Genomic DNA, 144,179 nt, shown 5'->3' on the forward strand with positions numbered 1-144,179 from the left:
AACTGTAAAAATGCAGAACTATATTCACCCCTAGGCTATCAGCTACTGTGCACTACCAACACAGAAGTGCTAAACTACAATGCTGTGCATTGTGGGACCCTCTGTGGATAACTACTGTCCCACATGATTTGTATATAAACACATATACAACACTGCACAATAACATTCACACCATCATGCAAAAAAAAAAAATTGTATTATGCCTGTTGACCACATTATCTGTTGGTCATCTATTACATAGTCTACATTCGTTTTCTAATTAAACAGAATACTGATAATATGAAGTGCATATAAAAGTACTCAATGTGCAACATTACTGCTTTATAGGCATATACATTCACTATTTACAATTAAAGTATACAAGAAAAGCAAACCATCCTGTGGATCCATGTCCTGAAACCTGTTTTCCTCTCACTGTATGGGACACCCAAGAATAAATATCAGCCACACAAACATTTCACAAAACAGGAATTGGATGCGCTACTTGGCTGAAAGTACACAATTTAAATAAAGCATGAGTGAGGATTAAGATAATCATCAGTAGAATGTACCTCACTATAACTTTATCAAATCATTCAACATCATCTGATTGATATAAGCAATAAACTAGTAAGTATCCTTTGCATACATTAACAGAGCCAATTTATTTACTGAAATAATTAATAACAACAATGATGCAAATTATCAACAAAATACATATCAATAATAGTTGTGACTGTCACAATCACAGTAACTTACAACATATGATGTTTGGTTACAGTATACAATTCTTGTTAAAAGAGAAAAAAAGGGCCAAAAGTTTCTTATCACTTCACCCTATGACTGATGAATACTTTCATAATTCAAAATACTATAAGGTATGCTTGTATGAATTTGAACTAAAACACAAGAGTTTTAAACTATTGTATTTACTTCCTAGCCTCTTTCTTCTTATGAACAAACATGACAGATAATATAGAGTTTGTAAAAATTCTCTCAAACCTAAACTGCAGCAACATCAGGGTCTACAAGAATAAGATATCGGTATTTTATAAAAAAAAATCCACTCACAGTATTAAAAGACAAAATCATAATGAAAATAAATAGCATGATAATGCTGATACAGCAGAGAGTAACAACATGAATGACTGTCAACACTTTAACCAGTCTATTTAAGGTGACAATATTTTCCTGACAACACTGGGATTTCTTATTCTTTTTTCTTTTTTGTTAACTCACCTGCTAACTATACCAAAATCATGCTATATTAAGACAGATGAAAATCATCAGCTTCCTCCTTTAGCACTTGGTTCAGTCTTGGGAAGAACATCAGGAAAAGCTATACAACTTACCAATGAATGAGTTGTTAAAAACAATCCATAGTACAGTCCTACGAACTAATCAAAAACATTTTCTTTTTATAATCATTATTATTATTTTGCTTTGTCGCTGTCTCCCGCTTAAGCGAGGTAGCGCAAGGAAACAGACGAAAGAATAGCCAAACCCACCCACATACACATGTATATACATACACGTCCACACACGCAAATATACATACCTATACATCTCAACATATACATGTTTACACACACACACAGACATATACATATATACACATGTACATAATTCATACTGTCTGCCTTTATTCATTCCCATCGCCACCTCGCCACACATGTAATAACAACCTCCTCCCCCCTCATGTGTGCGAGGTAGTGCTAGGAAAAGACAACAAAGGCCCCATTCGTTCACACTCAGTCTCTAACTGTCATGTAATAATGCATCAAAACCACAGCTCCCTTTCCACATCAAGGCCCCACACAACTTTCCATGGTTTACCCTAGACGCTTCACATGCCCTAGTTCAATCCATTGACAGCACGTCGGCCCCGGTATACCACATCGTTCCAATTCACTCTATTCCTTGCACGCCTTTCACCCTCCTGCATGTTCAGGCCCCGATCACTCAAAATCTTTTTCACTCCATCTTTCCACCTCCAATTTGGTCTCCCACTTCTCCTCGTTCCCTCCACCTCTGACACATATATCCTCTTTGTCAATCTTTCCTCACTCATTCTCTCCATGTGACCAAACCATTTCAAAACACCCTCTTCTGCTCTCTCAACCATACTCGTTTTATTACCACACATCTCTCTTACTCTATTATTACTTACTCGATCAAACCACCTCACACCACATATTGTCCTCAAACATCTTATTTCCAGCACATCCACCCTCCTCCACACAACTCTATCCATAGCCCATGCCTCGCAACCATATAACATTGTTGGAACCACTATTCCTTCAAACATACCCATTTTTGCTTTCCGAGATAATGTTCTCGACTTTCACAAACACTTCAACGCTCCCAGAACTTTCGCCCCCTCCCCCACCCTATGATTCACTTCCGCTTCTATGGTTCCATCCGCTGCCAAATCCACTCCCAGATATCTAAAACACTTCACTTCCTCCAGTTTTTCTCCATTCAAACTTACCTCCCAATTGACTTGACCCTCAACCCTACTGTACCTAATAACCTTGCTCTTATTCACATTTACTCTCAACTTTCTTCTCTCACACACTTTACCAAACTCAGTCACCAGCATCTGCAGTTTCTCACATGAATCAGCCACCAGCAATGTATCATCAGCGAACAACAACTGACTCACTTCCCACGCTCTCTCATCCACAACAGACTGCATACTTGCCTCTCTTTCCAAAACTCTTGCATTCACCTCCCTAACAACCCCATCCATAAACAAATTAAACAACCATGGAGACATCACACACCCCTGCCGCAAACCTACATTCACTGAGAACCAATCACTTTCCTCTCTTCCTACACGTACACATGGCTTACATCCTCGATAAAAACTTTTCAAAGCTTCTAACAACTTGCCTCCCACACCATATATTCTTAATACCTTCCACAGAGCATCTCTATCAACTCTATCATATGCCTTCTCCAGATCCATAAATGCTACATACAAATCCATTTGCTTTTCTAAGTATTTCTCACATACATTCTTCAAAGCAAACACCTGATCCACACATCCTCTACCACTTCTGAAACCACACTGCTCTTCCCCAATCTGATGCTCTGTACATCCCTTCACCCTCTCAATCAATACCCTCCCATATAATTTACCAGGAATACTCAACAAACTTATACTTCTGTAATTTGAGCACTCACCTTTGTCCCCTTTGCATTTGTACAATGGCACTATGCAGGCATTCTGCCAATCCTCAGGCACCTCACCATGAGTCAAACATACATTGAATAACCTTACCAACCAGTCAACAATACAGTCACCCCCTTCTTTAACATATTCCACTGCAATAGCATCCAACCCCGCTGCCTTGCCGGCTTTCACCTTCCGCAAAGCTTTTACTACCTCTTCTCTGTTTACCAAATCATTTTCCCTAACCCTCTCACTTTGCACACCACCTCAACCAAAACACCCTATATCTGCCACTCTATCATCAAACACATTCAACAAACCTTCAAAATACTCACTCCATCTCCTTCTCACATCACCACTACTTGTTATCACCTCCCCATTAGCCCCCTTCACTGAGGTTCCCATTTGTTCCCTTGTCTTACGCACTTTATTTACCTCCTTCCAAAACATCTTTTTATTCTCCCTAAAAATTTAATGATTCTCACCCCAACTCTCATTTGCCCTCCTTTTCACCTCTTGCACCTTTCTCTTGACCTCCTGCCTCTTTCTTTTATACATATCCCACTCATTTGCATTATTTCCCTGCAAAAATCGTCCAAATGCCTCTCTCTTCTCTTTCACCAATAATCCTACTTCTTCATCCCACCACTCACTACCCTTTCTAATCTGCCCACCTCCCATGCTTCTCATGCCACAAGTATCTTTTGCGCAAGCCATCACTGCTTCCCTAAATACATCCCATTCCTCCCCAGCTCCCCTTACCTCCTTTGTTCTCACCTTTTTCCATTCTGTACTCAGTCTCTCCTGGTACTTCCTCACACGTCTCCTTCCCAAGCTCACTTACTCTATTCACTCTCTTCACCCCAACATTCTCCCTTCTTTTCTGAAAACCTCTACAAATCTTCACCTTTGCCTCCATAAGATAATGATCAGACATCCCTCCAGTTGCACCTCTCAGCACATTAACATACAAAAGTCTCTCTTTCGTGAGCCTATCAATTAACACGTAAACCAATAACGCTCTCTGGCCATCTCTCCTACCTACATACGTATATTTATGTATATCTCTCTTTTTAAACCAGGTATTCCCAATCATCAGTCCTTTTTCAGCACATAAATCTACAAGCTCTTCACCATTTCCATTTACAACACTGAACTCCCCATGTATACCAATTATTCCCTCAACTGCCACATTACTCAACTTTGCATTCAAATCACCCATCACTATAACCCAGTCTCATGCATCAAAACTACTAACACACTCATTCAGTCGCTCCCAAAACACTTGCCTCTCATGATCTTTCTTCTCATGCCCAGGTGCATATGCACCAATAATCACCCATCTCTCTCCATCAACTTTCAGTTTTGCCCATATCAATCTAGAGTTTACTTTCTTACACTCTATCACATACTCCCACCACTCCTGTTTCAGGAGCAGTGCTACTCCTTCCCTTGCTCTTGTCCTCTCACTAAACCCTGACTTTACTCCAAGACATTTCCAAACCACTCTTCCCCTTTACCCTTGAGCTTCGTTTCACTCAGAGCCAAAACATCCAGGTTCCTTTTCTCAAACATACTACCTATCTCTCCTTTTTTCTCATCTTGGTTACATCCACACACATTTAGACATCCCAAGCTGAGCCTTCGAGGAGGATGAGCACTCCCCGCGTGACTCCTTCTTCTGTTTCCCCTTTTAGAAAGTTAAAATACAAGGAGGGGAGGGTTTCTAGCCCCCCACTCCCGTTCCCTTTAGTCGCCTTCTACGACACATGAGGAATGCATGGGAAGTATTCTTTCTCCCCTATAATCATGCCATGGGAATTACCTAGAAAGTCATCATCAATAGATATTCTCAAACAAGTTTTGATAAGCCTTTCAATATAACAGATTTACATTACAAATTGAGGTTCGTTATTTGGTAATCCATAAATGCATTAAGCTAAGAACTGAATTCTTGGGCTGGTAATGTATATATATGGTTTCTCATGAGAATTCCAACATTAAAAGTTTTGACAAAAAATTACCCATAATACTTTAAATGAACAACATCTTTTAGGCAATGAATGATTCACAACAGTAATCTGCTTCAAACAAACTGATTGCACTCTGACAAAAAGTGCAAATTATGATTTTTGTGAAAAACTACCTCATAAAAACTTGAGTATCAGAGGTCTGTTAATATCTGAAAAGCATAAACATGAGATTTTCCTGTATCAAATGAGCCAGGATTTCATCTAAGTTGACAAAAGCAACTTCCCAGTTGTTTCTGTTTTGCACATTCCAGGGGGAAAAAATCATTTACTCAACAATTTATGAAAAAAAAATTGTGTGTGTGTACATAATTACTAATCATTGTCAGAAAAGAAGGGAAGTCTAAACTCATAGGGCCCCATCACTTAGACTCTCTACACCATACAACTTTTTAGACTTCAGTACACTGTCAACACTGGTGATTTCATCACCTACATTATCCTATTTGTCCACTACTCTGCCACTTTCAAAGTATTTCTTTTCATTGCTTTAAACAAAGTTCTTGCTTAGTTTCATGTAGTGATCTTTGCTCTGTTCATTCATTGCTGAACTGTCCACCATTAATGTTGTCAAACTGATTCAAAAGCACAAAGGTTGTGATCAAGTGTCCCTTTACTCTTCTCTCTTCCACAGTGGGCAAATTCACAGCATCTAACCTCTCGCACATTTTTTACTTAGCTCTCTTATTTCAATTACCATCTTTGTTGCTTTCCTCTGGACCTTTTCCTTTTTTATTCTTGTAATTCCTTAGGTGCAGTAACAAAGCTTGAAAAGTATATTCCAATTTCGGTCTAACAGAAACTACAAATAGCTTCATGAACCTTCATTTTCTATCCATGTACAAAAATCCTATTTCAGGATCCACAATTCACCTGCAGTGGCATTCTAGTGACAGGTTAGCTACATTGTTGATCCCAAATCTCTCTCAAACACACTCCTGGAGCATATGCTTTTGTTAAACTATGTTCCTATCAAGGCCATTTTTCAACAGCCTGTAACTGCCTATTTGTACTATATCAATAGAGTTCCACACTCATGGGGCCCCATCTCCAGAACTTACTCTATCATCACACAACTTTTTAAATTCATGTATGCTGTCTAAATTCATGTATTCATCATTTAGTCTATTCCATTCATCCACTACTCTTACACTATGAGCATATAGTCAACATTAAACATTGCTGACATTGTCCATCCCTCATATATTTTCAAAGGTGATACATGGCTAAGGTTATTGTGTGTACAAGCATATGATACTCTCAGGTTGAAATCATCATACATCTGGTTGCTGGAACTACAGTTTCCAACATTGTGAGCACCAGCAACCTGCCTCAGTGTGCCTTAAGCCATCTTTAGGACAGATGTTCTTTCTTTACTCTTCCTGGTTGCCACTTCATTTTCTGAATTTCACTTCTGGGCTTTGCCTTTCTTCCACTTTTGCTTCAAAATGGTTGGCTCTTACCTTTCAGAGGAGGACAAAGCCCTAATTCTCACCTGAGTGCTAGTGAGATTTCAAGGTACACTGGGCACTCAGAAAGCACTATCAGGCAGCTGCTTCCTGCAAAACCTCATCAGTACCTTACCTCACTCAGATCAGGACTCCATGGACCTTGCCATTTCCATGCCCAGACATCTGCAGATGGTAATCAAGGCCAAAGGAGAAAAGGTAAAGTACTAAAATGTAGGTGTGACATTGCCTTTGAAAATGTAAGGGGAGGCAAACAGGGTTTTTTGTGGACACTATTTCTCAACATCTTTACTGATTAGTGTCTTGCCGAATTTATGTTATGGTATTCAGTTCTTTTAGCTCTGCACCTCAAGAAATGTTTGTTGTTAACATAACTGAATTGGTTTAGAAAGGTAAAGTTTGTATTAAAGTTACCATTTTCTCTTCCATGGAGGACAAACTTATGACTTGTAACATTTCACTATACCTCATTTCTCTTAATTCTGATACAGTCCTTGTACTCCTCCTCATAACCCTTTCTATTATTTCTTCATACTTGCTTTTGTTTAGTATCCAAACTTAAGAGGCACAATCTTGTTTTGGCCTTGTGATTAGTTTACTGAGTATCCCTTATCCACATAACTTTGAGTCTTGTACAGTATTTGCCAACTGACAGCTTGTCTCCTTTACAATTCTTCTACAATGGGGCTCTGGCAACATGTTAAACATAATGTCAACTCTAAAGTCCCTCTTACACAGGGTTTCCTGCAGCTTATTTTTTTCTAGATGATATTTGAGTCAAGGCTTTCTTACACTATCTTTCATCAACATTACTTTGCTTTTCATCAAGCTGAACTTCATCAACCATCAGACTAACTTAAGAGTTTGTCTAGGTTCCCCTGTAAGATGGTGCAATCGTCTTCACTTTTTAATCCACTCTCAACCATGGCATCAATTGCAAACACATTCAAATATGAATACAAACCTTCAAGCCAGTTATTTACATGGATTCGGAATATCACTAGTCCCAAAAGAGAGTCCAGTGGCATATCAACAGTGACCTGTAGCCTTTTAAACTTTTCCAAACTACTAATATTTAAAATATTGATTAGGTAATTTCAACCATCCAACACCCTTAAAAATACTCCAAACTTCATCTCTATTCATTCTTACCAGCTTTCTGTCCAGTTTCTGGTTACTCTGGTACTGCATCTCTTGAAGAACTAATTGTGCTCAACACCAGTCAGATGATTGGGTAACTTGAATGCTGTCATCAGGTTTACCTTCTCCTCCTCTCCTCCATGGTGGAAAGCTCTGTAGCCCTCAGCCTCTTATCATAGCTCAGTCCAATAAATTCAAGCACAATCTTCCCAGCTCTTCTCTGGATCCTCACAGATCTTTGTACTTCTTAAGGTGCAGTGGCCAGGCTTGCACGACATAATCCAGTTTTAGTCCTAATGTTGTCATGAATAGCTTATCAAATATTTCATCATCCACATGCAGTACTTGAATGAATTCTATTACTTGCTAACAGACAGTTTGCCTCTCAAACTTCTCCAGAGGTGCAGCTCTCACAACAGATTAGGTACAATGTCGATCCTTAGTCCTCTTTCACTAACAGATACCTGTTTTATATTTCCTGCTTCTTTAACTTTTTCCGATCCTCATTTCCTTGGATACAGTTGGATGGAATTTCATCATCCATGTATTTGAACAACACTGGAATTTGTCCATGCTCCTCTGCAAAAAGATACAACTGTCATGAAGTCATTTATATACACCAAGAATTATAGTAGGACCAAGATTGAACCCTGTGGCATGCCACATGTGACAATTGTCCAGTTTGACGATGAACCTGTTACGTGCATCCTCATTCCCTTCCACAAGGATAATATAATCTATTCAGTGTAGTAGTTTGCCCTAATTCCTGCCTGTAGCTCCAACTTCTTTATCTCCCTTCAGAACTGTATAGTGTTGGCAGTCTAGGAACACTTGGTTTACTCATTCATCTCTTTGATCTCAGATGTCTAAAAAAAATTGTAATAATGACCTTCACTTCCTGAAACTGTGTTGCCTCTCAGTTAGGTAGTTTTCCTCTGCTGGAAGTCATCCACTTGCTTTCTGATCATTATTTCAAGCATTTCACAATCCATGCTGGTTAGTAACACTGGCCTGTTATTTGGCACAAATGCTTGATAACTTTCTCCAAGTTGTGATCAGGTCACAACCTGTACATATGAGCGACAACCTATTTGTACTATACAGGAAGGGAGTTTTACACCCATGAGTTCTCATCTCTTGAACCATCTCTACCATCATACAACCTTACAAACCTATGTATAATGTCTGCAGCTGCTATATTCTCTCTCACTTACCTCCATTCATCCACTATTCATACTATAAAAGTACTTATTTATATCCTTTCTAACAAGCCTCTTTAATTCAATGTCATAGCCTCTGTCTGTTCTACCCCTATATCTTTCATCAATCTGGTTCAAAACTTAAAGGTTGTGATCAAGTCACCCCTCTCTCTTCTCTCTACCATGATGGCAAAATTTAAGGCCTATTGCCTTTATCTAGCATAGCTCTCCTAATTGTAGTACTAGGTCCTTGTGCTTCTTTAGGTAAGGTGACCATACTTGAGAGGCCTATTCCAATAAGTAAATAGCTCACTTAGTATTTCTTTATCCACACAACTGAATGCTCTTCTAATATTTGCCATCAGACAGCCTGTCTTTTTTAATATTCTCTAATATGAGGCTCTGGTAAAAAGGTCAGGGATAATGTCAACTCTCAAGTCCTTCACACCTATAGATTCCTAGAACTTATTTCCTTCTGGAAAATATTTACATTTAGGGCTTCTTTCACTTTTCCATCCTCATAATTATACATTTACTCATGTCAACTCTCAGCAACCATGTAGCAGACCAGTTCTAAAGTCTGCCTATGGCTCCATTGTAAGCTGATGCAATCCTCCTCACTTTTTATTCCCCCCATGAACTTGTGTCATCTGCAAAAAATATCAAGGTAGAAAGGCAAGGCATTTACAATAATCAAAAGGAGTTAGACCCAGAACAGAACCCTGAGGCACTCCATTGATGACCGCAATCCATTTCAATAAGGCTCCTCTGACATAAATCCTTTGTTCCCTTCCACTAAAGTAATCTTCCATCTTTTGACAAAGCCACCTCCTTATTCCTGTCAGCTGATCCAGTTTCCCAGCCTTCCATGCAGCACAGTATCAAATTCTTTCTGGGAGTCCATATACAAACAATTCACGCAGCCTTCTTTCTTGTCTTGACAATGCTTACCTTCTCATACAAATCCATGAGGTTTGTCACACATAACCTCCTTTCCCTGAAACCATGTTTCTCACTTTGAGAATTTTTCCTATGCAGCAAATCATCTATTTGCTTTCAGATTATCTTCCCCAGTAACTTAAAGATAAGACTCACTTTGGAGTCTGGTCCATAGTTCAATGTTTCTTCTCAGTCCCCTATCTTATAGACATATATGACAATTACCCTTTTCCACTCCCTTGGCACTTTGCCTTAGACAACATCTTGAACTGTATTTCATGTGGTTTATCAAGTGTATCAGCAAACATCTTCAGTACATATGGTGAAATTTCTTCAAAACTATCAGCATTTTATGGATCAAGACCAATGAGCATTTTGTTAATTTCCTTTCTTGATATCTCAATGGTCTCAAATGCCTGCTCCTCATTCCATCTCAATGATGGTGGGGTTATGGTGTTTTCCAATGTTAAAACACTTTTTAGCATGTCATTCACCTCCTAAAATCATCCTCTATAACTCTTTCCTCTAAATCCCTTAGCCTAATTACCTGCTCTTAACAATTTATTCATGATGAATTTATGGAAGTTTTGGATTTTCTCTTGCCTTGTCCACAAGTTTCCTGTTCCTCTTTCCTTATACTGCTATAAACACTCCTTGCTCATTCTTACATATAGTGGCTGGCTTATGTTTTGTCTGTATCTTCGTCACAGCACATTTTGAAGCTCCTTTGCTTTTTCATGTGTGCAATTAGCTTTTATTCTTATTGGGGAGGTTATATTGCATTTGTGGTTCCCCCCACCTCTTGAAATTTTCTATGCTGTCAAAATCAACATTGTATTAATTCATTTTATTCCATTCACCCTTCAAGCTTATATACTATAAAAGTACTTAACATCTTTCTTAACAAGTTACTTGCTTAATTTCATGTCACAGCCTCTGACGGATCTACTCCTACATATCTCAAAAAACTGGTCACAGTCTACGTCATCAATCTCTTTTAAGACCTTAAAGGTAACACTAAGGTCACCCCTCACTCTTTTCTCTTACAACGTGGGCATATTTAAGGCCTCTACATAGCCTTTCTCAGTGACACACCTCTTTAATTTCAGTACCATCTTTATTGCTCTCCTCTTAATTTTTCCATTACAACTTTATATTTCTCCAAGTGAGGCAACCAAACCTGAAAAGTATACTTAAGTTTTCACCTTCTGTAGGATGTGAACAGCACGTTGAACATTTCTTTATCCATAACATTGAATGCCATTCTGATATTTGTTAGCAGACAGTTGGTGCCTTAGTTATTCTCCTAAGGTAGGATGTTGATGACAAGTTAGGAATAATGGTGACTCCTAGGTCTTTCTCACAAAGAGATTCCTGCACTTTATTTCCTGCTAGATGATACTCACATCAGTACCTCCTTCTGCTGTACCCAATCCTCATTAATTTGCATTTACTTGGGTTCAACTTCATCATCCATATATGCTGTAAACATATTCAGATAGGAGTCCATACCTTCTGGCCAATCATATGCATACATCAGGAAGAGTAATGGTCCAAGAATATAAATCTAAAGCACTTCCCTGATCTTACTTGCATCCATTCTTCTCTGTCACAAAGACAATCTCTCCATTTAAGGAGAGCGTCTCCCCGTTAATCCCGCCAGATGATCCAGCTTCACAATCAGCCTCACATGCAGTAAAGCATTTAATGTTTTCTGGCAATCCAGATACAAACAAACCACCCATCCTTCTTCTCTTTTGTCCAATACTGAGCTCACTTTCGCACAGAAATCCAAGAAATCCATGTTCTCTCACTAAGTTGTTTCTCCTCTGCAAGAACTCATCCGTTTGCTGTCTGATTATCTTTTCCAAAACCTTACGGAGAATGCTTGTCAGTGAGACTGGTCTGTAGTTTAGCACCTCCTCCTAGTCTCCTTTTTTATTGACAAATACAATGTTTGCTATCTTCCCATTCCCTTGAAAATTATCCTTTCTCCATCAAAATCTTGAAACAACACTTCAAGTGGTATGACAAGTGTATCAACAAATTGTCAAGAAAAATTTTATCAAGGCCATTAATCAATATGTCGAGAATCTTTAACTTTCTGTTTATGTCTTTTCTAATATTTCTATCCTGTTCATGGCTTCTTCCCCATTCCATCTCACTGGTGCTGAAACTATAGTGTCTTCCACTGTGAAAAAACTTTTGAATTTGTCATGTAGTCCCTCAGAAATGCTTTCATCATCTATTACATCTCTTCCTTTCAAATCCCTTTGTCTGATTACCAGCTCAGTAACTGACAGTTTACTACCACTGAATTTATGAGTGTTATAAAGTTTCTCTAACCTTGTCCATAATATATTTTTCAAATCTCTTTATTCCTGTTTTTAAACTTGATTGCCATATCCAGTGTTGGTGAAGTAGTACCAGGACAACAAAGAAAGGACATATCCGTTCACATCCATTCCTTATCTGTCATGTGAAATCCATCGAAATCATAGCTCCCTATCCACAACCAGGCCCCACAGACCTTTCCACAGTTTACCCCAGACACTTCACATGCTCTGCTTCAATCCACTGACAAGTTGACCCCAGTGTACCACATTGTTCCAATTCACTCTCATCCTGTGCACACCTTCCACACACCTGCATATTCAGGCCCTAATTGCTCAATTTATTCCATCCTTCCATCTCCTATTTGGTTTCCCTGTTCCCTCCATTTCTGACACATATATCCTCTTTGTCAACCTTTCCTCACTCATTCTCTCCATAAGTCCAACCCATTTCAGCACACCCTCTTCTGCTCTCCTAACCACACTCTTTATATGACCATACATCCTGGGAGCCTTGAAGAATGTGTGGAAGTCGAGAACATTATCTCGGAAAGCAAAAATGGGTATGTTTGAAGGAATAGTGGTTCCAACAATGTTGTATGGTTGTGAGGCGTGGGCTATGGATAGAGTTGTGCGCAGGAGGGTGGATGTGCTGGAAATGAGATGTTTGAGGACAATGTGTGGTGTGAGGTGGTTTGATCGAGTAAGTAACGCAAAGGTAAGAGAGATGTGTGGAAATAAAAAGAGCGTGGATGAGAGAGCAGAAGAGGGTGTTTTGAAATGGTTTGGGCACATGGAGAGAATGAGTGAGGAAAGATTGACCAAGAGGATATATGTGTCGAAGGTGGAGGGAACGAGGAGAAGTGGGAGACCAAATTGGAGGTGGAAAGATGGAGTGAAAAAGATTTTGTGTGATCCGGGCCTGAACATGCAGGAGGGTGAAAGGAGGGCAAGGAATAGAGCGAATTGGATCAATGTGGTATACTGGGGTTGACGTGCTGTCAGTGGATTGAATTAGGGCATGTGAAGCGTCTGGGGTAAACCATGGAAAGCTGTGTAGGTATGTATATTTGCGTGTGTGGACGTGTATGTATATACATGTGTATGGGGGTGGGTTGGGCCATTTCTTTCGTCTGTTTCCTTGCGCTACCTCGCAAACGCGGGAGACAGCGACAAAGAAAAAAAAAAAAATCTCTCTTACCCATTCATTACCTACTCAATCAAACCACCTCGCACCATATATTGTCCTAAAACATTTAATTTCTAACACATCCAGCCTTCTCCATACAGCCTATCTATAGGCCATGCCTCGCATCCATATAATATTGTTGGGACTACTGTTCCTTCAAACATACCTATTCTTGACCTCAGAGATAACATTCTTTCCACACATTCTTATCCATCCATATCAATTTCTTGCTCCCTTATACCTCTCATATGCTGGCTGGCTGGGGTTCCTCCTATATCTTTGTCACAGCAAATCACAAAGCTCCTTCACTTTGACATATCAAACCGCCCCTTCCTCTTTCTTAGCTTTCCCTTCAAATATGAGTCTGAAGGTCCTAATGTTCCTTCTCCTCCCCTGTACATATCACAGGCCTTCCACCACAATGCCCTGTCCGAGTTAGTGGGCCCCATTTCTCAATTATGTTACCACACAAATAGCCGAGTTCTGTATAATTTCCTCTTTAGCTTAAGAATTACAATTTTCATTAGGTCTATCATATTTGAAAATATCAATATTCATGCTACTATGCATCAAGTAAGATCTAGAAATTATGTTGTATCAGTCCTTCTGATCCTAGGATGCTCAGTGACATGCTAGTATAGGAACTTTACCAAAATATACTGTAAGAACTTGTCTCTCTTTCGGAATCCAAATTTTGTGTCACTTTATATTTGAAATCACCCATTATTAGTTTTTTACTATCTTTGAGAAGTGTATATTCTCCTGCTTCATGTACCATCTTGACTGTTCCTTCATTGTTCTAACTGATTATTCAGTCAGGTTTATCAAAATTCTTTGGAGGTTTATATATCATCATCACTATCCACTTCTTTCTCACAGGTTTTCTTCCCATCATGTATTATCTAAATGTGCCACCTACCAGTGCTTCAACTTAAATTTTTTTTTGTATCAGCAGGGATAATCCCCCTCCTCCATAGTCTTCTCTTTACCTCTTTGCTTTCATATATTCCTCTGGATGAAACACATGAGTTTTCATCTTTGTAAGTTTTGTCTCCCCAACTCCAACAACATCAAGTGCATTTCCCCTAATTTGATCTTTGAATTCCAGCTCTTTACCATTTTCTGCCAGTCCATCTTCTTTCATATACACTACCTTCAGTCTGTCATTTCCATCTTTAAAAAATCTTTCTGACATCTCTGCAGTATCAGAAAGGCTGTTTCATCTGCCTGCCTCACGACTTCTCCCATTTTTGTCTGTATTCGTTGCTTTTCTTCCTCTCTTCCCTTGGTCTATCACCTTTGATGAATACCTAACTGAATTCAATTTCATTTCAAGTTTTCTAGCATGCCTAAGGACCTCCTGGTACAATGGCACCAAATTGATCATTACCATAACTGGCTGTCCCCTTGTGTTCTCACTATATCCACTGACTTTCCTCCTTTCATCACTGAGACAGTGTTCAGCATTTTGTAGCCTCTCGTAGTCTTTTCACCCACTTGCTGAGGACAAGTTAAATATGATATTTCACGTCTTTTTCTGTTTGCTTAGAGCATGTCGTATGTGGTTTCTTGGATATGAACTAAGGGAATATTTACATGAGAAATTTAAGCAAAAATCCTTCATATGGCAATACTAATTTTCTGCCATATACTAGTCACATTATCAGTAACCATCAAAATACCATGAAAGGTAGTACATCAATCTGGTACCATCCAGGCAGCAAAGAAAATCTATTTAGATTTGTATAAATGATATATATAGATGTTTATAAATAATAACACATATCATTGGGAATTACAACATGATTGCATAGTTATTATTTTTTTATTATACTTTGTCGCTGTCTCCCGCGTTTGCGAGGTAGCGCAAGGAAACAGACGAAAGAAATGGCCCAACCCCCCCCCATACACATGTATATACATACGTCCACACACGCAAATATACATACCTACACAGCTTTCCATGGTTTACCCCAGACGCTTCACATGCCTTGATTCAATCCACTGACAGCACGTCAACCCCGGTATACCACATCGCTCCAATTCACTCTATTCCTTGCCCTCCTTTCACCCTCCTGCATGTTCAGGCCCCGATCACACAAAATCTTTTTCACTCCATCTTTCCACCTCCAATTTGGTCTCCCTCTTCTCCTCGTTCCCTCCACCTCCGACACATATATCCTCTTGGTCAATCTTTCCTCACTCATTCTCTCCATGTGCCCAAACCACTTCAAAACACCCTCTTCTGCTCTCTCAACCACGCTCTTTTTATTTCCACACATCTCTCTTACCCTTACGTTACTCACTCGATCAAACCACCTCACACCACACATTGTCCTCAAACATCTCATTTCCAGCACATCCATCCTCCTGCGCACAACTCTATCCATAGCCCACGCCTCGCAACCATACAACATTGTTGGAACCACTATTCCTTCAAACATACCCATTTTTGCTTTCCGAGATAATGTTCTTGACTTCCACACATTCTTCAAGGCCCCCAGAATTTTCGCCCCCTCCCCCACCCTATGATCCACTTCCGCTTCCATGGTTCCATCCGCTGCCAGATCCACTCCCAGATATCTAAAACACTTCACTTCCTCCAGTTTTTCTCCATTCAAACTCACCTCCCAATTGACTTGACCCTCAGCCCTACTGTACCTAATAACCTTGCTCTTATTCACATTTACTCTTAACTTTCTTTTTCCACACACTTTACCAAACTCAGTCACCAGCTTCTGCAGTTTCTCACATGAATCAGCCACCAGCGCTGTATCATCAGCGAACAACAACTGACTCACTTCCCAAGCTCTCTCATCCCCAACAGACTTCATACTTGCCCCTCTTTCCAAAACTCTTGCATTTACCTCCTTAACAACCCCATCCATAAACAAATTAAACAACCATGGAGACATCACACACCCCTGCCGCAAACCTACATTCACTGAGAACCAATCACTTTCCTCTCTTCCTACACGTACACATGCCTTACATCCTCGATAAAAACTTTTCACTGCTTCTAACAACTTTCCTCCCACACCATATATTCTTAATACCTTCCACAGAGCATCTCTATCAACTCTATCATATGCCTTCTCCAGATCCATAAATGCTACATACAAATCCATTTGCTTTTCTAAGTATTTCTCACATACATTCTTCAAAGCAAACACCTGATCCACACATCCTCTACCACTTCTGAAACCACACTGCTCTTCCCCAATCTGATTGCATGATTGCATAGTAAGATGCATATATGTTATGCTGTTAGGGGAATACATTGTATGCTTGATAGTGTTGCGAACTGATCTTTTTCTTCATTTCATAATTTCACCATGCATGTAAGTAACATATTACTTAATTTATATATAAAAGGATAACCCACTGAACACTCAAGATGCATTCCTGGAGAAAGAGCTTTTAACAAAGCTTTCAGCTGGGTTACTAAAACATATTTGCTATGGAGATATATCACTGGCAAATTCATAAATGCTCTTCAAAATGATGAATGAAGCAAATGAGAGATCGAGCATTCATGAACTAGTTTCAAGTGAGGATGCCAAAGAGGCTATGTACTGACTGGCCCAGAACACTCTACATATGCCCCTCATCAGTACTGAACAAATATAAATAAAAACGGTGGATGCAAATGTGAATAAGGAATTTTTCATTACATTATAAAATTATATACAAAGCTATCAGCTCTTTAGCAAATCAGTCAAAAAAAAGTCAAGAGCTCTACAACAAATCAAACTTTCAAAAGGGTATCCCTGTACATCGCTTACAACATAAAAAGTTCATTCTTGTGGTAAAAGAAAAGCACTTGAATTTGTTTATAAATTAATTAAAACTTGCAACACTAAATATCTAGAGCAGTTACAGTTGAATGTATAATCAGCATTCCTTCTTTCTCCAGCCTTTCCTCTTTGTCTGAATTTAATCTCATACAAAATCATCAGTGATTTACATTCATCAACTTTCTTCTTTGGTAGTCTTCCTAGTTTTGGTGCCACCCTCCTTTCTGCCAAATCCTTCAGTGGTGATATGTCAAATTTGATGTCTTTCTCTTTCTCTAAGATCTTCTTGTTATCTCTGATAGTGCATATCATTCTTCTATAGCTTCACTTAAATACCTGAGTACCTCTGTTTCAGTCTCACTTGATCTCTGTTCACCTGCATCAGTCTTCAAGCTCTGTGTCCAGTGAACTGCCTTAGAAATTGCTCCTGATACCCATCCCTACCCAGTGTTATCAATAATTTCAGTATTCTGCATAAATGGCATTCCTTCTGCTGAGAAGTCTCCATGACATCCAAAACAGACCCCTCTAATCATTCTTGCTTTTTATTCCTCTTGCCCTCTTACGTCTGACTTCATACATTCTAAACCTTTATTCACCATATTTCTTAATTCCCTGACTTCCTCTCCCATCTGATGATACTTCATATTCATTTCCTATATTTCTGAATTTCTTTTGTTTTCTCCTCCAACTGTGATAGCCTCTGATTCTGTTTTTCAATAATCTGAAAATTTCCCCTAGCTTGTGGTCTCAGATGATGCATCCCTCATCTCACCATTTATTTTCCCTTCAATCTTTGTAAGGCCCACATGTCCTTATCCTCTAGCTTTCCTTAACCCCTTAAAACCCCAATAAGGTTACTTTTGTAAACCTGTGAATCTCATGTTTTGCAAGTTGTATAAAAAAAAATCCATATCAAAAATATTCATATAGCAATGAAAAACTCTTCAAAAGTATCTTTTATCCACTATCATCTTTCTAAAGCTATGCAAAACTTTTGTAATTATTCAGCACTACACACTAAAGGGGCAAAAGTAAGGCCTGAGCATCAAGTGAGTTACCACAATACATGTTTTATGATTCATTTTCCTTACACCAAAAATATGACCACTGATTATCACTGTTTTATTTCAAATAAATCATTTTGGTTATAATAAATGTGATTCACTATTAGCTTTTTCATAGCAGCAAAATTATTAAAGCCTTGTAAAATCACCAGTTGCACCAGCCAGATGAAGTGTAGTTAAGCTCGTGCAAGAAACACTTTCAATGCTGGAAAAGTTAGTGCCTATAGAATCACTGTCCAAGGTATATCATTACTAGGGATTCTATTTTTTCCACGAAACCTGGGTCTTTTAATTACAGAAACATCTTTTTTGCCCTCCTGCGAACTTCATTAATTCTTGTTCTTTAAGCACAGTGACCAAACTTAAAAAGTATTTATTAGTTTTTGCCTAACATTATTAGCCTGAAGAATATATCCTTATCCATACATTTTAATTTTTTTTTTTTTTTTTTGCTTTGTCGCTGTCTCCCGCGTTTGCGAGGTAGCGCAAGGAAACAGACAAAAGAAATGGCCCAACCCACCCCCATACACATGTATATACATACGTCCACACACACAAATATACATACCTACACAGCTTTCCATGGTTTACCCCAGACGCTTCACATGCCCCGATTCAATCCACTGACAGCACGTCAACCCCGGTATACCACATCGCTCCAATTCACTCTATTCCTTGCCCTCCTTTCACCCTCCTGCATGTTCAGGCCCCGATCACACAAAATCTTTTTCACTCCATCTTTCCACCTCCAATTTGGTCTCCCTCTTCTCCTCGTTCCCTCCACCTCCAACACATATATCCTCTTGGTCAATCTTTCCTCACTCATTCTCTCCATGTGTCCAAACCATTTCAAAACACCCTCTTCTGCTCTCTCAACCACGCTCTTTTTATTTCCACACATCTCTCTTACCCTTACGTTACTTACTCGATCAAACCATACATTTTAATACAATTCTAATATTTTCCAGTGGACAAATTGTCTTCTTTACAATTCTCCTAAAGTATGTTTTTGGTGATAGGTTACTGGCTATGTCAACTCCCAAATCTCTCTCACACACAGATTCCTGCAGCTCATTTCCTGCTTGATAATATTTGTATTGAGTCCTTCTTTCACTGTGACCCATCCTCATTATTTGAACTTCACTGATGTTGAATTTCATGAATCATGTATCAAATCAACTTTGGAGTCTGTCCAAGTTCCTTCGTAAGGTGATACAATCCTCCTTACTTTTCATTCCCCTTATGACCTTTACATCTTCTCCAAACAAATTCTGGCGGGATTCCATTTGTTCTGGCAAGTATTTCAAGTAAATCAAGAAGTGTATGGCACCAGAACAGAACACTGCAGCACTCCACTGGTAACCTTGCCTATTTTGAGAAGGCTTCTGACATATCCTTTGTTCTCTAACAATAAGACAATCTGTTCATGACCTCTTTCTTAACCTTCCCTTTAGATTTGATGCTAGAGGCACTCACGTCCTTACTCCACTGAAAATAATTACAGAACTTTTCACCACAATGGCTAGTTTCCATGTTTCCACAATCATATCTCTTTAATCATTATCCCATATATGCTCTTTTAAATTCTTTACTTACCATATAGTCAAATCAAACATTACATGCTCACTTTTTCAACTTGCTACATCATACACGATATTCTCATTATCATGCCTACTATTTGTGACAATAAGATCTAGTAATGACAGTACATCAGTCCCTCTCATCCTAGTATAGTCACTGGGCATGCTGGTATTTTTCCTGTTCAAACACTTAAGAACTTCTCTCCATAATTCCCTGTTAACATAAGAATCAAAATTCCCCAATATATCTCTTTACAATGAGCAATTATCTAGTTGTACTGTATGAGGAAGGAATCTTACACTCAAGAACATTCTCTATCATACAACCTTTTAAACTTCTGTATGATATTTACGTTATCATATTCTCATTCAGTGAGCGTGTACTTGTACTTACCTATTTGCACTGTACGGGGAAGAAGGTTTACATTCATGGGGTCCCCATCTTATAAAAGACTCTTTCCTATCATACAACTTTTACATTTTCACATTTTGCCTGCAATTATCATGTCTTCATTCACCACTTTCACTAAAACAGTACTTCTTCATGTCTTTCTTAACAAGTTTCTTGTTTAATTTCATGCTTGTACCATCCCTACATCTTTCAAAGAAATGTTCACCATTTACACCAATCTGTTTTAAAGACATAGGCTGTGATCAGGTCACTACTCACTTTTCTCTCTTCCAGTGTGCAAATCTATGGCCTTTGACCTTTCCCAATAACTCCATTACCATCTTTGTTGCTCTTCCCTGGACCTCCTCTATTAGCTCTTTATATTCATTTAGGGGCAATGACTAAAGTTGAGAATCATTCTATCTCTGGTCTTACTGTAATTATCTATTTGTACTGTACAAGGAAGGAGCGTTACACTATCATACAACTTCTAAAATTCTGCATGATGTCTGTGTTAACCTTATCTTCAGTCATAACATTCCATTCAATCACCAGTTCTATCCTATAAAAGCACTTCCTCACATCTTTTTCAAGGTTTTGGCTTAACTTCATGTTATGTCCACTGATTGCCCCATCCCTACATCTTTCAAAGAATTGTTCACTGTCTACATCATGTCTGGTTAAAAATCTCAGAGGTCATGATCCAGTCACCCTTCACTCTTATCTCCTCCATGGTGGGCAAATATAAGGATTAGCCTTTCCTTATAAGTCAAGTCTCTTAATTCTAGAGCTGACTTTGGTGCCCTTCTCTGAACCTTCTGTATTTGTTCTTTGTGCTTCTTTAGGTGTTGTGACCAAACCTGAGAAAATTTTTCAGTTTTGGCCTTACGCACGACATGAACATTGTTAATATTTCTTTATCCATATACTTGAAAGCTCTTCTAATATTTGCCATCAGATAGTTTGTCTCCACTATTCTCCAAACATGGCACTCTGGTGGTAGGTTTGGGATGGTGTTAATTCCCAAGTCCTTCCACAGAATTCTGAAGCTTATTCCTGGATAGATAATAATCACAATGATGCCTTCATTCAATCTGTCCCATCATCAACACTTTACATCAGCTCAGGTTGAATTTTATCAACCATGTATGAGACTAACTTTGGAGTCTGTCCAAGTCCTCTTAAAAGTTTATGCAATCTGTTCACTTTTAACTTCCATGACCTTTGCATCATCTGCAAATATATTCAGGTAAGAATTCATACCTTTTGGCAAGTAATTCCCATAGATCAAGAGTAATAGTCTGAGAACAGAACCATGGGGCACCCCAATGATGACCTCCACTCATATGAAAAAGGCTTCTCTGACATTTGTCCTCTGTTCCTTCCATCAAGATAGTCCTCTATCCATTGGAGGAGTCTCCCCTTATTCTAACCTGGTGATCCAGCTTCTTAATCAGTCTCCTTTGCTATAAACTGCAAAATGCTTTCCAGCAGTCAAATTACGAACAATCCAGACATCCTTCCCTTCTTCTAAACAAAGCTTACTTTCTAATAGAAATCAAAGTGGTTCATTACACGTTACCCCTTTCTCCTCAGTAAAAAGTCTCCATTTAGTTATTTTTTATCTTTTCCAATACCTTACAGACCACACTCACCAGGGAGAATGGTCTGTAGTTTAGTGCCTCTTTCATGTCTCCTTTCTTCTCTAACTGCATGATTTTTGGCCTTTTCCACTCCCTTGGCACACTGCCTTTCTCCCATGACATCTTGAACTGTATATCAAAAGGTCTGTCTAGTGTATCTACACATATACTCAGCACATGTGAAATTTCATCTGGACCAGGAGCCTTGAATGGGCTAAAACACTATAGTATTGTGCTCATGTCTTTTTTAGATGCATCAATATTTTATAAAGCCTCTTCCCATCCTGTCTCACTAGAAGAGGACTATTTCATCTTCCACTTTGAGAACATTTTTGAATTTGTTATCAAGTTCCTCATATCCTTACAAATTCCTTTACAATTCTTCCCTCGGAATCCCTTGACCTGATTACCTGCTCTTCACAAATTATGAATAGTTTTGAATTTTCACTTGCCTTGTCCACAAAACTCTTCTCAAAGTTTCTTTGTTCCAACTTTCTTATTGTGCCATACTTATTCACTGCTCTCTTACACTTTGCATATGCTGACTGGCTGCAATGCTGCCTATATCTTTGCCATTGCACAACCTGAAGCTCCCTTATAAATTTTAACATCTTTTATTCTTCCCTCTTTCTTAACATTTCCTTTGTGTATGGGGCTATTAGTACATGTCTGTACTCTTTCATTGTAAATTTCACAACCTTCCATGACAATTTCCTGGTTCCTATCTTCTGAACCCAATTTCCTAATCAATTTTACCATAAAAATTGTTAGTTGTTTGAGATTAAACCTCCCTTCAACTCAGGAGGTGTGGGCCCTATGCTCTAGGGCAGCCCGCCCGTGGTGAGGGACTTAAGCACTGGGCCTATGGGGTTGGGCATGTTATCCCACCCTTCACTCTTGAGAGCCAGGCTCCCTCTGCCATAAAATTTGTCAACTGATGAGTAGCATCTGCAATTATCCCACCCTTCACTCTTGAGAGCCAGGCTCCCTCTGCCATAAAATTTGTCAACTGATGAGTAGCATCTGCAATTATATCTCCTTTTCAAGTCCTGTCTCATCTCTGCTCTTTTAACCTCATTGTTTACCTAAGAAATTAACTTAAGCATTACATAACTTTTTCCAACTGGAGTATCATATACGTATATATCTTCAATATCCATGTTAGTATACATGATAAGATTTAGTAACGGTGGTGTATCAGCCCCTCACATGCTGGTATAAGAAATTTTCCAGTACCCACTCCAAAAACTGTATCCATGACTCCCTGTTACCATGGGGACCAAAATCACAAGTCTATCTCTTTATACCTGAAATCACCAATCATACAATTTTAAGTGAAATCATCCACCTTTACTTCTCTCAAAAGTTCATGTTTTACTGTCTTGCATATTTGTTCTGGGTCCTTAATATTCCTTGGAGGATTATACAATATCAAAACCACCATGCATATCTTTTCTCCATGTACCCTCCTAAATACATATAATCTGAATGAGGCATCCACTACTACTTCTTAAAGCTTAAGGTTAGGAGAGCCAATCCCCCTCCTCCTCCCTGTATTCTCTTTCCGTCCTTCATATCATATATCCCTCTGGACAGAAAAGCATAGATCTTATCTCTTTTTTAACCTTTGTTTTGACAACTCCAGCAATAGTAGGTATATTTTTCTTAAATGATCCTTAAAATTCCAGGTCTTTACCATTCACAACTAATCCATCACCATTTGTATACAATATTTTCGGTCTAACATTACCATTGCCTGACATTTCTGATCTCTGCAGTGCTGGCAAGGGTAGTCTGTTCTCTTCCCTCATTTCGTATATTCCATTTTCTGCCATATGACAATTAAATTTTTTCCCCTCTTCCCTTGGCCTATCAAGCTTGATGAATACTTCACTGAATTCCCCCTTGTTTCTAAGTTTCTTAGCCTACCTAAGTACCTCCTGGCTGAATGACTCGACATTAAATGTAACCATAACTGGTTGTCTCTTTATGTCTTGTAATTTCCTTTTTGTAATGTATGGGGAAGGAAGTTTTACACTTGTGAGTACCCGTCTCCTCTATATTTTCTACTACCATACAACATCTTAAACTCAAGCATGCTTTCTGCATGAACCATGTCTTCAGTTGCTGTATTCCATTCAGTTACCACTCTTATACTATGAGTACTCTTTCATATCTTCTAACAAAAATACTTCTCAATTTCATTCTATGTACTCTGGTTTTTCTTTCCACTGAAGGACTATTCACTGCCTACATCATCAATCTGTTATAGAAACTTACTTAATATTATGATTAAGTCACCCCTTATTCTTCTTTTCATAAGTGTTTGCAGTTTTCTGTATGTTAGGTAATTCCAAGAACTGAAAACAAAAGTCCTCATTCACTCATTATTTTTTCTACGGTGACAAAATTTAAAGCCTCTGACCTCTCCCCATAAATCGACTCTCTTAGTCCCAGTGCCTTCTTTGTTGCCCTCCTCTGGAACTTCTCTTTTAGCCCTTTGTGCTTTAAAGTGCAGTGACCATACATAAGAAGCATATTCAGTTTTGACCTTATGTAGGAAATAAACATCTTCCTGAATATTTCCTTGCCCATCCTCGCTATTTCAGTATTTTTCAATAAACAGCTTGCCTCCTTTATCAATAAACTAATGTGGGACTTTGGTGGCATGTTAGGGACGATGACAAGTCTCAAGTCCCTCTCACAAACAAATTCCTGAAAAGGTATTTCTGCTAAAAAATATTTACACTGAGACCTGCTTTCACTGTGTCCCATCCTCATTACTTTATATACACTGAGACTGAATTCAAGTAAACATATATTAGACCAACTTTACAGTTTGTCTAGGTCCCCTTGTCAGTTGCAGCAATCCTTGTTTCCTACCTCTCTCATGACTTGGGTATTAACCACAAACACATCCAAATAGAAGTCTAACCCTTCTAGTAAGTCATTCAACCAAGAAGAGCAATGGTTCTAGAACAGACCTCAGCAGCATGTCACTGGTAACCTCAACCCATCCTTTGTTTCCTTCCACTAAGTATGTAATCAACTAATCATAATCAACTATCATACTATACAGAAAGGGAGTTTATCCTTATGGGGCCCTATCTCTTGCATTTTCTTTGTGATACAACTTTTCAAATATCTGTATGACCTCCACATTTACAATAGCATCATTTCCACCAACATAAGAGTAGCAGAAATCTATGTCTCCTAAGGGCTAGGACTACAGGAAAAAAAATGCACCTAATTCCTTTAAGATTAAATTGCACTTTTCTTCATCTAACACATGTATAATTCAGGCCTTGAAAACGACAAGGGGTAGCGACTAGTGCTACCTAAATAAGGTCAAACAATAGTAGCAAACACATTTTTTGCATAATACCCAAAATAACATGAAAGTAAACTTTTTTGTTTTTAGATAAACTCAGATTCTCAAAAGCTTCAGATTTTACAGCAGCAACTTCAAGCAACTCTGATGTTGTGTTACATCTGTGCAATAATAACAAAAGTACTTTGGAAAACAATTAAAATTAAAAAATATCTTCTCTTTGAATCCAATCCTGTGAGCATTTTAAAAAGCATGCATATATGGAATCATATGGTGCTCTTTTCACACCAAAGCAAACACTACAATCTGCAACTCCATGTTGATGATGTTTTACTGAATAATGTGATATCTCCAAAACCTGGAGAAAATGGTGTGCAAGGGTGGTAGTTTAGGAAGTACCATATTCTGGCACTTGGGAGGAAAACAAGCATAAAATTTTGCTTGTGCTTTTTGTGAATTTCATGGCTGTCTTAAGAACATATTTCCAATCAAAAGTCATCTAAATCTAATAATACTTTATCTAATTCTCTCCCACACATCATCTCACCCACCTTCAGCACCTCAATAAAATACATGGCAGACAGAATCACCTCCATACATCTGACAGGCATCCCATTAGTTCTTTGTGGGACATATCAGTTATATTTTGCCTTATCAGTGGCTTTAAACTTGGTCTATTTGAAGGTTATGTTCTTTAGAATGTTATCCTTCACCTTAGCTATGCTAGACTCAATGGTAAAGTTGATGTTAAAGGCCCTAAAGCATATTTGGTGGCCTGAATGTCATGCCAATTTTTACTGGCTGATGATACCTTTCACCACTACTTTCTTATCTAGTTTGTCTAAAATTTCTAACTTTTCTTTTATGGCAATGTGCACATTTTTCCCAGGAGCCTTCCATGCTATGTGATTAGGCAGAGTTGTGATACATGACATCTTATGACAAGGAAAGGCTAAGTTGACACTCACAAAAAAATGAAAAAATATTACAATGCAGTGATAAAAACCACAATGAAGAACATCTATATCAATACACTGCACTCTTACTTTATCCTTATGTAATGCAATGCATAAAATGTTCACTAAATTTCAAATGATTTCATGGAGAAGTTTCAAGAAATATCCTATCTATCTACATCTCTGACATCCATTTCCTTTGGGAATTCCCTCAAGTAGGTAGCCACAGCAAAATAGTTTCCATACCTAGTGAACTCCATTGCCACTTCTTAGCCTTTAGTGGCTCACCCTATACAGGCCACTAGCAGTGGGCAACTCTGACACCATAGTGTTTTCAAAGGTTCCCTCCAACTGTTCCTATCATTGACTTCTACCTAATGTGTCTACCTCATATTCCTGCCTGATGTTACAACCAAATACTTCTATCTAATGCTCCTACCCACTTCTAATACCTAATGTTTCTACCAAAAGCTCCTGTCTAACTTTCCAACCTACTGCTACTACCATTTTGCCATAAGGCAAGGCTAGCGCAAAGCGCTCACTGCAGGAAAATCTAAAGTTGCGAAGAATGAGTAGTGTGAGTAAAGTGTTGTCAATGTTATTTGTGACAGGGAGAGATTGTGTGTTTGTGGACAGAATACCAGCAGTTCACATATGGGTGAGGTAGAAAGAAAAGACAGCTACATGGGTCAAAAGAGTGCAACTAGACACCCATTGAAATGCTGGCTCATTATGCAGCCATCGCTAACACTCCCAATACCCAAGCGGGTAGTACAAGCAATATACTTCCCTGGTCAGTAGCTGCCTACTAGTTACTATCTATTAACACAATGAACACCTGGTGGGACTAGGATAAAACATTGGAAGGGATAAGGGGGAAAACTAATAGTCAGTCAGATAAGCATTAACCAATCAGAGTACCATTTTATGAAACAGAAGTTGCATAGCTGCAAAATATCTTTAAACTAAATTGGTAATTCTTTTCTTGTTAGCAAAAGACTGGCAGTAATTCAATGTTATCCAAGTTTTGGAGAGTTCATCATTAAGAATGTCCTGGGTGGGAGGTATACAGGGAAGTCATATAATTGTATCAATAAAATCGTAATACAAATAATCCATACAAGTCAAAGGAGTGATTCACTTGGGCCAAAAATATCATCTCATAAATGAAATATGTAATATAAAAATAAAGCTTGCTAACATAATTTGTTGATAAAAAAAATAATTTAGGATAACTTTACAGAAACAATAACTGAAGAGACTACTATATACTGTCTCTAATTATAATTCTTTCTTCTTTATGAATTTTCTACATATGGATCCTGGTTGTTACACTACCAGGTGTATGAAATCAGTCTTTATGAATCAATCAAACTACAATTTTAGTAAAAAATAAGTACATCAACTTATGCAATTATGCCAGTGTAATCACTTAATACGGCTACAAAATTAGAACAATGATTCGAGAAAAATATTTGTTTTTAAAGATATAAAATTCATTTCTATATCTGAACATAATACACTTAAAAAAGGTCCGGTGACACCAAATGCAAGTAATGCTCAAAAAGAAAAATATTGTTAAATATGGTACGAACAAAAGAAAAGAATGTAACTCCTATAACACAAGATATTCTTATGGCATGGAATTTTTCCACATTAATCTACATTCATTATGTCATCCACTATGATGCAGAGCAGCTCCAGAATCTTTGGATTCACTTGATTTGATTTTCTCTACATATCAACAGTAAAACTGCACATCATGAATGATGGAGTTTACCAACATGAGATTTAGAAAAAGACATGACTAATGTCTTTAATGACCAATAGCTACAAAAAGATCTCACAGTAATCTTAGATATTTGTGTATCATACTCTAAAAGACAAGCAACTTGTTCACTCCATTCATTGCAATAATCATTCATTCAAGATCTGGTAAAAGACATGATTCATGTCTTGACTGATCAACAGCAACTAAAGATCTTAAAGTAATCTTTCATACACCTTGGTGCAAAAGAGTCTACCAGACAGGTATTTTTCTACTGCACTTATTGCAATAACCTACTCTCATTGGTTGACCATCCACTGTCATAGCTAGCAAATACAATAAAGGAAGACTAGATGATATCAATTCAGAATTTTTCCTCTAACAAATTGTCAATAAAGCACTTCATTTTCATTTCATGTCTTTAAGTTTGACAATTTTCCTACCATACATGCCTTGACCAATATCTACATACAGAAAATGCTTGCAGACTCTACTATCCCAAACACTTAAACTACAGACCATATCAGTAACAAGTCATAGGCCTTCTTTTTTTATACCTATATGCTTCTCCTGCTTACTATGGTACCATCAGAAACAAACAAACAATGGCCTCATCTGCACACATCCACTCTCTAAGTGTCAGGTACACCAATTAGCAATGCTTAAAAAAAAAAAAAAGGCATTCTTTTAAACAGATGCAGGTCTATTGGTTCTAATTCATACTTACCTCCTCTAATGTCCTTTAGCTATTTGTTAGAGATTACCAACTAGGTAACTGCTTTGAATTCACTGACAAATCAAAGAAATACAATCATAAAATCCCTTCCCTATATATATTACGTGCTAAATATTGTATCCACTGGCTATTACTATGAAGATAACTTTAGAATCAAGTGTTAGAGCCAATGCTGTTCTATGGAAAGTTGTCGAATACAATGCCTAAAAAATTTATCCCCATTCTTAAAATCCAAAACTGCGTTTGCAGTGAATCAGCTGTAACTGGCAACTTGGATATAAGAATATGAGAACGAATAAAGTTGACCACAGTATGTATATAAGTACATAAAAAAGAAAGCATCAAATGGGAAACATAAAAATACAGGAATGGTAGAAGTAAAAGAAAATCAAGACAAAGAAATGAGAAATAATCTTGGTGGGATGAAATACACTTTGGAAGAGCATGGCAAACCACAGCCATGCTGGAGTACGAAGTTTGCAAACAAAAAGAACCACCTCAAGGAAAATGGGCGATATTTCACATGGTAACAGTTCCATGGACAACAAAGGCCAATGGGATTATCATAATTCTGTTTTATATCTTTAAAAAGGGTTAATTAACACATTTAAGTTGTTTCTCATCAAAAGCACCTTAAACAATCCATTCACACTAAACAAATATGAGACAAACATGGCATACTTAAGAGCCAATGTATTTACCATTCCAAGCGCCAATCTCTTTTCTAAACATTCACCGTTTCAGGGTATGAGAGTTACGTTCTATAACACAGGTGTCCAACATGCAGCCCGCCTGACTCCATAGTGCGGCCAGCCTGAGATTTTACCTAATTAAATAGAACACATGAATTAGTAAGCCAGTCGGGCCTAACTACCTGCCTGCCACTAACATTGTGCAACAGACTGCCCCTAAGTGTCATACTACCAGGGTTGGATCGATCAGTAATCATAAATGAAGCTGAATGTAGTTAACTGAATAATTTTACGCTGTTCACATCTAATTTCACTGCTTTTGTAATACCGCTAAAAAACTGGTTAAACATCATTGTTATCAACAAAACATTCATGAAGCCTGTGCATATACAAACCTCTGATCATGTGGCCCACAATTGAAAAAATCTATAAAAACCACTCTAATAGGCATTCAATATCTATGAAAGTTTTTATAAAAGAATCTAAAAAAATTTCTATACTAAATTCAGAAGCAGGAATAGATTTCTCTCAAACCCCTTTACCCAAAACCGTAGTAATAGTTTGCATAAGACATACTCCCCTCCAACACTGGAAAGTGTGACAAGGTTCAGAATCTACAAACACAGTCAAAGCAAACATTCCAAGATAACAAGAACAGTATTATTGCCAGACAAAACTGGGCTTAGAGACCAGTGGATACAAAAACAGGCCATAATATCAGTAAAACAGCTTTTATAATATATAAAGTAGTATATGTTCTTTTCTCAACTTATCAATGAAAGATACAATTCAAAATGTATATAAATTCAACATTAAGTATAGATAATAATCTATGGTATACTTCCTTAGCATCACATTCTTTTGATTGTACATGAAACCACAGTGACTGGTATAACCTGGTATCATGACTTCCTTATCACAAATACTGAAAAGCATCCACCTACAATTACTTTAACATCTATGATGACAATAATTATTTGGCATTCATATTTCCTTGCTATTTCTAAGGCAGTGTCTTCTTATGATTTGAATAACTTTTCATATTTAGTACAAGGCTCCTTTAAAGATATTCACTACGTGAGTAATATGATTTTCTTTGTTCCACAAACATAAAAAGAAATAAAAACAGTTGGTGTAAAGCTCAATAAATAAGGTATCTGTTGTTCCCGAATACTTCTTTAATGTATTCAAGTAATTTTAGAATGAGAGCTACATGAATATTAGCTCCATATGTTAACCTTATGGTAGGTTATAACATTCTTTTGCACTGCAAAGTCCTGCACAACATCCAACAAAACAGAACCTTTTCTTTCTTTTATTGACTACATCAGGTTTCAACATGCTGTTCGTGGTCACTGACTAGCAAAATGTGGCAAGAGTAGTTCAGTCAGCTCATGAAATGTCACTGACCATAACATGACAGGCCTGATTCATACAAGAGCATACAATATGCATCACTCATTTTGTCAGAAGCTATAAAGCTATCAAAGTAACCTGTGGTGTTGTTCTTGGCAATTTACAATAATCTTATAAATAATTTTTTTGAGGTGACTCCAAAATTACCAAAACCAGTGAAACAGATTCAATTCTCTGTGCCTTCTTACCAAAATAACAAGACACAATTTCAGATATCTACCCCAAGAACCATTTCAATGTATGTTTTGTCCTCAAATCTTAATCTCAACTATTATTTGCTATAGTAACAGCAAAGCTAAAGTCCAAAGAGCAAGAAAAGCATTCATAAAAAATACGGGGGTCAATAACTTCCCCAGCTTCTGGTTCCTGAGTTGAGCTGTCGACACTAAGAAGACAGAACAGAAAGAGAGAAGAATGGTATGGTATGTTTAATCTAAATATTCTTAGTCCCTGTGCATCCTCTATGTTGATCTCTTATTAATGCCACCACCCTTTATTACACCAACATTTGTCCAATCACTCACTGATAAGAAATATCTATCTTTACATTTACCAAATAACTTTATGATGAATGCTCCAAATATCAAATTCAATATTCAGCACATCTATGTCAAATTTGAGCAAATTTGGACTCTGCTCCTTTAGTCCCATTCTTGCATCAATTCTATTACTCTTTTTCTTTATCTTACATTTTACTTTAAGAGAATAAAGAATGTGGAAAAGATGAAAAGGAACCAAACAGGACCATACCCTTTCTCATATCCTTCTTCAACATTTCATAAGTCTCCTATTAACATATCCTACATATAAATCATTCCTGTATAGCATCTATAAAGAATATGTGACACACTTAAACTGCACTCCACTTCTGCTTACTTGTTGCTCCAGCTTTATTTAATTCTGCCTGACCCCTTGACTGCTTTAACTGTATACGGTGCTCAGGTTGACTAATTAAATTTGCATCTACCTGGGTGGACGGTCTTCCTTGTGTATGAAGGCTGAGTTTCCCAACTTTGCCTGGAGTTATCTGACTTGGTGGTTTTACTTTTGTTAAATGTTCTGGATTAGCAACTTTTCTGGAGTGTAATGGACCCAATGCTTTTGTTGCTGCTGGCTGGTCTAGCTTACGTCAGGATGAGAGAGATTGTTGGTGGACTTTTGCAGAGAGAAAGGTATGGAGGATGAAGACAAAAGGTTTTGGGTTGGTTTTCAAATCCAATTCCTGAAAGAGAGAAATATTAAATAGTCTAAACTTAAAGTGATTCAAACACAACTACCAGTCCCTGAAAAGTACCTATTGGAAAAAATCAAAGTTTTCAGGCACCCATACAAATGGAGATCAATCTCCAGCTCTAAACTTCAGGATAAGAGACATTTTAGTACCATCAGATCAACAATTATCACACTACTTCTTAAAGAGGCTTAGAGTCTTCCCTTACCAAGAGATGATCTCAAGGTTTAACTCAACTTATCCTAGCTGAATAACAGAAGCACATCTTGGCTTCCAAAATTAATGGACCCATTTTTCATCTCAACAAGCCTTGTTATGAATTTGCATTACTAGATACTGTTAATTCATACAACACATACACTAATCCATCGAGATCAAACTTAGAATCCTGCACCCAAAGTTTTACATATACTTACTATGTCAAGGCTTCTTCATAATATTTATTCTGAAATGCCTTTCGTTATCATCAGGGTGATGAGATGTGACTATGAAATTATCTGCACATGAAAAGACCATCATGATGTGGTTCGCTAAAGGTAGTGGGAGGTCATGTAGGAAGACATGAAGAGCACTGGAGAAAGAACTGCACCATGGGGAACTTCACTTGTAGAGTTTAAACATTTTTGAAGTGAAGCCATTGTGAGTGAATGTTATGGTAGCCTACTATGAAACTGGCCAATCCCTTTTTCTCATTGTTGTGTAGGGAAGTGTCAAGTATCTTTTGGCTGAGGATGTGTCAAGGGACAGTGACACTACTACTGTGGGGGGTTGGTGGTTGATTGAAACAATCTAGGATGGGTGAATGTGTCAGACATGAAATGTCTCAAGAAGATGTGTTATGTAAGGAGGGTTGATCGAGTTAGAAATGATAGGGTAAGAAAGAATTGAGATAATAAAAAGAGTATGGCTGCAAAAGATGAAGGTGTGCAGAAATGGTTAAAACATATGGAGAGAATGAGTGAGAAAAAGTTAACACAGAAGGTATATGTGTCAGAAGTGGAGGGGACAAGAAGGGCACTTGCAAGAATCTACCACCACAAGATTTAACCAGAATGGTGGGGTAAGTGCAAAGCACTCATCGTATGTCTTGCTTGATGTATAAGACTAATCTTCTCAGCTGACATCTGTATTACCTAATTATCAATTCTTTGTTCATCTGGGAATGATTTTGGCCATAAATAAAGTTTTCTTTTAAATGTTTCTGTAGTAGTTCCATGCATGTTTCTCATCTCATCTGGTAGTACACAAAATAATCGTTGTAGCTTTCTGGTTGGACTGTCACACATTTTTGTCTGATTTACTTTTAGTATGTACCATGGTATTCTTGAAGACTCAACAACTCTGTATCTTCCCTGCTGAGAGGCTTTCAGGTTTAGCACATTTTCTTCAAAACCTTCAATTTGTTGTCTGCACAGGTCATCAAATTTTTTTCTCTTCTTTCAAGGCTGTGTAGCGGCAGTTCTCTCTGCCTTTCATGGTAGTCCATATATTTCATCCTCTTGCTTTTGCTTGTGAAGTGCTTTTAAATTCTCTCTTAATATATATTTCTAACTGTTTCACTGGTGACCATATAACATGACAGCATTCAATTCTGCTTCTCATATATACATTAAACATTTTCATCAACAGATTTTTATCATTTATTGAGAAAGTTCTCAACATCATACCACTTATCACATGACTTGATAATGCTATCTTCTCCATATGCTCTATGGTATCTATTTCCTCATTAATGATATCATCCAAATCTCTAACATTTGGCCCACTTTCTATCAATTTCTGTGCCAGGCCTTTATATGGCACAACTAATGAATTCTTCTTTGACTAATAATGTGTTTGCTTAAATTCATTTATTTATATCTTTTATCATACTTAGTCGCTGTCTCCCACGTTAGCGAGGTAGCACAAGGAAACAGACAAAAGAATGGCCCAACCCATCCACATACACATGTATATACATAAATGCCCACACATGCACAGATACATACCTATACATTTCAACGTACACATACATAAACAAACACAGACATACACATATATACATCTGTACATATCCATACTTGCTGCCTTCATCCATTCCCATCACCACCCCGCCACACATGAAATGGCACAAACCATTTTAATACACCCTCTTCTGCTCTCTCAACCACACTCTTTTTATTACCACACATCTCACTTACTTAATCAAATCACCTCACACCACATATTGCCCTCAAACATTAAATTTCTAACACATCCACCCTCCATACAACCCTATCTATAGCCCATGCCTCGCAAACATATAACATTGCTGGAACCAATATTCTTCAAACATACCCATTTTTGCTCTCTGAGATAACGTCCTCTCCTTCCACACATTCTTCATCGCTCCTAGAACCTCTGCCCCCTCACCCACCCTGTGACTCACTTCCATTTCTATGTTTCCATCCGCTGCTAAATCCACTCCCAGATATCTAAAACACTTCACTTCCCCAGTTTTTCTCCATTCAAACTTACATCCTAATTAACTTGTCCCTCAACCCTACTGAATATAACCTTGCTTTCATTCACATTCACTCCCAAGTTTCTTTTTTCACACACTTTTCTAAACTCAGTCACCGACCTCTGCAGTATCTCACCTGACTCAGCCACCAGAGCTGTATCATCTGCAAACAAAAACTGACTCACTTCCCAGGCCCTCTCATCCCCAACAGACTGCATACTCACCCCTCTCTTCAAAACTCTGCATTTACCTCGCTAACCACACCATCCATAAATAAATTAAACAACCATGGAGACATCACACATCCCTGCTGCAGACTGACATTCACTGGGAACCTCTCTTCCTACTCGTACACATGCCTTACATCCTTGGTAAAAACTTTTCACTGCTTCTAGCAACTTACCTCCCACACCATATACTCTTAAGACCTTCCAAAAAGAATCTCTATCAACCTAATCTTATGCCTTCTCCATAAATGCTACATACAAATACATTTGTTTTTCTAAGTATTTCTCAGATAAATTCTTCAAAGCAAACAACTGATCCACACATCCTGTACCACTTTGGAAACCACACTGACCTTCCCCAATCTGATGCTCTGTACATGCCTTCACCCTCTCAATCAATACCCTCCCATATACAAAGGCAAAGGGGATAAGAGTGAGTGCTCAAATTACAGAGGTATAAGTTTGTTGAGTATTCCTGGTAAATTATATGGGAGGGTATTGATTGAGAGGGTGAAGGCATGTACAGAGCATCAGATTGGGGAAGAGCAGTGTGGTTTCAGAAGTGGTAGAGGATGTGTGGATCAGGTGTTTGCTTTGAAGAATGTATGTGAGAAATACTTAGAAAAGCAAATGGATTTGTATGTAGCATTTATGGATCTGGAGAAGGCATATGATAGAGTTGATAGAGATGCTCTGTGGAAGGTATTAAGAATATATGGTGTGGGTGGCAAGTTGTTAGAAGCAGTGAAAAGTTTTTATCGAGGATGTAAGGCATGTGTACGTGTAGGAAGAGAGGAAAGTGATTGGTTCTCAGTGAATGTAGGTTTGTGGCAGGGGTGTGTGATGTCTCCATGGTTGTTTAATTTGTTTATGGATGGGGTTGTTAGGGAGGTAAATGCAAGAGTCTTGGAAAGAGGGGCAAGTATGAAGTCTGTTGGGGATGAGAGAGCTTGGGAAGTGAGTCAGTTGTTGTTCGCTGATGATACAGCGCTGGTGGCTGATTCATGTGAGAAACAGCAGAAGCTGGTGCTGAGTTTGGTAAAGTGTGTGGAAGAAGAAAGTTAAGAGTAAATGTGAATAAGAGCAAGGTTATTAGGTACAGTAGGGTTGAGGGTCAAGTCAATTGGGACGTGAGTTTGAATGGAGAAAAACTGGAGGAAGTGAAGTGTTTTAGATATCTGGGAGTGGATCTGTCAGCGGATGGAACCATGGAAGCGGAAGTGGATCATAGGGTGGGGGAGGGGGCGAAAATTTTGGGAGCCTTGAAAAATGTGTGGAAGTCGAGAACATTATCTCGGAAAGCAAAAATGGGTATGTTTGAAGGAATAGTGGTTCCAACAATGTTGTATGGTTGCGAGGCGTGGGCTATGGATAGAGTTGTGCGCAGGAGGATGGATGTGCTGGAAATGAGATGTTTGAGGACAATGTGTGGTGTGAGGTGGTTTGATCGAGTAAGTAACGTAAGGGTAAGAGAGATGTGTGGAAATAAAAAGAGCGTGGTTGAGAGAGAAGAAGAGGGTGTTTTGAAATGGTTTGGGCACATGGAGAGAATGAGTGAGGAAAGATTGACCAAGAGGATATATGTGTCGGAGGTGGAGGGAACGAGGAGAAGAGGGAGACCAAATTGGAGGTGGAAAGATGGAGTGAAAAAGATTTTGTGTGATCGGGGCCTGAACATGCAGGAGGGTGAAAGGAGGGCAAGGAATAGAGTGTATTGGAGCGATGTGGTATACAGGGGTTGACGTGCTGTCAGTGGATTGAATCAAGGCATGTGAAGCGTCCGGGGTAAACCATGGAAAGCTGTGTAGGTATGTATATTTGCGTGTGTGGACGTGTGTATGTACATGTGTATGGGGGGGGGTTGGGCCATTTCTTTCGTCTGTTTCCTTGCGCTACCTCGCAAACGCGGGAGACAGCGACGAGGTATAAAAAAAAAAAAAAAAAAAAAAAAAAAAAAAATAATTTCCCAGGAATACTCAACAAACTTATACCTCTGTAATTTGAACACTTACCTTATCCCCTTTGCCTTTGTACAGTGGCACTGTGCGTACATTCCACCAATCCTCAGGCACTTCAACATGGTTCATATATACAATGAATATCCTTACCAACCAATTAACAACACAGTCACCCCCTTTTCTAATATATTCCACTGCAATACCATCCAAACCCGCCACCTTGCTGGATTTCATCTTCCGCAAAGCTTTCACTACCTCTTCTCTCTTCATTAAATCATTCTCTCTGACCCCTCTCACTTTGCACACCATCCTGACCAAAACACCCTATATCTGCCACTCTATCATCAACCACATTCTACAAACCTTCAAAATACTCACTCCATCTCCTTCTTACTGCATCACTATCTGCTTTCACTTCTTCACTTGCTCCCTTCACTGATGTTCCTATTTGTTCTTTCGTCTTACGCACGCTTTTTACCTCCTTCCAAAACATCTTTTTATTCTCTCTAAAATTCAATGATGATCTCTAACCCCAACTCTCCTTTGCCCTCTTTTTCAACTCTTGTACCTTTCTCTTGACCTCTTGCCACTATCTTCTATACATCTCCAGTCTTTTACACTAATTCCCTGCAAATATCATCCAAACGCCTCTTTTCTCTTTCGCTAACAATCTTATTTCTTCATCCCACCACTCACCACCCTTTCTGATCTACCCACCTCCCACCTTTCTCATACAAAATGCATCTCTTGCACAAACCATCACTGCTTCCCTATATACATCCCATTCCTCACCCAGTCCCCTCACGTCATTTGCTCTAACCTTTTGCCATTATACATTCAATCTCTCCTAATACTTCCTCACACAAGTCTCCTTTCCATGCTCACTTACTCTTACCACTCTCTTCTCCCCAACATTCACTTTTCTTTTATGAAACTCTCTACAAATCTTCATCTTAGCCTCCACAAGATAGTGGTCAGACATCCCTCCAGCTGCCCCTCTCAGCACATTAACATTGAAAAGTCTCTCTTTTACACACCTATCAATTAACACGTAGTCCAATAATGCCCTGTGACCATCTCTCCTACTCACATATGTATACTTATGTACCTTTCTCTTTTTAAACCAGGTATTCCCAATCACCAGTCTTTTTTCAGCACATAAGTCCACAACCTCCTCAAAATTTCTACTCAGAACACTGAACACCCCATGTATACCAATTATACCTTCAACTGCCACACTACTCACTTTCGCATTTAATTAACCCATCACTATAACTCGGTCTCATGCATCAAAGCTCACTCAACTAATCCCAAACACTTGCCTCTCATGATCTTTCTTCTCGTAACCAGGTGCATAGGCATTAATAATCACCCATCTCTCTCGATCCACTTTCAGTTTTACCTGCATCAATCTCAAATTTACCTTCTTACAATCTATCACACACTCCCACAACTCTTGCTTCAGGAGTATTGCTACTCCTTCCTCAGCTCTTGTCCTTTCACCAACCCCTGACTGTACTCCTTAGACTTTCCCAAACCACTCTTATTTTACAAGAGGTCATAGTGATGCACGTGATCTAGTATATGCAAGTAATCTACAAGAAAATAAAGCACTACAATTTCCTAAGTGCATTTTCATGTAATGATCACATCATCAGCAGAGATACAAGAAAGAGATATGGAACAGTCAGTTAATATACAAGGAAGAGACATAGCTAAGATGCCATTGGTAAATGAGCATTACCAGATGGTTGTGTTCATTGTTCTGTCTGTTTACATAATGAGTGATGAGCAAGGGTCTGAGAGCAAAAAGCAGGTCTACAGCCTGTTGGGAGTTGGGATGCATGGGAGATGAATCAATTGCTGTTTGCAGAATGCATGGCACTGATGGCACTCTCAAAACAGAACCTCAAAAAGCTTTGACAAAGTTTAAGAGAGTGCATGTAAGGGAAAGTCGAGAAGAAATGTTAACATAATTAAGGTAAGGTGTTGTACGTAGATGAGACAGAATGGTTTAAATGGGGAGTGCTTTTGATACCTCACAGTGAGCATGAAAGAAGATGGAACTTGGAAGGGTTGATGTGAGTTACACTGTGGATGAGGAAGGTAAGGTCCTGGGTACATTATGAGCCTGTACCAGGAAAGGTTTGTGTTTGTTTGGGCAAAGATAGATACGTCTGAAGATATAATAGTAATAATGCTGCTTGGATGTATCTCAGGCCTTGGAGACAAAAGAAAGGATAAGGGTGAATGTGCAAGGAATGCTATGCAGTGTTAGGCAGGATGAATTTATACAAACAACACTAAAAGAGAAAGGCATGGCAGTAAACACAGTTTGACTGAGAAGACTGACCAAGATATGCCGAATTGGTAAGGACATATAGAGAGGATGAAAAAAAGAAAAAATGACTAGATTGATCTATGTGTCAAAGCAGGGGAAACAGAAGGGAATTAGACAACAAAAATGAGATGGAAGAATTAAGAGGGCTTTGGGGTACTGCAGCCTGAACATTCAGAAGGGCAAGAGCTATGCATGGATAGATTGAACTGAATCGATGTGGTAAATGAGGGCCAACGTGATGTCACTGGATTGAACCAAGTATTCAAAGTGCCTAAGGTGAACCTGGCATAGTGTGCATGGGGCTTGGCTGTGGATGGTAGGCTCTAGTCCAGTACATTATCCATGACGGATAGAGTGGATGTACAAGGCCACTCTTCATTTGTTCCTGACTCTGCCTCACTGGGGTAGGACAGACAATTAAGTACAAAAATATACCTTACCTTACCTTACCTTACCTTCCTTCGTTCCTTCCTTAGCATCTCCTTCTGTGTAAAGGCACACCTCTTGTACATTTTGCATACTCAATGACTACAAGTAAACAGTTTCTTTAGTGACTGCTGAACAAATAATCCAGCAAACCCTCCTTGGTGGACTGTATTCACTGGTTATAGGATGCCAACTTACCACTTCCATATCTCCATCAAAACGGAGCCATATAAGTCTTGCCCCATCATCAGAACTCATAACCAATTTGTGGAATGGCTGAGTCCAAAGGACACGACCTCTACTGCCTGCAGCATCATGTGTTGACAGTAACGTAAATCCATCCTCATGGTGTAGAACTAACTTTGCCTCAACTCCTCGCCATTCACAATCTACAATGACATATCAATATTCATATATCCTTATATGGAAATCCTCGTATTTTCATACCTTAATTGTATCACAAAAAATTATAGGAGCATAAAACAATGATATTACAGTATCTAGTGCAATATGAATTATGAAATTCTAGGAACTGTGATTTAGGATTGGCTCTGTAAAACTATCTAAATTCATTAATGAAGAAAAAGGACATATCTATACGAAACTAAAAATATAGAACACTAACTTCCTAGAAAATGCTATGTTAATCCATCATACCATGCAGTAATATTATTTTTCATTTTCAAATTTGCCCTGGGATGTTTCTTTATCATAATTCCCTAATTCAAAATGCATATGTCTGTTGAAGCTGTGATCCTTGGAAAGTCTCTAGAAAAATATATATAATATCATTCTTCATTATTATACTTCATCACCATCAATTGGGAGGTAAGTTTGAATGGAGAAAAACTGGAGGAAGTGAACTGTTTTAGATATCTGGGAGTGGATCTGGCAGCAGATGGAACCATAGAAGCAGAAGAGAGTCACAGGGTGGGGGAGGGGGCGAAGTTTCTGGAAGCGTTGAAGAATGTGTGGAAGGCGAGAACATTATCTCGGAAAGCAAAAATGGGTATGTTTGAAGGAACAGTGGTTTCAACAATGTTATATGGTTACAAGGTGTGGCCTATAGATAGGGTTGTTTGGAGGAGGGTGGATGTATTGGAAATGAGATGTTTAAGGACAGTATGTGGTGTGAGGTGGTTTGATCGAGTAAGTAATGAAAGGGTAGGAGAGATGTGTGGCAGTTTCTCACATGAATCAGCCACCAGTGCTGTATCATCAGCGAACAACAACTGACTCACTTCCCAACCCCTCTCATCCACAACAGACTGCATACTTGCCCCTCTTTCCAAAACTCTTGCATTCACCTCCCTAACAACCCCATCCATAAACAAATTAAACAACCATGGAGACATCACACACCCCTGCCGCAAAACTACATTCACTGAGAACCAATCACTTTCCTCTCTTCCTACTCGTACACATGCCTTACATCCTCGATAAAAACTTTTCACTGCTTCTAACAACTTGCCTCCCACACCATATATTCTTAATACCTTCCATAGAGCATCTCTATCAACTCTATCGTATGCCTTCTCCAGATCCATAAATGCTACATACAAATCCATTTGCTTTTCTGAGTATGTCTCACATACATTCTTCATAGCAAACACCTGATCCACACATCCTCTACCACTTCTGAAACCACACTGCTCTTCCCCAATCTGATGCTCTGTATGTGCCTTCACCCTCTCAATCAATACCCTCCCATATAACTTCCTAGGAATACTCAACAAACTTATACCTCTGTAATTTGAGCACTCACTCTTATCCCCTTTGCCTTTGTACAATGGCACTATGCATGCATTCTGCCAATTCTCAGGCACCTCACCATGAGTCATACATACATTAAATATCCTTACCAACCAGTCAACAACACAGTCACCCCCTTTTTTAAAAAATTCCACTGCAATACCATCCAAACCAGCTGCCTTGCCGGCTTTCATCTTCCGCAAAGCTTTTACTACCTCTTCTCTATTTACCAAATCATTCTCCCTAACCCTCTCACTTCGCACACCACCTTGACCAAAACACCCTATATCTACCACCGTATCAACAAACATATTCAACAAACCTTCAAAATACTCACTCCATCTCCCTCTCAATTCACCACTACTTGTTATTACCTCTCCATTTGCCCCCTACACAGATGTTCCCATTTGTTTTCTTGTCTTACACACTATATTTACCTCCTTCCAAAACATTTTTTTTTTTTTTTTTTATAATACTTTGTCGCTGTCTCCCGCGTTTGCGAGGTAGCGCAAGGAAACAGACGAAAGAAATGGCCCAACCCCCCCATACACATGTATATACATACGTCCACACACGCAAATATACATACCTACACAGCTTTCCATGGTTTACCCCAGACGCTTCACATGCCTTGATTCAATCCACTGACAGCACGTCAACCCCGGTATACCACATCGCTCCAATTCACTTCTCACATCTATTTATTCTCCCTAAAATCTAATGATTCTCTCTCACCCCAACTCTCATTTGCCCTCTTTTTCACCCTCTTGGGAGGGTATTGATTGAGGAGGTGAAGGCATGTACAGAGCATCAGACTGGGGAAGAGGTGGTAGAGGATGTGTGGATCAGGTGTTTGCTTTGAAGAATGTATGTGAGAAATACTTCTCATTACCTCTACCTTTGACACATATATCCTCTTTGTCAATCTTTCCTCACTCATTCTCACCATGAGACCAAACCATTTCAATACACCCTCTTCTGCTCTCTCAACCACACTCTTTTAACACCACACATCTCTCTTACTCTTTCATTACTTACTCGATCAAATCACCTCACACCACATATTGTCCTAAAACATTTCATTTCCAAAACATCCACCCTCCTACACACAACCCTATCTACAGCCCATGCCTTGCAACCATATAACATGGTTGGAACCACTATTCCTTCAAACATACCCATTTTTACTCTAAGAGATAACATTTTCACCTTCCACACATTCTTCAATGCTCCTAGAACCTTTGAAACCCTCCCCAACCCTGTGATTCACTTCCGCTTCAATGGTTCCATCTGCTGCTAAATCCACTCCCAGATAGCTAAAACACTTCACTTACTCCAGTTTTTCTCCATTCAAACTTACCTCTCAATTAACTTGTCCCTCAACCCTACTTAACCTAATAACCTTGCTCTTATTCATTCACTCTCAGCTTTCTTCTTTCACACACTTTACCAAACTCAGTCACCAACTTCTGCAGTTTCTCACCAAAATCAGCCACTAGCGCTCTATCATGAGAGAACAACGACTGACTCACTTCCCAACCCCTCTCATCCAAAACAGACTGCATACTTGCCCCTCTCTCCAAAACTCTTGCATTCACCTCCCTAACCATCCAAAGACAAATTAAACAACCATGGAGACATCGGGCACCCCTGCCACAAACCAACGTTCACTGGCAACCAATCACTTTCTTCTCTTCCTACACTTATACATGCCTTACATCCTTGGTAAAAAACTTTTCACTGCTTCTAGCAACTTACCTCCCACACCATATACTCTTAGTACCTTCCATAAAGCATCTTTATCAACTTTATCATATGCCTTCTCCAGACCCATAATTGCTACACACAAGTCCATCTGTTTTTCTAAGTATTTCTCACATATATTCTTCAAAGCAAACACCTGATACACACATCCTATACTACTTCTGAAACCACACTGCTCTTCCCCAATCTGATGCTCTGTACATGCCTTCACCCTCTCAATCAATACCCTCCCATATAACTTCCTAGGAATACTCAACAAACATATACCTCTGTAATTTGAACACTCACCTTTATCCCCTTTGCCTTTGTACAATGACACTATGCATGCATTCCGCCAATCTTCAGGCACTTCACCATGAACCATACATACAGTGAATATCCTTAACAACCAGTCAACAACACAGTCACCCCCTTTTTTAATAAATTCCACTGCAATACCATCGAAACCCGCAGCCTTGCCAGCTTTCATCTTCCACAAGCTTTCACTACCTCTTCTCTGTTTACCAAACCATTCTTCCTGACCTCTTTCTAAAACATCTTTCTTTTTTTTTCATACTATTCGCCATTTCCCGCATTAGCAAGGTAGCGTTAAGAACAGAGGACTGGGCCTTTGAGGGAATATCCTCACATGACCCCCTACTCTGTTCCTTCTTTTGGAAAATTTGAAAAAAAAAAAAAAAAATGAGAGGGGAGGATTTCCAGCCCCCTGCTACCTTCCCTTTTAGTCGCCTTCTACGAAACACAGGGAATACGTGGGAAGTATTCTTTCTCCCCTATCCCCAGGGATAAAAAATCTTTTTATTCTCCCTAAAATCTAATGAAACTCCCTCAACCCAACTTTTAATTACCTTCTTTTTCACTTCTTGCACATTTCTCTTGACCTCCTGCCTCCTTTTCTATACATCTCCCAGTCATTTGCACTACTTCCCTGCAAAAATCATCCAAACGCCTCCCTCTTCTGTTTCAATAACAATCTTACTTCTTCATCCCACCACTTGTTACCCTTTCTAATATGCCCTCCTCCCACATTTCTCATGCCACAAGCATCTTTTGCGCAAGCCATCACTGCTTCCCTACATACATCCTATTCCTCCCCCAATCCCCTTACATCATTTGCTCTCACCTTTTGCCACTCTGCCCTCAATCTCTCCTGGTACTTCCTTACACAAGTCTCCTTTCCAAGCTCACTTACTCTCACCACTCTCTTCACCCCGAACATTCTCTCTTCTTTTCTGAAAACCTCTACAAATCTTCACCTTTGCCTCCACAAGATAATGATTAGACATCCCTCCAGTTGCCCCTCTCAGCACATTAACATCCAAAATTCTCTCTTTCACGTGCCTATTAATCACCACATAATCCAATAATGCTCTATGGCCATCTCTCCTACTTACATACATATACTTATGTATATCTCTCTTTTTAAACCAGGTATTCCCAATCACCAGTCCTTTTTCAGCACTCAAATCTATCAATATTATTATCTATGGTATCATTATTATTCATTATACTTAACTGCTGTTTCCTGCATCAGCTAGGTAGTGCAATGAAAGACAAAGAAATGACCCAACAACCCATGTACACCTATATATACATAAATGCCCATATGCACACATATACATACATATACAAACACAGACATATACATATGTACACATGTACACATTCATGCCAATGGATTGAACCAGGGTATGTGAAGCATCTGGGGTAAACCATGGAAAGTTTTGTGGGGCCTGGATGTGAAAAGGGAGCTGTGGTGTCAGTGCATTATACATGACAGCTAGAGATTGAGTGTGAACAAATGTGACCCTTGTTGTCTTTTCCTAGCACTGCCTTGTGCACATGTAGGAGGAGGGGGTTGTCATTTCATGTGTGGTGGAGTGGCAACAGGAATGAATAAAGACAGCAAGTATGAATTATGTACGTGTATATATGTATATGTCTGTGTATGTATATATATGTATGCGTTGAAATGCATAGGTATGTATATATGCATGTGGGGACATGTATGTATATACATGTGCATGTGGGTGGGTTGTGCCATTCTTTCGTCTGTTTCCTTGCGCTACCTCGCTAACGCAGGAGACAGCGACAAAGTATGATACAAAAATAAAAAGAAAATATTCGTATTTGATGCCTTCACCCATTCCTGTCGCCACCTTGCCACACATAAAATAGCATCTCCTCCAGCGAGGTAGTGCCAGAAAAAGACAAAAAAGGCCACATTCACTCACACTCAGTCTCTAGGTGTCGTGTAATGCACCGAAACCACAGCTCTCTTTCCAAATCCAGACACCACACACCTTTCCATGGTTTACCCCAGATGCTTTATATGCCCTGGTTCAATCCAATGACAGCACATCGACCCCAGTATACCACATTGTTCCAATTCACTCTATTCCTTGCATGCCTTTCACCCTCGTGTGAGTTCAGGCCCTGATCGTTCAAAATCTTTTTCACTCCATCCTTCCACCTCCAAATTGCTCTCCCGCTTCTCCTTCCCACCACCTTTGACACATATATCCTCTTTGGCAAACTTTCCTCACGCATTCTCTCCGTATGTCCAAACCATTTCAACACACCCTCTTCTGCTCTCTTAACCACACTCTTTATTACTACACATCTCTTTTATCCTTTCATTACTTACTCGATCATACCACCTCACACCACATATTGTCCTCAAACATTTCATTTCCGACACATCCACCCTCCTCTGCACAACCCTATCTATAGCCCATGCCTCGCAACCATATAACATTGTTGGAACCACTATTCCTTCAAACATACCTATTTTTGCTCTCCAAGATAACGTTCTCGCCTTCCACACATTCTTCAACATTCCCAGAACCTTTGCCCCCATGCCTCTTAACCATATAACATTGATGGGACCACTATTCCTTCAAACATACCTATTTTTGCTCTCCAAGATAACGTTCTCGCCTTCCACACATTCTTCAACGTTCCCAGAACCTTTGCCCACCTCCCCCACCCTGTGACTCACTTCTGCTTCCATCTATTATACTTGATCACCATTTCTCTCATCAGCGAGGTAGTGCCAGGAAACAGAGAGGGCCTGAGAAGCGAGTCAATTGTTGTATGTGATGATATAGCATTTGAGGCAGATTCAAGAGAGAAACTGTATGAATTGGTAGAAAAGTTTGTGAATGGAGGAAGTAGGGAGTAAATGTGAATATAAGTAGGGTTGTGAGGTTTAGTGGGATTCAGGTACAGGTTACTTGGGGTGTGAACTTGAGAGCAGAAAACTTAGAGGAAGTGAATTGTTTCAGATACATGGGAGTGGACATAGCAACAAATGAAACTATGGAAGCAGAAGTGAGTCATGGGGTGGGGAAGGTGGAAAAAGGTCCTGGGAGCACTGAAGAAAGTGTGGAAAGAGAAAACATTATTTGAAGCAGCAAAATGGACATGTTTGAAGGCATAGTAGTCTCAACAATATCATATGGATATGGTGCATGGGCTATAGATAAGGCTGTGCTGAGGAGGGTGGATGTGTTGGAAATGAAATGTTTGATGACACTATGTGGTGTAAAGTGGTTTGATTAAGTAATAAAGGGGTTAGAGACATGTGGTAATAAAAGGTGTGGTTGAGAGCTGAAGAGGGTGTGCTGAAATGGTGTGGACATTTGGATGGCATAAGTGAGGAAAGGTTGACAAAAAGAATATAAGAGTCAGAGGTGAAGGGAACAATAAGAGAGGGACTAAATTGGAGATGGAAGGATGGAGTGAAAAAGATTTTGAATGATCAGGGCCTAAACATGCGTGAAAGTGAAAGGCATACAAGGGATAGAGTAAATTGGAATGATTTGGCTTGTCGGAGCAATGTCTTGTCAGTGGACTGAACCAGGGAATGTAGAGCATCCACAGTACACCATGGAAAGGTCTGTAGGGCCTAGATGTGGATAGGGAGCTGTGGTTTTGGTACATTAAGCATAACAGCTAGAGAATGAATGTAAGCAGACGCAGCCTATCTTCATATGTTCCTGGCACTACCTTGCTAACACAGGAAATGGCAATCAAGGATGAAAAAGAATCTTTCATACTTGTTCACCGTTTCCCTCATTAACAAAGTAGCACCAGGAATCATTCAACTTACATCCAGTCTTTGCTATCAAGTACAATGCACCAAAACCACTACCTTAACCCTTTGCCAGGCAAACTTTTGTGTGTTGGGATTGTTCTAATACAATCTGCAACATATAAAAGATTTTTTCTAAGATATATTTGTTCTTATATTTGTTCTTATATATTTTGAAGGTCTGTTGAATGTGTTTGATGATAGAGTGGCAGATATAGGGTGTTTTGGTCGAGGTGGTGTGCAAAGTGAGAGGGTTAGGGAAAATGTTTTGGTAAACAGAGAAGAGGTAGTAAAAGCTTTGCGGAAGATGAAAGCCGGCAAGGCAGCAGGTTTGGATGGTATTGCAGTGGAATCTATTAAAAAAGGGGTTGACTGTATTGTTGACTGGTTGGTAAGGTTATTTAATGTATGTATGATTCATGGTGAGGTGCCTGATGATTGGCAGAAAGCGTGCATAGTGCCATTATACAAAGGCAAAGGGGATAAGAGTGAGTGCTCGAATTACAGAGGTATAAGTTTGTTGAGTATTCCTAGGAAGTTATATGGGAGGGTAATGATTGAGAGGGTGAAGGCATGTACAGAGCATCAGATTGGGGAAGAGCAGTGTGGTTTCGGAAGTGGTAGAGGATGTGTGGATCAGGTGTTTGCTTTGAAGAATGTATGTGAGAAATACTTAGAAAAGCAAATGGATTTGTATGTAGCATTTATGGATCTGGAGAAGGCATATGATAGAGATGATAGAGATGCTCTGTGGAAGGTACTAAGAATATATGGTGTGGGAGGCAAGTTGTTAGAAGCAGTGAAAAGTTTTTATCGAGGATGTAAGGCATGTGTGCGTGTAGGAAGAGAGGAAAGTGATTGGTTCTCAGTGAATGTAGGTTTACAGCAGGGGTGTGTGATGTCTCCATGGTTGTTTAATTTGTTTATGGATGGGGTTGTTAGGGAGGTGAATGCAAGAGTTTTGGAAAGAGGGGCAAGTATGAAGTCTGTTGTGAATGAGAGAGCTTGGGAAGTGAGTCAGTTGTTGTTCGCTGATGATACAGCGCTGGTGGCTGATTCATGTGAGAAACTGCAGAAGCTGGTGACTGACTTTGGTAAAGTGTGTGAAAGAAGAGAGTTGAGAGTAAATGTGAATAAGAGCAAGGTTATTAGGTACAGTAGGGTTGAGGGTCAAGTCAATTGGGAGGTAAGTTTGAATGGAGAAAAACTGGAGGAAGTAAAGTGTTTTACATATCTGGGAGTGGATCTGGCAGCCGATGGAACCATGGAAGCGGAAGTGAATCATAGGGTGGGGGAGGGGATGAAAATCCTAGGAGCCTTGAAAAATGTGTGGAAGTCGAGAACATTATCTCGGAAAGCAAAAATGGCTATGTTTGAAGGAATAGTGGTTCCAACAGTGTTGTATGGTTGCGAGGTGTGGGCTATGGATAGAGTTGTGCGCAGGAGGGTGGATGTGCTGGAAATGAGATGTTTGAGGACAATATGTGGTGTGAGATGGTTTGATCAAGTAAGTAATGTAAGGGTAAGAGAGATGTGTGGAAATAAAAAGAGCACGGTTGAGAGAGCAGAAGAGGGTGTTTTGAAATGGTTTGGGCACATGGAGAGAATGAGTGAGGAAAGATTGACGAAGAGGATATATGTGTCAGAGGTGGAGGGAACGAGGAGAAGTGGGAGACCAAATTGGAGGTGGAAAGATGGAGTGAAAAAGATTTTGAGTGATCAGGGCCTGAACATGCAGGAGGGTGAAAGGCGGGCAAGGAATAGAGTGAATTGGATCGATGTGGTATACCGGGGTCGACGTGCTGTCAATGGATTGAACCAAGGCATGTGAAGCGTCTGGGGTAAACCATGGAAAGTTCTGTGGGGCCTGGATGTGGAAAGGGAGCTGTGGTTTCGGGCATTATTGCATGACAGCTAGAGACTGAGTGTGAACAAATGGGGCCTTTGTTGTCTTTTCCTAGCGCTACCTCGCACACATGAGGGGGGAGGGGGATGTTATTCTATGTGTGGCGAGGTGGCGATAGGAATGAATAAAGGCAGACAGTGTGAATTGTGTGCATGTGTATATATGTATGTGTCTGTGTGTGTGTATATATATGTGCACATTGAGATGTATGAGTATGTATATTTGCGTGTGTGGACGTGTATGTATATACATGTGTATTGGGGTGGGTTGGGCCATTTCTTTTGTCTGTTTCCTTGCGCTACCTCGCAAACATGGGAGAGAGCAACAAAGCAAAAAAAAAAAAAAAAATTGTTCTTGTTTTTGAGCATTTTTTCAAAAGAATTTTATCACTAGTCCCACAGGGGGGGTTTAAAGTATGGTCATATTTGTCATCTTGCCAGATTTACTGGAAACTGAGTATGGTCCTTTTTGGCTGCTGGTCCATTTACTCGCCTATGGTCATTTACCACCAACTGGCCCAACCGTGGTCCCTCTAATACTATCAGATTTGTACACAACGGCTACTTAAGGAAGAACATTTATCACTATGTGACCTGGAATTCCCGTGAAGCCATTAATAAAATACTTACAAGGGTCTTAAGAAGTGTTCTAACAATCACATTTAACCAGTTTGCTCAAGCACCGAGAAAGGCAACCCAAGGATACAAGGAAACTAATATACCAAAAATGAAAATCTATTAGAATTCAAACATGTATTTCAATGCTCACATTCTTGTCAAAATAGAATTTCACTTGTCAAAGTACAAACATAAGAATTACAAGGTAATTCTAATTGATATGTACCCAATATAAACAGATATGCATTAATACAACTGGTTCAGAGAATATAAAAAACATGACAACTATGATGGCATACTTCAAAACAGAACACAAAGCAACTTTACAGATGATACAGAAGATACTGCTTTGATGTTTGCTGCCCTCTGCACTACAGTAATTGCATGTATGGAACTTTCCTCTTTTATTTATTCATTTATTTTGCTTTGTCGCTGTCTCCCGCATTAGTGAGGTAGCGCAAGGAAACAGACGAAATATTGGCCCAGCCCACCCACATACACATGTATATACATACACGTCCACACACGCAAATATACATACCTATACATCTCAATGTACATATATATATACACACACAGACATATACATATATACACATGTACATAATTCATACTGTCTGCCTTTATCTATTCCCATCGCCACCCCACCACACATGGAATAACAACCCCCTCCCCCCTCATGTGTGCGAGGTAGCGCTAGGAAAAGACAACAAAGGCTCCATTCGTTCACACTCAGTCTCTAGCTGTCATGTAATAATGCCCAAAACCACAGCTCCCTTTCCACATCCAGGCCCCACAGAACTTTCCATGGTTTACACCAAACACTTCACATGCCCTGGTTCAATCCATTGACAGCACGTCGACCCCTGTATACCACATCGTTCCAATTCACTCTATTCCTTGCACGCCTTTCACCCTCCTGCATGTTCAGGCCCCGATCACTCAAAATCTTTTTCACTCCATCTTTCCACCTCCAATTTGGTCTCCCACTTCTCCTCGTTCCCTCCACCTCTGACACATATATCCTCTTGGTCAATCTTTCCTCACTCATTCTCTCCATGTGACCAAACCATTTCAAAACACCCTCTTCTGCTCTCTCAACCACACTCTTTTTATTTCCACATATCTCTCTTACCCTTACATTACTTACTCGATCAAACCACCTCACACCACATATTGTCTCACACATCTCATTTCCAGCACATCCACCCTCCTGCGCTCAACTCTATCCATAGCCCATGCCTCGCAACCATACAACACTGTTGGAACCACTATTCCTTCAAACTTACCCATTTCCTCTTATTTTGAGAAAATGAAAGTGGTTTCTAACATTAAATCTTACACTATCCTCAGGCCTTTGTGCTGGGAGTTCCTAGTTCTACATCTAAGCGCTGTCACCCTGTACACAAGTCCCTTGAAGATACTGAAGGTGGCCTGGAGGACACCCATGGGCACAGTCTGTTGGTTCTTTCAGCAACACCCTTGAAGCTTCTTGCATAAGAAGATTCTTCTTGGCAGGAAAACTTCAGAGGCATAGGCTCCATATTCAAAGAAACACAGTCCCTCTTTTGCATGAGCCACAAGTTTACCACAGAATGATCAAGCAAATAGCCAAAAAGGTGGAGGTACCAATGCCTGGCTTTTGTTGGTGTCCTGCATAAGTGAACTAAGATATAACTTTTATCTATGTTTCCTGTTTTCTTGTAATAGACCTTGACAACAGCTGGACAAGAGTTTCCTTTTTTTCTTTTTCCTTCAACAGCTTTGTCATACATAAGAACCAGAGTCATGGGATCAATTCCCATGTAGTTGAATATCATAGCTACAACTTTAGTGTCCTTCCACCAGAGAACATTTCCTTCTGATGAGTAGAAATCCAATGTTCCTCAAAGTGACTTGTCAAGATCTTTGGCTGACTTCAGAGACTGGTAACCAATACAATTCTCTCCAGCAGTACCACTGCAGCAACACCCATATTTCTCCTTGAGGTGCTCCATCAAGATCAGGCTGGAGAACCAGTTATCGGCATAGAGTGCTAACTCACCTGGTTGATGCATTGACTTAGTGAGCTACAAAACATACTAGCAGCTTACTGATGGAAGCTCTGTCATCTGCAGGTAATTTCATCCAGTGATGTTCAAGTGTGTTACAGCCGAAGTACATCAAGATGTCATGGATAACTCCACCAGAACTTGACCTGCATATGACTTAAATTGCCAGCTTATGTCCCCTTGTACCCAACTACTATTTCCTTGATGGCTTGCTTTGGAGTATAAGGGAGGGTTGCAAAGACTTTGCAAACCATGGAACCTGACAGAGGTCTTGTGCGTACTGTCATCAAAATGGATGCATCACTGCACCTGCCTAAATGTCTTGGAAGACATCACACTTGCCACCTGAAGTACTCCTTGTGTGCTTAGCCCAATAATTTTCTATGGATGGACACAGAACAATGCACTGATAGAGGAATATGTAAATAAAGTTCATAATGTCACTCCTGTTAATAGTGAAAGATGCTGTAATACCCCTATGTTTCACATACAAATTTGTTTGATGAACAATATGGTCCAACAACTCTGTGTTCAAGATATCTATCAAGTACTCATAAGACTCTCATACATGTGTTGGCTTAGGATGCTGATACTCAGGAAGAGGCTGAAACTCAATGTGCTTCTTTTTCCACTGTCTCTCTTTAGGTTCTGGCTTTGTATAGGCTTTGTGTTCAAGGCTGATGTCTTTCTGCATTTCGCACTTGATATGTAAGACTCATCCACATAGGTATCTGAGTACTGCTCATGTGACTCTATATGTAAACCACCTCTCTTTAATTTCTTCTAAGTTCGACAATGGAATATCATTGTCCAACTCCTAAAAATCATCAAAGACCACAGGTACAGATGAGATGTAACCTAGGTCAAGGTCACTGTCAGGGTCAATGTCAGAGTATTCTTTGACATCAGCCTCACTATCCAATGTATGCTCAGGCATGATGACATTTACAGTTCTCTTTCCTGGACTATACAAAAAGTATTAAGAAGGACCAAATTAAATAACCGAAGTTCCCAAAAGGGCCAATCTGACACACTTGACCATGGAAGTTCCCTTGAAGTAACAAGTCTGACATATTTGGCTGTGGACGAGTTCCTGTGAAGTAGGCAACTCTGACATATTTGAATGTGGATGAGTTCCCATGATGCAAGCAAGTCTGACACATTTGGCTGTAGTCAACTTCTGACTGGGGTCAAGCAGTGATATATAGCAGCAACATATTTTCCACATTTTAGAAAGTTAAAAAAGTACAAGGAGGGGAGGATTTCTGGCCCCCCGCTCCCGTCCCCTCTAGTCGCCTTCTACGACACGCGAGGAATGCGTGGGAAGTATTCTTTCACCCCTATCCCCAGGGATAATATATATATATATATATATAGAGTAAATGTGAATAAGAGCAAGGTTATTAGGTACAGTAGGGGTGAGGGTCAAGTCAATTGGGAGGTGAGTTTGAATGGAGAAAAACTGGAGGAAGTGAAGTGTTTTAGATATCTGGGAGTGGATCTGTCAGCGGATGGAACCATGGAAGCGGAAGTGGATCATAGGGTGGGGGAGGGGGCGAAAATTTTGGGAGCCTTGAAAAATGTGTGGAAGTCGAGAACAGTATCTCGGAAAGCAAAAATGGGTATGTTTGAGGGAATAGTGGTTCCAACAATGCTGTATGGTTGCGAGGCGTGGGCTATGGATAGAGATGTGCGCAGGAGGATGGATGTGCTGGAAATGAGATGTTTGAGGACAATGTGTGGTGTGAGGTGGTTTGATCGAGTAAGTAACGTAAGGGTAAGAGAGATGTGTGGAAATAAAAAGAGCGTGGTTGAGAGAGCAGAAGAGGGTGTTTTGAAATGGTTTGGGCACATGGAGAGAATGAGTGAGGAGAGATTGACCAAGAGGATATATGTGTCGGAGGTGGAGGGAACGAGGAGAAGAGGGAGACCAAATTGGAGGTGGAAAGATGGAGTGAAAAAGATTTTGTGTGATCGGGGCCTGAACATGCAGGAGGGTGAAAGGAGGGCAAGAAATAGAGTGAATTGGAGTCATGTGGTATACAGGGGTTGACGTGCTGTCAGTGGATTGAAGCAAGGCATGTGAAGCGTCTGGGGTAAACCATGGAAAGCTGTGTAGGTATGTATATTTGCGTGTGTGGACGTGTGTATGTACATGTGTATGGGGGGGGGCCATTTCTTTCGTCTGTTTCCTTGCGCTACCTCGCAAAGCGGGAGACAGCGACAAAGTAAAAAAAAAAAAAAAAAAAAAAAAAAAAAATATATATATATATATATATATATATATATATATATACACATACACACACATACACACATACGCACATATACACACACACACACATACATATATATACATAATACATATGAAAAATGTAAGAAACAATTTAGAAAACTGAAACTTCTAGCTTGAAATGAAATGAAAAATGAATGTCACATACTGGTTCAACCTCTGGCTATGTAAAAAGGAAATGTATAATTTATTTACACAAACTTTCACACACTTTACCAAACTCAGTCACCAGCTTCTGCAGTTTCTCACATGAATCAGCCACCAGCGCTGTATCATCAGCGAACAACAACTGACTCACTTCCCATGAGAGAGCTTGGGAAGTGAGTCAGTTGTTGTTCGCTGATGATACAGCGCTGGTGGCTGATTCATGTGAGAAACTGCAGAAGCTGGTGACTGAGTTTGGTAAAGTGTGTGAAAGAAGAAAGTTAAGAGTAAATGTGAATAAGAGCAAGGTTATTAGGTACAGTAGGGTTGAGGGTCAAGTCAATTGGGAGGTGAGTTTGAATGGAGAAAAACTGGAGGAAGTGAAGTGTTTTAGATATCTGGGAGTGGATCTGGCAGTGGATGGAACCATGGAAGCGGAAGTGGATCATAGGGTGGGGGAGGGGGCGAAAATTCTGGGAGCCTTGAAGAATGTGTGGAAGTCGAGAACATTATCTCGGAAAGCAAAAATGGGTATGTTTGAAGGAATAGTGGTTCCAACAATGTTGTATGGTTGCAAGGCGTGGACTATGGATAGAGTTGTGCGCAGGAGGATGGATGTGCGGGAAATGAGATGTTTGAGGACAATGTGTGGTGTGAGGTGGTTTGATCGAGTAAGTAACGTAAGGGTAAGAGAGATGTGTGGAAATAAAAAGAGCGTGGTTGAGAGAGCAGAAGAGGGTGTTTTGAAATGGTTTGGGCACATGGAGAGAATGAGTGAGGAAAGATTGACCAAGAGGATATATGTGTCGGAGGTGGAGGGAACGAGGAGAAGAGGGAGACCAAATTGGAGGTGGAAAGATGGAGTGAAGAAGATTTTGTGTGATCGGGGCCTGAACATGCAGGAGGGTGAAAGGAGGGCAAGGAATAGAGTGAATTGGAGCGATGTGGTATACCGGGGTTGACGTGCTGTCAGTGGATTGAATCAGGGCATGTGAAGCGTCTGGGGTAAACCATGGAAAGCTGTGTAGGTATGTATATTTGCGTGTGTGGACGTATGTATATACATGTGTATGGGGGTGGGTTGGGCCATTTCTTTCATCTGTTTCCTTGCGCTACCTCGCAAACGCGGGAGACAGCGGCAAAAAAAAAAAAAAAAAAAAAAAATATTTTCCACAAGTGTAAAAAATATATTGAACAACTGCTTCATGCAATCAAACTAAATCAACATCTTCCTTGTCCTATTGACTACATATATACCAACTTTCATGCATTTTTTTTTTTTTTTTTTTTTTTGCCGGTCTCCCGCGTTTGCGAGGTAGCGCAAGGAAACAGACGAAAGAAATGGCCCAACCCACCCCCATACACATGTATATACATACGTCCACACACGCAAATATACATACCTACACAGATTTCCATGGTTTACCCCAGACGCTTCACATACCTTGATTCAATCCACTGACAGCACGTCAACCCCTGTATACCACATCGCTCCAATTCACTCTATTCCTTGCCCTCCTTTCACCCTCCTGCATGTTCAGGCCCCGATCACACAAAATCTTTTTCACTCCATCTTTCCACCTCCAATTTGGTCTCCCTCTTCTCCTCGTTCCCTCCACCTCCGACACATATATCCTCTTGGTCAATCTTTCCTCACTCATTCTCTCCATGTGACCAAACCATTTCAAAACACCCTCTTCTGCTCTCTCAACCACGCTCTTTTTATTTCCACACATCTCTCTTACCCTTACGTTACTTACTCGATCATACCACCTCACACCACACATTGTCCTCAAACATCTCATTTCCAGCACATCCATCCTCCTGCGCACAACTCTATCCATAGTCCACGCCTCGCAACCATACAACATTGTTGGAACCACTATTCCTTCAAACATACCCATTTTTGCTTTCCGAGATAATGTTCTCGACTTCCACACATTCTTCAAGGCTCCCAGAATTTTCGCCCCCTCCCCCACCCTATGATCCACTTCCGCTTCCATGTTTCCATCCGCTGCCAGATCCACTCCCAGATATCTAAATCACTTCACTTCCTCCAGTTTTTCTCCATTCAAACTCACGTCCCAATTGACTTGACCCTCAACCCTACTGTACCTAATAACCTTGCTCTTATTCACATTTACTCTTAACTTTCTTCTTTCACACACTTTACCAAACTCAGTCACCAGCTTCTGCAGTTTCTCACATGAATCAGCCACCAGCGCTGTATCATCAGCGAACAACAACTGACTCACTTCCCAAGCTCTCTCATCCCCAACAGACTTCATCCTTGCCCCTCTTTCCAAAACTCTTGCATTCACCTCCCTAACAACCCCATCCATAAACAAATTAAACAACCATGGAGACATCACACACCCCTGCTGCAAACCTACATTCACTGAGAACCAATCACTTTCCTCTCTTCCTACACATACACATGCCTTACATCCTCGATAAAAACTTTTCACTGCTTCTAACAATTTGCCTCCCACAGCATATATTCTTAATACCTTCCACAGAGCATCTCTATCAACTCTATCATATGCCTTCTCCAGATCCATAAATGCTACATACAAATCCATTTGCTTTTCTAAGTATTTCTCACATACATTCTTCAAAGCAAACACCTGATCCACACATCCTCTACCACTTCTGAAACCACACTGCTCTTCCCCAATCTGATGCTCTGTACATGCCTTCACCCTCTCAATCAATACCCTCCCATACAATTTGCCAGGAATACTCAACAAACTTATACCTCTGTAATTTGAGCACTCACTCTTATCCCCTTTGCCTTTGTACAATGGCACTATGCACGCATTCCGCCAATCCTCAGGCACCTCACCATGAGTCATACATACATTAAATAACCTTACCAACCAGTCAACAATACAGTCACCCCCTTTTTTAATAAATTCCACTGCAATACCATCCAAACCTGCTGCCTTGCCGGCTTTCATCTTCCGCAAAGCTTTTACTACCTCTTCTCTGTTTACCAAATCATTTTCCCTAACCCTCTCACTTTGCACACCACCTCGACCAAAACACCCTATATCTGCCACTCTATCATCAAACACATTCAACAAACCTTCAAAATACTCACTCCATCTCCTTCTCACATCACCACTACTTGTTATCACCTCCCCATTTGCGCCCTTCACTGAAGTTCCCATTTGCTCCCTTGTCTTACGCACTTTATTTACCTCCTTCCAGAACATCTTTTTATTCTCCCTAAAATTTAATGATACTCTCTCACTCCAACTCTCATTTGCCCTTTTTTTCACCTCTTGCACCTTTCTCTTGACCTCCTGTCTCTTTCTTTTATACGTCTCCCACTCAATTTCATTTTTTCCCTGCAAAAATCGTCCAAATGCCTCTCTCTTCTCTTTCACTAATACTCTTACTTCTTCATCCCACCACTCACTACCCTTTCTAATCAACCCACCTCCCACTCTTCTCATGCCACAAGCATCTTTTGCGCAATCCATCACTGATTCCCTAAATACATCCCATTCCTCCCCCACTCCCCTTACTTCCATTGTTCTCACCTTTTTCCAGTCTGCACTCAGTCTCTCCTGGTACTTCCTCACACAAGTCTCCTTCCCAAGCTCACTTACTCTCACCACCCTCTTCACCCCAACATTCACTCTTCTTTTCTGGAAACCCATACAAATCTTCACCTTAGCCTCCACAAGATAATGATCAGACCACCCTCCAGTTGCACCTCTCAGCACATTAACATCCAAAAGTCTCTCTTTCGCACGCCTGTCAATTAACACTTACCTCCATTATTAGGGTTGCTAGCATAAATAACTAAAGAATTATCACTACCATCTGGCAGCCACATCACAATTGCCTCCCTTCACAGTTCAAATCCTGCTCTACTGAAAAATCTGGAAATTCATACTTGTATGCCATTGGCTGGAGTCCACTACCCAGCCAAGTAGCTTTGAACATGCAGTAGCTTATCTTTGAAATAACTGAACTGGCATCTAAGCTGTTAAATATCATTGATTGCCCAATAGAGGACTGGGGATCACAGGATGATCAAACCCTGGAGAGAAAAATAACTGTGACCACTTACCTTGATTTTTTTTTTTTTTTTTTTATATACTTTGTCGCTGTCTCCCACGTTTGCGAGGTAGCGCAAGGAAACAGACGAAAGAAATGGCCCAACCCCCCCCATACACATGTATATACATACATCCACACACGCAAATATACATACCTACACAGCTTTCCATGGTTTACCCCAGACGCTTCACATGCCTTGATTCAATCCACTGACAGCACGTCAACCCCGGTATACCACATCGCTCCAATTCACTCTATTCCTTGCCCTCCTTTCACCCTCCTGCATGTTCAGGCCCCGATCACACAAAATCTTTTTCACTCCATCTTTCCACCTCCAATTTGGTCTCCCTCTTCTCCTTGCTCCCTCCACCTCCGACACATATATCCTCTTGGTCAATCTTTCCTCACTCATCCTCTCCATGTGCCCAAACCACTTCAAAACACCCTCTTCTGCTCTCTCAACCACGCTCTTTTTATTTCCACACATCTCTCTTACCCTTACGTTACTCACTCGATCAAACCACCTCACACCACACATTGTCCTCAAACATCTCATTTCCAGCACATCCATCCTCCTGCGCACAACTCTATCCATAGCCCACGCCTCGCAACCATACAACATTGTTGGAACCACTATTCCTTCAAACATACCCATTTTTGCTTTCCGAGATAATGTTCTCGACTTCCACACATTCTTCAAGGCCCCCAGAATTTTCGCCCCCTCCCCCACCCTATGATCCACTTCCGCTTCCATGGTTCCATCCGCTGCCAGATCCACTCCCAGATATCTAAAACACTTCACTTCCTCCAGTTTTTCTCCATTCAAACTCACCTCCCAATTGACTTGACCCTCAACCCTACTGTACCTAATAACCTTGCTCTTATTCACATTTACTCTTAACTTTCTTCTTCCACACACTTTACCAAACTCAGTCACCAGCTTCTGCAGTTTCTCACATGAATCAGCCACCAGCGCTGTATCATCAGCGAACAACAACTGACTCACTTCGCAAGCTCTCTCATCCCCAACAGACTTCATACTTGCCCCTCTTTCCAAAACTCTTGCATTTACCTCCCTAACAACCCCATCCATAAACAAATTAAACAACCATGGAGACATCACACACCCCTGCCGCAAACCTACATTCACTGAGAACCAATCACTTTCCTCTCTTCCTACACGTACACATGCCTTACATCCTCGATAAAAACTTTTCACTGCTTCTAACAACTTTCCTCCCACACCATATATTCTTAATACCTTCCACAGAGCATCTCTATCAACTCTATCATATGCCTTCTCCAGATCCATAAATGCTACATACAAATCCATTTGCTTTTCTAAGTATTTCTCACATACATTCTTCAAAGCAAACACCTGATCCACACATCCTCTACCACTTCTGAAACCACACTGCTCTTCCCCAATCTGATGCTCTGTACATGCCTTCACCCTCTCAATCAATACCCTCCCATATAATTTACCAGGAATACTCAACAAACTTATACCTCTGTAATTTGAGCACTCACTCTTATCCCCTTTGCCTTTGTACAATGGCACTATGCACGCATTCCGCCAATCCTCAGGCACCTCACCATGAGTCATACATACATTAAATAACCTTACCAACCAGTCAACAATACAGTCACCCCCTTTTTTAATAAATTCCACTGCAATACCATCCAAACCTGCTGCCTTGCCGGCTTTCATCTTCCGCAAAGCTTTCACTACCTCTTCTCTGTTTACCAAATCATTTTCCCTAACCCTCTCACTTTGCACACCACCTCGACCAAAACACCCTATATCTGCCACTCTATCATCAAACACATTCAACAAACCTTCAAAATACTCACTCCATCTCCTTCTCACATCACCACTACTTGTTATCACCTCCCCATTTGCGCCCTTCACTGAAGTTCCCATTTGCTCCCTTGTCTTACGCACTTTATTTACCTCCTTCCAGAACATCTTTTTATTCTCCCTAAAATTTAATGATACTCTCTCACCCCAACTCTCATTTGCCCTTTTTTTCACCTCTTGCACCTTTCTCTTGACCTCCTGTCTCTTTCTTTTATACATCTCCCACTCAATTGCATTTTTTCCCTGCAAAAATCATCCAAATGCCTCTTTCTTCTCTTTCACTAATACTCTTACTTCTTCATCCCACCACTCACTACCCTTTCTAATCAACCCACCTCCCACTCTTCTCATGCCACAAGCATCTTTTGCGCAATCCATCACTGATTCCCTAAATACATCCCATTCCTCCCCCACTCCCCTTGCTTCCATTGTTCTCACCTTTTTCCATTCTGTACTCAGTCTCTCCTGGTACTTCCTCACACAGGTCTCCTTCTCAAGCTCACTTACTCTCACCACCCTCTTCACCCCAACATTCACTCTTCTTTTCTGAAAACCCATACAAATCTTCACCTTAGCCTCCACAAGATAATGATCAGACATCCCTCCAGTTGCACCTCTCAGCACATTAACATCCAAAAGTCTCTCTTTCGCACGCCTGTCAATTAACACGTAATCCAATAACGCTCTCTGGCCATCTCTCCTACTTACATACGTATACTTATGTATATCTCGGTTTTTAAACCAGGTATTCCCAATCATCAGTCCTTTTTCAGCACATAAATCTACAAGCTCTTCACCATTTCCATTTACAACACTAAACACCCCATGTATACCAATTATTCCCTCAACTGCCACATTACTCACCTTTGCATTCAAATCACCCATCACTATAACCCGGTCTCGTGCATCAAAACCACTAACACACTCATTCAGCTGCTCCCAAAACACTTGCCTCTCTTGATCTTTCTTCTCATGCCCAGGTGCATATGCACCAATAATCACCCACCTCTCTCCATCAACTTTCAGTTTTACCCATATTAATCGAGAATTTACTTTCTTACACTCTATCACATACTCCCACAACTCCTGTTTCAGGAGTATTGCTACTCCTTCCCTTGCTCTTGTCCTCTCACTAACCCCTGACTTTACTCCCCAGACATTCCCAGACCACTCTTCCCCTTTACCCTTGAGCTTCGTTTCACTCAGAGCCAAAACATCCAGGTTCCTTTCCTCAAACATACCACCTATCTCTCCTTTTTTCACCTTGATAAGACTACATTATTTCAAAGTAATCAAGATGGAATACTGAAAGATTAAATGTCTGTGAATAATCTTACTAACTACTATTTTGGACTTAACTTACAGCAAGCAACTTCTTTCTGTCTCTGAACAGCACTGTGTGCACCCTGCACCAAGACCCTCACCCACATGGCCAAATCACGATGGGTGTCATGTTGGAAGACACTCATGGATACACCTTCTTGGGTCCCACAGCGCATTGTCATTGTTATTGGTTCACTGCCACCCAAGGATCCTTTATGTGTTGAGTTTACAATTCTGGAACAGGTTCAAATTAAATCTTACTTCAAGAAATATCTTTAAAACCTGATGGAAACAATGTGTGTCATATCAGGATTTAAGACTGCCAGTCATGTTACATCCCATGTAAGACATTTATGTTTCAAGAAGAGAAGAAAAAATATCATTTTAAAGTGGGGTCTAAAAAAAATCCCTAAAAATAGTCTAACCTAGTGGCTAAAAGAGGATAGAAGACAAGTGGATTGGCCCAAGCCTCTTTGGTCCATGGGACCTCCTGGAAGAGGATCATATCATGATCTGTTACTGCACAAAACTGAGGCTCCCATTCATCTTTACCCTGAAAATAAAAGAACAATTAATTTACTAAGTTTTCCATTACAGATGTTCCCTTACTTCTATAGTTACTCTGTGTGTTTATCCTTAGCTATGACTATGGGAAGGGTCCTTGGACAGCTAGCACATCAAAACTGAATCTAGTATATGAGAACAAGGTGAGATAAATATGAATTCTCTAAAACCAATCAATGACAGATTACAAATTACTGACCTATAAAATGCAAGTAGCTGTAGAAAAAAAAATAATCCTTTAATAAAAACAAAAACCAGTTATATGGACAAAAATAGCATTTGTCTGCTTTAAGTGAATAGAAGCTCTAGAAATACATATCAATAAGGGTAGTGTTTACAATTATGCAGCAGCACATAATATATGAATAAAGGTTTAGTATCCCTTATCCGAAATGCCTGAGACCAGAAGTGTTTCGGATTTTGAATTTTTTTCAGATTTTGGAATAATTGCATATACATAATGAGATATTTGGAAAACTGGATGGTATGGAAATAAACGGGTTAGAGCTGAGACATACCTCAACACTTCAACGATTCAGTGGTCTTCCTCATTTGGTCGGATGCCTTGGTGTGTTGTTCTCTAATTGGATTGCTTGTCCTGCTGCCTCCACCCGTTCACAATAATTTCTACTGCCTGACATGACCAGCAGATAAACCCAGACCTTGTGTTAATGTTGTTCTTAATCCCTTCCTCTAGGTAAGCTCTCACACTGTCAATAAACAGTTTGTCACCTTCCTGTAGTTCCCTAAGCCTTGACAATTCATTGATAGTGTGAGAGGTTACCTAGAGAGAGGGATTAAGAACAACGTCAACACAAAGTCTGGGTTCATCTACTGTTCAAGTCAGGTAGTGGAGATCACTGTGAATGGGTGGAGGTTGCAGGAAAAGCAATCCGATCAGAGAGCAACACACCAAGGCGTCCGACCGGGTTACCATTGCTTGCTGGGAACACAGTCCTGCCAAATGCTAAAATCAGTATCTCCTGAGGAAGACCACTGAACAGTCGAAATGTTGAGGTATGTCTCAGCTCTAACCCATTTGTTTCCATACCATCCTGTTATCCACATTTGTCACGACGGATAATAGATAATTAGATATCATGGGGATGGGAACCAAGTCTAAACACAAAATCCATTTATGTTTCGTATACAATTTATGCACATAGCCAGAAGGTAATGTATATAATATATCTTAATAATTTTGTGCATGAAACAGTGTGTGTGTAACACTGAACCATCAGAAAGCTAAGGTGTCACAATGTCAGCTGCCCATATGGACAGTCTGTGGATGTTTGGCATCATCTTCCTTCCTCACTCTGAATTTATATGCTCTGATAAGCAGTCATTTTCTTACACTTATTCACACAGAGCAGAGAATAAGCAAAAAACACACTGAGTAATGCATGTAGGTCTGACAGTGATAATCGTTTGTAACAAACTGGTGCCAACACAGCATCAGCACCCAGCCTTGGCAAGTGAGGTCAGGTGTGGAATTTTCCACTTGCAAGGTCATGTTGTCACTCAATAAGTTTTGGAATTTGGAGCAATTCACATTTCATATTTTCAGATTAGAGATGCTCAATCTGTACTCGGTTTAAAGTTTTGCTGGTTTAGAAAATTCTGCAAAAAATCTAAAACCAGAAGTCCTATCCAATGAATGTAAATGCCCCTGACTTACAGCTGTCAAAATTACTATAATGTTCTTAAAGCATCTGGCCAGTGAGAAGCAATCTCAGCAAGAATGATCAATATCTAATGATATAAAGCCAATGATTAGAAACAACAATTCATAATATACATCTACAAACAAAGTCATAGGGTACTGAGGTTCCAGCTTCAGAGCTGAGTAGTCTGGTAATCTAACCCACTATGTTAGTAAGTACATATGGAGGAGGAAGGAGACTGGTCCTCTTAACAGAGTATGCCAAATATCAAGAAATATACATATACATATATTCACATGTACAGTTTCCCCAAGCAGTGATGTCACACAATCCAGTGAATTTCAGTCAGTGGTGACATCTGGCATCTCACCAGACTAGATAGATTTCTTGTATTTCATCAAATAATATGTTAATGTGTTGAGAGGTGCAACTGGAGAGATGTCTGATCATTATCTTGTGGAGACAAAGGTGAAGATTTGTAGGGGTTTTCAGAAAAGAAGAGAGAATGTTGGGGTGAAGAGAGTGGTGAGAGTAAGTGAGCTTGGGAAGGAGACTTGTGTGAGGAAGTACCAGGAGAGTACAGAATGGAAAAAGGTGAGAACAAAGGAGGTAAGAGGAGTGGGGGAGGAATGGGATGTATTTAGGGAAGCAGTGATGGCTTGCGCAAAAGATGCTTCTGGCATGAGAAGCATAGGAGGTGGGTTGATTAGAAAGGATACTGAGTGGTGGGATGAAGAAGTAAGATTATTAGTGAAAGAGAAGAGAGAGGCATTTGGATGATTTTTGCAGGGAAATAATGCAAATGACTGGGAGATGTATAAAAGAAAGAGGCAGGAGGTCAAGAGAAAGGTGCAAGAGGTGAAAAAGAGGGCTAATGAGAGTTGGGGTGAGAGAGTATCATTAAATTTTAGGGAGAATACAAAAATGTTTTGGAAGGAGGTAAATAAAGTGCGTAAGACAAGGAAGCAAATGGGAACTTCAGTGAAGGGGGCTAATGGGGAGGTGATAACAAGTAGTGGTGATGTGAGAAGGAGATGGAGTGAGTATTTTGAAGGTTTGTTGAATGTGTTTGATGATAGAGTGGCAGATATAGGGTGTTTTGGTCGAGGTGGTGTGCAAAGTGAGAGGGTTAGGGAAAATGATTTGGTAAATAGAGAAGAGGCAGTAAAAGCTTTACGGACGATGAAAGCCAGCAAGGCAGCAGGTTTGGATGGTATTGCAGTGGAATTTATTAAAAAAGGGGTGACTGTATTGTTAACTGGTTGGTAAGGTTATTTAATGTGTGTATGATTCATGGTGAAGTGCCTGAGGAATGGCGGAATGCTTGCATAGTGCCACTGTACAAAGGCAAAGGGGATAAGAGGGAGTGCTCAAATTACAGAGGTATAAGTCTGTTGAGTATTCCTGGGAAATTATACGGGAGGGTATTGATTGAGAGGGTGAAGGCATGTACAGAGCATCAGATTGGGGAACAGCAGTGTGGTTTCAGAAGTGGTAGAGGATGTGTGGATCAGGTGTTTGCTTTGAAGAATGTATGCGAGAAATACTTAGAAAAGCAAATGGATTTGTATGTAGCATTTATGGATTTGGAGAAGGCATATGATAGAGTTGATAGAGATGTTCTGTGGAAGGTATTAAGAATATATGGTGTGGGAGGCAAATTGTTAGAAGCAGTGAAAAGTTTTTATCGAGGATGTAAGGCATGTGTACCTGTAGGAAGAGAGAAAAGTGATTGGTTCTCAGTGAATGTAGGTTTGCAGCAGGGGTGTGTGATGTCTCCATGGTTGTTTAATTTGTTTATGGATGGGGTTGTTAGGGAGGTGAATGCAAGAGTTTTGGAAAGAGGGGCAAGTATGCAGTCTGTTGTGGATGAGAGAGCTTGGGAAGTGAGTCAGTTGTTGTTCGCTGATGATACAGCACTGGTGGCTGATTCATGTGAGAAACAGCAGAAGCTGATGACTGAGTTTGGTAAGGTGTGTGAAAGAAGAGAATTGAGAGTAAATGTGAATAAGAGCAAGGTTATTAGGTACAGTGGGGTTGAGGGTCAAGTCAATTGGAAGGTAAGTTTGAATGGAGAAAAACTGGAGGAAGTGAAGTGTTTTAGATATCTGGGAGTGGATCTGGCAGCGGATGGAACAATGGAAGTGAAAGTGAATCATAGGGTGGGGAAGGGGGCGAAAATTCTGGGAGCCTTGAAAAATGTGTGGAATTCGAGAACATTATCTCCGAAAGCGAAAATGGCTATGTTTGAAGGAATAGTGGTTCCAACAATGTTGTATGGTTGTGAAGCATGGGCAATGGATAGAGTTGTGCAGAGGAGGGTGGATGTGCTGGAAATGAGATGTTTGAGGACAATATGTGATGTGAGGTGGTTTGATCAAGTAAGTAATGTAAGGATGAGAGAGATGTGTGGAAATAAAAAAAAGTGTGGTTGAGAGAGCAGAAGAGGGTGTTTTGAAATGGTTTGGGCACATGGAGAGAATGAGTGAGAAAAGATTGACCAAGAGGATATATGCGTCAGAGGTGGAGGGAACGAGGAGAAGTGGGAGACCAAATTGGAGGTGGAAAGATGGAGTGGAAAAGATTTTGAGTGATCGGGGCCTGAACATGCAGGAGGGTGAAAGGTGGGCAGGGAATAGAGTGAATTGGATCGATGTGGTATACCGGTGTCGACGTGCTGTCAATGGATTGAATCAGGGCATGTGAAGTGTCTGGGGTAAACCATGAAAAGTTCTGTGGGGCCTGGATGTGGAAAGGGAGCTGTGGTTTCAGGCATTATTGCATGACAGCTAGAGACTGAGTGTGAACAAATGGGGCCTTTGTTGTCTTTTCCTAGCGCTACCTCACACACATGAGGGGGGAGGAGGATGTTATTCCATGTGTGGCGAGGTGGCGATGGGAATGAATAAAGGCAGACAGTGTGAATTGTGTGCATGTGTATATATGTATGTGTCTGTGTGTGTATATATATGTGTACACTGAGATGTATGGGTATGTATATTTGCGTGTGTGGACGTGTATGTATATACATGTGTATGGGGGTGGGTTGGGCGATTTCTTTTGTCTGTTTCCTTGCGCTACCTCACAAACGCGGGAGACAGCAACAAAGCAAAATAAATAATAATAATATATTCATTTATTCATATATATATATATATATAAAAAATATATATATATATATATATATATATATGTGGTGTGAGGTGGTTTGATCGAGTAAGTAACGTAAGGGTAAGAGAGATGTGTGGAAATGAAAAGGAGGTTGTTTGAGAGAGCAGAAGAGGGTGTTTTGAAATGGTTTGGGCAGATGGAGAGAATGAGTGAGAAAAGATTGACCAAGAGGATATATGTGTCAGAGGTGGAGGGAACGAGGAGAAGTGGGAGACCAAATTGGGCATGTGAAGCGTCTGGGGTAAACCATGGAAAGCTGTGTAGGTATGTATATTTGCGTGTGTGGACGTGTATGTATATTCACGTGTATGGGGGTGGGTTGGGCCATTTCTTTCGTCTGTTTCCTTGCGCTACCTCGCAAACGCGGGAGACAGCGACAAAGCAAAAAATATATATATATATATATATATATATATATATATATATATATATATATATATATATATATATTTTTTTTTTCAAACTATTCGCCATTTCCCACATTAGCGAGGTAGTGTTAAGAACAGAGGACTGGGCCTTTGGGGGAATATCCTCACCTGGTCCCCTTCTCTGTTCCTTCTTTTGGAAAAATAAAAAAAAAATAGAGAGGGGAGGATTTCCAGCCCCCCACTCCCTCCCCTTTTAGTCGCCTTCTACGACACGCAGGGAATACGTGGGAAGTATTCTTTCCCCCGTATTCCCAGGGATATATATATATAAATATATTTTTTTTTTTCAAACTATTCGCCATTTCCCGCATTAGCGAGGTAGCGTTAAGAACAGAGGACTGGGCCATTGAGGGAATATCCTCACCTGGCCCCCTTCTCTGTCCCTTCTTTTGGAAAATTAAAAAAAATTGAGAGGAGAGGATTTCCAGCCCCCCGCTTCCTCCCCTTTTAGTCGCCTTCTACGACACGCAGGGAATACGTGGGAAGTATTCTTTCTCCCCTATCCCCAGGGAAAATATATATTTTTTTTTTTTTTTTTTTTTTTTTTTTCTATACTTTGTCGCTGTCTCCCGCGTTTGCGAGGTAGCGCAAGGAAACAGACGAAAGAAATGGCCCAACCCCCCCCCCATACACATGTACATACACACGTCCACACACGCAAATATACATACCTACACAGCTTTCCATGGTTCACCCCAGACGCTTCACATGCCTTGATTCAATCCACTGACAGCACGTCAACCCCTGTATACCACATCGCTCCAATTCACTCTATTCCTTGCCCTCCTTTCACCCTCCTGCATGTTCAGGCCCCGATCACACAAAATCCTTTTCACTCCATCTTTCCACCTCCAATTTGGTCTCCCTCTTCTCCTCGTTCCCTCCACCTCCGACACATATATCCTCTTGGTCAATCTTTCCTCACTCATTCTCTCCATGTGCCCAAACCATTTCAAAACACCCTCTTCTGCTCTCTCAACCACGCTCTTTTTATTTCCACACATCTCTCTTACCCTTACGTTACTTACTCGATCAAACCACCTCACACCACACATTGTCCTCAAACATCTCATTTCCAGCACATCCATCCTCCTGCGCACAACTCTATCCATAGCCCACGCCTCGCAACCATACAACATTGTTGGAACTACTATTCCTTCAAACATACCCATTTTTGCTTTCCGGGATAATGTTCTTGACTTCCACACATTTTTCAAGGCTCCCAAAATTTTCGCCCCCTCCCCCACCCTATGATCCACTTCCGCTTCCATGGTTCCATCCGCTGACAGATCCACTCCCAGATATCTAAAACACTTCACTTCCTCCAGTTTTTCACCATTCAAACTCACCTCCCAATTGACTTGACCCTCACCCCTACTGTACCTAATAACCTTGCTCTTATTGACATTTACTCTTAACTTTCTTCTTCCACACACTTTACCAAACTCCGTCACCAGCTTCTGCAGTTTCTCACATGAATCCGCCACCAGCGCTGTATCATCAGCGAACAACAACTGACTCACTTCCCAAGCTCTCTCATCCCCAACAGACTTCATACTTGCCCCTCTTTCCAAAACTCTTGCATTTACCTCCCTAACAACCCCATCCATAAACAAATTAAACAACCATGGAGACATCACACACCCCTGCGGCAAACCTACATTCACTGAGAACCAATCACTTTCCTCTCTTCCTACACGTACACATGCCTTACATCCTCGATAAAAACTTTTCACTGCTTCTAACAACTTGCCTCCCACACCATATATTCTTAATACCTTCCACAGAGCATCTCTATCAACTCTATCATATGCCTTCTCCAGATCCATAAATGCTACATACAAATCCATTTGCTTTTCTAAGTATTTCTCACATACATTCTTCAAAGCAAACACCTGATCCACACATCCTCTACCACTTCTGAAACCACACTGCTCTTCCCCAATCTGATGCTCTGTACATGCCTTCACCCTCTCAATCAATATATATATATATATATTTTTTTTTTTTTTTTTTTTTTTATACTTTGTCGCTGTCTCCCGCGTTTGCGAGGTAGCGCAAGGAAACAGACGAAAGAAATGGCCCAACCCCCCCCCCCATACACATGTACATACACACGTCCACACACGCAAATATACATACCTACACAGCTTTCCATGGTTTACCCCAGACGCTTCACATGCCTTGCTTCAATCCACTGACAGCACGTCAACCCCGGTATACCACATGACTCCAATTCACTCTATTTCTTGCCCTCCTTTCACCCTCCTGCATGTTCAGGCCCCGATCACACAAAATCTTTTTCACTCCATCTTTCCACCTCCAATTTGGTCTCCCTCTTCTCCTCGTTCCCTCCACCTCCGACACATATATCCTCTTGGTCAATCTTTCCTCACTCATTCTCTCCATGTGCCCAAACCACTTCAAAACACCCTCTTCTGCTCTCTCAACCACGCTCTTTTTATTTCCACACATCTCTCTTACCCTTACGTTACTCACTCGATCAAACCACCTCACACCACACATTGTCCTCAAACATCTCATTTCCAGCACATCCATCCTCCTGCGCACAACTCTATCCACAGCCCACGCCTCGCAACCATACAACATTGTTGGAACCACTATTCCTTCAAACATACCCATTTTTGCTTTCCGAGATAATGTTCTCGACTTCCACACATTCTTCAAGGCCCCCAGAATTTTCGCCCCCTCCCCCACCCTATGATCCACTTCCGCTTCCATGGTTCCATCTGCTGCCAGAGCAGTGTGGTTTCAGAAGTGGTAGAGGATGTGTGGATCAGGTGTTTGCTTTGAAGAATGTATGTGAGAAATACTTAGAAAAGCAAATGGATTTGTATGTAGCATTTATGGATCTGGAGAAGGCATATGATAGAGTTGATAGAGATGCTCTGTGGAAGGTATTAAGAATATATGGTGTGGGAGGCAAGTTGTTAGAAGCAGTGAAAAGTTTTTATCGAGGATGTAAGGCATGTGTACGGGTAGGAAGAGAGGAAAGTGATTGGTTCTCAGTGAATGTAGGTTTGCAGCAGGGGTGTGTGATGTCTCCATGGTTGTTTAATTTGTTTATGGATGGGGTTGTTAGGGAGGTAAATGCAAAAGTTTTGGAAAGGGGGGCAAGTATGAAGTCTGTTGGGGATGAGAGAGCTTGGGAAGTGAGTCAGTTGTTGTTCGCTGATGATACAGCGCTGGTGGCTGATTCATGTGAGAAACAGCAGAAGCTGGTGCTGAGTTTGGTAAAGTGTGTGAAAGAAGAAAGTTAGGAGTAAATGTGAATAAGAGCAAGGTTATTAGGTACAGTAGGGTTGAGGGTCAAGTCAATTGGGAGGTGAGTTTGAATGGAGAAAACCTGGAGGAAGTGAAGTGTTTTAGATATCTGGGAGTGGATCTGGCAGCGGATATATATATATATATATATATATATATATATATATATATATATATATATATATATATTATTTCTTTTTCTTTCGTACTATTCGCCATTCCCGCGATAGCGAGGTAGCATTAAGAACAGAGGACTGGGCCTATGAGGGAATATCCTCACCTGGCCCCCTTCTCTGTTCCTTCTTTTGGAAAATTGAAAAAAACGATAGAGCCACCTGCTCCCTCCCCTTTTAGTCGCCTTCTACGACACGCAGGGAATATGTGGGAAGTATTCTTTCTCCCCTATCCCAGGGATGAATGCTACATACAAATCCATTTGTTTTTCTAAGTATTTCTCACATACATTCTTCAAAGCAAACACCTGATCCACACATCCTCTACCACTTCTGAAACCACACTGCTCTTCCCCAATCTGATGCTCTGTACATGCCTTCACCCTCTCAATCAATACCCTTCCATATAATTTACCAGGAATACTCAACAAACATACCTCTGTAATTTGAGCACTCACTCTTATCCTCTTTCCCTTTGTACAATGGCACTATGCAAGCATTCCGCCAATCCTCAGGCACCTCACCACGAATCATACATACATTAAATAACCTTACCAACCAATCAACAATACAGTCACCCCTTTTTTAATGAATTCCACTGCAATACCATCCAAACCAGAGAAGAGGTAGTAAAAGTAATATATTTTATTTATTTATTTTATTATACTTTGTCGCTGTCTCCCGCGTTTGCGAGGTAGCGCAAGGAAACAGACGAAAGAAATGGCCCAACCCACCCCCATACACATGTATATACATACGTCCACACACGCAAATATACATACCTACACAGCTTTCCATGGTTTACCCCAGACGCTTCACATGCCTTGATTCAATCCACTGACAGCACGTCGCTCCAATTCACTCTATTCCTTGCCCTCCTTTCACCCTCCTGCATGTTCAGGCCCCGATCACACAAAATCTTTTTCACTCCATCTTTCCACCTCCAATTTGGTCTCCCTCTTCTCCTCGTTCCCTCCACCTCCGACACATATATCCTCTTGGTCAATCTTTCCTCACTCATTCTCTCCATGTGCCCAAACCATTTCAAAACACCCTCTTCTGCTCTCTCAACCACGCTCTTTTTATTTCCACACATCTCTCTTACCCTTACGTTACTTACTCGATCAAACCACCTCACACCACACACTGTCCTCAAACATCTCATTTCCAGCACAACCATCCTCCTGAGCACAACTCTATCCATAGCCCACGCCTCGCAACCATACAACATTGTTGGAACCACTATTCCTTCAAACATACCCATTTTCGCTTTCCGAGATAATGTTCTCGACTTCCACACATTCTTCAAGGCTCCCAGAATTTTCGCCCCCTCCCCTACCCTATGATCCACTTCCGCTTCCATGGTTCCATCCGCTGCCAGATCCACTCCCAGATATCTAAAACACTTCACTTCCTCCAGTTTTTCTCCATTCAAACTCACCTCCCAATTGACTTGACCCTCAACCCTACTGTACCTAATAACCTTGCTCTTATTCACATTTACTCTTAACTTTCTTCTTTCACACACTTTACCAAACTCAGTCACCAGCTTCTGCTGTTTCTCACATGAATCAGCCACCAGCGCTGTATCATCAACGAACAACAACTGACTCACTTCCCAAGCTCTCTCATCCCCAACAGACTTCATACTTGCCCCTCTTTCCAAAACTCTTGCATTCACCTCCCTAACAACCCCATCCATAAACAAATTAAACAACCATGGAGACATCACACACCCCTGCCGCAAACCTACATTCACGGAGAACCAATCACTTTCCTCTCTTCCTACACGTACACATGCCTTACATCCTCGATAAAAACTTTTCACAGCTTCTAACAACTTGCCTCCCACACCATATATTCTTAATACCTTCCACAGAGCATCTCTATCAACTCTATCATATGCCTTCTCCAGATCCATAAATGCTACATACAAATCCATTTGCTTTTCTAAGTATTTCTCACATACATTCTTCAGAGCAAACACCTGATCCACACATCCTCTACCACTTCTGAAACCACACTGCTCTTCCCCAATCTGATGCTCTGTGCATGCCTTCACCCTCTCAATCAATATCCTCCCATATAATTTACCAGGAATACTCAACAAACTTATACCTCTGTAATTTGAGCACTCACTCTTATCCCCTTTGCCTTTGTACAATGGCACTATGCACGCATTCCGCCAATCCTCAGGCACCTGACCATGAGTCATACATACATTAAATAACCTTACCTACCAGTCAACAATACAGTCACCCCCTTTTTTAATAAATTCCACTGCAATACCATCCAAACCTGCTGCCTTGCCGGCTTTCATCTTCCGCAATATATATATATATATATATTTATATATTTATATATAAATATATATTTATATATTTATATATCTATACATTCATATATGTATATATCACAATTTTGCGCATGATCAAGGATACTCCTAAGAGTCCACGAGGAAAATTATTCACGATAAGTTCCCAAGTGCACTTTTGTGGAATAATCACATCTTTAGGGGAGAACACGAGAGAAATATAACAGTCAGTTGATATACAACAAAGAGACGTAGCTAGGACGCCATTTGATAAACATGCGATTGTCCATACATGTATATACATACACGTCCACACATGCACATATACATACCTATACATTTCAATGTATACATTTTTTTTTTTTATACTTTGTCGCTGTCTCACGCGTTTGCGAGGTAGCGCAAGGAAACAGACGAAAGAAATGGCCCAACCCCCCCCATACACATGTACATACGTCCACACACGCAAATATACATACCTACACAGCTTTCCATGGTTTACCCCAGACGCTTCACATGCCTTGATTCAATCCACTGACAGCACGTCACCCCCTGTATACCACATCGCTCCAATTCACTCTATTCCTTGCCCTCCTTTCACCCTACTGCATGTTCAGGCCCCGATCACACAAAATCTTTTTCACTCCATCTTTCCACCTCCAATTTGGTCTCCCTCTTCTCCTCGTTCCCTCCACCTCCGACACATATATCCTCTTGGTCAATCTTTCCTCACTCATTCTCTCCATGTGCCCAAACCATTTCAAAACACCCTCTTCTGCTCTCTCAACCACGCTCTTTTTATTTCCACACATCTCTCTTACCCTTACGTTACTTACTCGATCAAACCACCTCACACCACACATTGTCCTCAAACATCTCATTTCCAGCACATCCATCCTCCTGCGCACATCTCTATCCATAGCCCACGCCTCGCAACCATACAACATTGTTGGAACCACTATTCCTTCAAACATACCCATTTTTGCTTTCCGAGATAATGTTCTCGACTTCCACACATTTTTCAAGGCTCCCAAAATTTTCGCCCCCTCCCCCACCCTATGATCCACTTCCGCTTCCATGGTTCCATCCGCTGACAGATCCACTCCCAGATATCTAAAACACTTCACTTCCTCCAGTTTTTCTCCATTCAAACTCACCTCCCAATTGACTTGACCCTCACCCCTACTGTACCTAATAACCTTGCTCTTATTCACATTTACTCTTAACTTTCTTCTTCCACACAATGTATACATATATCTACATTTATTTATTTATTTATTTTAATTTGTCGCTGTCTCCCGCGTTTGCGAGGTAACGCAAGGAAACAGACGAAAGAAATGGCCCAACCCACCCCCATACACATGTATATACATACACGTCCACACATATACATATATACAAATGTACATATTCATATATGCTGCCTTCATCCATTCCCGCCGCCACCTTGCCACACATGAAATGGCACCCCTCTCCCCCTGCACGCACGCGAGGTAGCGCTAGGAAAAGACAATAAAGGCCACATTCATTCTCACTCAGCCTCTCACTGTCATGTGTAATGCACCGAAACCAAAGCTCCCTTTCCACACCCAGGACCCACAAAACTTTCCATGGTTTACCCCAGACACTTCACATGCCCTGGTTCAATCCATTGACAGCATATCCACCCCGGTATACCACATCTTTTTCACTCCATCCTTCCACCTTCAATTTGGTCTCCCACTTCTCCTTACTCCCTCCACCTATGACACATATATCCTCTGTCAATCTTTCCTCACTCATTCTCTCCATGTGACCAAACCATTTCAATACATCATCTTCTGCTCTCTCAACCACACTATTCTTATTACCACACATCTCTCTTACCCTTTCATTTCTTACTCGATCAAACCACTTCACACTACATATTGTCCTCAAACATCTCTTTTCTAACATATCCACCCTCCTCCGCACAACCCTATCCATAGCCAATGCCTCACAACCACATAACATTGTTAGAACCACTATTTTTGCTCTCCAAGATAACGTTCTTGCCTTCCACTCATTCTTCAACACTCCAAGAACCTTCACCTCCTTCCCCACCCTGTGACTCACTTCGGCTTCCATGATTCCATCTGCTGCTTAATCCACTCCCATATATCTAAAACACTTCACTTCCTCCAGTTATTCTCCATTCAAACTTACCTCCCAGTTGACTTGTCCCTCAACCCTACTGAACCTAATTACCTTGCTCTTATTCACATTTACTCTCAGCTTTCTTCTTTCACACACTTTACCAAACTCAGTCACCAGCTTCTGCAGTTTCTCACCCAAATCAACCACCAGCACTGTATCATCAGCAAACAACTGACTCACTTCCCAAGCCCTCTCATCTATAGCAGACTGCATCCTTGCCCTTCTCTCCAAAACTCTTGCATTCACCTCCCTAACAACCCCATCCATAAACAAATTAAACAACCATGGAGACATCACGCAACCCTTCCACAAACCAACATTTATTGGGAACCAATCACTTTCCTCTCTTCCTACTTGTACACATGCCTTACATCCTCAATTAAAACTTTTCACTGCTTCTAGCAACTTACCTCCCACACCATATACTCTTAATACCTTCCACAGAGCCTCTCTATCAACTCTTATCATATGCCTTCTCCAGATCCATAAATGCTACATACAAATCCACCTGTTTCTCTAAGCATTTCTCATATACATTCTTCAAAGCAAACACCTGATCCACATATCCTTTACCACTTCTAAAACCACACTGCTCTTCCCCAATCTGAGGCACTGTACATGCCTTCATCCTTCAACCTACACAGCTTTCCATGGTTTACCCCAGACGCTTCACATGCCCCGATTTAATCCACTGACAGCACGTCAACCCCGGTATACCACATCGCTCCAATTCACTCTATTCCTTGCCCTCCTTTCACCCTCCTGCATGTTCAGGCCACGATCACACAAAATCTTTTTCACTCCATCTTTCCATCTCCAATTTGGTCTCCCTCTTCTCCTCGTTCCCTCCACCTCCGACACATATATCCTCTTGGTCAATCTTTCCTCACTCATTCTCTCCATGTGCCCAAACCATTTCAAAACACCCTCTTCTGCTCTCTCAACCACGCTCTTTTTATATCCACACATCTCTCTTACCCTTACGTTACTTACTCGATCAAACCACCTCACACCACACATTGTCTTCAAACATCTCATTTCCAGCACATCCATCCTCCTGCGCACAACTCTATCCATAGCCCACGCCTTACAACCATACAACATTGTTGGAACCACTATTCCTTCAAACATACTCATTTTTGCTTTCTGAGATAATGTTCTCGGCTTCCACACATTCTTCAAGGCTCCCAGAATTTTCGCCCCCTCCCCCACCCTATGATCCACTTCCGCTTCCATGGTTCCATCCGCTGCCAGATCCACTCCCAGATATCTAAAACACTTCACTTCCTCCAGTTTTTCTCCATTCAAACTCACCTCCCAATTGACTTGACCCTCAACCCTACTGTACCTAATAACCTTGCTCTTATTCACATTTACTCTTAACTTTCTTCTTTCACACACTTTACCAAACTCAGTCACCAGCTTCTGCAGTTTCTCACATGAATCAACCACCAGCGCTGTATCATCAACGAACAACAACTGACTCACTTCCCAAGCTCTCTCATCCCCAACAGACTTCATACTTGCCCCTCTTTCCAAAACTCTTGCATTCACCTCCCTAACAACCCCATCCATAAACAAATTAAACAACCATGGAGACATCACACACCCCTGCCGCAAACCTACATTCACTGAGAACCAATCACTTTCCTCTCTTCCTACACGTACACATGCCTTACATCCTCGATAAAAACTTTTCACTGCTTCTAACAACTTGCCTCCCACACCATATATCCTTAATACCTTCCACAGAGCATCTCTATCAACTCTATCATATGCCTTCTCCAGATCCATAAATGCTACATACAAATCCATTTGCTTTTCTAAGTATTTCTCACATACATTCTTCAAAGCAAACACCTGATCCACACATCCTCTACCACTTCTGAAACCACACTGCTCTTCCCCAATCTGATGCTCTGTACATGCTTTCATCCTCTCAATCAATACCCTCCCATATAATTTACCAGGAATACTCAACAAACTTATACCTCTGTAATTTGAGCACTCACTCTTATCCCCTTTGCCTTTGTACAATGGCACTATGCACACATTCCGCCAATCCTCAGGCACCTCACCGTGAGTCATACATACATTAAATAACCTTACCAACCAGTCAACAATACAGTCACCCCCTTTTTTAATAAATTCCACTGCAATACCATCCAAACCTGCTGCCTTGCTGGCTTTCATCTTCCGCAAAGCTTTTACTACCTCTTCTCTGTTTACCAAATCATTTTCCCTAACCCTCTCACTTTGCACACCACCTCGACCAAAACACCCTATATCTGCCACTCTATCATCAAACACATTCTACAAACCTTCAAAATACTCACTCCATCTCCTTCTCACTTCACCACTACTTGTTCTTACCTCCCCATTTGCCCCTTCACCAATGTTCCCATTTGTTCTCTTGTCTTACACACTTTATTTACCTCCTTCCAAAACATCTTATTCTCCCTAAAATATAATGATACTCTCTCAAACCAACTCTCATTTGCCCTCTTTTTCACCTCTTGCACCTTTCTCTTGACCTCATCTCATTCTTTTATACATCTCCTAGTCATTTGCGCTATTTCCCTACAAAAATCATCCGAAGGCCTCTCTCTTCTCTTTCACTAATAATCTTAATTCTTCATCCCACCACTCACTACCCTTTCTAATCTGCCCATCTCCCACCTTTCTTATGCCACAGGCATCTTTTGCACAAGCCATCGCCTCTTCCCTAAATACATCCCCTTCCTCCCCAGCTCCCCTTACATCATTTGCTTACCTTTTTCCATTCTGCACTGAATCTCTCCTGGTACTTCTTCACACAAGTCTCCTTTCCAAGCTCACCTACTCTCACCACGCTCTTTACCCCAACATTCTCTCTTCTTTTCTGAAAACCTCTACGAATCTTCACCTTTGCCTCCACAGGATAATGATCAGACATCCCTCCAGTTGCCCCTCTCAGCATATTAACATCCAAAAGTCTCTCTTTCATGCACCTATCAATTAACACGTAATACAATAAGGCTCTCTGGCCATCTCTCCTACTTACATACATACACTTATGTATGTCTCTTTTTCAACCAGGTATTCCCAATCACCAGTCCATTTTCAGCACACAAATCTACAAGCTCTTCACCACTTCTGTTTACAACACTGAACACTGCACGTACACCAATTGTACCCTCAACTGCCACATTACTCACATTTACATTCACATCACCCATCACTATAACTCAGTTTGGTCACATGGAGAGAATGAGTAAAGAAAGATTGACAAAGAGGATATATGTGTCAGAGGTGGAAGGAACGAGAAGTGGGAGACCAAAGTGGAGATGGAAGAATGGAGTGAAAAAGATATTGAGCGATCAGGGCCTGAACATAGAGGAGGATGAAAGGCATGCAAGGAATAGAGTGAATTGGAATGATGTGGTATACCGGGGTTGAAGTGCTCTCAATGGATTGAACCAGGGAATGTGAAGCGTCTGGAGTAAACCATGGAAAGTTTTGTGGAGCCTGGATGTGGTAAGGGCGCTATGGTGTCGCTGCATTACACAACAGGTAGAGGCTGAGTGTGAACGAACATGGCCTTTTGTCTTTTCATAGTGCTAAATCACGGAGAGGAGGGGGGGATGCTATTTCATGTGTGGCGGGGTGGAGACAGGAATGGATAAAGGCAGCAAGTATGAATATGTACATGTGTATATAGTGAATATGTCTGTGTATGTATATGTATGTATACGTTGAAATGTATAAGTACGTATATGTGCATGTGTGGGTGTGTATGTATATACACATGTATGTGGGTGGGATAAGCCATTCTTTCACCTGTTTCCTTGCACTACCTCGCTAATGCGGGAAAAAGCGACAAAGTATAATAATAAAATAAACACTGATTAAGTTTAGAATGGAATAAAGAGAGAGCAAATGTCATAAGGGGAGTGGAGGAGGAATGGGATGTATCTAGGGAAGCAGTGATGGCTTGTGCAAAGGGTGCCTGTGGCATGAGAAAGGTGGGAGGTGGGCAGATTAGGAAGGGTAGTGAGTGGTGGGATGGAGAAGCAAGATTGTTAGTGAAAGAGAAGAGGGAGGCATTTGGATGATTTTTGCAGGGAAATAGTGCAAATGACTGGGAGATGTATAAAAGAAAGAGGCAGGAGGTCAAGAGAAAGGTGCAAGAGGTGAAAAAGAAGGCAAATGAGAGTTGGAGAGAGAGTATCGTTAAATTTTAGGGAGAATAAGATGTTTTGGAAGGAGGTACATAAAGTGCGTAAGACAAGAGAACAAATGGGAACATTAGTGAAGGGGGCTAGTGGGGAGGTAATAACATGTAGTGGTGAAGCGAGGAGGAGATGGAGAGAGTGTTTTGAAGGTTTGTTGAATGTGTTTGATGATAGAGTGGCAGATATAGAGTGTTTTGGCCAAGGTGGTGTGCAAAGTGAGAGGGTCAGGGAGAATGGTTTGGTAAACAGAGAAGAGGTAGTGAAAGCTTTGTGGAAGATGATAGCTGGCGGGTTTGGATGGTATTGCAGTGGAATATATTAAAAACGAGGGTGACTGTGCTGTTGACTGGTTAGTGAAGATATTTAATATATGTATGGTTCATGGTGAAGTGCCTCAAAATTGACAAATGCATGCATAGTGCCATTGTACAAAGGCAAAGGGGATAAAAGTGAGTGCTCAAATTACAGAGGTATAAGTGTGTTGAGTATTCCAGGGAAATTATAGTGGAGGGTACTGATTAACAGGGTGAAGGCATGTTCAGAGCACCAGATTGGGGAAGAGCAGTGTGGTTTCAGAAGTGGTAGAGGATATGTGGATCAGGTGTTTGCTTTGAAGAATGTATGTGAGAAATGCTTAGAAAAACAAATGGATATGTATGTGGCATTTATGGATCTGGAGAAGGCATATGATAAAGTTGATAGAGATGCTCGGTGGAAAGTATCAAGAGTATATGGTGCGGGAGGTAAGTTGCTAGAGCTAGAAGCTATAAAAAGTTTTTATCGAGGATGTAAGGCACGTGTGCGAGTGGGAAGAGAGGAAAGTGATTGGATCCCAGTGAATGTTGGTTTGTGGCAGGGGTGCGTGATGTCTCCATGGTTTAATTTGTTTATGGATGGGGTTATTAGGGAGTTGAATGCAAGAGTCTTGGAGAGAAGGGCAAGTATGCAGTCTGTTGTGGATGACAGGGCTTGGGAAATGAGTCAGTTGTTTTTTGCTGATGATACAGTGCTGGTGGTTGATTTGGGTGAGAAACTACAGAAGCTGGTGACTGAGTTTGGTGAAGTGTGTGAAAGAAGAAAGTTGAAAGTAAATGTGAATAAAAGCAAGGTTATTAGGTTCAGTAGGGTTGAGGGACAAGTCAATTGGAAGGTAAGTTTGAAAGGAGAAAAACTGGAGGAAGTGAAGCATTTTAGATATCTGGGAGTGGATCTAGCAGCAGATGGACCATGGAAGCGGAAGTGAAAAGTCACAGGGTGGGGGAGAGGGAGGGGGCGAAGGTTCTGGGAGCGTTGAAGAATGTGTGGAAGGTGAGAATGTTATCATGGAGAGCAAAAATGGGTATGTTTGAGGGAATAGTGGTTCCAACAATGTTTTATGGTTGCAAGGCACGGGCTACAGATAGGGTTGTGCATAGGATGGTGGATGTGTTGGAAATGAAATGTTTGAGGACAATATGTGGTGTGAGGTGGTTTGATCAAGTAAGTAATGAAAGGGTAAGAGGGATGTGAGGTAATAAAAAGAGTATGGTTGAGAAAGCAGAAGAGGGTGTATTGAAATGGTCTGGTATCATGGAGAATGAGCGAGGAAAGATTGACAAAGATGATATATGTGTCAGAGGTGGAGGGAACGAGGAGAAGTGGGAGACCAAATGGGAGGTGGAAGGATGGAGTGAAAAAGATTTTGAGCAATCGATTAGGGAAAATGATTTGGTAAACAGAGAAGAGGTAGTAAAAGCTTTGCGGAAGATGAAAGCTGGCAAGGCAGCAGGTTTGGATGATTGCACTGGAATCTATCAAAAAAGGGGGTGACTGTATTGTTGACTGGTTGGTAAGGTTATTTAATGTATGTATGACTCATGGTGAGGTGCCTGACGATTGGCGGAATGCATGCATAGTGCCATTGTACAAAGGCAAAGGGGATAAGAGTGAGAGCTCAAATTACAGAGGTATAAGTTTGTTGAGTATTCCTGGGAAATTATATGGGAGGGTATTGACTGAGAGGGTGAAGGCATGTACAGAGCATCAGATTAGGGAAGAGCAGTGTGGTTTCAGAAGTGGTAGAGGATGTGTGGATCAGGTGTTTGCTTTGAAGAATGTATGTGAGAAATACTTAGAAAAGCAAATGGATTTGTATGTAGCATTTATGAATTTGGGGAAGGCATATGATAGAGTTGATAGAGATGCTCTGTGGAAGGTATTGAGAATATATGGTGTGGGAGGCAAGTTGTTAGAAGCAGTGAAAAGGTTTTATCGAGGATGTAAGGCATGTGTACGTGTAGGAAGAGAGGAAAGTGACTGGTTCTCAGTGAATGTAGGTTTGCGGCAGGGGTGTGTGATGTCTCCATGGTTGTTTAATTTGTTTATGGATGGGGTTGTTAGGGAAGTGAATGCAAGAGTTTTGGAAAGGGGGGCAAGTATGAAGTCTGTTGTGGATGAGAGAGCTTGGGAAGTGAGTCAGTTGTTCATTGCTGATGATACAGCACTGGTGGCTGATTCATGTGAGAAACTGCAGAAGCTGGTGACTGAGTTTGGTAAAATGTGTGAAAGAAGAAAGTTAAGAGTAAATGTGAATAAGAGCAAGGTTATTAGGTACAGTAGGGTTGAGGGTCAAGTCAATTGGGAGGTAAGTTTGAATGGAGAAAAACTGGAGAAAGTATAGTGTTTTAGATATCTGGGAGTGGATCTGGCAGCGGATGGAACAATGGAAGCGGAAGTGAAAAGTCACAGGGTGGGGGAGAGGGAGGGGGCGAAGGTTCTGGGAGCGTTGAAGAATGTGTGGAAGGTGAGAATGTTATCATGGAGAGCAAAAATGGGTATGTTTGAGGGAATAGTGGTTCCAACAATGTTTTATGGTTGCAAGGCACGGGCTACAGATAGGGTTGTGCATAGGATGGTGGATGTGTTGGAAATGAAATGTTTGAGGACAATATGTGGTGTGAGGTGGTTTGATCAAGTAAGTAATGAAAGGGTAAGAGGGATGTGAGGTAATAAAAAGAGTATGGTTGAGAAAGCAGAAGAGGGTGTATTGAAATGGTCTGGTATCATGGAGAATGAGCGAGGAAAGATTGACAAAGATGATATATGTGTCAGAGGTGGAGGGAACGAGGAGAAGTGGGAGACCAAATGGGAGGTGGAAGGATGGAGTGAAAAAGATTTTGAGCAATCGATTAGGGAAAATGATTTGGTAAACAGAGAAGAGGTAGTAAAAGCTTTGCGGAAGATGAAAGCTGGCAAGGCAGCAGGTTTGGATGATTGCACTGGAATCTATCAAAAAAGGGGGTGACTGTATTGTTGACTGGTTGGTAAGGTTATTTAATGTATGTATGACTCATGGTGAGGTGCCTGACGATTGGCGGAATGCATGCATAGTGCCATTGTACAAAGGCAAAGGGGATAAGAGTGAGAGCTCAAATTACAGAGGTATAAGTTTGTTGAGTATTCCTGGGAAATTATATGGGAGGGTATTGACTGAGAGGGTGAAGGCATGTACAGAGCATCAGATTAGGGAAGAGCAGTGTGGTTTCAGAAGTGGTAGAGGATGTGTGGATCAGGTGTTTGCTTTGAAGAATGTATGTGAGAAATACTTAGAAAAGCAAATGGATTTGTATGTAGCATTTATGAATTTGGGGAAGGCATATGATAGAGTTGATAGAGATGCTCTGTGGAAGGTATTGAGAATATATGGTGTGGGAGGCAAGTTGTTAGAAGCAGTGAAAAGGTTTTATCGAGGATGTAAGGCATGTGTACGTGTAGGAAGAGAGGAAAGTGACTGGTTCTCAGTGAATGTAGGTTTGCGGCAGGGGTGTGTGATGTCTCCATGGTTGTTTAATTTGTTTATGGATGGGGTTGTTAGGGAAGTGAATGCAAGAGTTTTGGAAAGGGGGGCAAGTATGAAGTCTGTTGTGGATGAGAGAGCTTGGGAAGTGAGTCAGTTGTTCATTGCTGATGATACAGCACTGGTGGCTGATTCATGTGAGAAACTGCAGAAGCTGGTGACTGAGTTTGGTAAAATGTGTGAAAGAAGAAAGTTAAGAGTAAATGTGAATAAGAGCAAGGTTATTAGGTACAGTAGGGTTGAGGGTCAAGTCAATTGGGAGGTAAGTTTGAATGGAGAAAAACTGGAGAAAGTATAGTGTTTTAGATATCTGGGAGTGGATCTGGCAGCGGATGGAACAATGGAAGCGGAAGTGAATCATAGGGTGGGGGAGGGGGCGAAAATCCTGGGAGCCTTGAAGAATGTTTGGAAGTCGAGAACATTATCTTGGAAAGCAAAAATGGGTATGTTTGAAGGAATAGTGGTTCCAACAATGTTGTATGGTTGCGAGGCGTGGGCTATGGATAGAGTTGTGCGCAGGAGGGTGGATGTGCTGGAAATGAGATGTTTGAGGACAATGTGTGGTGTGAGGTGGTTTGATCGAGTAAGTAATTTAAGGGTAAGAGAGATGTATGGAAATAAAAATAGCGTGGTTGAGAGAGCAGAATAGGTTGTTTTGAAATGGTTTGGGCACATGGAGAGAATGAGTGAGGAAAGATTGACCAAGAGGATATATGTGTCGGAGTTGGAGGGAACGAGGAGAAGTGGGAGACCAAATTGGAGGTGGAAAGATGGAGTGAAAAAGATTTTGAGTGATCGGGCCCTGAACATGCAGGAGGGTGAAAGGTGGGCAAGGAATAGAGTGAATTGGATCGATGTGGTATACCTGCTCAGTTACAGCAAATTTGTAAGCTATAATCTTTTCTTCCCAGAATAATACAACACTTTGCTAGTGTTTACAGAAACATCACAGGCAGCAGCATCTGCTAGAACATCCACCTCACGCCAAAGGATGAAAGTTATTTAACACTATTGGTGGACAGCCAAATGCATTCATACATATGAATTGAACAAAACTTAAAACATGGTTTGGATGGTATTGCAGTGGAATTTATTAAAAAAGGGGGTGACTGTATTGTTGACTGGTTGGTAAGGTTATTTAATGTATGTATGATTCATGGTGAGGTGCCTGACGATTGGCGGAATGCTTGCATAGTGCCATTGTACAAAGGCAAAGGGGATAAGAGTGAGTGCTCAAATTACAGAGGTATAAGTTTGTTGAGTATTCCTGGGAAATTATATGGGAGGGTATTGATTGAGAGGGTGAAGGCATGTACAAAGCATCAGATTGGGGAGGAGCAGTGTGGTTTCAGAAGTGGTAGAGGATGTGTGGATCAGGTGTTTGCTTTGAAGAATGTGTGAGAAATACTTAGAAAAGCAAATGGATTTGTATGTAGCATTTATGGATCTGGAGAAGGCATATGATAGAGTTGATAGAGACGCTCTGTGGAAGGAACTAAGAATATATGGTGTGGGAGGCAAGTTGTTAGAAGCAGTGAAAAGTTTTTATCAAGGATGTAAGGCATGTGTACGTGTAGGAAGAGAGGAAAGTGATTGGTTCTCAGTGAATGTAGGTTTGCAGCAGGGGTGTGTGATGTCTTCATGGTTTAATTTGTTTATGGATGGAGTCGTTAGGGAGGTGAATGCAAGAGTTTTGGAAAGAGGGGCAAGTATGAAGTCTATTGGGGATGAGAGAGCTTGGGAAGTGAGTCAGTTGTTGTTCGCTGATGATACAGCGCTGGTGGCTGATTCATGTGAGAAACTGCAGAAGCTGGTGACTGAGTTTGGTAGTGTGTGAAAGAAGAAAGTTAAGAGTAAATGTGAATAAGAGCAAGGTTATTAGGTACAGTAGGGTTGATGGTCAAGTCAATTGGGAGGTAAGTTTGAATGGAGAAAAACTGGAGAAAGTAAAGTGTTTTAGATATCTGGGAGTGGATCTGGCAGCGGATGGAACAATGGAAGCGGAAGTGAATCATAGGGTGGGGGAGGGAGTGAAAATCCTGGGAGCCTTGAAGAATGTGTGGAAGTCGAGAACATTATCTCCAAAAGCAAAAATGGCTATGTTTGAAGTAATAGTGGTTCCAACAATGTTGTATGGTTGTGAGGCGTGGGCTATGGATAGAGTTGTGCGCAGGAGGGTGGATGTGCTGGAAATGAGATGTTTGAGGACAATATGTGGTGTGAGGTGGTTTGATCAAGTAAGTAATAATAGGGTAAGAGAGATGTGTGGAAATAAAAAGAGCGTGGTTGAGAGAGCAGAAGAGGGTGTTTTGAAATGGTTTGGGCACATGGAGAGAATGAGTGAGGAAAGTTTGACAAAGAGGATATATGTGTTGGAGGTGGAGGGAACGCGGAGAAGTGGGAGACCAAATTGGAGGTGGAAAGATGGAGTGAAAAAGATTTTGAGTGATCAGGGCCTGAACATGCAGGAGGGTGAAAGGCGGGCAGGGAATAGAGTGAATTGGATCGATGTGGTATACCGGGGTCAACGTGCTGTCAGTGGATTGAATCAGGGCATGTGAAGCGTCTGGGGTAAACCATGGAAAGTTCTGTGGGGCCTGGATGTGGAAAGGGAGCTGTGGTTTCGGGCATTATTGCATGACAGCTAGAGACTGAGTGTGAACGAATGTGGCCTTTGTTGTCTTTTCCTAGCGTTACCTCACACACATGAGGGGGGAGGGGGATGTTATTCCATGTGTGGCGAGGTGGCGATGGGAATGAATAAAGGCAGACAGTGTGAATTGTGTGCATGTGTATATATGTATGTGTCTGTGTGTGTATATATATGTGTACATAGAGGTGTATGGGTATGTATATTTGTGTGTGTGGACGTGTATGTATATACATGTGTATGGGGGTGGGTTGGGCCATTTCTTTCGACTGTTTCCTTGCGCTACCTCGCAAACGAGGGAGACAGCGACAAAGCAAAATAAAAAAAATAAAAATAATGAATTACTATTCATTAAGAGAAGCTCTGCAAAGACAAAGAAGACCTGGGTACATGAGGGGTGGAGGTAGTTGCCAGATACTGAATTTTTTTGTCCGAAACATTTTGCAGAATATGGCATTACTATTTGGGCCAATTGTCCTTACTCATAATTGCTCGCCTTCATCCATTCTCCATGCCACCCCACCCGACAGGAAACAGCATAAAAAGCCTACTGCTGCACCCGCATCAGCCAAATAGCTCCAGGAAACAGACAAAAAAAAGGCCACATCTGCTCACACCCATTCTTCAGCTGTCATGTGCAATGCACCAAATCCACAATTCCCTATCCACATCCAAGCCCCACAGACCTTTCAATGGTTTACCCTGGATGTTTCACATGCCCTAATTCAATCCATTGACAGAATGTGAACCCCAATATACTGCATCATTCCAATTCACTCTATTGTGTGCATGTCTTTCACTCTCCTGCATGTTTAGGTCCCAGTAACTCAAAATCTTTTTCACTCCATCTTGCCACCTCCAATTTGTGTGCATGTCTTTCACTCTCCTGCATGTTCAGGTCCCAGTAACTCAAAATCTTTTTCACTCCATCTTGCCACCTCCAATTTGGTCTCCCAGTTCTCCTTCATATCCTCTTTGTCAACCTTTCCTCACTAATTCTTTTCATATGTCCAAAGCATTTCAATGCACCCTCTTTTGCTCTCTCAACCCATAATTTTTTTAATTTCCATACATCTCTTACCTTTTCATTACTTACTCGATCAAACCATCTCACACCGCATATTGTAATCAAAGCTTTCATTTCCAACATATCCAACCTCCTCCATACAACCTTATCTTATAGCCCATGCCTCACAACCATATAATATTGCGAGAACTATTATTCCTTCACACATAACCATTTTGCCCTTCAAGATAAGATTCTCTCTTTCCACACATTCTCCATCACTCCTAGAACCTTCACCCTCTCACCCATCCTATGAAGCACTTCCACTTCCATAGTTCCACTCATTGCCATGTCCACTCCCAGATATCAAAAACACTTCACTTCCTCCAATTTTTCTCCAATTAAACTAACATCTTAACTATGATTCCCTTAACCCTGCTCAGTCTACTAACCTTGCTTTAATCACATTCACTCTCAACTTTCTCATTTCATACACTCCTCCACATTCACTCACCAACTTCTGCAGTTTCTCACCAGAATCAGCAACCAGTGTTGTGTCATCAAGCTAACAAAAACTGACTCACTTTCCAGGCACTCTTATCCCCTACAGACTGCATGCTTGCCCCTCTCTCCAAGACCTCCACTTACCTCCCTCACACAGCCATCCATGAACAAATCAAACAACCATGGTGACATCACACCCCTGCCACTGACCAGCCTTCACTGGGAACCATTCATTCTCATCCCTTCCTACTCATACAGACGTCTTACACACCTGATAAAAACTTCTCACTGCTTCTAACAGCTTACCTCCCACACCATATATTTTTAAGACCTTCCATAAAGCATCTCTATCAACTATATCACATGCCTTCTCCAGATCCATAAATGCCACATACAAATCCATCTGTTTTTCTAAGTATTTTTCACACATTCTGCAAAGCAAACACCTGATGCACACATCCTCTAACACTTCTGACATCACACTGCTCCTCCCAAATCTGATCCATAAATACACTGAATATCCTCACCAACCAATCAACAACACAGTCATGCCATTCCTAAATAAATTCAACTGCAATACCATCCAATCCTGCCACCTTGCTGAATTTCATATTCCATAAGGCTTTCACCACCTCTTCTCTCTTCACCAAACCACCTTGCATGACTCACTTCAATACCACTCCAACAAAAACAACCTACATCTGCAACTGTATCATCAAACACATTCAACAGTACATCAAGATACTAACTCCACCTCCCCACTTCATCACTAACCGTTATCATTTTCCCTTTTGCCCCTTCATCAATGTTCCCATTGTTTTCTTGTCTTTCACACATTATTTACCTCCTTCCATGCTATCTTTTATTCTCCCTAAATTTAATGATACTCCCATTTGCCCTCTTTTTCAACCCCCACACCTTCTTCTTGACCTCCTACTGCTTCCTCTTATAAATCTCCCAATCATTTGCACTCCTTCCCTATAAGTACCACCCAAATGCCTCTCTTTTCTCTTTCACTAGCAACCTTACTTCTTCATCCCATTTCTAGTCTGCCTACCTCCCATCTTTCACATGCCACATGCATCTTTTGCACAATGCCATCATTGCTCCCCTAAATACCTCATCCATTTCCCTCACTTCATTTGCTCTCAACTTCTGCCATTCTGCATTTAATCTCTTCTTGTATTTCTTCACGAAAGTCTCCCTTCAGAGCTAACTTACACTCACCACTCTCTCAACCTCAACACCCCATCCATAGGCAAATTCAACTGCCAGGGAAAAATCAAACACCCCTACCACAAACGAACCTTCACTTGGAACCACCCACCTTCCTCTCTACCTACTCACACACATGCCTTACATTCTTGATTAAAAACTACTCTCTGCTTCTAGTAGCTTTCCTCCTAAACCCTACATTTGCAAGACCTTCCAAAAGGCATCACTGTCAACTGCATCATGTACTTTCTCCAGATCAATAAATGCCACTTACAAATCCTTTTGTTGCCCAAAGATAATCAGGCTATGGGATGCTGAGGAAAGAGATGAAGACAACATGAAAAGAACCAAGGACTGTCAGAAATGAGTGAGCAAGTGTGTCACTTCCTCGACAAAAAATATAAGAGTACAAATGATCCTGACACATTATTCCCCAAGGTATATCTCATTTCTCATAGTACTGATCACAGAGAGAAAAATACTTTGGACAAAGCAGCTTTAAATCTGAAACTATTTCATATATTCATCAGGAGTGAACTTTTGGGGAATGAAAAACTAATCAGGCTATGGAATTCTAAACAAAGAGATGAAGACAAGAAAATATCCAAGGAACTGACAGATAACTTAAAAAGTGTATTTACAGTAAAAGACAACACAGCCCCAAGAGCAGTGTGGTGGGATAGGAGGACTAAAAATGCACTAGAATAGATAGAAATAACAGATTCACATTAGTGAGGAGGTTTCATTCACATATGACACATTGTCAGATGAAGTCTATATGTGCTGAAGTTGTATGTATAAAAAAAAAAGTTGACAGGCCACTTGAAATGATGTTGAAAAAAGTGCTGGAGGGGGGAAGAGTGTTAAGGGAATGGAAAAAATAAATGTCATGCCTATTCAAGGAAAAGAAATTGAGATATTGCACTGAACTACAAACCATTATCTCTGATGAGTGTGGTCTGTAATATAATCAGAAAACAAATGTACAATTACCTGCAAAGAAGCTACCAAGGTGAAAGACAATAAGACTTCACCCAAGCCTTACAGATTACTCCACAGAAAACTGTAACCACTTCAAATTCATTGATTCAGTCTGTTAATGGAGAGTCACCCCCTATATACCACAATTTTTCAATTCTTTCTATCCAACACATGCTCTCCTCCCTCCAGAATATTCAGCCCTTAAACCTCTAAACGTTTCCTATTCCAACCTTGTATAGGAAGTTCCAGCTGTAAATCAGGATATCTCAATAATATTTCATTATTTTTCTTCCTTCCACTCTAGTCTGTCATTTTTCATGTTAAAAAAGTAGCACCAGGAACGTACGAAGAAAGGCCGCATTCGTTCATATCCATTCTCCAGCTGTCTTTTGCTATGCACAGAAACCACAGCCTTCTATCCACAACTATGCCTCACAGAACTTTTCATGGTTTCCCCTAGTGACTTCACATGCCCTAGTTCAATAAAGTGACAACATGTTGCCCCCATATAACACATCGTCCCAATTCACTATATCTCATGCACACCTTTCATTATGTGTTATTCATTATTTCCCCAGGATCTCATTCTAAGAAAGTTTTAAAGTTAACCAGGACTTCTTTCTAAATGCTCCAACAGGCCAAGGCAGCACAGCTTCCTGCAACAGGGAGGTGTGGACTCCTCTGGAGTGAGAAGTTCTTTGACAGTACTACCAGTGATACAACTACACCAAAGGTGACTTTTCACTTGTGATGTAACCTTGAGTAGGCAGAGTTTGGTAACACCCTACAACGTATTAAAATGGAAAAATAAGCATTTGAGTATGAAAAAGTAAAAATCAAGCCAGAAACTGAAACGTAAGTTATATTCTATTGCAACTTTATAACCAAATGGTACTTACTTGATCAAGTTTAAGCTTGAGCCAACCCATATGATGGATAGTAGCTTTATCTAGTACATCTCCAAGCATCTTATTAGCATGAACAAGTGCAGCAGTAGTGAGGCGGTCAAGTGTTGAGTGTAGGGCATTATACCAACTAGTAACATCTGCTTCAGATGAGCACTTCATGATTAGACTGTGCAGTCGGTCAGGAGAATGCAGCTCAAGGCTATTTGTTTCTGAAGTTTTGTTACAAGACAAAAAAGTTAATAAAAGCATAAGACCTCTAAGAAATAGTGTCCAAACAATCAAATCCAGCATATTGGATAATTAAACAAAAAAGAAATTAATTATTTTCATTAGGAATGAACCCAATTTAATCATGGTTTGTATATTTTCTCCTAACGGTAAAATTATTTCATCTAAATACACCCCTTCTTATAGCCAATCATATTAATTCCTTACCCAATGCTGATGATACATCAAAGCTAATTTGTGGTGATATACAAAAACTACTGAAATACATACACTTCCATTTCTAAAGTAATATACAAAGATCAATATGACAAAATTGGAATTTGTATACTATAAACAAAACTCACCAGATGAATCTAGTGAAAATCTCAAACTTTCCTATTTTGGCATCTATTTCAGAACATACCTTCACATTTGAAATTTCGTGTCAGATGGCAGAAAAGTAGAGGTACTGATCTTGTATCTGGTCCATTGGTCATAACTGGTGAGCTTCTGTCTTCATCAGTGGTCAGAAACCCATTTTCAGCACCCAAAAATCCAGATTGGAGTTCCCACCCAATATCGGCCATTACCGAAGCTTTGCGGAAATAAGGCGTCACTTCTCGAAGATACTTGACTGTAACATAGAAGGAGGGCACCACTAGAGGGGAGCCACAAGGATCAACAGCATCAAACAGTGAGTCATAAGCCACACAGACAACTCTCAGGATGACCAGAGGGCAAAATCCAACCAGTTGTTCATCAGCAAAATTGTGCAAAGTCCATTATCATTTAATATCATCCATACATTGAAACACAGACAGATGAAAAATGCAGATCCAAAATCAATGAAGATCCACAATTGAGAATAGTTTCCAAGCAGAGTCCCAGTCCAGAGAGGGAGTTACCAGAATCACACATCAAATAATCCGTATGGTATCATTGTCCAAATTCAATAGATGGATCAAAGGGTTCCACATTTAGTAGAGATTCCCAAGTTGGTTGGAAGCCCAGGTTTGATATGGAGTCCCAGGTGCAGAGTGTGGGGCCATGTAGGGTACGGAAAGCAGGCAGGTGAGACGGGGCGAGGACGGTACATGCAGGAAGACAAACAAAAAAATAAGTAAGCAACCAAAAAAAAATTACAATATAGCCCTTACACTTTACAGTAAATGAATAAGCTGTTGCAATTACTCCTGGCAACCACTTTCCATGACTGTTGAACAAAACAAAACTAAATCTACAGGAAAAATATTCTAAAGATGCAATTACCTCATTCTAAGTTCTAGCTACACTTAGCAGATAATGAAAAATACCATTACAAAAGCATGAAAAGGGAAAGAATTCATCTACTGAAGTGAGGTACTAATGCAGGTGCAAAAACAGTATATCTGCCTTGGAAGAAAGTTCTAATTGGAAAATATTCTTAAGCAAATAAATTTCTTCACAATCACAAGCAATTCTATGTGTGTATAAACAGAAAATTTTGCAAAAAGCAAGCACAACACTCTGATTATGAACTCATAACTTGAATTCCAAGGTCCTTCTTTTTCTTTCAAGTCCATTCTCATGTATATGTTTAGGCAGAAAGAATGATACATGCTAAGCAATCATGTTCAGTCAAGGTAGCTACAGCTTCTCAGACAAACTATCTGCCCTTTGCAAATCACAAGTACTTCAGAAGCCAGTCAATCATAGGCCTTATAAAAAAGAAATCATCATTATGTATTTATTTTCTAATACATGGAACTCATGTAAAACAGTCACAGAAGAACTGACGAAAGAAGACAAACCTACCAACACCTTTCATTGAGCCAAGTATGTGGCATGTCTGTGTCTCTTCAAGTCCTTCAGTGTGCAGATATTATTCACTTAAGACTCTTGCACATAAATGACTCATAAATGTGTCATCCAAAAACCTTATGATGGCATACACTTAATGCAATATGTCAAAAGCTTTAAAAATTTACCAAAAATTCAATTTTGGGTCTATTGGTGCTTGCCATCATACCAACCTTTCCCAAACATTGTCTGGCCATACTACAGAAAACCAAGAATTTCTCATTACCAGATAAGGTAAAAATAAAGTTCAAAAATATTCATAGAGTCAATCAAGAAACTCACTTCGTAATAGTTTTATTCATATAAGATTTACCCTTTGGTGTACATAACTTTACAAAGCACTTACAGAGAAGTGCAAGCAAAAAAATAGACCAAAAACATTACAAATCATTAATAACTGCAAACATTTATAAGCAATTGATAATTGGCATCTGCTAGGTAATAGCTGGTAGGCAGCCAACAACAAGGGAGATATATTACCAGTATCAACCATCTGGGTATCATGAGGGTTAGTGATGGCTGCATAGTGAGCCAACACTTCACCGGTTATCAAGTTGCATTCCTCTGCCCCAGCAGTCTTTTCTTTCTGCCTCACCCACACATAAACTACTGGCATTCTGTCCACAAAACATACAATCTCTCCTTGTCATACATAATTCCTGACAACACTTAACTCACACAGCTCATTATTCATAACTTTAGATTTTCTTGAGGTAAGCCCTTTGTGCTAGTCCTGCCTTTTAGCATAATGGTGGGAGCAATAGAAAGAATTAGTAGTCAGGAACATTCAGGTAACAGCAATATGTAGACACATTTGGTAGAAGTAGTAGGTAGGAACATTAGGCCAGGGCATTACGCAGAAGTAATCAATAAGAACAATAGATTGGAGCCTCTGCAAAGACTGTGCTAGACTTGCCCTCTACACTACCACACCCCCTCACACCACATGTTGTCCTCAGAGATTTCATTTTCAACACATTCACTCTATCCTTTATATTATTTCTATGGCCCACACCTCACATCCATACAGCACCAATGAAAATACTATACCATAGAACATACTCATCTTTGCCCTTAAAGATGCAGCCTTTCCAGATTCCCTAATAGAGCCCAAGACCTTAGCCCCCTCTACCATTGTATGTCTCACTTCCACTCCCATGGGTACATCTGCTGCTATATCCACTCCCAGGTATCTTAAATACTCCACTTTCTCCAAGTTCTCTCCATTCAAACTCACCTCCCAAACCTAATAACCTCGCTTTTATTCATATTTACTCTCAACTTCCTCTTTTCATACATTCTCCCAAACTCAGACACCAGTCTACTTTCTCTAAAAAGGCAAAGATTCTGAGATGTAATGAAATACTAAACAGTTTTGATAACATATCAAATGAAAATCTCTTCCCTTTAAACAGCCCCAATGACCAGATATAATGGGATGAAGATAAAACAATAGATACAGCAATGTGAGCAAAAGTTTTTTCACATATACAATGGAATGAACTATCTCTGAAAGTAATAAAAGTAAAGACTAAGCTTTTTTTAAACTTGATTGTTGTTTCCTGCTTTAGTGAGGCAGCGCCAGGAACAGACAAAGAAAAGCCACATCCATTATCTAGCAGTTGTGTAAGGCACTGAAACCACAGTTCCCTCACCAAAACCAAGCCCCACAAAAGTATTCATGGTTTTCCCTGTACACTTCGTGCCCTGGTTCAAACACTAAAAGATACCTTTAATCAAGATAGAACAAATACCTCACGGACATCCAATTACAGTAAAAAATCCAGTTACCACTGGTTACCTTTATCTTCAGAATCCAGCCACAAAGCAGATGTCTTCGAAGTGAGAACCAACTTTTTCTATTCCATCATTTCCAAAAAAAATTTCCACTGCAATTTCTTAAACCTATACTGCATGGTATAATTTTCTTACCTTTTTCCTAACCGCAGTAAAATAAGAGGGAGAAGTGTGTGGGTAGGTGCCATTTGCACTGCAATCCTGTTTCTACCACTATAATCAAATCATATTTACCAATAACCTCATCAATGGACCATTAGATCTTTCGTTGTCTGTCCTTCCCATGTACTCCCTACCCCTTGCTACCTCCACTTTTGATGCAAATTGTCTTAACCAGTCTTTCTTTGCCCATCCTCTACATATGTCAGAACCATTTTGGTAAACTCTGGTTGGCCCTATCAGTTGAGACTATATACATGCATAAAAAAAATCCCATTCCAGGCCTTAACCAAACCATCCCATCCTAAACTAACCCATTGTTACCAAAGCTGTGTACAAATGTGCCACTCAGTGACATCAGCCATGGTGAATACACAATGGGAATACTGCTTTGAGTTTCAAAGCTGCTACTACCTGCCTTTTGGAACCTGAAAATGCAAAGTAGTTAAAATGCTGATTGATATTACAAAATAGCATAGAGTTCAGGTCCTTTACTGCAAGCCCAAAATGCTATTCTACCTTAGTCTTCCTAAATTTACATAAATAAAACAGATCAGTAGGAGAGATTTGGGTAACCTATGAAATGAGATGGAATTAGAACTGAAAATAAAAAATCAATTTGAAAGAAAGCTGTACACTTAAATTTTTGTCATACATATTCAACATTTCCTGCATAAGTGAGGTAGTGCTAAGAACAGACAAAGAAATAGCCTCACTCATTCACATCCACTCTCTATCTATCATGTATAATGCACCAAAACCAGAGCCCCATATCCACAACCAGGCCCCACACACCTTTCAGTGCTTCTCCCTGACTGCTTCTTATACCCTGGTTTAGCCCACTCACAGCAAACCATCCCAACAGATTATATAGCTCTATTTTGTTCTATACCTTGTAAGACTTGCACCTCCTGCACAATCTGTCCCCAAGCCTTCAAAGCACCCTTCACTCCATCTTTCCAACTCTCACTGGTTTCCATCTTTTCCCTGTTCCCTCCACTCCTGACATGTACATCCTCCCAGTCAACCCTTCTTCACTTGTCCTCACCATATGTCCAAACTAAGGACACCCTCTTCAGCTTTAGAAAGATTTAAAGTGCGTTACCATGGTACAGCCAAGCAGAATGTATGGCAGATAACTGACAGTTGAAGATCTATGAAAACACAGTTAAAAATGTGGAGAAGAGGGAGACTGAAAAGACGGACAGATTCAATAAGTGAACAACTTTGGGCTAGAGGCAAATTAGTTGACTGTGCCAGGGGAATGACTCCTGGCTGTAAGTAAAGGAGGCGCTTTGTGAGTGAAGTGGTAATAGGGAATAGAGAGGTTACCCATCACCTGGTGAAGGAACTTCATGGACAAAGCAAATAAATTAGAAGTAATACAGTGAGGTGGAAGCCTCTGTTCAATTACTATCCTCGACATAAGATGAAGATATGTTAGAGCGAAATGAGAGACTACATACATTTGCATCCACACAATACACATAATATCACAAAAAAGTAGTTCAAGATAATAAGATTGATAAGTCTCTCCTATTTCTGTATAAAAAAAATACATGCAAAATAACAATATGTGCACCATGAAAACATGTTAACACCAGAGCTTCTTACAAAAATGCCACAATACTACAAAAAAATCTGTAATGACTGGAAAAACTTAAATGTATTACCTTCCAGTGTTACAACTTTTCCAGCTCTTTTCAATGCTCGTACTGCCTCATCATGTGTTGCTTCTTTTAAATCCTCCCCATTGACTGAGAGAATGGCATCTCCTACATAGAGATTCTCAGTCTGGTCTGCTGCCATACCCTACAAAAAACAGACAAAAAGAACAATCAGATAGATCTTTTTTTCTTTAGCATGAGATTTTCAAAATCAACCCTACCAGTCTTTGATTTTGTCACTGTAATGGTAAAACTCCGAAGAAATGGAGTATTGGTGAAAGTAGTGGAAATAATCAGGGCCCCGTGGATTTGCATATAACAAATGAACTGCACATTACTTTTTTTTCAGAAAATATGAAAAGTAGGCTGAGACTAGGGGTGTCTGAAAATACATGGATGTAATCAATACCAGTAGGAGGAGACAGGTAAAATGCTTACAAATAGGTATCTGGATGTTCTGGCTCTAAGATAAACTATGCTCAGGGAAAGGGGAGGAATGCTTTTAGAACGTTCAAAGGATAAAGTCTGGGGTTAGTGTGTGGGCAAGAGCAAAGGAGAGGGTAGCACTTCTGCTGAAGGAGGAATTTTGGGAATATTTGAAAGGAAGTGAATGATGAGGCTGAGAGTGAAAGTGGATGATGAGAGGTGGGTGACTGTCAGTGCTTTGCACTTAGTAATGAGAGAAATAAGGAAAAGGGCAAGTGTTCCAGGAGGGAATGAGAGAGTGCATTAGCAATTTTGATGTAAGGGACTGAGTATTCATGATGGAAGATGAGTGTGACAGTGGGTGATGTGGCAGTTGAGGGTATAATTAAGGGGCATAAAGTACCTGATGTAAGTGAAAATGGTGTAAAGCTTATTGACCTGTGTTGAAAAAGGACTAGTGAGTGAGGATACCTGGTTTAAAAAAAGGTACATCAACAGACATACAGGGGTGAGAGAGGTTAATAGCGAGCTGACATTACTGGTTTATGTACTACGTGAAAGCATACAAAGGAGACACTGTCGGATGTGAATGTGTTAAAAAGGGGGCAGCTAGTTGGATGTCTAAACACTTTTAAGAGGAGGCAAGTGTGATGGTTTGTAATGGCTTAACGAAAATAGGTAATGAAACGGGTGGGACATAAGAGGTGAAAGTGAGAGCTTGGAAAATGAGCTTGTGTGGGGAGAAACCAAAAAGAGTGGGTGAGGAATGGCATAAGGTGAGAGTAAACAAAACTAGGGATCTAAGATGAGAAATAAAAGGTATTTACGGAAGCAGCAGTACTTACTTGTGCAAGTGAAGAGTGTGGCAAGTGAAGGCTGAGATGGGCAAATGAGAAATAGTGAGTGGTGGAATGGGAGGTTGAATTGCTAGTAATAAAAAAAAAAAAAAAGGTGTATGGGCACTAACTGCAGGGGAGGAGATTGACTGAAAGTGGCAGGAAGTGAAGAGGAAAGTACAGGGGCTGAAAAAGAGAGGGAAGGAGATCAGGAGTGAGAGAGAATGAAGCCTCAAAGACACAAATAACAGATGCCTTATATCTAACCCAAGTAAATGCAGAGTAATTAGAAAGGGACACAGGTAAAAAAATATAGTAAAGCAAGACATAGTACAAGGAACCTATTGAGAAATTCCAGAGTAGCACAACAGAGATGGTACTGTATCTGAAGTAAGAGCTGAGTTTCAGTGACAGGTTAGAGGCCATAAATTTCCTCACCATGGGAAGAAATGAGTATGAGACTGATAACAGCCTTCAAATCAGTTGACAATGTCAACAGTGAGATGCAAAGATCAGAGGCTATATCAAAAAGTTACAAATGTAATATGACAGAAAAGATGTGAAGTACTTCTCTAATGTCAGAATGTGGAAGAATGAAATATATTAAGTAATAAAACTGTATGATTAAAAGCTATAATATAGTGGAGAAAGTTCAAGAGATGGGACCCCATGAGCGTACAATTCCCTTACCATATTGTACAAAGAAATTATAAAAAGGTAATTACAAACACACATGCATATTCATTCACATTATTTTATATTTTTTATTATACTTTGTCGCTGTCTCCCGCGTTTGCGAGGTAGCGCAAGGAAACAGACGAAAGAAATGGCCCAACCCCCCCCCCCATACACATGTATATACATACGTCCACACACGCAAATATACATACCTACACAGCTTTCCATGGTTTACCCCAGACGCTTCACATGCCTTGATTCAATCCACTGACAGCACATCAACCCCAGTATACCACATCGCTCCAATTCACTCTATTCCTTGCCCTCCTTTCACCCTCCTGCATGTTCAGGCCCCGATCACACAAAATCTTTTTCACTCCATCTTTCCACCTCCAATTTGGTCTCCCTCTTCTCCTCGTTCCCTCCACCTCCGACACATATATCCTCTTGGTCAATCTTTCCTCACTCATTCTCTCTATGTGCCCAAACCACTTCAAAACACCCTCTTCTGCTCTCTCAACCACGCTCTTTTTATTTCCACACATCTCTCTTACCCTTACGTTACTCACTCGATCAAACCACCTCACACCACACATTGTCCTCAAACATCTCATTCACATATTTACATATATTAACATACCTACTTTAGTCATTCATGAACAGAAACGGATGTCATTAAATATACACAATCTGAATATTTGTGATGTCTATTTGTCCATACATGGTTAGTAATACCTTAACCTACATACCTTGAAAATTTTAGATATAAGGATTGGCATCTTGTTCTCCCTTCCACCTTTAATAGATATTCCAAGGCCATTATTATCAGACTTGCAAATCTGGACAACTCTCTTCTGACTTGCTATTGGCTCTGGAACATCATTTGGCCCACTTTCTCCATCTGAGCCCTGAATATTATTGAGGTCATCTAAGTCAGTCAATGTGACAAAAAGATGATCATATTCCAAGGTGAGGCGTGCCTGGTGCCATGTGCCTCCTACCCCCCCAACAAGGACCTCCGTGTTACCCACCTTCTCTCCCATACTTATCTAAACGTCACATCACCTGCAACATAATTACATTCATAAACACTCTTTGATCATTTAGCTGCCTCTTACACATTAGTACAAAGAAACATTAGACGTATCATAAACACAGTATGATATGAAAAAATAAAACATCCTTTGAGTCAATGAGCTACTGAAAATGTATGGTCATCATCAACTGCTGTATGTTTTTCATGGCGGACAGAGGAAACGACAACATGCCAAAGTTCAGAACAGACAATTCCTACAAAGAAACAAATAATGATACAGCTCACTTGCCAGTCCAAACTGTTTGACCTATGCATATGCCATCTAGGTTCCTATGACCCCTCACATCTAAACCTGCTGTGTGTGACTCCAAGTATTAATGAATCTGAAAAGGAAAACATGAGGTTTTTACATATCCTGTTGATTTCTAAAAGTGTTTTACCTTCTTTTACAACAACCAACCCAACACTTCCTTGAGCTTAATAGCCATCCACACAAGCAACTTAATTCTTTTCTATGTTGAAGGCTCCAGTCACAAACAAAAGTTCGCACCTAGGCTGGGCCTTAACTGAAATACACAGAGGATTAGGAAATGGAAAAAGAAGAAACAGGAAACTATTTACAAATTTTGGACAAAATGAAAAATCTGTCTTCAAAAATGTGCTAGGTCACAGTTATTGGGAATGACATGAGAAGGTAAAAGAGTACCAAAGCTTCGAAGTGTAAGGAAAGAAACAGTTATTAAAATGGCCCACCCTTGACTTACCAACAGCCATGCAGTGATCATGTTGAGTATCCCGTGGTCTAGCTAGCGGTGGGGTCACATAAGCAGCAAGCTCTCAGAAGCAAAAACCAAAGTAATGCCTATAGAAGAGGGAAAGAGAACCAATATTGCTTCATAGGACAAGCAAGTTAAGTTTTGAAGTTAGCCCAGGAGAGATTATAAGTCAGGCTGCTTTCAATTCAATTCTGTCAAGTAAGGATGCAGAGTTAGAGCCATCCAAAATGTATGAGCAGTGCTCTATACAAGGACAAATCAATCCTTTGTATAAAAGGAGCAACTGTTCAGAAAAAATTTCGACATCCAAATAGACTCCTAGTTTCTTAAAGGCAGACTTAGTTGTCTCCATAATACAGGGTTTCCAGGAAAAAGTGGATGTTACAGTAAGAACAAGTATGTTCATTGAGTCAAGAGGGGGAAGCAGAGAACTGTCAAAGGAGACACAAAAGAAGCGAATAGTTTTCGACTGAGAGATGGGTAGAAACTAGGTCTCGGAAACATTAAACTTGATTAGATTCTGTCTACCCACTGAGATATCTAGAGTTTTAGTTTAAAAAAATGCTCTAAATCATACTTTCCCAGGTAGCACCAGGACACAGATGAAGAAAGACACATCCACTGACATAAACATATATAAAAAAATATGCACATACATGTACACATACATATATATATATATTATCTATCTTGTTTATTATACTTTACCGATGTTTCCCGCATCAGCAAGGCAGCACCAGGAAACAGGCAAAGAATGGCCCATCTACTCATTATATTATTCATTCATTATACTTTGACACTGTCTCCTGCAGCAGCGAGGTAACACAAGGAAATAGACGAAAGAATGGCCCAACCCACCCACATACACATATATGAACATAAGCGCCCACACACACACACATATAAATACCTATACATTTCAACGTATACATACATATACATACACAGACATATACATATATACACATGTACATATTCATACATGCTGCCTTCATCTATTCCCGCCGCCACCCCACCACACATGAAATGACAACCCCTCCCCCACATGTATGCGAGGTAACACTAGGAAAAGATAACAAAGGCCACACTCTTTCACACTCAGTCTCTAGCTGTCATATGTAATGCACCGAAACCACCCAGCTCCCTTTCCACATCCAGGTCTCACAAAACTTTCCATGGTTTACCCTAGACGCTTCACATGCCCTGGTTCAATCCACTGATAGCACGTCAACCCCGGTATACCACATTGTTCCAATTCACTATGTTCCTTTCATGCCTTTCACACTCCTGTATCTTCGGCCCCAATCGCTCAAAATCTTTTTCACTCCATCCTTCCACCTCCAATCTGGTCTCCCGCTTCTCCTCATTCCCTCCACCTCTGACACATATATCCTCTTTGTCAATCTTTCCTCACTCATTCTCTCCATGTGACCAAACCATTTCAATACACCCTCTTCTGCCCTCTCAACCACACTCTTTTTATAACCACACATCTCTTACCCTTTTGTTACTTACTTGATCAAACCACCTCACACCACTTATTGTCCTCAAACATCTCATTTCCAACACATCCACCCACCTGCACACACCTCTATTGATAGCCCACGCCTCGCAACCATATAACATAGTTGGAACCACTATTCCTTCAAACATACACATTTTTGCTCTCCAAGATAATGTTCTAGCCTTCCACACATTCTTCTAGGCTCCCAGAACCTTCGCCCCCTCCCCCAACCTGTGACTAAAGTGTGTGAAAGAAGAAAACTGAGAGTAAATGTGAATAAGAGCAAGGTTATTAAGTACAGTAGGGTTGAGGGACAAGTCAACTGGGAGGTAAGTTTGAATGGAGAAAAACTGGAGGAAGTGAAGTGTTTTAGATATCTGTGAGTGGATTTGGCAGCGGATGGAACAATGGAAGCGGAAGTGAATATAGGGTGGGGGAGGGGGCGAAAGTTCTGGGAGCATTGAAGAATGTGTGGAAGTCGAGAACATTATCTCGGAAAGCAAAAATGGGTATGTTTGAGGGAATAGTGGTTCCAACAATGTTATATGGTTGCGAGGCATGGGCTATGGATAGAGTTGTGCACAGGAGGGTGGATGTGCTGGAAATGAGATGTTTGAGGACAATATGTGGAGTGAGATGGTTTGATCGAGTAAGTAATAATAGGGTAAGAGAGATGTGTGGTAATAAAAAGAGTGTGGTTGAGAGAGCAGAAGAGGGTGTTTTGAAATGGTTTGGTCACATGGGGAAAATGAGTGAGGAAAGATTGACCAAGAGGATATATGTGTCAGAGGTGGAGGGAACAAGGAGAAGTGGGAGACCAAATTGGAGGTGGAAAGATGGAGTGAAAAAGATTTTGAGTGATCGGGGCCTGAACATGCAGGAGGGTGAGAGACGTGCAAGGAATAGAGTGAATTGGAACGATGTGGTATACTGGGGTTGACGTGCTGTCAATGGATTGAACCAGGGCATGTGAAGCGTCTGGGGTAAACCATGGAAAGTTCTGTGGGGCCTGGATGTGGAAAGGGAGCTGTGGTTTCGGTGCATTATTACATGACAGCTAGAGACTGAGTGTGAACGAATGTGGCCTTTGCTGTCTTTTCCTAGTGCTACCTCGCGCATATTTGGGGGGAGGGGGTTGTTATTTCATGTGTGGCGGGGTGGCGATGGGAATGAATAAAGGCAGACAGTATGAATTATGTACAGGTGTATATATGTATGTCTGTATATGTATATATATGTATACATTGAGATGTATAGGTATGTATATTTGCGTGTGTGGACGTGTATGTATATACATGTGTATGTGGGTGGGTTGGGCCATTTCTTTTGTCTGTTTCCTTGCGCTACCTCGCTAATGTGGGAGACAGCGACAAAGCAAAATAAATAAATAAATATATATTTATATATCTATATATATATATATTATTTATATAAATATATAATATATATAACATAAATATACATATACATAAAAACCCATACACACACATATACAAATCAACATAAACTCATATACATACACAGACATATACACATGTACATATTCATCCATTCTTCATCGATTCCCTTTGATACCCTGCTCTATAGGAAACAGCATCACTACCCCCTGCTTCAGCAATGTAATGCCAGAAAAACAGACTAAAAAAGGCCACATTCATTCACACTCAGTGTCTAGCTCATGTGTAATACACCAAAACTACAGCTCCCTATTCACATCCAGGCCCTACAGATCTTTCAATGATTTACCCCAGACGTTTCACATACCCTGGTTCAGTCCATTGACAGCACATTGACCCTGGTATACCACATCATTCCAATTCGCTCTTTTCCTTGCATGCCTCTCACCCTCCTGTATGTTCAGGCCCCGATCACTCAAAATCCTTTTCACTCCATCTTTTCACCTCCAATTTGGTCTCCCACTTCTCCATTTGCTCCCACCTTTTGCCATTCAACACTCAAATACATATACATATACAAATACATACATGCACCTATTCATGCTTGCTTGCCTTCATCCATTCCCAATGCCAGCCTGCCACACAGGTCAAAGCACAAATGCACGAAGGAAAAGAAAAAAAAGATAACATATGCATTCTCTTCTCTTACCAACATCTGATCACCATCCCCTGCATCAGCAAGGATAGCACCATGAAATATCTCGAATGCCTGTTCCCTCCTGGAGCTCCCTCAAGGGGGTGGCCATGGCAACAGAGTCTTGGAGATAAGTCATCAAAGATGTGGAACATAATGTCGATAAAAGAAGAAGGGGAATTGCTCTGTACATCAAATGCTGACTCAACTGGAACTCCGCATGATATATGGTGATGCTATGTCAATTTCACTTATCACTTCTATAAATCTCTGGTGAAAATTCCTAAGTTAGTTTACATAACATTAAGGTGCTCTGGTCTAGCCATACATCTTTTCAGATCATCATATATCAAACCCCAAACTTTTCCAAAACCTTAGAGTCATCCTCACTTTTCTTACATTGATTTAAGATCGTATAGTAAAGCAATACTATACCATAACAGGATCTGAAATCCATGTAGGATGTATTAGTTATAACTGAGCGTGGAAGCAATACTTCCATAATAGATACCATACTTCAAGCATACAGTACAATATTTTGGTTTTTTATCTAAAAGAAAAATAAATGAGGCAGCACGAAGTAAAAAAAAGATCAACTTACCCACTAGTGTAAGTAACAGAGTATGTCTCAGTGATAGACTGGACAGAGTAACACTTCCACTTTTGTTAACCTAGCCTGGTACCCAAATTTACAATGCCTCGTGGTATTTTGCCAATGAGTTGGCACTAGTCAAGCCAACAGTATCATGCTGAAATTTTTTATTTTCCTTTATTTTTAGAAAATTTCTAGGTTTACTAGCTTTTTCTAAAGGGGACATGGTTTTGCAATTATCAAGATTTACACAGATATCAATTCTAGTAAGATCAATGGAGCCACCTTGAAATCCAAGTAGAGAAATGCATCAAAACAGTCAAACTAATCAACCTTACCAAGTCTTGCTTCCTTACACTCACCTACCTCAACATAATTCAGATGTTGATGATATTTTCAATTAATACAGTAACGGTGCAAGGAAAAATAAAGAATATCATTACAATTTGATCCACTGGTGCCAACATGTCAAATCTGTCAACATAAAATAATCATTATGGAATTATTATGGAAGATGAATGCCAGCAAGGCAGCAGGTTTGGATGGTATTGCAGTGGACTTTATAAAAAAAATGGGGGTGACTATGTTGTCGATTGGTTGGTAAGGATATCCAATATATGTATGGTTCATGGTGAAGTGCCTGAGGATTGGCAGAATGCATGCATAGTGCTACTGTACAAACGCAAAGGGGATAAAGGTGAGTTTGGTAAAGTGTGTGAAAGAAGAAAGTTAAGAGTAAATGTGAATAAGAGCAAGGTTATTAGGTACAGTAGGGTTGAGGGTCAAGTCAATTGGGAGGTGAGTTTGAATGGAGAAAAACTGGAGGAAGTGAAGTGTTTTAGATATCTGGGAGTGGATCTGGCAGCGGATGGAACCATGGAAGCGGAAGTGGATCATAGGGTGGGGGAGGGGGCGAAAATTCTGGGAGCCTTGAAGAATGTGTGGAAGTTGAGAACATTATCTCGGAAAGCAAAAATGGGTATGTTTGAAGGAATAGTGGTTCCAACAATGTTGTATGGTTGCGAGGCGTGGACTATGGATAGAGTTGTGCGCAGGAGGATGGATGTGCTGGAAATGAGATGTTTGAGGACAATGTGTGGTGTGAGGTGGTTTGATCGAGTAAGTAACGTAAGGGTAAGAGAGATGTGTGGAAATAAAAAGAGCGTGGTTGAGAGAGCAGAAGAGGGTGTTTTGAAATGGTTTGGTCACATGGAGAGAATGAGTGAGGAAAGATTGACCAAGAGGATATATGTGTCAGAGGTGGAGGGAACGAGGAGAAGAGGGAGACCAAATTGGAGGTGGAAAGATGGAGTGAAAAAGATTTTGAGTGATCGGGGCCTGAACATGCAGGAGGGTGAAAGGAGGGCAAAGAACAGAGTGAATTGGAGCGATGTGGTATACCGGGGTTGACGTGCTGTCAGTGGATTGAATCAAGGCATGTGTATGGGGGTGGGTTGGGCCATTTCTTTCATCTGTTTCCTTGCGCTACCTCGCAAATGCGGGAGACAGCGACAAAGCAAAACAAAAACAAAAAAAAAAAAAAAAAAAGTTTGTAAGGATGTAAGGCTTGTGTAGGTGTAAGAAGAGAGGAAAGTGATTGGTTCTCAGTGAATGTTGGTTTGCAGCAGGGGTGTGTGATGTCTCCATGGTTGTTTAATTTGTTTATGGATGGGGTTGTTGGGGAGGTGAATGCAAGAGTTTTGGAAAGAGGGGCAAGTATGCAGTCTGTTGTGGATGAAAGAGCTTGAGAAAGAAGTCAGTTGTTGTTCGCTGATGATACAGCGCTGGTGGCTATTCATGTGAGAAACTGCAGAAGCTGGTGACTGAGTTTGGTAAAGTGTGTGAAAGAAGAAAGCTGAGAGTAAATCTGAATAAGAGAAAGGTTATTAGGTACAGTAGGGTTGAGGGACAAGTCAATTGGGAGGTAAGCTTGAATGGAGAAAAACTGGAGGAAGTGAAGTGTTTTAGATATCTGGGAGTGGATTTGGCAGCGGATGGAACCATGGAAGCAGAAGTGAATCATAGGGTGGGGGAGGGGGTGAAAGTTCTAGGAGCGTTGAAGAATGTGTGGAAGTCGAGAACATTATCTCGGAAAGCTAAAATGGGTATGTTTGAGGGAATAGTGGTTCCAACAATGTTATATGGTTGCAAGGCGTGGGCTATAGATAGAGTTGTGCGGAGGAGGGTGGATGTGCTGGAAATGAGATGTTTGAGGACAATATGTCGTGTGAGGTGGTTTGATTGAGTAAGTAATAATAGGGTAAGAGAGATGTGTGGTAATAAAAAAAGTGTGATTGAGAGAGCAGAAGAGGGTGTTTTTGAAATGGTTTGGTCACATGGAGAGAATGAGTGAGGAAAGATTGACCAAGAGGATATATGTGTCTGAGGTGGAGGGAACGAGGAGAAGTGGGAGACCAAATTGAAGGTGAAAAGATGGGGTGAAAAAGATTTTGAGTGATCAGGGCCTGAACATGCAGGAGGATGAAAGGCTTGCAAGGAATAGAGTGAATTGGAACGATGTGGTATACTGGGGTCGACGTGCTGTCAATGGATTGAACCAGGGCATGTGAAGCATCTGGGGTAAACCATGCAAAGTTCTGTGGGGCCTGGATGTGGAAAGGGAGCTATGGTTTCAGTGCATTATACATGACAGCTAGAGACTGAGTGTGAACGAATGTGGCCTTTGTTGTCTTTTCCTAGTGCTACCTCGTGCACATGCGGGGGGAGGGGGTTGGTATTTCATGTGTGGCGGAGTAGTGACGGGAATGAATAAAGGCAGACAGTATGAATTATGTACATGTGTATATATGTAATCTCTGTGTGTATATATATGTATAAGTTGAGATGTATAGGTATGTATACTTACGTGTGTGGACGTGTATGTATATACGTGTATGCGGGTGGGTTGGGCCATTCTTTCGTCTGTTTCCTTGCGCTCCTTTGCTAACGCGGGAGACAGCGATAAAGCAAAATAAATAAATAAGTTTGTTGAGTGTTCCTGGGAAATTATATGGGAGGGTATTGATTGAGAGGGTAAAGACATGTACAGAGCATCAGATTGGGGAAGAGCAGTGTGGTTCAGAAGTGGTAGCGGATGTGTGGATCAGGTGTTAGCTTTAAAGAATGTGAGCGAGAAATACTTAGAAAAACAGATGGATATGTATGAAGCATTTATGGATCTGGAGAAGGCATATAAGGTTGATAGAGATGCTTTGTTGAAGGTATTATGAGTATATGGTGCTAGAAGCAGTGAAAAGTTTTTACCAAGGATGTAAAGCATGTGTACGAGTAGGAAGAGAAGAAAGTGATTGGTTCACAGTGAATGTTGGTTTGTGGCAGGGGTGCGTGATGTCTCCATGGTTGTTAATTTGCTTATTGGTGGGGTTGTTAGGGAGGTGAATGCAAGAGTTATGGAGAAAGGGGCAAGTATGCAGTCTGTTGTAGATGACAGAGCTTGGGAAGTGAGTCAGTTGTTGTTTGCTGATGATACCGTTCTGGTGGCTGATTCGGGTGAGATACTGCAGAAGTTGGTGACTTGGGTGAGAAACCACAGAAGTTGGTGACTGAATTTGGTAAAACGTGTGAGAAAGAAGAAAGCTGAGAGTAAATGTGAATAAGTGCAAGATTATTAGGTTCAGTAAGGTGAGGGACAAGTTAATTGGGAGGTAAGTTTGAATAGAGCAAAACTGGAGGAAGTGAAGTGTTTTAGATATCTGGGAGTGGATTTAGCAGCAGATGGAGCCATGGAAGTGAAAGTGAGTCACAGGGGTGGGGGAGGGGGTGAAGGTTCTGGGAGCGTTGAAGAATGTGTGGAAGGCGAGAAGGTTATCTCAGAGCAAAAATGGGTATGTTTGAAGGAATAGTCATTCCAACAATGTTATATGGTTGAAAGGCATGGGCTATGGATAGGTTTGTGCGGGGGAGGGTGGATGTGTTGGAAATGAAATGTTTGAGGGCAATATATGGCGTGAGTTGGTTTCATTGAGTAAGTAATGAAAGGGTAAGAAAGATGTGTGGTAACAAAGAGTGTGGTTGAGAGAGCAGAAGAGGGTGTTGAAATGGTCTGGTCACATGGAGAGGATGAGTGAGGAAAGATTGACGAAGAGGATTTATGTGTCAGAAGTGGAGGGAATGAGGAGAAGCGGTAGACCAAAATAGAGGTGGAAAGATGGAGTGAAAAAGATGTTGAGCGATCAGGGCCTGAAGATACATGAGGGTGAAATGCATGCAAGGAATAGAGTGAATTGGAATGATGTGGTACATCGGGGTTGACGTGCTTCAATAGATTGAACCAGGGCATGTGAAGTGTCTGGGGTAAACCATGGAAAGTTTTGTGGGGCCTAGACATGGAAAGGTAGCTGTAGTTTTGGTGCATTACTCATGACAGCTAGAGACTGAGTGTGAATGAATGTGGCCTTTTTGTCTTTTCCTGGCACTACCACGCGCGCATGCGTGGGGGGGATGCTATTTCATGTGTAGCGGGGAGGCAACGGGAATGGATGAAGGCAGCAGGTAAGAATTTGTACTTGTATATATGTATATGTCTGTGTATGTATATGTATGTATACGATGAAATGTATAGGTATGTATATGTGCATGTGTGGGTGTTTATGTACATACATGTGTAAGTGGGAGGGTTGTGCCTTTCTTTTGTCAGTTTCCTTGCACTAGCTTACTAACGCAGGAGATGGCGATCAGGTATAATAATGAAAAAAAATAAGAATTATGTTAACAATATCGATCCAAGCTTTAGTCTAATTGTAGGTTCCACAATAGCAACTTTTGGACTTGGAAGAAATGCATATAAATGAGTTCATGCATATATCAGAATTGATTTACACAAACACAACATGATTTATTTATTCATAATTACCTCAGGAACAATTTCTATGAAAGAATCCTGGTGTTACCCAAGAACTTTCTAAAGGCTCCTGTAGCCCAAGGAAATGTTATTTCCAATGGCAGGGAAATGTAGACCCCTTTGGAGTGAGAAGTTCTTTATCAAAACTACACAGCACTCCCAATGAAATAGCATCGCCAGAGGTGACATTTCACTTGTGGTTTAACCTTGAACAGGTGGAGTGTGGTAACACCTGCGACATGATTTGATGCATCATATTTTCATCCTACAATACCAAATAATCAATTGTCAGTATGGTTAAAAAATCAGGGAAAATGTTGGGTTTATGTAAAAGTTGTTGAAACACTTGCAAATAGTAAGAAACCCTAGAAAACCCCACCAAGCAATCAAGATTTACAAGTGAAATATACCAGTATTAACGTGATGCGGTACTGGGGACTGCATAGAATGACTGATTGTTGGGGAGGGATGGCAACCATGTTATTAGCTGCCACATATTTGCTTACATGGATATCTCATATTTTTACTCTAATAAAGAAAAAGAAAATAACGATAGTGGAAAGTAATTATGTGAAGTTTTCATTAGCTCTGGTAATTAGTTTTACTTACTTTTCAAGTTACCAACTTTCCAAATTTCCATAGCCCTTCAAAATATTACTTTTTTTGGTAAAAGTCTAGAAAAGACCAATTTTAGAGGTTTGACATATCAGTTTTCCCTCATGAAATATTTGTTGTTACAGTAAAAAATCATATAAGAGCACGGGATTTTGCTTTACTACCCTTTACAATTATCTTTCAATATCAATCAACTTATCAGTATTTGGATCATGAGGCATACAAGAAATGTGGGGTTGAATAATAATACAATGATATCGTTAAATGAAGAAACAAAAGAATATACACTTTTACTGATTGAGGAAGCCCCAAATATCATTACCTATACATCTGAAACACATGCATATTACTCCACTATGTCTACCATATTTGTCAAGTGGTTGGAAATATAAACAGCAAGTTCATACGTCTGAAGGGATAAGAGAATCTGACCCTGTGCAGGAGAGATCTCATAAGCATTTATTTGAGCCAAAAGTTTATGGAGACATCTGACCTTAACCAACATATCTGCAAAACACAGATTAAGTTGGATTCCATTATTAAGCAGCAATCACTGAAATTCATAAATAAGAGGTAATAGGCATGGCTACACTCACCATGCAATGTTTTCAATATATTACATCTTCCAACACATGAAGTGAATGAAGTTTTCTAGAATGTGAACAAATGGCAGGTGAATGTTTTTAGCCAGCTCTCTGTGGGCTGTTGTATTTTCTAATGTACTCACACTATGCATCAAGATATTACAAATTGACAAAGGTACTCATGTTTATCTTCTATTTGCAAGAATTTAACAAAACTGTAATGAATGCACCACTCAAACTGTTGATTTTGAGTGTTTCTATCTCCCAGTTCCCCTTTACTTCATAGCCCTAATTGTCCACTTAATAAAAAATTGAGATTGATGAGTTACAGGAGCTACACCAAAATTCCCAGACTCTATATCACCTCTACATATTATATAATTGACTTGCCAGATATTTCGTTGCTTTCTACAACAAAGGTGGTGTCTGTATTGTACAATATCACTCTTATTATTGTAAAATTACAAAAAGAAAGATAATGTTCCAAATCAAGCAAAATTAGTCTAAATCAATTTCATATACAGTATAATGAGTCTTGTTATTGCAAACATATATATGGGGTTGATCAACATTAAATCTGTATCCACACATATATAGAGTCAAAATAACCTCCTATTATTTAGTTCTGATTCAAATTCTATGGTCTCAACCTAAGTCTGTGGCCTCACCTGGGCTGAGAAGCCTACCACAGTGGTCTGGTCGAGTAGGCAGCCTGGCCGAACGACCTGCTAGAGAGTGGTCTATCTGAGTGGCCTACCAAGGAGTGGCCTGGCCGAGTGAAGTAACAGAAAGTAGTCTGGTCGAGTGTGGTCGTGGTGAGTGGTCTGGCCGAGTGTGGTAGTGGTGAGTAGTCTGGCCGCGTGTGGTAGTGGTAAGTAGTCTGGCCGAGTGTGGTAGTGGTAAGTAGTCTGGCCGAGTGTGGCAGTGGTGAGTGGTCTGGCCGAGTGTGGTAGTGGTGAGTAGTCTGGCCGAGTGTGGTAGTGGTGAGTGGTCTGGCCGAGTGTGGTAGTGGTGAGTAGTCTGGCCGAGTGTGGTAATGGTGAGTGGTCTGGCCGAGTGTGGAAGTGGTGAGTAGTCTGGTCGAGTGTGGTAGTGGTGAGTAGTCTGGCCGAGTGTGGTAGTGGTGAGTAGTCTGGCCGAGTGTGGTAGTGGTGAGTGGTCTGGCCGAGTGTGGCAGTGGTGAGTGGTCTGGCCGAGTGTGGTAGTGGTGAGTGGTCTGGCCGAGTGTGGTAGTGGTGAGTGGTCTGGCCGAGTGTGGAAGTGGTGAGTAGTCTGGTCGAGTGTGGTAGTGGTGAGTGGTCTGGCCGAGTGTGGTAGTGGTGAGTAGTCTGGCCGAGTGTGGTAGTGGTAAGCGGTCTGGCCGAGTGTGGTAGTGGTGAGTGGTCTGGCCGAGTGTGGTAGTGGTGAGTAGTCTGGCCGAGTGTGGTAGTGGTGAGTGGTCTGGCCGAGTGTGGTAGTGGTAAGTAGTCTGGCTGAGTGTGGTAGTGGTGAGTGGTCTGGCCGAGTGTGGTAGTGGTGAGTAGTCGGCCGAGTGTGGAAGTGGTGAGTAGTCTGGCCGAGTGTGGAAGTGGTGAGTAGTCTGGCCGAGTGTGGAAGTGGTGAGTAGTCTGGCCGAGTGTGGCAGTGGTGAGTAGTCTGGCCGAGTGTGGTAGTGGTGAGTAGTCTGGCCGAGTGTGGTAGCGGTAAGTAGTCTGGCCAAGTGTGGTAGTGGTGAGTGGTCTGGCCGAGCGTGGTAATGGTGAGTGGTCTGGCTGAGTGTGGAAGTGGTAGTGTCTGGCCGAGTGTGGTAGGGGAGTAGTCTGGCTGAGTGTGGTAGTGGTGTGGTCTGGCCCGAGTGTAGTGTGATAGTCTGGCGAGTGTGGTAGTCGGTCGAGTAGTCTCGCCCGAGTGTAGTGGTGAGTGGTCTGGCCGAGTGTGGCAGTGGTGAGTGGTCTGGCCGAGTGTGGTAGTGGTGAGTGGTCTGGCCGAGTGTGGTAGTGGTGAGTAGTCTGGCCGAGTGTGGTAGTGGTGAGTAGTCTGGCCGAGTGTGGTAGTGGTGAGTAGTCTGGCCGAGTGTGGTAGTGGTGAGTGGTCTGGCCGAGTGTGGTAGTGGTGAGTGGTCTGGCCGAGTGTGGTAGTGGTGAGTAGTCTGGCCGAGTGTGGTAGTGGTGAGTAGTCTGGCCGAGTGTGGTAGTGGTGAGTAGTCTGGCCGAGTGTGGTAGTGGTGAGTAGTCTGGCCGAGTGTGGTAGTGGTGAGTAGTCTGGCCGAGTGTGGTAGTGGTGAGTAGTCTGGCCGAGTGTGGTAGTGGTGAGTAGTCTGGCTGAGTGTGGTAGTGGTCTGGTCGAGTGTGGTAGTGGTCTGGCCGAGTGTGGTAGTGGTGTGGTCGTGTGTCCTCCCAATAGATAGTCTGGTCGAGTGGTGGTCGTCCAGTCCACACCCCCTCCGCCTCACCTTTGGTCGTTGGCCCAACTAGGCCAGCCATATACTTCTATATATACATCACTTACCAACTCTTCCATTCCCCTAAGACCATCCTCACTTCTAAGTGCAGTTTGCTGGCCTCCCGTCCCTCTACACAGCTGTGAGAGCTTAAATTGAAACAACCTTGACCACTCACTTGAGCCTTTGGATTCTCAGCCACAGCAATAACAAAGTTGCGTTCGACTTGGGCTTAATATTTTTTTCATAGTCTGATTAACCGTTTTTTAATTCTCATCATTAACTTTTGGTTATCACAGTGAAATATTTATGTCTAGTGATTATTTTTTAGCCAAACTCTTCGATAATTATCAAAAATGAGAATATCTGATGTAAACTGGTTGGCCGCATTTATCATGTCAACCTTCCTCTCTGTTCGAAAGGGTTAAGAGTATTACTACACCACTTTTACCCCGCAAAATTATATAACTATACTTTCTTTTTCCCTTCTATAATAAATAAAAGTTTTAATTACATAATATATTACGCTCTTTTCTTATGTTAGGTTACTTTTTTGTGTTTGAGCAAATATATGTTAGGAATAGACGTGAGGGAACTCGGACGTCCCGGGCCTCCAACATCCAGCGGAGACGTTACCATCAACAATTCACCTTTTTCTTCTCAAATGATAAATGTCAGACTATTTATTATATTTCCTACACAGTGAAAGCCTGCAAATAACGCCTTTACACCATTAATTTCTAAATGACACCTTCCCATCTGAACTCGAATGCTGGAGCCCGAGAATAAATTACAGGTACAGTAAGCCAGGTTAGGGCCGGCCACTTGCAGGCACAGCGAAGCAGGCCAGGCTGAGCCTAATACTGGTAGGGAGAAGCAGGCTAGGCTGAGCCTAATACTGGCAGAGAAAAGCAGGCCAGGCTGAGCCTAATACTGGTAGAGAGAAGCAGGCCAGGCTGAGCCTAATACTGGTAAACAGGAGCAGGCCAGGTTGAGCCTAATACTGGTAGAGAGAGGCAGGCCAGCCTGAGCCTAATACTGGTAGAGAGAAGCAGGCCAGGCTGAGCCTAATACTGGTAAAGAGAGGCAGGCCAGCCTGAGCCTAATACTGGTAGAGGCAGGCCAGGTTGAGCCTGATACTGGTAGAGAGAGGCAGACCAGGCTGAGCCTAATACTGGTAGAGAGAAGCAGGCCAGGCTGAGCCTAATACTGGTAGAGAGTGCCGAGGCCAGGCTGAGCCTAATACTGGTAGAGAGAAGCAGGCCAGGCTGAGCCTAATACTGGTAGAGAGAAGCAGGCCAGGCTGAGCCTAATACTGGTAGAGGGAGGCAGGCCAGGTTGAGCCTAATACTGGTAGAGAGAAGCAGGCCAGGCTGAGCCTAATACTGGTAGAGAGAGGCAGGCCAGGCTGAGCCTAATACTGGTAGAGAGAAGCAGGCCAGGTTGAGCCTAATACTGGTAGAGAGTGCCAGGCCAGGCTGAGCGTAATCCTGGTAGAGAGAAGCAGGCCGGGCTGAGCCTAATACTGGTAGAGAGAAGCAGGACAGGCTGAGCCTAATACTGGTAGAGAGAAGCAGGCCACGTTGAGCCTAATACTGGTAGAGAAGCAGGCCAGGCTGAGCTCAATACTGGTAGAGACAAGCAGGCCAGGCTGAGCCTAACACTGGTAGAGAGAGGCAGGCCAGGCTGAGCCTAATACTGGTAGAGGCAGGCAGGTTGAGCCTGATACTGGTAGAGAGAGGCAGGCCAGGCTGAGCCTAATACTGGTAGAGAGAAGCAGGCCAGGTTGAGCCTAATACTGGTAGAGAGTGCCAGGCCAGGCTGAGCCTAATACTGGTAGAGAGAAGCAGGCCAGGCTGAGCCTAATACTGATAGAGAAGCAGGCCAGGCTGAGCCTAATACTGGTAGAGAGAAGCAGGCCAGGCTGAGCCTAATACTGGTAGAGAGAAGCAGGCCAGGTTGAGCAAAATACTGGTAGAGAGAGGCACGCCAGGCTGAGCCTAATACTGGTAGAGAGAGGCAGGCCAGGCTGAGCCTAATACTGGTAGAGAGAAGCAGGCCAGGCTGAGCTTAATACTAGTAGAGAGGCAGGCCAGGCTGAGCCTAATACTAGTAGAGACAAGCAGGCCAGGCTGAGCCTAACACTGGTAGAGAGAGGCAGGCCAGGTTGAGCCTAATACTGGTGGAGAGAGGTAGGCCAGGTTGACCCTAATACTGGTAGAGAGAAGCAGCCAAGGTTGAGCCTAATACTGGTAGAGAGAGGCAGGCCAGGTTGAGCCTAATACTGGTAGAGACAAGCAGGCCAGGCTGAGCCGAATACTGGTAGAGAGAGGCAGGCCAGGCTGAGCCTTATACTGGTAGAGAGAGGCAGGCCAGGCTGAGCCGAATACTGGTAGAGAGAAGCAGGCCAGGCTGAGCCTAATACTGGTAGAGAGGCAGGCCAGGCTGAGCCTAATACTAGTAGAGACAAGCAGGCCAGGCTGAGCCTAATACTGGTAGAGAGAGGCAGGCCAGGTTGAGCCTAATACTGGTGGAGAGAAGCAGGCCAGGCTAAGCCGAATACTGGTAGAGAGAGGCAGGCCAGGCTGAGCCTAATACTGGTAGAGAGAAGCAGGCCAGGTTGAGCCTAATACTGGTAGAGAGAGGCAGGCCAGGCTGAGCCTAATACTGGTAGAGAGAGGCAGGCCAGGCTGAGCCTAATACTGGTAGAGAGAGGCAGGCCAGGTTGAGCCTAATACTGGTAGAGAGAGGCAGGCCAGGTTGAGCCTAATACTGGTAGAGAGAAGCAGGCCAGGTTGAGCCTAATACTGGTAGAGAGAAGCAGGCCAGGTTGAGCCTAATACTGGTAGAGAGAAGCAGGCCAGGTTGAGCCTAATACTGGTAGAGAGAGGCAGGCCAGGTTGAGCCTAATACTGGTAGAGAGAAGCAGGCCAGGTTGAGCCTAATACTGGTAGAGAGAGGCAGGCCAGGTTGAGCCTAATACTGGTAGAGAGAAGGCAGGCCAGGTTGAGCCTAATACTGGTAGAGAGAGGCAGGCCAGGCTGAGCCTAATACTGGTAGAGAGAGGCAGGCCAGGCTGAGCCTAATACTGGTAGAGAGAGGCAGGCCAGGCTGAGCCTAATACTGGTAGAGAGAGGCAGGCCAGGTTGAGCCTAATACTGGTAGAGAGAGGCAGGCCAGGCTGAGCCTAATACTGGTAGAGAGAAGCAGGCCAGGCTGAGCCTAATACTGGTAGAGAGAAGCAGGCCAGGTTGAGCCTAATACTGGTAGAGAGAAGGCAGGCCAGGCTGAGCCTAATACTGGTAGAGAGAAGCAGGCCAGGCTGAGCCTAATACTGGTAGAGAGAGGCAGGCCAGGTTGAGCCTAATACTGGTAGAGAGAAGGCAGGCCAGGCTGAGCCTAATACTGGTAGAGAGAGGCAGGCCAGGCTGAGCCTAATACTGGTAGAGAGAAGCAGGCCAGGATGAGCCTAATACTGGTAGAGAGAGCAGGCCAGGCTGAGCCTAATACTGGTAGAGAGAAGGCAGGCCAGGCTGAGCCTAATACTGGTAGAGAGAAGCAGGCCAGGCTGAGCCTAATACTGGTAGAGAGAAGCAGGCCAGGTTGAGCCTAATACTGGTAGAGAGAAGCAGGCCAGGCTGAGCCTAATACTGGTAGAGAGAAGCAGGCCAGGCTGAGCCTAATACTGGTAGAGAGAAGCAGGCCAGGTTGAGCCTAATACTGGTAGAGAGAAGCAGGCCAGGCTGAGCCTAATACTGGTAGAGAGAAGCAGGCCAGGTTGAGCCTAATACTGGTAGAGGGAATCAGGCCAGGCTGAGCCTAATACTGGTAGAGAGAAGCAGGCCAGGTTGAGCCTAATACTGGTAGAGAGAAGCAGGCCAGGCTGAGCCTAATACTGGTAGAGAAAGGCAGGCCAGGCTGAGCCTAATACTGGTAGAGAGAGGCAGGCCAGGCTGAGCCTAATACTGGTAGAGAAAGGCAGGCCAGGCTGAGCCTAATACTGGTAGAGAGAAGCAGGCCAGGCTGAGCCTAATAATGGTAGAGAGAAGCAGGCCAGGTTGAGCCTAATACTGGTAGAGAGAAGCAGGCCAGGCTGAGCCTAATACTGGTAGAGGGAATCAGGCCAGGCTGAGCCTAATACTGGTAGAGAGAAGCAGGCCAGGCTGAGCCTAATACTGGTAGAGGGAATCAGGCCAGGTTGAGCCTAATACTGGTAGAGAGAAGCAGGCCAGGCTGAGCCTAATACTGGTAGAGGGAATCAGGCCAGGTTGAGCCTAATACTGGTAGAGAGAAGCAGGCCAGGCTGAGCCTAATACTAGTAGAGTGAAGCAGGCCAGGTATAACATTGATAACCTTACCATCAGTCAGTTGTATAACAATGATATTCTTATCAGCAGTCAGCTGTATAAGGAGAGATTCAACTAAATTTCTATTTATAAAACGCTTAATAATTGAAGAAAGTCTGGAGATGTCACTAAGTTTTTATGAAGAGATCATTGAGATCATATGTATTTATTTATTTCATTTATTATATTTTGTCTCTGTCTCCCGGGTTAGCGCGGTAGCGCAAGGAAACAGTCGAAAGAATGGCCCAACCCACGCACATACACATGTATATACATATACTCCCACACACGTACATATACGTACCTATACATTTCAACGTATATATATATATATATATATATATATATATATATATATATATATATATATATATATATATATATACTTGCTGCCTTCATTCATTCTCGTCGCCACCCCGCCACACATGAAATGATAACCTCCTCCCCCCGCATGCGCGCGAGATAGCGCTAAGAAAAGACAAAAAAGGCCACATTCGTTCACACTCAGTCTCTAGCTGTCATGTAATAATGCACCGAAACCATAGCTCCCTTTCCACATCCAGGCCCCACAGAACTTTCCATGGTTTACCCCAGACGCTTCACATGCCCTGTTTCAATCCATTGATAGCACGTCCACCCCGGTATACCATATCATTCCAATTCACTCTATTCCTCGCACGCCTTTCACCCTCCTGCATGTTCAGGCTCCGATCGCTCAAAATCTTTCACTCCACACATATATCCTCTTGGTCAATCTTTCCTCACTCATTCTCTCCATGTGCCCAAACCATTTCAAAACACCCTCTTCTGCTCTCTCAACCACACTTTTTTATTACCACACATCTCTCTTACCCTTACATAACTTACTCGATCAAACCACCTCACACCACATATTGTCCTCAAACATCTCATTTCCAGCACATCCACCCTCCTCCGCATTATTCCTTCAAATATATATATATATATATATATATATATATATATATATATATATATATATATATATATATATATATATATATATATATATATATATATATATATATATATATTATCCCTGGGGATAGGGGATTAAGAATACTTCCCACGTATTCCCTGCGTGTCGTAGAAGGCGACTAAAAGGGGAGGGAGCGGGGGGCTGGAAATCCTCCCCTCTCGTTTTTTTTTTTTTTAATTTTCCAAAAGAAGGAACAGAGAATTGGGCCAGGTGAGGGTATTCCCTCAAAGGCCCAGTCCTCTGTTCTTAATGCTACCTCGCTAACGCGGGAAATGGCGAATAGTTTAAAAGAAAGAAAGAAAGATATATATATATATATATATATATATATATATATATATATATATATATATATATATATATATATATATATATATATATATATACATATATATATATATATATATATATATATATATATATTTTTTTTTTTTTTTCTTTGTTTTTTGCTTTGTCGCTGTCTCCCGCGTTTGCGAGGTAGCGCAAGGAAACAGACGAAAGAAATGGCCTAACCCACCCCCATACACATGTATATACATACGTCCACACACGCAAATATACATACCTACACAGCTTTCTATGGTTTACCCCAGACGCTTCACATGCCCTGATTCAATCCACTGACAGCACGTCAACCCCGGTATACCACATCGCTCCAATTCACTCTATTCCTTGCCCTCCTTTCACCCTCCTGCATGTTCAGGCCCCGATCACACAAAATCTTTTTCACTCCATCTTTCCACCTCCAATTTGGTCTCCCTCTTCTCCTCGTTCCCTCCACCTCCGACACATGTATCCTCTTGGTCAATCTTTCCTCACTCATTCTCTCCATGTGCCCAAACCATTTCAAAACACCCTCTTCTGCTCTCTCAACCACGCTCTTTTTATTTCCACACATCTCTCTTACCCTTACGTTACTTACTCGATCAAACCACCTCACACCACACATTGTCCTCAAACATCTCATTTCCAGCACATCCATCCTCCTGCGCACCACTCTATCCATAGCCCATGCCTCGCAACCATACAACATTGTTGGAACCACTATTCCTTCAAACATACCCATTTTTGCTTTCCGAGATAATGTTCTCGACTTCCATACATATATATATATATATATATATATATATATAGATATATAGATATATAGATATATATATATATATATATATATATATATATATATATATATATATATATATATATATATATATATTCTTTCTTTCATACTATTCGCCATTTCCCGCGTCAGCGAGGTAGCGCTAAGAACAGAGGACTAGGCCTCTGAGGAAACATTCTCACCTGGCCCCCTCCTCTGTTCCTTCCTTTGGAAAATTAAAAAAAAAAAAAACGAGAGGGGAGGATTTCCAGCCCCCCCGCTCCCTTCCCTTTTAGTCGCCTTCTACGACACGCAGGGAATACGTGGGAAGTATTCTTTCTTCCCTATCCCCAGGGATAATATATATATATATATATATATATATATATACATATATATATATATATATATATATATATATATATATATATATATATATATATATATATATATATATATGTATATATATATATATATATATATATATATATATATATATATATATATATATATATATATATATATATATATATATATATATATATATATATATGTGTGTGTGTGTGTGTGTGTGTGTGTATGTGTGTGTGTGTGTGTGTACACAATGTTCACGTTTAAAAACTTTACCTTTCTCTCCCAACTACAGATTTTGTAAGGTAAACTATTTTCCTCACTTAGGTCATATATTTCCTATTAAACAGCCTATGTTTTCCTCAATGTATTTGGAAGCTTTAAGAATTGTCATCCCAAAATTTCTGGACTAGCATGATAGTGGGGGGGCAGAGGTAGCCCTGCAGTATGAGGGTAGAGGGGACAGAGGTAGTCCTGCAGTATGAGGGTAGAGGGGACAGAGATGGCCCTGCAGTATGAGGGTAGAGGGGACAGAGGTAGCCCTGTAGCACGAGGGTAGAGGGGACAGAGGTGGTCCTGCAGTATGAGGGTAGAGGGGACAGAGATGGCCCTGCAGTATGAGGGTAGAGGGGACAGAGGTAGCCTTGCAGTATGAGGGTAGAGGGGACAGAGATGGCCCTGCAGTATGAGGGTAGAGGGGACAGAGGTAGCCCTGTAGCACGAGGGTAGAGGGGACAGAGGTGGCCCTGCAGTATGAGGGTAGAGGGAACAAAGGTAGCCCTGCAGTATGAGGGTAGAGGCGACAAAGATGGTCCTGCAGTATGAGGGTAGAGGGGACAGAGGTAGCCTTGCAGTATGAGGGTAGAGGGGACAGAGATGGCCCTGCAGTATGAGGGTAGAGGGGACAGAGGTAGCCCTGTAGCACGAGGGTAGAGGGGACAGAGGTGGTCCTGCAGTATGAGGGTAGAGGGGACAGAAATGGCCCTGCAGTATGAGGGTAGAGGGGACAGAGATGGCCCTGCAGCATGAGGGTAGAGGGGACAAATGTAGCCCTGCAGTATGAGGGTAGAGGGGACAGAGGTGACCCTGTAGTATGAGGGTAGAGGGGACAGAGGTAGCCCTGCAGTATGAGGGTAGAGGGGACAGAGGTAGCCCTGTAGCACGAGGGTAGAGGGGACAGAGGTAGCCCTGCAGTATGAGGGTAGAGGGGACAGAGGTAGCCCTGCATTATGAGGGTAAAAGGGACAGAGGTAGCCCTGCAGTATGAGGGTAGAGGGGACAGAGGTAGCCCTGTAGCACGAGGGTAGAGGGGACAGAGGTGGCCCTGCAGTATGAGGGTAGAGGGGACAGAGGTAGTCCTGCAGTATGAGGGTAGAGGGGACAGAGGTGACCCTGCAGTGTGAGGGTAGAGGGGACAGAGGTGGCCCTGCAGTATGAGGGTAGAGGGGACAGAGGTAGCCCTGCAGTATGAGGGTAGAGGGGACATAGGTATTCCTGCAGTATGAGGGTAGAGGGGACAGAAGTAGCCCTGCAGAACGAGGGTAGAGGGGACAGAGGTGGCCCTGAAGTATGAGGGTAGAGGGGACAGAGGTGGCCCTCCAATATGAGGGTAGAGGGGACAGAGATGGTCCTGCAGTATGAGGGTAGAGGGGACAGAGGTGGCCCTGCAGTATGAGGGTAGAGGGGACAGAGGTGGCCCTGCAGTATGAGGGTAAGGGGACAGAGATGGCCCTGCAGTATGAGGGTAGAGGGGACAGAGGTGACCCTGCAGTATGAGGGTAAAGGAGACAGAGTAGCCCTGCAGCACGAGGGTAGAGGGGACAGAGGTGACCCTGTAGTATGAGGGTAGAGGGGACAGAGGTGGTCCTGCAAAATGAGGGGAGAGGGGACAGAGGTGACCCTGCAGTATGAGGGTAGAGGGGACAGAGATGGTCCTGCAGTATGAGGGTAGAGGGGAGAGAGGTAGTCCTGCAGTATGAGGGTAGAGGTGACAGAGATGGTCCTGCAGTGTGAGGGTAGAGGGGACAGAGGTAGCCCTGCAGTATGAGGGTAGAGGGGACAGAGGTAGCCCTGCAGTATGAGGGTAGAAGGGACAAAGGTGGCCCTGCAGTATGAGGGTAGAGGGAACAGAGATGGTCCTATAGTATGAGGGTAGAGGGGACAGAGATGGTCCTGCAGTATGAGGGTAGAGGGGACAGAGGTAGCCCTGCAGTATGAGGGTAGAGGGGACAGAGGTAGCCCTGCAGTATGAGGTAGAGGGGACAGAGGTGACCCTAACGTATGAGGGTAGAGGGGACAGAGGTGGCCCTGCAGTATGAGGGTAGAGGGGACAGAAATGGTCCTGCAGTATGAGGGTAGAGGGGACAGAGATGGTCCTGCCGTATGAGGGTAGAGGGGACAGAGGTGACCCTGCAGTATGAGGGTAGAGAGGACAGAGATGGTCCTGCAGTATGAGGGTAGAGGGGACAGAGGTGACCCTGCAGTATGAGGGTAGAGGGGACAGAGATGGTCCTGCAGGGTGAGGGTAGAGGGGGCAGGGGTAACCCTGCAGTATGAGGGTTGAGGGGACAGAGGTGGCCCTGTAGTATGAGGGTAGAGGGGACAGATGTGGCCCTGCAGTATGAGGGTAGAGGGGACAGAGATGGTCCTGCAGTATGAGGGTAGAGGGGACAGAGATGACCCTGCAGTATGAGGGTAGAAGGGACAGAGATGGCCCTGCAGTATGAGGGTAGAAGGGACAGAGGTGGCCCTGCAGTATGAGGGTAGAGGGGACAGAGGTGGCCCTGCAGTATGAGGGTAGAAGGGACAGAGGTGGCCCTGCAGTATGAGGGTAAAGGGAACAGAGATGGTCCTGCAGTATGAGGGTAGGGGGGACAGAGATGGTCCTGAAGTATGAGGGTAGAGGGGACAGAGGTGGCCCTGCAGTATGAGGGTAGAGGGGACAGAGGTAGTCCTGCAGTATGAGGTAAAGGGGACAGAGGTGACCCTGCAGTATGAGGGTAGAGGGGACAGAGGTGGCCCTGCAGTATGAGGGTAGAGGGGACAGAGTTGGTCCTGCAGTATGAGGGTAGAGGGGACAGAGATGGTCCTGCAGTATGAGGGTAGAGGGGACAGAGGTGACCCTGCAGTATGAGGGTAGAGGAGACAGAGGTAGTCCTGCAGTATGAGGTAGAGGGGACAGTGGTGACCCTGCAGTATGAGGTAGAGGGGACAGAGGTGACCCTGCAGTATGAGGGTAGAGGGGACAGAGATGGTCCTGCAGTATGAGGGTAGAGGAGACAGAGGTGACCCTGCAGTATGAGGGTAGAGGGGACAGAGGTGACCCTGCAGTATGAGGGTAGAGGAGACAGAGGTAGTCCTGCAGTATGAGGTAGAGGGGACAGTGGTGACCCTGCAGTATGAGGTAGAGGGGACAGAGGTGACCCTGCAGTATGAGGGTAGAGGGGACAGAGATGGTCCTGCAGTATGAGGGTAGAGGAGACAGAGGTGACCCTGCAGTATGAGGGTAGAGGGGACAGAGGTGGCCTTGCAGTATGAGGGTAGAGGTGACAGAGATGGTCCTGCAAAATGAGGGTAGAGGGGACAGAGGAGACCCTGCAGTATGAGGGTAGAGGGGACAGAGGTAGCCCTGCAGTATGAGGGTAGAGGGGACAGAGGTGACCCTGCAGTATGAGGGTAGAGGGGACAGAGGTAGTCCTGCAGTATGAGGTAGAGGGGACAAGAGGTGACCCTGCAGTATGAGGGTAGAGGGGACAGAGGTAGTCCTGCAGTATGAGGGTAGAGGGGACAGAGGTAGTCCTGCAGTATGAGGGTAGATGAGAGTAGAGGTGACAGAGGTAGTCCTGCAGTATGAGGGTAGAGGGGACAGAGGTAGTCCTGCAGTATGAGGGTAGAGGCGACAGAGATGGTCCTGCAAAATGAGGGTAGAGGGGACAGAAATGGCCCTGCAGTATGAGGGTAGAGGGGACAGATGTAGCCCTGCAGTATGAGGGTAGAGGGGACAGAGGTGGCCCTGCAGTATGAGGGAAGAGGGGACAGAGATGGTCCTGCAGTATGAGGGTAGAGGGGACAGAGGTGACCCTGCAGTATGAGACTAGAGGAGACAGAGGTAGTCCTGCAGTATGAGGGTAGAGGGGACAGAGGTAGTCCTGCAGTATGAGGGTAGAGGCGACAGAGATGGTCCTGCAGTATGAGGGTAGAGGGGACAGAAATGGCCCTGCAGTATGAGGGTAGAGGGGACAGAGGTAGCCCTGCAGTATGAGGGTAGAGGGGACAGAGGTGGCCCTGCAGTATGAGGGTAGAGGGGACAGAGGTAGCCCTGCAAAATGAAGGTAGAGGGGACAGAGGTGACCCTGCAGTGTGAGGGTAGAGGGGACAGAGGTGACCCTGCAGTATGAGGGTAGAGGTGACAATGGTAGCCCTGCAGTATGAGGGTAGAGGGGACAGAGGTAGTCCTGCAGTATGAGGGTAGAGGGGACAGAGGTGACCCTGCAGTATGAGGGTAGAGGTGACAGAGGTAGCCCTGCAGTATGAGGGTAGAGGGGACAGAGGTAACCCTGCACTATGAGGGTAAAAGGGACAGTGGTAGCCCTGCAGTATGAGAGTAGAGGGGACAGAGGTAGCCCTGTAGCACGAGGGTAGAGGGGACAGAGGTGACCCTGCAGTATGAGCGTAGAGGGGACAGAGGTAGCCCTGCAGTATGAGGGTAGAGGGGACAGAGGTAGTCCTGCAGTATGAGGGTAGAGGGGACAGAGGTAGCCCTGCAGTATGAGGGTAGAGGGGACAGAGGTAGTCCTGCAGTATGAGGGTAGAGGGGACAGAGGTAGTCCTGCAGTATGAGGTAGAGGGGACAGAGGTGACCCTGCAGTATGAGGGTAAAGGGGACAGAGGTAGCCCTGCAGTATGAGGGTAGAGGGGACAGAGGTAGTCCTGCAGTATGAGGGTAGAGGGGACAGAGGTAGTCCTGCAGTATGAGGGTAGAGGGGACAGAGGTAGTCCTGCAGTATGAGGGTAGAGGGGACAGAGGTAGCCCTGTAGTATGAGGGTAGAGGGGACAGAGGTAGTCCTGCAGTATGAGGGTAGAGGGGACAGAGATGGCCCTGCATTATGAGGGTAGAGGGGACAGAGGTAGCCCTGAAGTATGAGGGTAGAGGGGACAGAGGTAGTCCTGCAGTATGAGGGTAAAAGGGACAGAGGTAGCCCTGCAGTATGAGAGTAGAGGGGACAGAGGTAGCCCTGTAGCACGAGGGTAGAGAGGACAGAGGTGACCCTGCAGTATGAGCGTAGAGGGGACAGAGGTAGCCCTGCAGTATGAGGGTAGAGGGGACAGAGTTAGTCCTGCAGTTTGAGGGTAGAGGGGACAGAGGTAGCCCTGCAGTATGAGGGTAGAGGGGACAGAGGTAGTCCTGCAGTATGAGGGTAGAGGGGACAGAGGTAGTCCTGCAGTATGAGGTAGAGGGGACAGAGGTGACCCTGCAGTATGAGGGTAAAGGGGACAGAGGTAGCCCTGCAGTATGAGGGTAGAGGGGACAGAGGTAGTCCTGCAGTATGAGGGTAGAGGGGACAGAGGTAGCCCTGCAGTATGAGGGTAGAGGGGACAGAGGTAGTCCTGCAGTATGAGGGTAGAGGGGACAGTAAACGGGTGGTGGAGATATATGTGGTAGTATGCATGCTCGACAGTAATCGTCCCCACAACATGGCACGAATAACAAGAATAAGTCAGCCTTTTACTTCTGACGTCATTGGCAAAATTAACAATTTGTTAAAAGAGAGAAACTGGCAACTGTAGGTCGCAGATCACTATGGTAATGATGACCTGAACCTTGACAACCCAGGTAGATGATGAGTGGTTATGGTGACCTGAACCTTGACAACCCAGGTAGATCATGTGTGGTTATGGTGACCTGAACCTTGACAACCCAGGTAGATCATGTGTGGTGATGGTGACCTGAACCTTGACAGCCCAGGTAGATCATGTGTGGTGATGGTGACCTGAACCTTGACAGCCCAGGTAGATCATGTGCGGTGGTGATCACTTGAACCTTGACAACCCAAGTAGATCATGAGTGGTGGTGATGACCTGAACCTTGACAGCTCAGGTAGATCATGTGTGGTTATGGTGACCTGAACCTTGACAGCCCAGGTAGATCATGTGTGGTGATGATGACCTGAACCTTGACAGTCCAGGTAGATCATGTCTGGTTATGGTGACCTGAACTTTGACAGCCCAGGTAGATCATGAGTGGTGGTGATGACCTGAACCTTGACAGTCCAGGTAGATCATGAGTGGTGGTGATGACTTGAACCTTGACAGCTCAGGTAGATCATGTGTGGTGATGGTGACCTGAACCTTGACAGCCCAGGTAGATCATAAGTAGTGATGGCCTGAACCTTGAAAGCTCAGATAGATCATGGGTGGTGATGATGACGTGAACCTTGACAGTCCAGTTAGATCATGTGTGGTGATGGTGACCTGAACCTTGACAGCCCAGGTAGATCATGTGTGGTGATGGTGACCTGAACCTTGACAGCCCAGATAGATCATGTGTGGTGATGACCTGAACCTTGACAGCCCAGGTAGATCATGTGTGGTGATGATGACCTGAACCTTGACAGTCCAGGTAGATCATGTCTGGTTATGGTGACCTGAACTTTGACAGCCCAGGTAGATCATGAGTGGTGGTGATGACCTGAACCTTGACAGTCCAGGTAGATCATGAGTGGTGGTGATGACCTGAACCTTGACAGCCCAGGTAGATCATGTGTGGTGATGGTGACCTGAACCTTGACAGTCCAGGTAGATCATGAGTGGTGGTGATGACCTGAACCTTGACAGTCCAGGTAGATCATGAGTGGTGGTGATGACCTGAACCTTGACAGCCCAGGTAGATCATGTGTGACTATGGTGACCTGAACCTTGACAGTCCAGGTAGATCATGAGTGGTGATGATGACCTGAACCTTGACAGCCCAGGTAGATCATGTGTGACTATGGTGACCTGAACCTTGACAGTCCAGGTAGATCATGAGTGGTGATGATGACCTGAACCTTGACAGCCCAGGTAGATCATGTGTGACTATGGTGACCTGAACCTTGACAGTCCAGGTAGATCATGAGTGGTGATGATGACCTGAACCTTGACAGCCCAGGTAGATCATGTGTGACTATGGTGACCTGAACCTTGACAGGCCAGATAGATCATGAGTGGTGATGGTGACATGAACCTTGACAGCCCAGGTAGATCATGTGTGGTGGTGAGCTTAAGCTTGACATCCCAGGGAGATCATGTGTGGTGATGGTGCCCTGAACCTTGACAACACAGGTTAGGTCATATTTGCTGATGGTGAGCTTAAGCTCGACAGCCTAGGTAGATCATGTGGTGATGGTGAGCTTTGGCTTGACAGTCCAGGAAGATCATGTGTGGTGATGGTGAGCTTAAGCTTGACAGCCGTAGCCCAGAGGATGTTAATCTTGCTGACCAATGTAATTATAACAATTGATCCCTTAGTGACGTCATTTATGGGTGTTATCAGTCAGTTGTGGGTGTTATCTTTCCATGATTAAGATAACATAATCATTCCATACAATGTTTTCTGGCCGAACTCTTCCTCACACCTTCATAGCGTTACCACCAGCTATCTCTGTTGTATGCAGGAAAAGACAACAAAGGCCACATTCATTCACACTCAGTCTCTAGCTGTCATGTAATAATGCACCAAAACCACAGCACACTTTCCACATCCAGGCCCCACAAAACTTTCCATGGTTTACCCCAGACGCTTCACATGCCCTGGTTCAATCCATTGACAGCACGTCAACCCCAGTATACCACATTGTTCCAATTCACTCTATTTCTTGCGCGTCTTTCACCCTCCTGCATGTTAAGGCCCCGATCGTTCAAAATCTTTTTCACTCCATCCTTCCACCTCCAACGTTTCCACCTCCTACTTTTCCTCGTTCCCTCCACCTCTGACACATATATCCTCTTGGTCAATCATTCCTCACTCATTCTCTCCATGTGACCAAACCATTTCAAAACACCCTCTTCTGCTCTCTCAACCACACTCTTTTTATTACCACACATCTCTCTTACCCTTTCATTACTTACTCGATCAAACCACCTCACACCACATATTGTCCTCAAACATTTCAATTCCAACACATCCACCCTACTCCGAACAACCCTATCTATAGCCCATGCCTCGCAACCATATTACATTGTTGGAACCACTATTCCTTCAAACATACCCGTTTTTGCTCTCCGAGATAATGTTCTCGCCTTCCACACATTCTTCAACGCTCCTAGAACATCCGTTCCCTCTCCCACCCTGTGATTCACTTCCGCTTTCATGATTCCATCCGCTGCTAAATCCACTCCCAGATATCTTAAACACTTCACTTCCTCCAGTTTTTCTCTATTCAAACATACATCCCAAATGACTTGTCCCTCAACGCTACAGAACCTAGTAACCTTGCTCTTATTCACATTTACTCTTAACTTTCTTCTTTCACACACTTTACCAAACTCAGTCACCAACTTCTCCAGTTTCTCACCCGAATCAGCCACCAGCGTTGTATCATCAGTGAACAACAACTGACTCACTTCCCAAGCTGTCTCATCCACAACAGACTGCATACTTACCCCTCTCTCCAAAACTCTTGCATTTACCTCCCTAACAACCCCATCCATAAACAAATTAAACAACCATGGAGACATCACACACCCCTGCCGCCAACCTACATTCACTGGGAACCAATCACTTTCCTCTCTTCCTACACGTACACATGCCTTACATCCTCGATAAAAACTTTCCACTGCTTCTAACAACTTGCCTCCCACACCATATATTCTTAATACCTTCCACAGAGCATCTCTATCATCTCTATCATATGCCTTCTCCAGATCCATAAATGCTACATACAAATCCATTTGCTTTTCTAAGTATTTCTCACATACATTATTCAAAGCAAACACCTGATCCACGCATCCTCTACCACTTCTGAAACCACACTGCTCTTCCCCAATCTGATGCTCTGTACATGCCTTCACCCTCTCAATCAATACCCTCCCATATAATTTACCAGGAATACTCAACAAACTTATACCTCTGTAATTTGAGCACTCACTCTTATCCCCTTTGCCTTTGTACAATGGCACTATGCACGCATTCCGCCAATCCTCAGGCACCTCACCATGAGTCATACATGCATTAAATAACCTTACCAACCAGTCAACAATAGAGTGTTGGGTGAGAGATATATACTACTATTGGTACATAGTGTCTGGTGAGATGGCAAGACTGGTGAGTAACATGAGGATGACAAGACTGGTGAGTAACATGAGGATGACAAGACTGGTGAGTAACATGAGGATGACAAGACTGGTGAGTAACATGAGGATGACAAGACTGGTGAGTAACATGAGGATGACAAGACTGGTGAGTAACATGAGGATGACAAGACTGGTGAGTAACATGAGGATGACAAGACTGGTGAGTAACGCAAGGATGACAAGACTGGTGAGTAACATGAGGATGACAAGACTGGTGAGTAACATGAGGATGACAAGACTGGTGAGTAACATGAGGATGACAAGACTGGTGAGTAACATGAGGATGGCAAGACTGGTGAGTAACATGAGGATGACAAGACTGGTGAGTAACATGAGGATGACAAGACTGGTGAGTAACATGAGGATGACAAGACTGGTGAGTAACATGAGGATGACAAGACTGGTGAGTAACATGAGGATGACAAGACTCGTGAGTAACATAAGGATGACAAGACTGGTGAGTAACATGAAGATGACAAGACTGGTGAGTAACGCAAGGATGACAAGACTGGTGAGTAACATGAGGATGACAAGACTGGTGAGTAACATGAGGATGACAAGACTGGTGAGTAACATGAGGATGACAAGACTGGTGAGTAACATGAGGATGACAAGACTGGTGAGTAACATGAGGATGACAAGACTGGTGAGTAACATGAGGATGACAAGACTGGTGAGTAACATGAGGATGACAAGACTGGTGAGTAACATGAGGATGACAAGACTGGTGAGTAACGCAAGGATGACAAGACTGGTGAGTAACATGAGGATGACAAGACTGGTGAGTAACATGAGGATGACAAGACTGGTGAGTAACGCGAGGATGACAAGACTGGTGAGTAACATGAGGATGACAAGACTGGTGAGTAACGCAAGGATGACAAGACTGGTGAGTAACGCGAGGATGACAAGACTGGTGAGTAACATGAGAATGACAAGACTGTTGAGTAACATGAGGATGACAAGACTGGTGAGTAACGCGAGGATGACAAGACTGGTGAGTAACATGAGGATGACAAGACTGGTGAGTAACATGAGGATGACAAGACTGGTGAGTAACATGAGGATGGCAAGACTGGTGAGTAACATGAGGATGACAAGACTGGTGAGTAACAAGAGGATGACAAGACTGGTGAGTAACATGAGGATGACAAGACTGGTGAGTAACATGAGGATGACAAGACTGGTGAGTAACATGAGGATGACAAGACTGGTGAGTAACGCGAGGATGACAAGACTGGTGAGTAACATGAGGATGACAAGACTGGTGAGTAACGCAAGGATGACAAGACTGGTGAGTAACGCGAGAATGACAAGACTGGTGAGTAACATGAGGATGACAATACTGGTGAGTAACGATGAGGATGACAAGACTGGTGAGTAGACATGAGGATGACAGACTGGTGAGTAACGATGAGGATGACAAGACTGGTGAGTAACGATGAGGATGACAAGAATGGTGAGTAACCATGAGGATGATAGAACTGGGTGAGTAACCGATGGGATGACAAGACTGTTGAGTACGCTGAGGATGACAAGACTGGTGAGTAACATAGGATACAAGACTGGTGATGACATGAGGATGACTGGACTGTGAGTTAACGATGAGGATGACAAGACTGGGTGAGTAACATGAGGATGACAAGACTGGTGAGTTAACATGATGAGATGACAAGACTGGTGAGTACATGAGGATGACAAGACTTGGTGAGTAACAGAGATGACAAGACCTGGTGAGTAACGATGAGGATGACAAGACTGGTTGAGTAACGAGAGTATGACAAGACTGGTGAGTAACATGAGGATTGACAAGACTGGTGAGTAACATGAGGATGACAAGACTGGTGAGTAACATGAGGGATGACAAGACTGGTGAGTAACATGAGGATGACAAGACTGGTGAGTAACATGAGGATGACAAGACTGGTGAGTAACGCGAGGATGACAAGACTGGTGAGTAACGCAGAGGATGACAAGACTGGTGAGTAACATGAGGATGACAAGACTGGTGAGTAACATGAGGATGACAAGACTGGTGAGTAACGCGAGGATGACAAGACTGGTGAGTAACATGAGGATGACAAGACTGGTGAGTAACATGAGGATGACAAGACTGGTGAGTAACGCGAGGATGACAAGACTGGTGAGTAACGCGAGGATGACAAGACTGGTGAGTAACATGAGGATGACAAGACTGGTGAGTAACATGAGGATGACAAGACTGGTGAGTAACATGAGGATGACAAGACTGGTGAGTAACATGAGGATGACAAGACTGGTGAGTAACGCGAGGATGACAAGACTGGTGAGTAACATGAGGATGACAAGACTGGTGAGTAACATGAGGATGACAAGACTGGTGAGTAACGCGAGGATGACAAGACTGGTGAGTAACATAAGGATGACAAGACTGGTGAGTAACATGAGGATGACAAGACTGGTGAGTAACGCGAGGATGACAAGACTGGGGAGTAACGCGAGGATGACAGACTGGTGAGTAACTGAGGATGACAAGACTGGTGAGTAACTGAGGATGACAAGACTGGTGAGTAACATGAGGATGACAAGACTGGTGAGTAACATGAGGATGACAAGACTGGTGAGTAACATGAGGATGACAAGACTGGTGAGTAACATGAGGATGACAAGACTGGTGAGTAACGTGAGGATGACAAGACTGGTGAGTAACGCGAGGATGACAAGACTGGTGAGTAACATGAGGATGACAAGACTGGTGAGTAACGAGGATGACAAGACTGTGAGTAACTGAGGATGACAAGACTGGTGAGTAACGGAGGATGACAAGACTGGTGATAACGAGATACAAGACGTAGTAACGAGGATGACAAGACTGGTGAGTAACATGAGGATGACAAGACTGGTGAGTAACATGAGGATGACAAGACTGGTGAGTAACATGAGGATGACAAGACTGGTGAGTAACATGAGGATGACAAGACTGGTGAGTAACATGAGGATGACAAGACTGGTGAGTAACGCGAGGATGACAAGACTGGTGAGTAACATGAGGATGACAAGACTGGTGAGTAACGCGAGGATGACAAGACTGGTGAGTAACATGAGGATGACAAGACTGGTGAGTAACATGAGGATGACAAGACTGGTGAGTAACATGAGGATGACAAGACTGGTGAGTAACATGAGGATGACAAGACTGGTGAGTAACATGAGGATGACAAGACTGGTGAGTAACGAGGATGACAAGACTGGTGAGTAACATGAGGATGACAAGACTGGTGAGTACACTGTGGATGACAAGACTGGTGAGTAACATGAGGATGACAAGACTGGTGAGTAACATGAGGATGACAAGACTGGTGAGTAACATGAGGATGACAAGACTGGTGAGTAACGCGAGGATGACAAGACTGGTGAGTAACGCGAAGATGACAAGACTGGTGAGTAACGCGAGGATGACAAGACTGGTGAGTAACACGAGGATGACAAGACTGGTGAGTAACACGATCCCTGCTGCAGCTCCTCACTTGGCACATGCTTAATATGTTCTGGATCACCACAAATGACCTGTGACAGGTCCCCATCGTAAGTATATGGCAGGTCTCCATCCTATGTGGTAGGTCCCCATCCTATGTGACAGGTCCCCATCTTATGTGACAGGTCCTCATCCTACGTGGCAGGTTCCCATCCTATGTGGCAGGTCCTCATCCTATGTGGCAGGTCCTCATCCTATGTGGCAGGTCCCCATCCTATGTGGCAGGTCCTCATCCTATGTGGCAGGTCCTCATCCTATGTGGCAGGTTCCCATCCTATGTGGCAGGTCCTCATCCTATGTGGCAGGTCCCCATCCTATGTGGCAGGTCCTCATCCTATGTGGCAGGTCCTCATCATATGTGGCAGGTCCCCATCCTATGTGGCAGGTCCCCATCCTATGTGGCAGGTCCTCATCCTATGTGGCAGGTCCCCATCCTATGTGGCAGGTTCCCATCCTATGTGGCAGGTCCTCATCCTATGTGGCAGGTCCTCATCCTATGTGGCAGGTCCTCATCCTATGTGGCAGGTCCTCATCCTATGTGGCAGGTTCCCATCCTATGTGGCAAGTCCTCATCCTATGTGGCAGGTCTCCATCCTATGTGGCAGGTCCCCATCCTATGTGGCAGGTCCCCATCCTATGTGGCAGGTCCCCATCTTATGTGACAGGTCCCCATCTTATGTGACAGGTCCTCATCCTACGCGGCAGGTTTCTATCCTATGTGGCAAGTCCTCATCCTATGTGGCAGGTTCCCATCCTATGTGGCAGGTCCCCATCCTATGTTTCAGGTCCCCATCTTATGTGACAGGTCCCCACCTTAAGTGACAGGTCCTCATCCTACGTGGCAGGTTCCCATCCTATGTGGCAAGTCCTCATCCTATGTGGCAGGTCCCCATCCTATGTGGCAGGTCCCCATCCTATGTGGCAGGTCCCCATCCTATGTGGCAGGTCCCTATCCTACATGACAGGTCCCCATCCTAATTATGTGACAAGTCCCCATACTAACTATGTAGCAGGTTCCCATACTAACTATGTGGCAGGTGCCCCTTGCTCAACAGTTGGCTGATCTCATTTCTCGCTATCTTGTTATCTCGTAATCTTATCAGACATTCCTGTGAGGTAGCAAGCGAGTCATACATTCGTGTTGTGTATGTGGTATCCGCTCGTCCACCACCTGCGAGAGAGGAAGGCCACCACAGCTGATGCTTCCACTGTATACACACTGGCCAGCCATGAACCTTCCACTTGACGCCATCTTGTTTATGGCATGTCTCTCCCTTATGTGTGGAGTTCCTACTGAGGTCGACTGTGCAAGTGAGTACTTCTACCGCTACACAACTATTGTCTTGCTCCCTACATATACATGTCTCGCTCCTTCGACAATACATATACATGTCTTGTTCTCTAGACATACATATACATGTCTTGCTCCCTAGACATGTATATGTATGTCTAGGACCCCTACGGCATATCTGAGGATCCTTGCTGCTCCACAAGGACCCGTACAGTTTACATAAAGATCCTTGCTGCTCCACATGTACCCCTACAGCTTATCTGAGGATCCTTGCCGCTCCACACAGGCCCCTACTGCTTACATGGGGATCCTTGCCGCTCCACACAGGCCCCTACAGCTTATCTGAGGATCCTTGCTGCTCCTCATGATGGACTCCTACATCTTACCTGGGGATCCTTGCTGCTCCACACAGGCCCCTACATCTTACCTGGGGATCCTTGCTGCTCCTCATGGACTCCTACATCTTACCTGGGGATCCTTGCCGCTCCACACAGGCCCCTACAGCTTACCTGGGGATCCTTGCTGCTCCTCATGATGGACTCCTACATCTTACCTGGGGATCCTTGCTGCTCCACACAGGCCCCTACATCTTACCTGGGGATCCTTGCTGCTCCTCATGGACTCCTACATCTTACCTGGGGATCCTTGCTGCTCCACATGGACTCCTACATCTTACCTGGGGATCCTTGCTGCTCCACACAGGCCCCTACATCTTACCTGGGGATCCTTGCTGCTCCTCATGGACTCCTACATCTTACCTGGGGATCCTTGCTGCTCCTCATGGACTCCTACATCTTACCTGGGGATCCTTGCTGCTCCTCATGGACTCCTACATCTTACCTGGGGATCCTTGCTGCTCCTCATGGACTCCTACATCTTACCTGGGGATCCTTGCTGCTCCACACAGGCCCCTACTTCTTACCTGGGGATCCTTGCTCCTCCACATGGACTCCTACATCTTAACTGGGGATCCTTTCTGCTCCACATGGACTCCTACATCTTACCTGGGGATCCCTGCCGCTCCTCATGGACTCCTACATCTTACTTGGGGATCCTTGCTGCTCCTCATGGACTCCTACATCTTACCTGGGGATCCTTGCTCCTCCACACAGGCCCCTACATCTTACCTGGCGATCCTTGCTGCTCCTCATGGACTCGTACATCTTACCTGGGGATCCTTGCTGCTCCACACAGGCCCCTACATCTTACCTGAGGATCCTTGCTGCTCCTCATGGACTCCTACATCTTACCTGGGGATCCTTGCTGCTCCACACAGGCCCCTACATCCTACCTGGGGATCCTTACTGCTCCTCATGGACTCCTACATCTTACCTGGGGATCCTTGCTGCTCCACACAGGCCCCTACATCTTACCTGGGGATCCTTGCTGCTCCTCATGGACTCCTACATCTTACCTGGGGATCCTTGCTGCTCCACATGGACTCCTACAGCTTACATGGGGATCCTTGCTGCTCCTCATGGACTCCTACATCTTACCTGGGGATCCTTGCTGCTCCACATGGACTCCTACAGCTTACATGGGGATCCTTGCTGCTAGCACCACATGGACTCCTACAGCTTACATGGGGATCCTTGCGGCTCCCTAAGGACCCCTACAGCTTACCTGGGATCCTTGCCGCTCCACACGAAACCTTACAGCTTACCTGGAGATCCCTGCTGCTCCATACAAACCCCTACAAATTACATGGGGATCCTCGCTGCTCCACTCGATCCCAGTGTCCACACTGTTGATCTCTGAGAAACTTGAAGGGTTTGATCAGGATCTCCCTTACTCTTCTCTCTTCCAAGGTGGGTAGAGTTAAAGCCTCTGTCCATTTCCTGTATCTTACCTCTCTGTACCATCTTTGTTGCCTTCCTTTGGACCTTCTCTATGAACTCTTTGTGCCTCTTGTTGACCAAACCTACGAGGGATAATCTTAAGTTTGGCTTATGTGAATAGCTTGCTAAATATTTCCTTATCCATATACTTGAAAGCTAGCATCCTGATATTTGCCAGCTGATAATTTGTCTCCCTAACTATTCTCCTCATACGGGACTTTTGCAATATGTAAGTGATGATGTCAACTCCCAAGTCCTGAAACTTAATTCCAGCTACATAATACTGAATCCCTCTTTCGCTTTATCCCATCTTCGTTATTGGTTTGGGTTGAATTTCATCTATTATCTTTTAGAGCAACTTGGGAGTCTGTCTAGGTTGTAAACATGCTCCACGCTTTACCCAACTTTTTTCAGGTACAAAGAGTCCATGCGTCATGCAAGTCATTTATGTATATCAAGAAGAGTGATGGCCCCACAACCGAACCCCGTGGCACTCTGCTGGTCACCTTAACCCATTAAGAAAAGATTTCTCCAACATGTGTACTTTCCTTCCATCTTCTGATATAATGGTCAATCCATCGACGAATTTGGCCCATTATTCCTGCCAGGTGATACAGCTTCTTGATGACCCTGCCGTGCAATACAGTCATATGCTTTTGGGCAGTTCACATACATACAGTTCAAACAGCCTTCCCTTGTGTCCCCAACTGAGTATACTCTGGTACAACTGTGAGAGAGTACTTACATATGACGTCCTTCCCCGAAGACCATCTTCATGTATCTCTCAGGTAATCTCTTCTCCTGAGAGAGTACTTACATATGACGTCCTTCCTCGAAGACCATCTTCATGTATCTCTCAGGTAATCTCTCCTCCTGAGAGAGTACTTACATATGACGTCCTTCCTCGAAGACCATCTTCATGTATCTCTCAGGTAATCTCTCCTCCTGAGAGAGTACTTACATATGACGTCCTTCCCCGAAGACCATCTTCATGTATCTCTCAGGTAATCTCTCCTCCTGAGAGAGTACTTACATATGACATCCTTCCTCGAAGACCATCTTCATGTATCTCTCAGGTAATCTCTCCTCCTGAGAGAGTACTTACATATGACGTCCTTCCCCGAAGACCATCTTCATGTATCTCTCAGGTAATCTCTCCTCCTGAGAGAGTACTTACATATGACGTCCTTCCCCGAAGACCATCTTCATGTATCTCTCAGGTAATCTCTTCTCCTGAGAGAGTACTTACATATGACGTCCTTCCTCGAAGACCATCTTCATGTATCTCTCAGGTAATCTCTCCTCCTGAGAGAGTACTTACATATGACATCCTTCCCCGAAGACCATCTTCATGTATCTCTCAGGTAATCTCTTCTCCTGAGAGAGTACTTACATATGACATCCTTCCTCGAAGACCATCTTCATGTATCTCTCAGGTAATCTCTCCTCCTGAGAGAGTACTTACATATGACGTCCTTCCCCGAAGACCATCTTCATGTATCTCTCAGGTAATCTCTCCTCCTGAGAGAGTACTTACATATGACGTCCTTCCTCGAAGACCATCTTCATGTATCTTTCAGGTAATCTCTCCTCCTGAGAGAGTACTTACATATGACGTCCTTCCTCGAAGACCATCTTCATGTATCTCTCAGGTAATCTCTCCTCCTGAGAGAGTACTTACATATGACATCCTTCCTTGAAGACCATCTTCATGTATCTCTCAGGTAATCTCTCCTCCTGAGAGAGTACTTACATATGATGTCCTTCCTCGAAGACCATCTTCATGTATCTCTCAGGTAATCTCTTCTCTTGAAAGGGTCCTTTGACATCCTTCCCCTAAAACTATCCTCCTGTCTCTCATGAATCTCTCCTCAGTACAAAATCATCCACTTGCTTGCCTAAAATATTTTCCATAACCTTACACAACAATCGTTTGTGAGACGGTATATATATATATATAGTGCGTGGCCCCTTCCTGTGTCTGCCTTTCATATATATTGTGTGTACACAGATGATCCCTCCCAAGTGTACTACATATATACTGGTATACTGTGTGTATGTGTGTACATAGATGATTCCTCCCAAGTGTACTACATATATACTGGTATACTGTGTGTACATAGATGATTCCTCCCAAGTGTACTACATATATACTGGTATACTGTGTGTACATAGATGATTCCTCTCAAGTGTACTACATATATACTGGTATACTGTGTGTACACAGATGATCCCTCCCAAGTGTACTACATATATACTGGTATACTGTGTGTATGTGTGTACACAGATGATTCCTCCCAAGTGTACTACATATATACTGGTATACTGTGTGTATGTGTGTACATAGATGATTCCTCCCAAGTGTACTACATATATACTGGTATACTGTGTGTACATAGATGATTCCTCCCAAGTGTACTACATATATACTGGTATACTGTGTGTACATAGATGATTCCTCTCAAGTGTACTACATACATGACAAAGTCAGACCAGTGTGGAAGATGGAGCAAAGTAAGACAGTCAGGTGAGATGGGTTGGTGTTAGCAATAATGGCATCCATAGTGGGATGATGATATATATTTGATAAATGACATATTTGAGTAAAGTTGTGGTGTAGCATTACAGGTAGAGTCGGGCCTTTGTGAAATTCATGTCCAAGAAGGTGTCTTGGGAAATAACCAGATCGTGTAGCAACCATAATGGACGGAAATTATTTTTTAATTTGTATCTAATTTCATAAGAAATCTTTCCATACTGTCATCTGCTGCAGATAAATGAGATTCAAAAACAAAACTCAGATGGTGTCAAGCATACATCATAATGCTATGCCCTGAATAAATTTTCTGCTTCTCAGTTAATGAGTTTAAATATTGTAGTCTTTGATGAGCTACAGTGATGTTGCACTGTAGAACGATAGATTGGCAGTGTACAGTGGAATACCACACCACTCAGCCTTAGCATTTTTCCTCTTCATACCTCCCATACTGCAGGCAAAACCTTCCTGCTCAACAATAACATATTTTCCAAAACTGTATTACCCCAACATCAAGCAATATCTGTTCTCCCAAAGAAATGGATGAATTATTGGTAACTGTGTTGTTTGTTACTTGTCATGCATCTAACAACTTCCTCAGCATGTTTACAGACAGGAGTAACTTCTTACACTATACATTATTCTTATGATTCAAAGATATGTCTCATCCAGAATGAAATCCTTCCAATTAGTCCCAGACTAAAATACGTACTAAGCCAACTCTAAGAGCCTGTGTCCATGATAGGCTTCCTGTTGCTAACAAAAACTGAATAAATCTTTGTTTACTTATTACAGTTGATATCTAACAATGAAGCCTGTTGTCACCACAGGTGCTGCCCTCCAGTGCTACAACTTCACCTGGCCTGGGGTCAATGAGACGATACACTGTGAGGACAAGAAGGAAGATGCAAATGGAGACACACAGCCTTGCATCTACCCACTCGTCTACACAAGTCAGAAGAAATTGTATATTCTCACTAATGTATAGAACTTTTTTGTATCTTATATCTTTCTTTCTGATTCCATATCACTCCAGCATATATGAATTCTTAATGAGAAATGAAATGATCAATCATCGGCTAACAATCTGTTTCATTTTGGTGATGATATCCAATACATGCACATTAACGATCAAGAGCCTCACTCTTCATACTAAGTGTGTCTATATGTACATATATGTGTATGTGAATGGATGAGCCATTCTTCTTGTTCTCTGCGCTACCTTGCTGATGCAGGAAACAGTGATTAAGTATGATAATAAAAAAAAATAATGTATATACACTGCAATTTGGATTAGGTATGCACTTGATGTTCTTTGTGTTTGGACAACAAATGAAAATTCACAAATATTTCTCCCCTTACTTAGCAATTTAGTACCTTCCATCAAATTTACTGTAGAAAATGAAAATAATGGTGTGTTACCATTTTTAGATTGCATGATCCATAGGCAAGGAAACAAGTTTAAGTTTAGCATATACAGAAAACCTACCAATGTATGCTTATATATCCATTATTACTCATCTCAACATGACAGTTAAATTATCATTTCAATCTATGTTCCTTAGGGCATTACATATTTCCAGTCCAAAGTATATTGATGATGAGTCTGAGAAGATATATTCTATTGGATCTAAGTTAAAGTACCCTATATCTTTCATTGATAAATCCCTTAAGTTAGCAAAGAAATCATTTTATAGAGTTGAGCCTAAATCTCCCACTGACACCAAGAATCTTTTAGTTCTTCCTTTTAATAATAATTTTACTTTAGTTCCCATGTTGCTTAAATCCTAACGTAAATGTAGCCTTCAGCAACAATAATACTATAAAGAATATCTTAATCTATTTCCCTGCAAAAATTGTCCAAATGCCTCTCTCTTCTCTTTCACTAATAATCTTACTTCTTCATCCCACCACTCACCACCCTTTCTAATCTGCTCACCTCCCATGCTTCTCATGCCACAAGCATCTTTTGTGCAAGCCATCACTGCTTCCCTATTTTAAATACATCCCATTCCTCCCTACTCCCCTTACATCCTTTGCTCTCACCTTTTTCCATTCTGCACTCAGTCTCTCCTGGTAATTCCTTGCACAAGTCTCCTTCCCAAGCTCACTTACTCTCACCTCTCTCTTCACCCCAACATTCGCTCTCTTCTTTTCTGAATACCTCTACATATCTTCACCCTCACCTCCACAAGATAATGATTAGACATCCCTCCAGTTGCCCCCTCAGCACATTAACATCCAAAAGTCTCTTTTTCAAGCGCCTGTCAATTAACATATAATCCAATAACGCTCTCTGACCATCTCTGCTACTTACATACATATACTTATATATATCTCTCTTTTTGAACCAGGTATTCCCAATAACCAGTCCTTTTTCAGCACACAAACCTACAATCTCTTCACCATTTGCATTTACAACACAGAACACCCCATTTACACCAATTATACCTTTAACTGCCACATTACTCACCATTACATTCAAATCACCCATCACTATAACCCAGTCTCGTGCATCATAGCTGCTAACACACTCACTCAGCTGCTCCCAAAACACTTGCCTCTCATGATCTTTCTCCTCATGACCAGGTGCATAGGCACCAATAATCACCTATTTCTCTTCATCCACTTTCAGTTTTACCCATATCATTCTAGAGCTTCCTTTCTTACACTCTTTCACATACTCCCACAACTCCTGCTTCAAGAGTAGTGCTACTCCTTCCTTTGCTCTTGTCCTCTCACCAACCCCTGACTTTACTCCCAAGACATTCCCAAACCACTCTTCCTCTTTACCCTTGAGCACGATATTGCTCAGAGCCAAAACATCCAGGTTCCTTTCCTCAAACATACTACCTATCTCTCCTTTTTTCTCACCTTGGTTACATCCATACACATTTAGACACCCCAATCTGAGCCTTCCAGGAGGATGAGCACTCCCTGCATGACCTTCTGTTCCCCCTTTTAAGCAATCACATGTTTACCAAATGGCGTCCTAGCTATGTCTCTTCGTTATATATCAGCTGACATATATTTCTTTCTTGTATCTCCCCTGATGATGTGATTATTACACAAAAGTGCACTTGGAAACGTATCCTGTTTCATTTTCCCCATGGACTCATAGGAATATATATACATATTTTATCTATTTTCTTTTTATTTTGCTTTGTCGCTGTCTCCCGCGTTTGCGAGGTAGCGCAAGGAAACAGATGAAAGAAATGGCCAAACCCATCTCCATACACATGTATATACACACACGTCCACACACACAAATATACATACCTATACATCTCAATGTACACATATATATACACACACAGACACATACATATATACCCATGCACACAATTTACACTGTCTGCCTTTATTCATTCCCATTGCCACCTCGCCACACATGGAATACCATCCCCCTCCCCCCTCATGTGTGTGGGGTAGCGCTAGGAAAAGACAACAAAGGCCTCATTCATTCACACTCAGACTCTAGCTGTCATGCAATAATGCCCGAAACCACAGCTCCCTTTCCACATCCAGGCCCCACACAGCTTCCCATGGTTTACCCCAGATGCTTCACATGCCCTGATTCAATCCACTGACAGCAGGTCAACCCTGGTATACCACATCGATCCAATTCACTCTATTCCTTGCCTGCCTTTCACCCTCCTGCATGTTCAGGCCCCGATCACTCAAAATCTTTTCTACTCCATCTTTCCACCTCCAATTTGGTCTCCCACTTCTCCTCGTTCCCTCCACCTCTGACACATATATCCTCTTGGTTAATCTTTCCTCACTCATTCTCTCCATGTGACCAAACCATTTCAAAACACCCTCTTCTGCTCTCTCAACCATGCTCTTTTTATTTCCACACATCTCTCTTACCCTTACATTACTTACTCGATCAAACCACCTCACACCACACATTGTCCTCAAACATCTCATTTCCAGCACATCCACCCTCCTGCGCACAACTCTATCCATAGCCCACGCCTCGCAACCATACAACATTGTTGGAACCACTATTCCTTCAAACATACCCATTTTTGCTTTCCGAGATAATGTTCTCGACTTCCACACATTCTTCAAGGCTCCCAGGATTTTCGCCCCCTCCCCCACCCTATGATTCACTTCCGCTTCCATGGTTCCATCCATACATATACATTATATATATATATATACATAATATACATAATATACATACATACAGAGGTATAAGTTTGTTGAGTATTCCTGGTAAATTATATGGGAGGGTATTGATTGAGAGGGTGAAGGCATGTACAGAGCATCAGATTGGGGAAGAGCAGTGTGGTTTCAGAAGTGGTAGAGGATGTGTGGATCAGGTGTTTGCTTTGAAGAATGTATGTGAGAAATACTTAGAAAAGCAAAGGGATTTGTATGTAGCATTTATGGATCTGGAGAAGGCATATGATAGAGTTGATAGAGATGCTCTGTGGAAGGTATTAAGAATATATGGTGTGGGTGGCAAGTTGTTAGAAGCAGTGAAAAGTTTTCATCGAGGATGTAAGGCATGTGTACGTGTAGGAAGAGAGGAAAGTGATTGGTTCTCAGTGAATGTAGGTTTGCGGCAGGGGTGTGTGATGTCTCCATGGTTGTTTAATTTGTTTATGGATGGGGTTGTTAGGGAGGTGAATGCAAGAGTTTTGGAAAGAGGGGCAAGAATGAAGTCTGTTGTGGATGAGAGAGCTTGGGAAGTGAGTCGGTTGTTGTTCGCTGATGATACAGCGCTGGTGGCTGATTCATGTGAGAAACTGCAGAAGTTGGTGACTGAGTTTGGTAAAGTGTGTGAAAGAAGAAAGTTAAGAGTAAATGTGAATAAGAGCAAGGTTATTAGGTACAGTAGGGTTGAGGGTCAAGTCAATTGGGAGGTAAGTTTGAATGGAGAAAAACTGGAGGAAGTAAAGTGTTTTAGATATCTCGGAGTGGATCTGGCAGCGGATGGAACCATTCTTTTAAGAATGTGTGGAAATCGAGAACATTATCTCGGAAAGCAAAAATGGGTATGTTTGAAGGAATAGTGGTTCCAACAATGTTGTATGGTTGCGAGGCGTGGGCTATGGATAGAGTTGTGCGCAGGAGTGTGGATGTGCTGGAAATGAGATGTTTGAGGACAATGTGTGGTGTGAGGTGGTTTGATCGAGTAAGTAAAGTAAGGGTAAGAGAGATGTGTGGAAATAAAAAGAGCATGGTTGAGAGAGCAGAAGACGGTGTTTTGAAATGGTTTGGGCACATGGAGAGAATGAGTGAGGAAAGATTGACCAAGAGGATATATGTGTCAGAGATGGAGGGAACGAGGAGAAGTGGGAGACCAAATTGGAGGTGGAAAGATGGAGTGAAAAAGATTTTGAGTGATCGGGGCCTGAACATGCAGGAGGGTGAAAGGCGGGCAAGGAATAGAGTGAATTGGATCGATGTGGTATACCGGGGTTGACGTGCTGTCAGTGGATTGAATCAGGGCATGTGAAGCGTGTGGGGTAAACCATGGAAAGCTGTGTGGGGCCTGGATGTGGAAAGGGAGCTGTGGTTTCGGGCAGTATTGCATGACAGCTAGGGACTGAGTGTGAACGAATGAGGCCTTTGTTGTCTTTTCCTAGCGCTACCCCACACACATGAGGGGGGAGGGGGATGGTATTCCATGTGTGGCGAGGTGGCAATGGGAATGAATAAAAACAGACAGTGTGAATTGTGTGCATGGGTATATATGTATGTGTCTGTGTGTGTATATATATGTGTACATTGAAATGTATAGGTATGTATATTTGTGTGTGTGGACGTGTGTGTATATACATGTGTATGGGGGTGGGTTGAGCCATTTCTTTCGTCTGTTTCCTTGCGCTACCTCGCAAACGCGGGAGACAGCGACAAAGCAAATTAAATAGATAAAATATATACATATATGAGAAGTGTGGGAGATGGGAGATGTATAAAAGAAAGAGGCAGGAGGTCAAGAAAAAGGTACAAGAGGTGAAAAAGAGGGCAAATGAGAGTTGGGGTGAGAGAGTATCATTAAATTTTAGGGAGAATAAAAAGATGTTTTGGAAGGAGGTAAACAAAGTGCGTAAGACATGGGAGCAAATGGGAACTTAAGTGAAAGGGGCTAATGGGGAGGTGATAACAAGTAATGGTGATGTGAGAAGGAGATGGAGTGAATATTTTGAAGGTTTGTTGAATGTGTTTGATGATAAAGATGCAGATATAGGGTGTTTTGGTCGAGGTGGTGTGCAAAGTGAGAGGGTTAGGGAAAATGATTTGGTAAACAGAGAAGAGGTAGTAAAAGCTTTGCGGAAGATGAAAGCCGGCAAGGCAGCGGGTTT

The 144,179-nt window shown here is 42.1% G+C and overlaps 2 protein-coding genes across 10 annotated transcripts in view; one reads left to right on the top strand and one right to left on the bottom strand.

Annotated features, from left to right (window-relative positions):
* Positions 1–30,132: 30,132 nt before the first annotated feature.
* Positions 30,133–112,883, bottom strand: Syn1 (Syntrophin-like 1). Of its 8 annotated transcripts, XM_071669212.1 has the most exons (11): positions 112,732–112,759; positions 108,948–109,200; positions 99,397–99,494; positions 98,825–99,140; positions 96,142–96,280; positions 91,098–91,307; positions 90,458–90,675; positions 61,805–61,932; positions 61,420–61,613; positions 39,697–39,887; positions 30,133–32,055 (listed from the first exon to the last, which is right to left on the bottom strand). In XM_071669212.1, the coding sequence occupies exons 4-11, from the start codon at positions 99,116–99,118 to the stop codon at positions 31,963–31,965; spliced, it is 1,467 nt and encodes a 488-aa protein (XP_071525313.1). In that variant the 5' UTR covers positions 99,119–99,140; positions 99,397–99,494; positions 108,948–109,200; positions 112,732–112,759; the 3' UTR covers positions 30,133–31,962. The 8 variants fall into 8 exon arrangements, with proteins under 8 accessions (XP_071525313.1, XP_071525308.1, XP_071525307.1 ...); XM_071669207.1 differs by lacking the exon at positions 99,397–99,494 and having other exon boundaries at positions 91,098–91,331; positions 112,622–112,743; XM_071669206.1 differs by lacking the exons at positions 99,397–99,494; positions 108,948–109,200 and having other exon boundaries at positions 91,098–91,331; positions 112,732–112,883.
* A 20,429-nt stretch (positions 112,884–133,312) lies between these two features.
* LOC139753119 (uncharacterized) overlaps positions 133,313–144,179 on the top strand; it is a 25,000-nt gene continuing 14,133 nt past the window's right edge. The window contains exons 1-3 of one of the 2 annotated variants that reach the window (XM_071669214.1): positions 133,313–133,502; positions 135,735–135,928; positions 138,687–138,822. In XM_071669214.1, the coding sequence (XP_071525315.1) occupies positions 135,857–135,928; positions 138,687–138,822 (208 nt within the window). In that variant the 5' untranslated portion in view covers positions 133,313–133,502; positions 135,735–135,856. The remainder of the gene's footprint in view (positions 133,503–135,734; positions 135,929–138,686; positions 138,823–144,179) is intronic. The other variant, XM_071669213.1, reaches the window with a different exon arrangement.

The sequence above is a fragment of the Panulirus ornatus genome, chromosome 14 (genome assembly GCF_036320965.1).
Source record: "Panulirus ornatus isolate Po-2019 chromosome 14, ASM3632096v1, whole genome shotgun sequence".
NCBI lineage: Eukaryota > Metazoa > Arthropoda > Malacostraca > Decapoda > Palinuridae > Panulirus > Panulirus ornatus.

Coding starts and splice junctions, on each gene's coding strand:
- Syn1 (XM_071669206.1), bottom strand. CDS start 99,118: ATGGGAGAGAAGGTGGGTAACACGGAGGTCCTTGTTGGGGGGGTAGGA. Junction 61,614..61,804: donor TATCCTCTTTTAGCCACTAG/GTTAGACTATTT, acceptor AACCTGTTCCAG/AATTGTAAACTCAACACATA. Junction 32,056..39,696: donor TTGATGGAGATATGGAAGTG/GTAAGTTGGCAT, acceptor TCTCTCTTTCAG/GAATTGGATTTGAAAACCAA.